This window comes from Pangasianodon hypophthalmus, chromosome 12, assembly GCF_027358585.1.
Source record: "Pangasianodon hypophthalmus isolate fPanHyp1 chromosome 12, fPanHyp1.pri, whole genome shotgun sequence".
Lineage (NCBI taxonomy): Eukaryota > Metazoa > Chordata > Actinopteri > Siluriformes > Pangasiidae > Pangasianodon > Pangasianodon hypophthalmus.
Genome location: NC_069721.1, coordinates 6,403,606 through 6,546,095, shown reverse-complemented (window position 1 = coordinate 6,546,095; position 142,490 = coordinate 6,403,606). Strand labels below are relative to the sequence as shown.

Here is a 142,490-nt window from a genome sequence, read left to right as displayed (position 1 = left end):
GTGAGCACTATGTGTCTTGGCTAGTGTGTGCTCATGGGATATAGATTATGGAATGTGTTACATATTAATTAAGTAAATAGATATATAAATAAAGAAACAAACAAATCAATCAATCAATAGAGAAAGAGATAATATTTATTTAGGATTTATTTAATAAATAATGCATAATGTATATTCAATAAATTTATTGAATACATAAAATGTATAAAATGTATAAAATAAAATGTATTTAATAAACAAATTATTATTTTTAAAAACAAACAAACAAGCAAGCAAGCAAATAAATAAATGAATATTGTTTGTTTGTTTGTTTGTTTGTTTGTTGAGCTAGCTTACTAATGGCTTCTTACTTTGCATATGGCTTAAGTACACTGTGAACTACAAAAAAATATGAAATCACTTCTTTAAATCATTTGAGCAGCCATGTGTTAGTATGCTGTAAATCCCTGAAGCCAAGAGTCTGTGCTAAAATGACATCTCAGCTTCACAGTCTCAGTGTTTTTGCCTATGAAATGGCACAAAATGTAACTTATTCAGAAAAAAAAAGCAAAAAGAAAGTTTTAAAAATACTTATTTTCTTATTCTGTGTTTTGTCTAACTTTCCTCAGTAATAAACACTGCGAGCTTTAATTTTCTCTATAATTTAGGGTTTATATAAGCAGGAAAACAGACGTTATAATATTTTGTTGTGCAGTTCTGGAGAAGTTGCTAGGTCATCTTTTTTTTTCTGATTGTTTGAATTCTTTTCTAACGCAATACTGCCTCCCCGTGGTTAACACTAAAGATCTGCATCACACACTTCCAGCTCTACTGAGAACATCTACTGTAATTATTCATGCCACTATGAGCATCTCAGAAATGTGAGTCTACACCAGGACTTGATCTGACACTTTTCTGTCAAGCCAAATAAAACTATAAAACATTTTTGTGAAGCAAGATAAATGCCTCTTGTGAATGAACATCAGGCAAAATTCTGGTACAAGCTATATGTTCATTCATTCATTCATTCATTCATTCATTTAGTACTTTATCCTGGTCAGGATCACAGTGGATCTCGAGAGTGTGGATACACAATGGATGGGACACCAGTCCATCGCAGGACATCATACACACATACACACACACACACACACACACATGTACACACATTCACATACTAACTCACCTAGAAATGATTTAAACTAGTCAGTTCACTTGCTGACTGGTTTTTGGGAGGTGGGAGGAAGCCAGAGAACTGGTTACATATAATGATTGTGTGTTATGGGCTTTTCAAGACACCTTATCGTTGATTAGTGGCAATGTTGGGGGGAAAAAAACATTCACCAAAAAGTCAAAAGTCAAAGTCAAACCTTCAATAGGCTGAAGAAAGTATTCTGAAAAAATGTTGACTTTTTTTTTACTATAAACTAATGAGGACAGTCTTAACTAAGATCATCAGGCTACCAAAACCCATATCCACTGCCCTAAGTGAACCCCAACCCCACTGTTTTTTTCTCTCACATAAAAGGATAGTTAGACTTAACTCTGTTAGCCTGAGAGTCTCACTCAGAAAAAAAAAGAAAATCAGTACTAAACTGTCATTTTCCTTGTTGCTGGCATGGTATTCTCACACACACTATACCTTTAGTATGTATCTTTTAGCTAAATGTGGTGTACTTTTAAAGCATAAAACTAATTATGTACCTTCAATCATTATTAAAGGTACATTATATCCACGTGAAGGACACATATTAAAGGTAAAGATGCCCCCTCGAGGGCACCACCACCCCAGGGACAAGCAAAGGTACAGTTTAATAATAGACTAGACTAGACTAGAGGACTTGATTGATATCTTTAGCCTGTTTGTAGGAGAGGAGAGACGCAAAAAAGCAGCTCACTTAAGACAGAAAATTGTGTTAATGATTTTAAACTGTTCTAAACACTACCTCACAAATATCGCTTAATAGACTGAAATTTTCATTAAAAAGTACCAAATGGTCCACTGCCTATAAGAAAGTTGTCCTTTTCTGTCCTATTTCTCCAGATAAGGATTCTTCCTCTATGTCTACTTACAAATTTCCCTTTAAATGTATATAACATTGATATTTTGTAACATCGATGTAAATAATAGGAGTTGTGCATCTGTAATTGTCTGAAACACTCACATAGTTAATGTAGCTACACATTTTTGTTTGTCTTTAGGCTTTATTTTCATTTTAATGCTCCCAGCATTTATTATCAGTATTCTTAACCTATTACTAAAAGAACTCTCTTCATTGATATATTTAACATTTGTATTTCATACTTATTTGAATTTTTCTTATTGGTATGTTTAATATGTTTTTGTTACTGTGCTGCTTTCTTAAAAAACAGTGTATAGTACTTTAGGCTCTATTCTATCTATTAAAAGCTGTTTTATATACATAATTAAAAATCAGTGCATTTTTCACTCTTATGGCAAGCAAGAGACAGTAGGTGGCGTATTTGCTGTATAATTGGAGAGAATGTAGCTGCTCTGGCTCTCACCTGTTTTTAGGCCTGTCTCACAGATTCTCTCATACACACAGTGTGTGTGTGTGTGTGTGTGTGAGTGAGTGTGCGTGGCAGGGGATGATAAGAATATTTGACAGTTTTGACCTTGTATTGACATTTGTATGGGCCTCAGTTTATTTCAGTTGCAGAGCACACACACACACACACACAGCGACAACTAAACACACACATTTACACCGACACACACACAGAGAAACAACTAGACACACACACACATACACAGAGCGACAACTAAACACATGCATTTACAGTGACACACACAGAGAAACAACTAGACACACACATACATACATACACACACACACACAGAGTGACAACTAAACACACATTTGCACAGACACAGATTGAGCGACAACTAAACACACACACACACAGATCAACAATTGAACACACACACAAACACACACACATAGTGAGAGCCAAAACTAAACACTAATAGTGCTAACACACTAGAGTGCTACAAACATTAGTCACAAAGCAGTGAAACTATGATTTAGACAATAATATTAGCAGAATAATATTACTGGTAGCTCTGGAATGCTGTGTTATCTGTGTGTGTGAAGGACAAGGAGCTTCACCGCATGAAAGATTCATTATTCACACGTTCTGTTTCTCAGCTGGAGCCTCAGTGAGCGCACGTTTACATTACGTTAAGATCAAACATTTCTTAACCCTTTTTAAAAGTAATGCTAAGAGCTCAGACAGAACTCCTTCTCTGTTTTTTTTTTGCTTTGACAGAAGCCTTGTAGGTCTTGCTTTAAGCCTGCAATTACAGGATAAATATACAGTTCCAGCTTTCTGCCAGGTCTTTTGTTGTGAAGATTATAAATTAAAACCCTTTTCCTCTAAGTGAATTATTTCCCTTAGACTCTCCAAAGTCCTCCTGGAAATACGGGCAGCTGCGGCTTCCTTCGAGGTCTAGAAGATAATCAGTGTCGATACATCTAAGCGACTTCAGACAGACTTCACTAAGAAGGCAAGAGAAAAGAAGTTCAAAAACTCTGGCCCCAGGATTTTTTTATGCATAATATTATTTTGTGATCACAATATTGTTATATATATATATATATATATATATATATATATATATATATATATATATATATATATATATGAAGAGTGAATTTTTGTGCGGTTTTGTTAAATACACACAAATAAGCTGTTACACTGCAGAGAATTACATTGCAAGTAGAAACATCTCGACGACAGGCAAATTCAACTCATTTTTCTCTTTATTATATTGTTTTTAAACAAATAAAAGACCATTAAGACCATTAAGCCCATTTCCAGATATTTTTACTCATTCCAAGCATGAAATTGTCTTATTCTCTTAGCATTTATTTGCCAGTGGTCATTTCTGGTACGAAGCCAATAGAATAAGATAATAACAAGCTTGAAATGAGTAAATATGTCTAGAAATAGGCTTAATGGGCTTATTTTTGTTATATAATAATCTCATAATGAGAAATATTAGATAAGTGCATGTTATGGAAGATCAGTTCTACACCATTTTTGAAATGTTAAGGAGTTTAGCTACACCTTTCTCTGTAGACTTATACTAGTGGCTAAAGGTTTTATTTATTAATCAGGAACTATTTATTTTGTTAAAATAATTGAAAAAAAATTTATCAAATATTTTGTATATTTCATAGACAGTATCACTTTACTTATTATTTTGAGAATTTCCCAAAAAACATCACTCTTAGAAAAAAATAGCTATTGGAAGGTCCATCATACATAATTATGAGCACTTAATTTCCTAAAAACAGTTCACTGCCAAAAATGACATCTTAGCAAGTGAAAATATCTCCAGTATGATCAAATGTATCTATTGGTTCCTATTAGAAGATTATACTAAACCAAATATATGGATTACTGTAATTCTCGCTTATAATTCTAGAATTGTTTTGCTAATTTCTTATTGTCCGACAAGACAATAAGAAAATGAAAACTTGAAATGTGTAAAAGTGTCAAAAAACACTAAATAATCTTATATTTGATTGACAATAGTCTTATAATAAGTAATAAGAAATAGTAGATAAATTTTAGAATAGTGGATACTAGATTTTCTGATATTCAGGATGTTTTAACTTTCTATGATATTTTTTGCAATGTTCTACTTAGAATCCTTCATGTTAGTCTATAGTGTTGTACTATCACCACAGAAACGTTCAGGTTTCCCCCAACAGAACAACCATAGAACATTTAAGGCCTTAAAGTTGGTTCAAATGTAATGCTATTGTAGCCATGTAATAAATATAAACTAATCCATGAGCAAACATATACTGTGAAAAGCAAACCCCCCCCCCCCCCCCCCCAACACACACACACACACACACACACACACACACACACACACACACAATCCACCCCTTAGAACTTCTTCTAATAATTTAATAAATAATAAAGCTGTTGAATATTAGAGGTCAAGATACAATTCACTACTGTTTGTAGCACACAGATGAGATGGCAGGGCACCACATACACACATTCACACACAGGCAAGTTTTTGGACAGTGGGAGGAAAGCAGGGACCCTGGAGTTAGCCTCTGTACCACTCTGCACCCCTGCCCAAATTTATAGGTGTTAAAATGTATTACAATTTATCTTTAAAATACACTAGAATAAATGACATTCATTAGAATAAAAATCACCAAATTAAAATAATAATCAGCATGCATTTTAGAGTATCACTGAAATTAGACAGTACTTACTTGGCACAAACTTTTTGTACTTTTTAAATGTTCTCACACAGATCACTCAAAAATACTGTAGCAGAATCAGTCAATGTATGAAAAAGATCAAAATAACCATAGTTCAGCAAGTTCAGCTATCTAAACATGAAACATTTTACCTTCTGTAGCACATCGTATCTAGATATGTTGTAGCCAATCACCTGCGTTTATGTAAAAGCCTGAAGGCAATTCATCAAGACTTTGATATATTTGTTTCATCTACCTGCTCTGGTCGGATTAGTGAAGTAACAACATGACTTCTTCAAAAATACTGATGACTAAATTAGAATGTTTAAAGATGATTATAACAGTGAAATATGCATTTATTCAAACAAAACACTTCAAACTGGTGTGTCTTATTTATAGCCATGGACTAATCATTAATGGTTAAGCGTTAAAAGGTATTTGTTGACAACATTCAGTCATGTCAGTTGCTTATCCTGAACTTTGTTTGCAAGGAATTTTATGTAGCTGGGGTTTCACAGCCACCTTCCAAAAACATGCAGGTAGGAGGATTGGCTACTTTTGCAGGTTCTCCCTGTGTCCTCTTGGTTTTCTCTGGGTTCTCAGGTTTCCTCTCACCTCCCATCTGCATCCAATCGCCCCTTAGGTGTGAATGAGTGTATGAATGAGTGTGTATGATGTCCTGGAATGGACTGGCTTCCTAACAAGGGTGTGTTATTCCCCTATGTTCTGTGTTCGTAAGGGGACCTTATGGAACCAAAAATGATCAGGAGGATTAAAATTGGCCAAAGCAGGAGGCCCAAGGCTTTAATCTGTCAGAGGGTCTAAAATTCCTACTGCTGAAATCATGTCACTTATTTGAACCTGGTTTGAATATCTTTCACCCATATACCATCACTTTCACCAAAATCTGCCTCACCTCTTCTATAATATGATCAGCTGTGTTTGTCAGGACACGTGCCATGCTGCCATTCCAGGCAAAAGCCTATTGTGCGGTCCACTATAAAATTTACATTACAACCAACAGGCAACATCACACAAAAACCATGACCCTCATACAAACTAAATAATAGTCACACTTTCAACACTCATTAAATAGGTTAAAATAGGTAGCACATGCTCTTTTAAGATTTCTGATGGACAGTTTGATACACAATCAGGTTTCTGCATAACTACACCAATAACCTGTGTCCAAATAATATCCATGACTGTATGTAGCTGTTTGACTGACAAACCACATGTCAACTCCCAAAACCAAATAATGTTCATTATTACCTCTCACCATCAACATACACACACCAGTAGTTTTGGCATTTGCTATTTTTTTTTGTAATAGTACTCATTAAACTTCAACAGAACTGTTTCTGAGGGCCAACCCAACCAAACTCTGAGCTTATGTGTGCACATGCATATTAATACACCTCACCTTCAACTACAAAAACCTTCCAATACCTCATCTTGAATCAGGCTTTGGTAGATCAGGGTGTGCACACAGCTCAAATCCATCAAGGGTTGATATATGCCCCTATGATGCTTATGGATTGGGGGAATTCAGAGACCTGGGGCACTTGATCCACCTGCATATGAGGGGCAGTACTCATCACAGTCAGACTAGTCAGTAACAGACAAGAGTCAGCAGCCAATCGGGGAGAGGGAGAGAGAGAGAGAGAGAGAGAGAGAGAGAGAGAGAGAGAGTAAACAAATCAAATGGGAGTCAGAGTGAGAGAGCCTGATATAATAATATAAGAAGAAAATGTATTAAGGAATAGTACACTATTTGGCCAAAAGTATGTGGACACCTGACCATCACAGCCATATGTGTTCCTTCCCCAAACTGTTGCCACAAAGTTGGAAGCACATAATTTTATAGACTGTCTTGGAATGCTGTAGCATTACAGTTTCCCTTCACTGGAACTAAAAGGCCCAAATCTGTTCCAGCATGACAATGCCGCTATGCACAAAGTGAGCTCCATGAAGACATGCTTGCCAAAGTTGGAGTGGAAGAACTCGAGTGTCCTGCACAGAGCCCTGACCTCAACCCCACTGAATACCTTTGGGATGAACTGGAAGAACAACTGCACCCCAGGCCTAATTGCCCAACATCAGTGCCTGACCTCACTAAAGCTCTTGTGGCTGAATGAGCACAGATTCCCACAGCCACGCTCCAAAATCTAGTGGAAAGTCTTCCCAGAAGAGTGGAGGTTATTATAACAGGAAAGGGGAACTAAATCTGGAATGGGATGTTCAAAAAGCACATATGGGTGTGATGGTCAGGTGTCCACAAATCTTTTGGGCATATAGTGTAGTGACCCAACAATTTCTGTGATAAGTACATTTGAGCAGAGAGTGTGAGACTCTTGAAGCTCCCACAAGTTTTTCACCCCCTATTCACTTACATGTTTCTACTGGCCAGGTGCAGTGGACATGGGCAGGGAGTTAATATGCTTCAGCTTTGGAGAGCAACTTATCCAAATTGTCATGCTCCTTATGTCTCTTTCCAGCAATCCAAATGCAGTGGAAGCCTATCTGGATTGGACTTTAGTGGCCACAACCTTCAGAATGTTGATGTTTGCAATCTGATTGGCTCTCTCATGCTTTTTCATGCACTGGTTTTCAGTGGGAAAAGAAAATACCCAATGAAAAATGAGCACTGAGCTTTTTGGAGCAAGTTAATGGAATCCCATGTTTAAAAGTTATTAAATAGCTTGGTTTGAAGCAGTTAGTGGTGAGGAAACATAATCATCTTGCATGTTTCCTGACAGGTTATGGGAAAATATCTGTGGTTCTTCATTTGCCATGTTTTTGGCTGTGTTTAATGACAAAAAGTACCCGACTATCTAGCAAATGTTAGAAGCCTGGTGTGTGTCTCTCAGAAGGCGGTGTAAGGTCTTGAGCTCAGTGAGCCTGAACTGGTGAGAGAGGACAGGCCTTGGGTCAATCCTCTTTAATGCTCTCCCGACAGGCCTCAGCTGTTAAAGGATTTAGTTAGCAAATGACAGCCAGCTGTTGCCAGATGTTACGAACAAAACTAAGGTCTGGATGCTCTCATACACACACAGACACACACTGTTTCTCCCTTACACACACTAGCGCTGACCATTTGTGAACAAGTGATTTAATTATATCCTTTTCTCTAGCAGTGTTGCTTGTGGAGGCACCTCTGTCCTTTATGTCACATCCTAGGTCCCTGTTCTGTAGTACAATAGTGTTGACATCTGCTTTTCTGTGTTTTACTGCTCTCAGGTTACAACAGGTGTACACTTTGCTCATGATAATTATTGGACATAACAGAGAAACAGGATCAAACCAAGCTGTGAGTTAGCAGCTCTACCCACCGTGGCACCGCACCACCCTCCTGAAAAAACCTTGAAAATATTAGTATAAAATATAACGCTTTTATTCAAATCTACTTTTAGCTGAGCAGGTGAAGTTTAAAGATCATGCTCAAGGCCACAACCATGCCCACTTGGTAGCACTGGGACTTGAACTCACAACCGTTAGCTTTACAGTCCAAAGCCTTAACCATTAAGCTACCACGTAAAATACAAATTTAAAAGACTAATTTGCTTTACTAGACAAATTAATATATAAATTCAAATTAAAATAGTCAGATATCTATCCACCATCCACTATTTTTCAGATGCTGACACTACAAGAACTATTACCATTCACACTCCTGCCTAAAACTTTAGATATCCCACTATACACTGTGCTTTCTGGTATTTTACTGTAAACCACTGCCCTGCTCTAATTTGCCCGATTGTTTACAATACAATCCTGTAAAATACTGAGAGCATTTTTCTATAAAATAAATGCTGTAAATTTACAGCAAATTTTACTGTAGAAAAAAGAAAAATCATCCTTTGTCCTACACAAGGGTTCTCTTCCACTGAAAATGATTCAGTCCTGCAAAATCATAGATCTATATCTTATTTCTGAACCACTGAATGTCTTTACTAGACTCCTGTCCTCTATGAATAGCGTCTCTTATGTCTCCCTCTGAATAATCACTGAAGGAAATATGTTCTCTCTGTCTATCTGTTTTATTCCCTGATAGTCTGGCTGGGAATGCAAGACTATGAGACCATCCAACTGCCACCAGACAGAGAAACCAAGCAAAATCAGATGGGCCCTCTAGGCAACAAAGTTGTGATTCTCAGGAATGCATTAATTTAGTGAAAGAGAGCCACTTATTCTGAAGTGTGGATAACAAACAGGGTGAACAGACACAGCTGGGATGGGAGTTCCTTCAAAGGTTCTCTTCTTTTTATTCACTCCTGTCTTTGTGTTCAGGCTGTGCTTATTAACTGGTGCCTCACTCAGCGGTAGTCAGTTCCCAGTTGTCAAATGTTTGTGAGGCAACACTGTAGCTGAACTCCTGGCTGCTGAGCTAGTTCAGTTCCATTCAGTTTTTCAACAGTACTCAATCTCAAACCATTGGTGGGGCACAGCAAGCACCTGAAACAGAACTAACAACAATATTACAACAGATGAAAGAGTGAATGGCCTCCAATATCACATCACATACCTCTTTAAATAGACATACATGCATCATTTTGACATGTCAGCATAGCGTGATGCACAGAAGCTTTTAAAACATGACCTGTGATGAGAATATCGTGCCCCTTTTGGCTGTGTTCCTACGCTGAGCAAATCAGTGTTTCCATTGACTATTGTACTATTTTCGAAACCTTCTCTCTCCATTGCTGTGGAAACTGCATGTGGTCAGGTTGCCAAGGAAGCCACACCATAGGTAGTCTCTGTTTGCTTTGGCTTCAGTTAAAACAAAAAGAAGGCCAGATGAGCCCTGTTTGAATCACGAAGAAGTCACATAAAAACCTGAAATTAAGGTAGAATTATGGACTGAAGTAGAAAATACTCTTAGAAATTAAACTGTTATCAAAAAGGTAAATTTGTTTTGTAGAAATAAGATGGATTGGTTCAGAGTAGGAAACGTACAATGCACGGTAAAACATTATAAATAATATTATTTAGGATGTTGGCTGCAAAAGCCTAAAGTCATTTTAGCTATCAGACATTTAACATTACCTAATCAAGTATGAATAAAATAAGGATGTAACCAAATATGAAAATATTATTCAGAATGAACAGATAATTCACACTAAACAAATACAAATACAGATATGAATAAGAGGTGTACTATTGGTTTTTTGTTTGTTTAGAAAGCTTGCCGAAAAGGTTCAGAGGTGGGCATCGGGACTGGGCTGCAATAAAAATGCTCTGTAAGTGGGAGGTCAGATATGAAGCTCACAGGACAAACAAATGCATTTATAGTTTTGCTTCATTCATCCTTAGTAACTGCCTGATAAGGGTTAATTAGGATAACACTTTATTTATATTTTGGGAAATGGAACCAAGTAAATTTGTTAGAAACTATTACAGGTATGTACGAACAAAAATAATAACTGCATGAATGGGATTATTTAAAAACTTTAGACTACAGCCTTACATTTATTACTGGGGAGTATAGCTGTATCAGGCCAATTCTGTATATGTACAGAATAAAAGGCCAATCTGCACTATTTGGCCAAACGTTTGTTGACACTTGACCAATCACACCCATGTGTGCTTTTTGAACATTTATTCCAGATTTAGTCCCTCCTTCGCTGTTATAATAAGCTCCACTCTTCTGGGAAGACTTTCCACTAGATTTTGGAGCGTGGCTGTGGGAATCTGTGCTCATTCAGTCACAAGAGCGTTAGTGAGGTCAGGCGCTGATGTTGGGTGCAGTCATTGTTCCAGTTCATCCCAAAGGTGTTCAATGGGGTTGAGGTCAGGGCTCTGTGCAGGACACTCAAGTTCTTCCACTCCAACCTTGGCAAACCATGTCTTCATGGAGCTCGCTTTGCGCACAGAGGCATTGTCATGCTGGAACAGGTTTGGGCCCTTTAGTTCCAGTGAAGGGAAATTGTAAAGCTACAGCATACAAAGACATTCTATACAATTGTGTGCTTCCAACTTTGTGGCAACAGTTTGGGGAAGAACCATATATATATATATATATATATATATATATATATATATAATATATATATATATATAGTGTATATAATTAAAGTAAAACTTGATATATCATTAAATATATCCAGTATACTATTTGTTACATATAATACATGATTTATATTTTTCTATAACCTTGGCCTATCCATATAAACCATAATTTATAGTAAATATGAACCTGCTCATCAACTACATTTGGTGTTCCTAACCTCTCACTGTGCTCTAAGATGCTTAAAATTCTTTTTCTAAAAAAAACTTTACCAAGACATCAGTTACTCATTCTGTCACCAAAGTGTATCTTGATGCTTGTTTCAGAGACCTGTGAGTCCTGTGCATTATTTGTGAAGCAGTGAAAAAGAGTGAACCCCCATGCAGGCCTTCTTGTCTCTGCTTTTGTGCTGAATCTGTGTACCACTGCACTAATGAATGGTTATTTAATGATCTAAAAGAGGTGTTCAGCTGAGTGGAAAATGTGCAAGTCTGTGGAGTGTTGTTCCTCTTGTGTGCAGAGACAAAGGTTTACTCTGCTGCTGAATTCTCTCCCATCTCTCTTCCTCTCTTTTAGTCTCCTCTTTCTCTCTAATCCACTCAAAACATATTCGGGTATAATAGTGGTGGAGTAGCAAACTACATGTACTTACCATATATAGTTCATTGTACTTTCTTGCATATAATTAAATCATAGTACTTCCACCATTACCTGCATTTTGAAAAATAATATATTCAGTGTTGCTACATTTATTTTGTATCACCATTACAGAGTAGATGTAGAGTAATGCATTTAACTCTGGAAGACTAGAAGCCATATAAAACACAGTAAACACAAATTTGAAATACCTCAATTTCAAGACCCAATCAAAATAAAACAGCTTTATGCCAAAATCTATACTTCAGGCTCCAAATTCTTTCTTTAGTCATCAGCAGCAATGTCAGAGACAGATGATCATCCCAGTTTTAAATGCTTCAAAGGTAACAGTGTGATAATTATATGCAAATTATACGAGCCAAAAGCCAGTAGAGATATTGGCAATTCATAGCTAAATATCCAACCTGCATCAACCATTAGCTAGCTGAGTGAGATAGACTAGCTATCCAGATCTTTTGATATTTTATAATATGAAAGCTCTATCTTAAACTTAAGATGTCACTTCGATGTTCAGTAGTGATTGCCTGTTGTGTTAAATATATCTTAGTGCTGCTATAGCCTATAGGTAATTCTCAGGATAATGTGTAAGTGGCATTTATGCTAGACATCTAACTGTGTAGCTAGAAACATGTAGGAATTAACATGAGCTAGCTAGCTATCAAACGAACCTAGCAAGCTACTGAAAGACATTTTGGCTAAGTTAGCTAGCCAGCTAAGGTTACGTTTCTTTATATACTGTTGATAATGAAGGTGGTGTTCACATCCATTCAGCTTAGCCCTCTTGGCTAGTTAGCATAATTGTTCAGAAATGTATTGTTCAGAATATGGAACATTTTCAGATTAGTTGTGGCAATTGTAGGCATGTAAAAGCGTCTTTTATTGATTTAAACTAATTAATCAAGTAGTTTTTCAACAGATGACCTGTTTACTCTTATTTGAGTACTTTTCATGGTCGCTACTTTTACTTTTACTCAAGTCGATTATTACCACAGTAGCAGTACTCAATTCAGTGTTTTGTACTCTCCTCCACTGATTATACTAGATACACTAATTGTGTGGTTGCTTTTCAAAATAAGTTCTGGATGAATTCTTTTAATTTAAATAAGCTATGTGCTTCACATCTCAAACATCTGCAATTTCCGCCACAGTCATAACAAGTCCTCAGACTACAAAGGAACTACAGATATACTGTACATCCCTGTTTAAATGCCTTTTGCTATGTGTGACTGAACACACAGCTTTCTCAAACTTGTAAATCAAGGATATAAAACAGGCACTTGTAGTTTTCCTGACTGCTCTAAAGGATAACCAAAAAAAGGACCATTCTAAACAAAAAGGCCTAAAATGATAATTCCCAAGAGCTGCTGACACGGTACTCAGTCTATCCTGAGACATGGCCATCTCCTCTGATTTGTAATAGCATCATTATTCACCAAAATTGCTGCTAAATTACATTTACTTTCCTGTCACCATGACAAAGCATCGCTCTTTCTGTCAGAGCAGCCATCGTGCCCAGTGAAAATACAGAAAAATATGGCCTCCTGTACTGATAATATAATGATGTCAAGCTGTTTAAACAAGACATTGGATAGTATGTTTTGATAGATTTGATAGATCGTCTGCTGCAGTTCTTCATATGAGGTGAAATGCATGACCGGTTTGCTCCAGTTGTCTGACCTAAACACTACCGTACTGAGTTAAATAAATAAAACCATATTTCTACAATATTTCTACAATATTTCTATAAAAACCTTCCCAAAATTCATGAAAAAAGCTTTTGTTTATAGAGCCACTGCTCCATATAGCCCATGCAGACAACACAATGTGCAGATACTGCAAAACAACATTATTATTATTATTATTATTATTATTATTATTATCTTAGCAAATAAGGATATCTGTGAACCAGTACTTCTAATATAAGGAAAAGTTATCTAATATTTCTCATTCAGGCTCCAAATATCTAAAATATCTAATATTTCTCCTATTTATAGACATATTTACTCATTTCAAGCTTGAAAGTGTCTTATTCTAAGGCAGACAATTTTGCTTCTATGTAGAAATAAATACTTGAAATAAGAAAATATATCTGCCAATAGAATAAGACAATTTCAAGAGAAATAGGCTCAATAAAAAAATCTAATAAAGAGAAATATGAGTTGAATCTGCCTATATTCAAGATATTTTTACTTGCTAAGACATTCTTTTGCAGTGCAGGGCAGCATATCTCTGCTTAGGTCCCCAAAAAATAATAATTTAATTAATTTAGAAAAATATTAACTTTAAAATATTTTTTTTCATTGTTCCTGAAAGAATGTTCTCCATCATTATTAAAAGAAAGTCTTGACAGAAGAGCATACATGCATTATAATGAAATGGTGCTTAAAGGATCCCATGTTGACTCGCAACAGCACTGCATCTCAGCTTTGTAGTAGATTCTGAGAACATGTCCAGAGACCTTTTCAGATCTTTCAGGAATTTAACAAACCCTCAAAACTGAAGTAAATCTGATAAAATATTATTAGATGGCTAATGTTGTCAGCTATAATGAATAGTTCCCTGATTTGGGAAAGGCATTGTTGTTTGAAAGTCAGTTTTGTTATTTCACATTAGATGATAGAAAGCTCCACAGGATGTCTGGTTGAGACCAGTTATGTCTAGACTAGTTAACTTCCGGTCTAGACTACACCCAGTTCTGGTTTAAATCTGCATACAGATATTTTGAGCATGACACAACTACAGCTACAGATACAGATACAGACAGTGGCATTGCATTACACTCCTAGTCAGTACAGTTAGCTCTACTACTAATATACAAAGCAAAGACACAACAAATGTATAAAGTGCAAATCAGAATTTACAGTACCAACAGATCAATGAATACACAAAGAACGGTTCTACATAATTAGATCCCTATACTTGTTGCTTATCTCATATTTGTACATGTACATTCGCAGATTACAATGAAAGTAATCTTCGATCCATTCCTCATTGGCACACCTGAATACAGTACAGTTTCGTTAAACTGGGGTTAGTAAACCTCCATTGTCACAAATTAAACCTGTGCAAGCATTTGGACAAATTCTGCTCTGATCATGAATTTTAAATGCTTAAAACCTTTTATACCAATTTGGACATAATTTCAGAATAATCTTTTACATTAGTATTACCATAAGTAATGAATATTGACAATAGTGTGCTTTGTTGTAGCATGTACTGTATGGGAGTCAGTTTTTCATATCTCACATTCCATACATATTATACAGGACTCGTTTTACAGGGATATACCGGGATATAAAGTGGTTTGTTTGGGAGTATAAAAGCATGGGAACTACAGTGACTTACATGGGACTCAGAAAGCATATCAAATAACAGTACACTATTGTCAGATGGCTGGTATGTTAGACATATGCAGCACTTACTCTGTGTTAAGGGATTTGTTGACAGGCAACAGTTGTGATCTCCCTGCCATGAACTACATTTCAATGACGTGTCTAGGGACACTTATATTTCAAGTATAACCCTGATGAAATGATTCTTTTATTATAATTATTATTCAATCATTTGCTACCATGGAGGAAAGCAACTTTTTACCTGACTGTTCAGAAATATGATGAGTACTATGTATCTGAACAGAATAGTAATTTAATAACCAGTATACACTAACAGTCATTGAAAGTTTTTTTTTTTTTTTAATTTTTTCTTTTATTTTAGAATAATAATGAAGGAGGTAACACTATGAAACAACATGTGGAATTATACAATGACGAAGAAAAGTATTAAACAAGTCAAAACTATTTTATATTTTAAAATCTTAACAGTGTTCCTGATGAAGATTTGTACATTCTTGGCATCTTCCATTGCTTTTAATTACTCTTCTCATTTCATCATTCTGGGACAAGTTATTCTTGCATCAGAACTGATCAGGCTTTTTTAGAGATTTTTTTATTTTTTTTTTTAGCAAAATTTTAATCTGGACTTTCTGTTCTTGAGTGTTACTAGTGGTTTGCATCTTGAGGTAAAACGTCTGTATTTACATTCATGAAGGTGTCTCTTGATTGTAAACTTTGACAATGCTACGCCTACTTCATCTAGAGTGTTGTAGATGTTGTGATGTTTTTCTTCACCAAGGAAAGAATTCTGCAATCATCCACTTTAGTTGTCTTCCGTGGTCTTCCAGGCATTTGCTGAGCTCGTCAGTGCATTCCTTCTTTTCGAGAATGTACCAAATTGTTGATTTGGCCACTCCTAATGTTTCTGCTATCTTTCTGATAGGTCTGCTCTGTTTTTTTCAGTCTAATGATGGCCTCCTTCACTTGCATTGATACATCTTTGGACTGCATATAGGGAGTCCCCATGAACAGCTACCAAATGCAAATTCTACATTTGTCATGAAATAATGAGGAAACAGGCCAAACCTGGCTATTAAACTGCATATCAGTCAATTGTCCAATTACTTTTGAGCCTATATGAAAAATGGCTGTAATTTCTAAAAGATTAATGCAATATTTTTGTTAAAACCCTTGAATTAAAGCTGAACGTCTACACTTCAATCATTTCAATTCCATTGTGGAGGTGTACAGAGGCAAAATTACAAAAAACTGTGTCACTGTCCAAATACTTACGGACCTCACCGTATATCATTGCTATTATTTATCATATATCACAGTTGTACCACTCCATTTAAATGCACCCTGAACTGCATCCAGCTGCTGTTTCTACCTCTACTGTAATATAAATTACAACTGAGTCTACTATTTCTGCTTAAGGTGGTAATTTTGTTGTGTGTTGTGTATATACAATATAATATAAAGTATTGTCAATATACAAAATTTTTCTTAGGCACCACTTATTTATGTAACCCTATACATTATTCGGATGGAACAGATAATGTGCTCTAAACAGATATAAATACAGATATGACTAGGAGGTGCAATATATATATATATATATATATTTAAGAAAGCTTGGTTTCAAAAGAATGGTTCATATGGTGTCTGATTGAGACTAGAGCTGTGTGTCAGGACTGGGATCCCACAGGATGCAACAAAACATCACACAAGCAGGAGCTTTTTACTGGACAAACATGATTATAAAAAATAATGAATTATGAACCTGAGTTATGTAGCTGAGGTTGAGAAACTGTCAGAGCCAGAATTCACAGACCATAAGGACAGTGTTGTCATTTGTACCTCTGAGTTCTTTCAAATGTTTCCAGGGCCACAGTGTTAGGGTTACCTGTCCATGATCAAAAGGTTACTGAATATAAAAAAATTATGTTACTGTCTTACTAACATGCGAAGGGTACAAGCACAAAAGAAAAAACCTTCCAGGTTTAGGTCACGCCCACTTTGGGTTTAAATCCACAGCAAATGCAGACACAGATATTTGAAGCACTAAACAGATACAGATACAGATACATACAATATAGTGGCATTGTATTAACTTTAGTGTATATTAACCCAAAATCAGCAAATTCAGATGAAATCCTGCATAAACTTCAACACTGCAGGCTCTATTTTGTTTGAAATTTGTTTGCCCTAAAGTGGAATTGGATGTTGCTTTGTAAAAGCTCTGCTCTTTTTAAACTAGGTGGATGTAAACCTGTATGTACCAAACTGTTTTTTTTTTTTCCTTTTCATAATTAGGTGTCTTAGTGTAGCACTTGTTGTCGGATGGGAGGTATTTAAGTTTAAGGATCTCTCTCTTTTCCAACCTTTGATCCACTCCTGCTGCCCCCAGTGTTACCTAGTACATAATGTTTCATATTTGAGACAAATGCTAAATTATGTACGAAACACCTGTCACGTACGTCACACTTCACTCTGTAAAAAAAAAAAATAATTGACTCTGCCACAGGGTGTACCAAAAAACGAAAGGTCAAAATCAAAGCTGGGAAATTTGGCAAGGCTTTAAAAGATCTCAATGTCCTCCCTCTCTTGGAAATCACATAGCAACCGTGATCTCCATGACAACGGCAGGCCCTTGAATGAGTGCCCTAGGTGAGTGAAACAGTGGACGTGCTTTAAACCATACACTCCTGTGCTATTGGGCAGCACGGTAAATGGCCTAGATTTCTCATTCATGATCACTTACTTTCCTGCTCTTGTAAAATTGTTTCACAGAAGTAAAGACAAAACCACTCACCTAAACCCTGTGTATTTTTCCCAGTGGCTGTGTTTTATTCTGCTGAGCCAGTCAATGTTTGTGTCTGAGGACACCTCACAGTGCGTTGCTGTGTATTCTTCACTTTGACCATTAATACTGCTCTGTTTGTTTATATCGCCTGAATGGATTAAGCACATTTCAAACTGATACCCTCAGTGGCCTGAAAGAATAAACAGAGGCCGAAGAGTTCAGCACTTAAACGCAGTTAAGCAATGCAGAAGGCTTAAAGTTTAGACAAGTGAACTATCATCCATCTTTACTCTTTACTCTTGTCAGCTAAAAAGACTGAACTGACTCTGACTAGATGCACGTTTAAGCTAAGGTTACCGCACTTATTCTCTCACCGAAGTGTTTAGGCCCTTGATCAAATCTTGGGATTACATCAGAGATGGGAGTTCCCTTACCGCATTACATACCCGTTTATTGTTTTACACGTTTTGTTTACATTATTGATATGCTCTTGTTACTTTTTGTACCATATCCACAAAGCAGTGCTCAATATTCCAAATGAATAAAAAGTTCCTGCGTAGAGGTAAAGATCCAAGCACAAGTATAAATTGTGATGTTTGTGCCGAGGGTCTCCAGAGTGTAAGCGACAGCATTAGCAGCTTTTATCCTCCAGCACAGTGAGACTAGTGTAAGTTTACAGAAGGTCTGGAGTCTCCATTTATCAAGCTTTCTCTTTTGTTATAGTGCTGTTAGCAGGCATTATACTCTCGGCTTGAAATTAATACACGTCCACCTGCAAAATGTGGGTAAAATTTGCCACTGGCAGGTGACCTTACCGCTCATTAAAAAGGTGTAAATTATATAGTCTGCATACAATACATACAAAGTCTATGAGAGGACATGCTCAGTTTCTCAATTCAGCTTGTCTTATGTATCATTATGTATCATTTTTCTTTTATTTCTATGCTGTTTATTTATCCAAATCTGGCAAAACATTGATGTTGGTGTGTCAAAGGGTGCAAAGAGAAAAGTGATGAGTAAAGGTCATTTTAAAAAAGCTGCAGATTCAATAAAGTTGATTTATAATGCCACTCCTAATAATATTTAATTGAGATTTACAGACCAACATTCCTTGAACATATCAGTGTTGTTCATGTCAAACCAACAGCATTAGGATGGGCGTAAAGCTTAAAATACTGAAATGCGTAGTGTTTGCTGGTAATGCAGTGAAGTATTACTATTACACCACAATTCCAATGCTCAGAAAAGACAGTGTAAATACTTAGATGCACATCTGGGGGGGATTCATGATTATCAGTGGAATCGGGAAAACCACAGCAGCTGGTGAGCTACAAAGTTAATTTCAAGCCCTGATTATACAGTTAGCATGCAAAGCACAACCATTACGCCCATGCAATTGCACCACTAATTGTGTTAAATTTAGAAATGCATTCAGATCAGCAGCATAATTATGAGTCTCCATTAGCTGCTGTGCATGTATAATATTGTAAAAGATGGGAAGAGGTTTAGCAAGAGCCTGCACTGGGAAGGAGATGTTTGAGTTCGAGCTAGAGGGTTATTCTAATGTGGCATACCTGAGTCGTGTTGTCCCATATTTATGTGAGGTATCTCTGTCTCATTCTCTCTCTGTCTCTCTCTTTCTCTCTCTCTTTTCTCTCTGTCTCTCTGAGAATGTGTCTATGGCCATAAGATTGCCAGTCTACCAATTCCCACCCACCAGCTAGCTTCCTCCTATCATATAACAGCTACCAACCAGGGAGGGTGAAGGCTAATACATGCTTCCTTTGAGATATGTGAAGCCAACTAACTAATCTTTTTCAAACCTCTGTTCATGCTGCATCACAGCGCAGAGTAACACACTCGGAGGAGAGCTCTATCTACCCTCTTCCGCATACATGAGCTCACAGACACCTGTGATTGGCTAGTGTCACTGTGATTGCCCCTCCCATCCAGAAAGCCCTACCAATTTTGATGGCTGTGGCATTGTCAGGATTTGAACTTGTGATTTTCCAGACAATAAGGTGAACGTTTTTCCATGCGTTTTTTTTTTTTTTTTTACATTTTACATTTGAGTACCATGCCAAATTTGCACTGACTTTTGGTGGACAATTTCCTCTAGGCAGAGTCACAGTGATGCCACATTCTTTCCATTTTTTAATAATGGATTTAATGGTGCTTAAAATTTGGGATATTTTATGATACAGAAGTTGGGATGTAGTGATACTTCCAGGTGGTCCAGAAAAAAGGGTAGATGGGAAGGTTATACATGTAATAATGATTCTACGATTGTGTAGAGCACCACCATGATATACGAGTCAATCGGGTTGACGAGAATGGCCAGAGGTCAAGCATGACACAGCAGGGACCTTTTATAGGCTACCCACGTGGGGTCACAGTCATGACTACTGGTATTCAGCAAGGAAACAAGCAAACTGTAAAACTGCACTAGCATGCCTCAAGTCACACAGAACCACAGTTACATATGTGTTCTCTGTCTTTATGTGCTTGCATATGTGCTACCACGTTTGAAATAGCTTCAATATCATTTGAGACATTCAAAAATGTCCGTCTCCAACTAAGCAGCAGTAATTGTGTTTCTGTGTTGCAGAAAAATCTCCTTGTTTAAATAAAAATATTCCTTTTTGCTTTAGCACTGATGAGGTCCATAATACACAGCTATAACTAGACGCAAAAATGAGATGCATCATAAAATTCTTGTTGCAGGGAGTCTTGTGCTGTGGAATGCACATCTGTAATCTGAAATCTACAATCTACAAAGCATTACTTCATAGACAACTTGAGGCAAAATTCTCTTTTCAAAAAGACACAACACTCTCTTGATGCAAGACATATCATATCTGGGAGTCTGGGGTTGTTCAGGATTAGTGAAAAGAAACAGGATGCAAGGTTTGCTCTTTTCAGCCACCATGTGCAGATATGGTCATGTTCCAGTGAGAGCATGCAAAAGGTTAAGAGAGGGAGACTCCACATTGGATATGATGCTGGTGTTGGTACAAGGATTTGTTTCTTGGTTAAACAATGACAGCTATTATTCAATGTTATGGGTCATAATTCTTTCATTATTCTCCTTTATTAGTCATTATTTGAAATGGGGGATGGGGTGTGTTGGTGGATGGTGTTCTTTTGTAGGAGCTTCTAAGGGTTTAGCTGACAGAACAAAATCACACATACTCCTCAGCTCAATCACACACAAATACACCCAGGCAAATAACTCCAGTCCAGGAGCAGCATTATGAGTGAGGAAATTGATTCATGGCAGTACCTTCCTCCTCCCCTCTGTCTCCTCAGTAAGCAGATTACCGCTGTAAAAACATGACAGACTGATCCAAGGTCAGTCCTTCATGGCCTCACTGTAAGGAGGAACTCTTATCAGGACTCCCATGCGAGGGCAGCGCTTTTCCAATCAGCCTGCCCGGGAGAGTCAGAAGCCAGCGTTCTCACAAACAACATGAAAAAAAATTTATTACAAACAGGCCTGTGGTGTAGTCATGTCAGAGCCAATTCTTCACACAGCCTGAAGTCCATTTTAAGTTGAATCACTGAAACTCTTCTCAGAGGTTTTGGAATTGTCTTCATCATGCATTTGTGATCAGTGAGATGTGATGGACTGTTTTATTTACATTCCTCTTTTAAAAAGTAACAGAACAGAAGTGGGGGAAGATACACACCCAGGCAAGATGTTAAAACATGCAGCAACAGGCGTATTTGTGCGATGGAGTGAGAGAGACAAAGAGATAGAGACAGAGATACAGACACTAACAAAGAGAATAAGACAGAGAACTAAGAGACAAAGAGAGGAAGACAAAGAGAAGAAGAGAGAGTGATGAAGAGATAAACTATAAAGATTCTTTAGGAATTGTCTAGCTACAGATATCTTGACTGTGTGCACAAAGGTATATCAGCAATGGAAACAAAACAAATGAAAGCCAAGCCAAAATTCAATGCTATTCTTAAATAACTCTTCACAAAAATACAGCATCCAACAACATCCCAATGTAGCACTCTATGAATAAAGGAGAAACATCCAGCTCATTGCAGTGCAGGAAGACCTGGCCTACAACACACAGCACACCTGACCATCACACCCATATGTGGGTCTTCCCCAAACTGTTGCCACAAAGTTGACCGCAACCCCACTGAACACCTTTGGGATAAACTGGGACGCTGACTGCACACCAGGCCTCCTCGCCCGACATCAGCGCCTGACCTCACTAATGCTCATGTGGCTGAATGAACACAAATCCCCACAGCCATGAACACATATAAAAATGTAGTGGAAAGTCTTCCCCGGAGAGTGGAGGCTATTATAACAGCAAAAAGGAGGACTACATCTGAAATGGGACGTTCAAAAAGCACTGGTGTGATGGCCAGGTGTCCACAAACCTTTGGCCATATAGTGTAGATAGATAGATAGATAGATAGATAGATAGACCTCCTACAGCCTCAGAAGCACTTGCACAGCTCCTCTCTGGAAACTTTGTGTCCTACACTTACTTTTTAACTAAATAGACAGACAGACAGACAGATAGATAGATAGATAGATAGATAGATAGATAGATAGACCTCCTACAGCCTCAGAAGCACTTGCACAGCTGCTCTCTGGAAACTTTGTGTCCTACACTTACTTTTTAACTAAATAGACAGACAGATAGATAGATAGATAGATAGATAGATAGATAGATAGATAGATCACCACATAACATACTCTGTGTGTAAGTGTAGTCCGTCTATCCACACACACACACACACACAAGCTGTGCCGAAGGGCAGCAGTTTCTCAGTGTGTGTGTGAAGGGACAAGGGGGTGGAGGGAGACTGAGAGCAAACACCTAGAGAGCACAGAGTGCGTGTGTGTGTGTGTGTGTGTGTGTGGGCGCGCGCGCGCGCGACTGAGATTGAGTGCGCACGGTTCCTATGGAGTGTGAGTGAGACTCTGGTCTTGTTCAGAGTGAGACTGAGGGACAGAGGGAGACGTAAAAATGGCTCCCAGCACTCTGCTGCACTTCTGCTTCTGCATAATGTACACCGCGCAAAGCTGTTGTGGATTTAATGTGGATGTCCGCTTCCCGGTTATAAAGGAAGGAAAAACCAAAGGCAGCTTTTTCGGATTCTCCGTAGCGCAGCACAGACTGACGGAAAAGCCCAGGAAGTACCTGTGAGTGTTTTTCTGTACCTTTCCTGAGTCCTAACAGGTCGCACAGGAAGAGGGCTGGGAGTGCGCATAGTCTGTAGGTGTGTGGGGAAGATTCAGGAGTCAGTAATGATGTTGATTGAGTCTGCAGTGAAGTGTTAAGTGTGTAGGAATAGACAAGGTGTAAAACTTGTTCAAGCACCTGCTTAGCACAACAGTACAACAATCTGTTTCCATTAAACCTCTCCCTGTGTTTCATTTACACCTTACACATGAACTTATTAACCAACTACACTGGGTGCTCTTTACTATAGAAACTACAGTATTAGATGATTTTAGTGAGAAGTGTGTCTAATTTTCTCTGAAGCTACACTTTTGTCTTCCACTTTGAACTTACAGGTGATGTAAATTTTCTAACTGAATGAATCCAAAAATTTGTCACTTCATTTATTCTGAATGTTTTTTTAAATGGCACACAAGTGAAGAAGGAGTGAAGCGTGGGTCCCATTGAAAAACCTGGAAAATAATCTTTTCTGTTGAGAAGTGCTTAAAATGCATTTAATATGCAATATATGCAACATAAAAAAGTTTAAAATTCATTCATTCATTCATTCATTCATTTAGTCAGTCATTCTGTCAACTTCAGTAACTGCTTTATCCTGGTCAGGGTCTTGACAAATCCAGCGCCTATCCTGGAAATACACCCTGGATGGGACACCAGTCCACACGCATTCACACACTCATTCACACAAACAATAAGCAGACCCTGGAGCTGTGAGGTGACGAGTGACATGATGCCAAGTTTAAAATTATTAAGTGTTTGATTCTGGTGCAAAGACAACCATCTTAACCATCTTACCTTAAAACTCAAATTCAAAATTTGTGTCCAATGCTTACAAATCTACTTATTACAAAGTTTCTGGAAAATATATGCTGGAACAATCTTTGAAAGTCCTGGAATTTCATTGTGAAGGATTTGTATGAACTGCATCCACACCTCCCTAGGAAACCCATCAGATAGGTACCAAGTAAATATGGCTCTCTCTTGATGCTATAGAGGAATTTTAGGTTTATTTTAAGTTCCCTAAAACTGCCTGGGCTCTAGTTTTTCAACCAATTATATTGTTGCCAAATAAACTCGATAATCATTTTGCATCACAAAAATCCTTTCATATAATTGCAAAATTTATTGGTATGATATTGGTATGAACAAACCCCCCAAAGCCTGCAAACAAGTGGTGAAGGTTAGACAGAATCCGTTGAAGCTTATTCAAAGCCATAATCCTCCTTGTGTTGTGGTACAGTGGGGAGTTCCCCCAACCCTCCTCATCTTTCTGAACTCTATCCTTATTTGGGATTTCCTGTTGCACTGAGATGAAGCCATCATCATAGAGCACTTCAGGGCACTTCAAAGAACTGTAGCATTTACAGTGCTATATGTTTGTCTGCTAGCATGCCTTTAACTCTGCACAGCACCAGTTTTAACTATTTTGCACTTCAGCTAAATCCAAATGAACTATGGTAGTTCAAAGCGAACTTCTGGATCGATGCTTCATCCATGCTCTGCCGCTTAAGTGATATTAGCCAAGCTGTGTAACGTGAGAGGGGGTCACATGACTACAATGATGCTCCATCTCTTCTGGGCATTTGGGGCCATTGAGAGTGCAAGCAAGACCTGCCACCAAAAAGACATAGCACTTAGTTTAATAGGAGCATTTGCAAGCGATGCCTAGACGAAATGGCAGCCGGCTGCATTATTTTAATAGTCTGCCCATGAACCAGGGCCTCAAGGTGCTTTACACACCAATAAATTCACTATATGCCCTGGATGTTTGTCAGCTGATAAACAGATAATGTAGTCAACCTCCTGTTTTCAGCATAGGTCATAAAGCATTTTACTGTACACTGGAGGAGGTTTGCAATCGCAAGTTTACGGGTCTGTTGACTTTATCATACAAATGACAGCTATTCCATCATGGATTTCTTTGACAAGAGTACAACCTAGTTCTGATTGTAGATGTAAGGGACTGTCAAGCTTCCAGCATGGAGGAAGCACAACCTCATTTATCTTGCTACCTCGAAGAGTGACATTCTTCGTCACTCTAGGACACTTCCCAGACACCACTCTTCCTGCTGCTTATCCTGTGACACTGGAATGTGCTGCCTCAAGTTGCCATGTGTAAGTGTTAACAGCAGGATTTGTCAAAGGTTGAAGGTTTAGAAAATAACTCAGTGTCTCCAGTGTGATACCTCAGAGCTGAAGACTCGCATTTACTCAGCAGACTGAGGTGGAGGAACACGGCAATTTCAGAAATGCAAGGGGTTGGCTGTGATCTAGCCCTGGCATGCATGCAGCATTGGTTTGTCAGGAATCAGGAAGAATGTGAGACACCGGTGTAATTTAAAGATGAGAGTGACCTTTAAAAATGTTGACATCGTAGTCAAAACAGTTATCTTAGCTTTATGTGAAACAATTAGGATTAAAATAGTGAGGCAAATGTACAAAATGTGCAATCATGTGTATATTATAGTGTATAAACCATGTGATTGTAGTTATTTTCTCTGAAGATGATTTCAGAAAATACAAAAGGAAGCGTGTGTTTATATAGTAGTGTCAGTGGGTTGTGACCAAGAGATTGTCAGTGACCCCAAAGCATAATGTATAAACATCTAAATATTGTGTTATTTACTACACTAACCACTACTCGTAATGTTTTGAATTCGCAATTTGAATTTTGATTGTGTAAAGTGAATTTTTTTTCACACACCTGAGCCACTCCTGCTAAATATGTGTTTGAGTGAATGTTTAGCATCAAACAACCAATTCACTCTGTGTATATATATATATATGGTTAGACAACTAGCGATCCACTTTCTCTTAAAACACACTTAGCAATTCCCCCCTCATTCCCACCTTTCCAGACCTTCTCCATCATGTTTGTTTCAGGGTGGAGGGTCTGCAGGTTCTTTGTATACTTGTGGAGAGCTGCTCTCCAGCCCCTCATTGGCTCTTTGTGTCCCCCAACCCTGAGGAATGTGAGGAATTTTTCATTCTTGTCAGACTGCAGGTTGAGACGGGCCTGGGAGAGTGAGCTTGGGAACCTGCTACCCCACCAACATCCTGAACTCTGAAGGATTAGTAGCCTATTAGGTCTCCACACACACACACACACACACACACACACACCAGCCTTAGTCCTGCACCGTCATCCTTGCTTTGAAAAGCGAGTTTATTAACTGTAGCAATTTGCTGGTGAGTAGGAGAAGATCTATAGATCTGATTTCTCCACACGGAACATTTAATTAAACGGGTGAATGGCGTTGCTAAGCTGTTTGCATGCTGTGCTTTCGTGGCTCAAGGCCATGAGCTGAGTTACTCAGCATTTTTATTTGATACAGTTCCTTCTCTCTCTCTTTCTCTGTCTATCTCTGTCTCTATTACTCAGCTCAAATCAGTTTACCATCTTTATTGGCATAACTATATCAAGTACGATAATGTACTATATTACAGTAAATTCACTTTCAAGCATTGAGATTTGAAATTGAATGAAAGAGAATGAATATGAAACGTGCAAGCAGGAACATCTCAGTAACATTCTCTCTCATTTCTTTTATTATTTCTTTCTTTTTTTTCCTCCTGCTTGCTCATGCATCTTTCTTGCTTGCTGCAATAATCACATTCAAGCATACAGGATGGTTAGACTGCAACATATCTGCTACAGAGTGCCTGAATAAAAACCTAGCAAAGCAACAAAGGACTTTTTTGGCAGCTAAAATGCTTAATCAGTCTTTAATTAGACTTTAGACCCATTCGTCAGTTTGAATTCCTCTCCTTCCAGCTCCCTCAACAAAAACATTACCCCGCTTTATAAATAATTATTATCTCCTCTTTCTGTTTTTAACTTCTCAGCTCCCAGATTTTTTCCGACCTCCCACTCTTCTCTGTCGTTCTTTAAAACAAGATCTGAAAAATGAATGATTCTTAAGGCAATATTTGTAAGATTAATGCTTTATTTTGCTTTGATTAATTCAATGCTGCTATATTTACAAAATAAATGATTCTACAGTGGAAGATACTGTAGTTTAAAAAAAAGAAAGAATGAATAATGTATCTGTAGTTACTGATTGTTTGAATCTCCATGACTTGGCAACTCCCCAGCATGCTCATGTTTCATGCTGTAGTTATAGTGTGTGATTCATGTGAAGGCTTTCTGAAGCAGCTGCTGTGTTACATGATGGTACCCTTTACAGTTTTCTAACATGATGCTGCTTGTTGAACCTGCAGACTTAAACCTTCACAGGCAGCGTATGATATCTAATAGACGTGTGATGGTACATCACGATCATCTGAAATAATAATTACTAAAGCTACAGTGCGTAGGCTTGTTTTGTTTTGTTAAGAAGAAAATATAAACAGTATGAATGATATAAAAAAATAAGATATGATATAAAAAATACTCACACTGACAAACCTGTAATAACAATTCACAGTCAGTGATGTCAAGGGTGTTGGGTTGGAATTTGATGGGAAATCTGTATGCATGTGCCAATCAGAGGAGAGAGAGAGAGACAAAGTGCTCAAGAATATAAACAAACCGGAGTGATGGATATAGAAAAAGGCTGTAGAACCAAATTCACATATTAGACAATACAATTCAATGTAGAACACGGATTAGGTACTAAACATACGCACCTCAGAATCAACTAGACATCGTTGTTTTGTTCTCTACACTGTATTTTAGCTAGCTAGCTAGAGTTACTGGGCGAGTTTACGTCTATTATCCTTATAAGTAAGATGCGCAGAGCTATCTCTGATAATACATCAACAAGTGTGTTATTAAGTTAGATGGTTGTCATTGAATTTATTACAGTTCCATATTTCCATCATAGCTAGACACTAAATACAGGTTTTGTTAATCCATTTTAATGACCTCATGAGGACCTAGATATCGTCATGAAAATCGTATGCATGTGACATTTATTTGTTCCCATGAAAATGATCATGAAGTCTCTCAGACTCGATTGTGTGCCATCAGAGGACTGTTATCTCACTTCCAGCAATCAGCACTTGTGGTCTTTACAGAACAAATTGGGCTATTCATTCACTCCGGTCTAATGAATAAGTAATTCAGAGTGATGCTTTTGTCTGGTCATCGTGAATCATCGTGAAGCTGCTCATTCGCTTTCCAATCTTAGCACTCAGAGTGACTATGTCGTGTTGAGTATAACATGATTTTTTTTTTTAAAAAGCCCATTGTAACAGCCTGCATATGACTGGCCACTAATTAGTAATATTACTACAAGGTTACTTTTACAATTTTAGTTGATACAGAAATCTTCCAGATGGAGGTGATTTTGTAGTCATTCTGGTGAAAAAACTTTTCTTTTAAGTTCAATTTTTATAATTCTGACAATCCTTCCTATATATAAAGCCAGTTCTAGGCTTTATCTTTTAAGATTGTTACTTGTCACACTGTATGAGATGATCACAATAAAATCATGGCCGAATTCTATAACAGACTGCGTGACAATGTATTCTTCACATTGTATTATATTATATGATTATATGATGAAGATCCTCTAACGATAGACCTGTGATTAACAAAAATAACTACGTTCTGCTTTCTAAGACAGCCATTCTCACAACTCCCAAATTTTTTACCATGTGCGTGATAGCAAAATCAGTCTGAAATTCATACAGCGTAAACCCGGCATTAATGAGATATATCTTATCCGTTCCTATCCATTACTTTTCCAGTCATCAAATCACTTCACCTAGTGCTAGGTTAAGCTGTAATTCAATGTGTTTCTCAAGATAGTGTCTGTCACTTCCAGATTAAATGGATTGACAGAGTATTAGGCTACATTACACAAGGATTTTTGGCTTCTATCAGAAAACACACTGATATGCATTGCTAGGTTGTCATAGGCGTGTACGCTGACAGAGATTGATTTCAGGCTAAATGGATGACAAGGTTGCAAACCGAGGCTTGTCACGAGCGACCATTATAGATTTTTGTAGTGCTGGATTGTACATGCTTGAATGTGAAATGATAAAGAGAGATAGAAAGTCGTTTTGAGTGCAGCATTAAACTTCTGTGTTTTATGTGCTGTGAAGATTTTTTTTCCATGCTAAAAATAAATTTATTAATAAAAATATAACCCTGCAGCTTTATTTGTGTCTGTTCATTGAACTGTAGTAGGTTTTCACTTGCAAAGTGGCCCTGGCTGCATCACCTCATGTGAGTTTTCAGTTTAAGTCGATGTCTGGTAACGTAATTAAATTCACAGTTGGGGTTTGAGGGATGTTTTACAGATCAGCCTGAGCTGAGCCCTGAGCTATTTTGTCCATGAAGAGTTGCCTGCCAGGAATATTACTGTGTCCTCACTGGACTTGGCAGGGAACGACACTTTCCTGCTCATCTCTGGCAGATTAGCCCAGCAGATAAATGGAGCCCCAGGCGTGACGAGATATGACCGTCTTGGGACTCGCCATGTAGGATACAACTGGTGTTCTTTCTCCATCTCATTTTTCATTGGCAAAGCCCACATGAAACAGATGAACTGTCTTTCAGCATGTACAGAAGGATATGAATGAGATGACCCATGAGTGTCCTTTCCCCATAAACAATAATGTTTTGTCAACATGGCCTAGCATAAAATGGTGTCACTAAGCACCAGGATCATATATCAGAAAACTGATTAGAAAGTAGCAAATACAGTATATAAAGTAAATATAGTTTGTCATTTATTATATTAATGTACTTTTGTATTTGCAATGGGCATCCGCAGTTTTAGGAGATCTTTTTAATATACTATATGAATAACTTCTTTCCATTTTTCTCCGGCAGAACTTTTAGTATTAATTATTTTGCTTTCCACAGAAAAGCTGAACAACCATGGCTCTCTATCAGGAATTTGTAAATCCGTTGTTTCTGCCACACTGCATGAGGTCATGGCCTCAGTTAATCAGGCAGTTTTTTAAATGCCCTGTTTACACCTGGTCTTGTGTCTGGATTGTGTCCTGATAAGATTTTAACCACCTGCATTTACAGTAAAGTCAAATGCGTCTCTGGTCAGATCTGACTGAGATCTGTATTGTGTGTTAATATGCAAATCAGCTCACATTCAAACACCAACCTTCTTTGTTGTTCTTTGTTTTGTAGTTGTTTTTACGTATAAGGCAGTTGCTACAACAAATATCATGATTTTTTTTTCCATGTTTTTAATCTCGTTAATATTTTTAAAGGTGCCGGCTTTGTCATTCATGGAGCACATGCATCACATTATGTGAGAGGATTTGGTTGTCAAATGTCACTTGTAGAGACAGTTGCATTTACACTTGTATAACATGACTAAAAGCAGCTCAGACCTCCTGAAATGGTTTGAGTAGATTTAAATCTGTCATTGGTGGTTAGGTAGGGAATAAGGTCTCAAGAGACCCAGGCTTAAGAAACATGCTTAATAGTTTTAGGTGCTTAATAGTTTTATTTTTTAGTTGTTTTTTTTTCTGTGTGTGACAACACAAAACATTAAACTAAAACTAAACTCCCTGATAAACACACACACAGCAGCATCATGTTGTACAGAGTTGTCTGATTTGTGGTCTTGCTTGTGGAAGTACAATCTCTATTTCTCTAAATAAGCTTCTCATTAACCAGTGTAAACACTAGCTCGTTACCTGCTCATTCTCCGCAATTCCTGCTTCTACTCACAGCCAACATACGACCATGCCCCCACTGCCACACTGCAGCAAATGTGTCTTGGATGTATTTTCATGATTGTTTTTATATGGATAATCCCTATCTGGAAATAATCCTGATACAGAAAACACAAGAAATGACCAAATGTAAATGGGGCCAAAGATGTCCCACCTGTAGGAGCTCTGTTACCAAGGGGATACTGGCGGATTAGTTAGATAAACATGGAGCTGGCTGTAAATTCAGACATTTATAACTCACAGGGGGGAAGAGTAGGGAGCCCAAGTGACCATGTCTGGCCTTTCTCAACACGCGTCCCTGATTTCCCACTCTTGTAAAGATTAGGGGATTAGGGCCAAATATTTTCAACTGTCAGACTTTCCTTAGGTACACAGAGAATGAGTATCAAACTCAAGAAGATAGCAAAAAGTGGTGGACTATTGGCCATGTGGCTTTCAGTAGGATCCAAAAGTCATGTAATTTTACTTCATCTTTTATCAAAACAAATACAAATTTATGCTTACATAATACTTGGACACAGCACAAGTTTATGGATGTGGCCTAGACTCCCAAACAGTAACACATTAAAATCAGTTGGCATTGGTAACCTAGATGTTTAATATTTTCCACCAGGGACTGATATTTAAACAGTTTGGTGGTAAAACACCAACTCGAACACAAATTGTATTTTAACAATTAGCTTTTTTTTTGTAAAAACCATGTATTTTATTCCATATATTCCATATAAAACACCATAAACAGTCAGGTCCATAAATATTTGGACAAGGTTATTGTTATTTCACCTGTCTACCACAGTATATTGAAGTTGTTTTCCATTGACTTCTTGAGCTCACCAGTGTCTTCTTTCTTTTTAAGAATGTAGAAAATACTTGATTTGGCCATACCTAATGTTTTTCTATCTCTCTGATGGGTTTCTTTTGATTTTTCAGCCTAATGATGGTTTGCTTCACTGGCAGTGACAGTTCTTTGGACTTCACATTGACACTTAAGAGTAACAGAGTCTAAATGCAAATGCCACACTCAAAATCAGCTCTAGATCTTTTATCTGCTACTCGTAAGTGAATTAATGAGGGGATAACACAGCCTTGGAACAGCCAATTATCCTGTTACTCTTGGGCTCTTAAAAAGACCACATATAAAAAGTGCTGTAATTCCTACACTATTCACCCGATTTGAATGTACATACACTAAAGCTGAAAGTCTGCACTTTAAGATCATATTCAATATTTCATTATTTACTAATTTAATCAAGTCCAACATATTGTGGTAGACAGCTAAAATAACAAAAACTTTGTCTATGTCCAAACATTTCTGGACCTGACTATATTTTAGTCAAATGACAGTACATGCAAGGCTCTTTCTTGTGCATGTGTAATCTTGTGGTATATTGCAAGCGAATTTTTAGTTTTGTTGTGCATAATTTTTTTTCCATGGTCAGAAATAACCTTTTCACTGATGTGGGTGGGGCGGCAGAATTAAGGTGTGGCATTTGAAATCGGCTAGCAGAGGAGTATTTTCAAAAGTCCAAAATTGTCCAGAATTGTGCTGATATTACCACCTCCAAATGATAAAATGGCATTTTCCTGATTTAAAAATTCGGCCCTGTTTTTACAACCTAGTTTTGTAAAACACCTGGAACACCTGGACACAACTGGGAAACACATCAAAGACAGGACAGGGGTGGAGACAGGACTAGTATCCAAACGAAAGTACATGCTATAATTTCTCTCAAAATAAAACATGAATGCAAATATTTAATTGAGACATCCTGGCTTTTAACTCATGCAACAATGTTCACAACACAAGAGTCACATGTTTCAGCTTACATTACATTACAATGATCTTATTTGAGAAATCTAATTGGACAAGCTAGCATTTAATATATTTTTCATAACTGACATCTGAACCCTACTTCATAAATTAAAATGTGTTCACACTGCGGAAATATTAGGGATGTTTTTTCTATGACGCATTTATTTGCAATTGTTTTAGGGAAGTTCTTTTTAGAGCAGTTGGAAATATGGATGAAAGGGTTCATACCAGAAGATCCGACAGTCATGCTGTCCGGAATACTTTTAGCTGTTGCCTGTAATGCAAGGTGCGCTTGCTGTAGCTCTTTGTTTTTATGGTTGTTAATTGAATGATGCATGTTTTTCTCTGCTGCTCTCTCACTAATGGCTGCTGGTGCCACGCAGAAAGGTAGTTTGTCTGGAGAAAAAGCCAATGATAGAGTTGCCTGTGCACACACAGGACACACGCATACATGGATGTCGAGAATAGCTAGGTTTTATTTAGTCTCGTGTGTAAAATGGATCTGCTTGTGTAAAGCAAGCGTATATCATATATACAGGCATGGATTTTTATCGAACACAAATAGACAATTGTGGTGGATTATATGTGATAACTGATACATTTAAAATTTTTTTTTTTTGAACGTTATTGTTGCATACTGCTATGAAAACAGTGATGGTAGTACGTTAAATATTTAAATTTATACTCTAGACTACAGTAGTGGTGTAATGTCAGTAATGCTTATTCTCTGTTGCGATTTCAAATATTTAAATAAAAAAATGTATTTGTGAAATACAATGGCTATCGCTTTCTCTTAAATTAAAAGCATACTGAGATATAAAAGATCAGTCTACACCAGAACACTTTTCTTCTTACTGTTTTTTCAGTCAGAAGGTTTTATAGGTTTGATTTGAATTCCATACTCTGACAGTAGTTTCATAAATGCTGTAACATAACTGACAGATTAATATTAATGTACTCATTCTAATACGTTATCGTTTCTATAGTAACAACTCACAAGGACTTTTATAATCTAAGACTAATAATAAACAGATTACAAAAATGTGTTGTTATTTAACAAAGGAAAAACTTTAATCATTAATATTGTTTTCTGGTAAGAGATGTTGATTTAATGACAGTAAGTTTTCCGCTATGGGAAATTCTTAAAGTTGGAGGGATTTGTGCTTTGTGTTGACAATTTTTTTGTCTTTTTGTCAATTTTGAGAGAGAGGGAGAGAGAAAAGAGAGGCTGGTGATGGATCGACTGTTTATAGCTGCTATAATGTAAGCGATAACATGAGAGAACTTGTCTTGTGGACATTCCGTATAATTAAATGTAATAAGAAATTACTACAGTAAAGTACAATGTGTGCTTCATTAATAAGTTAAAAATTGTAATCGTTGTCCAATCGCTGTGGTATCTGAGGGATAAAACTGTTTGGAAAAAGTGGTTATTGGAGAATAATCTCGGCGCTGGTTATTTTCCTACAACAGCACAACCTGTTGTGATTTTTTCCTTATTTAATCGAAATATTTTGAACTCTTTGACTGATGTATTAGAAACTTTTAAAAAAAAATAAGTTAAAACTGACTATGAGAACTTTTCAAAAAGCACTTCAGAGAGCGTGGAGAGAGTGTTTCTCATTTCACAATAAACTTCAAAGATTCTGGGAAGCTAGCTGCATGACTTATTTAAGCGTTCTGACCCAGCTCTAGCAGTCGTGGCTATTATAAGTGGGGACACATCAGAATAAACTGCCTCACGCTATTATGGACCAGAAAGCAGAACTGTCCTTTCAAAACGGGGAGCATTCTTCCCTATACTGAGCTTTCCTCCTTCTCCATACACACATCACTGTGGTACCATCTAATACAGTATATTCACTCTGGTTCCTTTTCCAGGTCACGCAATAGAAAGGTCAGACAATAAGCCTTTCAGTGCATACATTTACACAAGTCAAAAATGTGTGTATTCCGAGACGACCTCTGCTGATGTTCGATCTCATGTTTATTGCTCTTTTAATAAATGTTGTCTGTGTGATAAGGGTAAGGGTACAGTGTCCCTTTAAATGAACTCATACTCCTAGAGGTTCAAATACTTTTTCCAACAAAGATATTTAATATTGGATAATTTTGCTCAATAAATAAATGTAAAAACTATTATGTTTTTGTGTCATTTGTTTAATTGGGTACTCATTGTCTAGTTTTAGATGAAGATCTGATCACATTTCAGGTCAAATTTATGCAGAAATAGAGAAAAGGGTTCACAAACTTTCTGGTGGCACTGTAATAAGGGTAACTATGGCAGCATAATCCAGGCTTTCTTCAAATTCAAGTGATGCACGTATGTGTGTGTGTGTGTGTGTGCACATAATTTAGGACATAATTCAAATTCAGTTACATTTTCTAGAACAACAACGTACAATGGCTAACAAAATTCAAATGCAAATGCAAGTTCAATTCAATTCAATTTTTCAATTCAATTTTATTTGTATGGAGCTTTTAACATTGGACACCATCACAAAGAAATTACACCAAAATAAATTTTAAATATGTGAATTTATCCGTAATAAGCAAGCCAGAGGTGACAGTGGCGAAGAAAAACTCCCTGAGACGATATGAGGAAGAAACCTTGAGAGGAACCAGACTCAAAAGGGAACCCATCCTCATCTGGGTGATAACGGATAGTGCAATTATAAATAATTTCCTTCTATAACGGTGTACTAAATGGACAAACAGTGCAGCTGTGCAACCAGTAAATTCATCACAGTTTTCACAAGAAGTCCGGTTTGTTAAACCTAGCCACGGTCCACTGATGGAGTACAAAGCTGCTCGGGGCAGCCGCAGCCCCAAACCCACCACAGTACAACTCCCCATATGAGATCCCCAAGCCATCTCCACGGCCCCCAAGTGGCACCATCCCCAGCAATCCCAATGATCTGGTTAGTTCAGGCTGTCCATGTGGGGCCACCCCCAAAATCCATTAACTATGCATTTCCAGTGTTAGTTTTTATATGCCTCATTTAAATAATGTCCATTTTTTAATTTCTCATTTAAATAATGTTTTCTGTGTTGTTCCAACACCAAAACCAGTGCTCCATGCTAAATTACATCATATAGTCCGGAAGTTTAAGTGCATTATCCCGAAAACCTTTTGCCTGTAATGAAAAACGTCCACAAATTTCTTTCCTCCCTAACATAGCCAAGAATCTGTATGGATTCATTTTCTATAACAGCATGACTATTAGCAAGACATTAGTTCTGACTGTAACATAAGCAATACGTTTGTATTAATGCGCTCAATCTAATACGTTATAATACGTTTCTATAGTAACAGCTCACATAATCTAAGCCTAATAATAAAGACATTAAGAAAACATGTTATTTGCCAAATAAAACCTAATATACAGTATACTTGATATGGTGAAGTTTTCTGTTAGATGTTTATTTAACATTTATGGAAGGGGTGTCCAGTGCCAGCACTTTGTAACAGTCAGCAAGTTTTCCAGCAAGTTTTTCTTTCAGTAATGTAAAACGTCTACAATTTTCTTTCTTCACTAAGAGACACAAAAAAAAGTGTGGATCCTACTACAGAAAATGTGCATTTATGTGTTTATTCTGCATAAAAACACACAGGTATAGTGTAGTCCAGACTCAGCATCTCTAAGCCTGAATAAACCAGGTTCTACAAACACACTGTTCTCTTTGAGAACTCATTTTGATGTATCGTCACAGGGACATGATACAGACGTATGCGCTATAATCAGATTCCTACTCCTCTTTACAGAGTAGTAATTGTCCCATTTACCAACTGCTGATTAGATTGAGAACTTTGCTCCCTGATTCTAATAGAAAATCCAATATGCTAGTTGTTTTTTTACTGTTATGTAGCAGTATTAGCATGCTAAGATTGGGTTTTCAACATAGACTTCATCTCTGAGCTCTCAGACAGATGGTGCCCTCTTGTCCTCAGCCCATGACAGCTTGGTTCCGGCATGTTCTAGATCACTCCCTGATCTGGGTTCTCTCTGAATGACACTCCATCTCCTTACTATCTATTCTAGACAATGGCGTCATGCTTTTTATCATATATCACTTATATCTGAACATCATGATTGGGCCACCGATAGAAGCCATGAGGAGGTTCATCTTAAACAAAGTGAGGCACATGTAGGGTCATGTAGTCTCAGACTTCATCTGTGTGAGAAGTGTGGAGAGAGAGGGGGATTCTCACACAAACTGCAGACTCTTAATCTTGTGGATCTCGTGTTAGCTTGAGCACTACATACGCTCTTTCTCTCACAGATTTTAAAAAGGGGCAGCATAGATAGTACCTCTGTGTTACTGATACAATGACAGAGCAAAAAAAAGTTAATAAATAAAACCAGAGCCCTTCTGTTATCTATGCAAAGATTAGTATTGTGAAAAAGGTGAAGTGACAAATGTAATAAAAAGCTATTTCAGTCATTAAGACACTACAGTCACTTGAGTGAAAAAATTTTTTTCTTTACACCATCTTTGTCAGGCCTTAAAAATATCACACAACAAATATCACTGTGGTTTCCACTTTTTCAGGTCTCACACATGGCATGTGTGCAAGTTTGAATGCAAGTGTGAAACAGCACAAAACATTAAATATAGCAGTACAGCTGATGAAGGACTTTTGAAAGCACTGAAATTTTACTAGTTATTTTATATATATATATATATATATATATATATATATATATATATATATATATATATATATATATATATATACGCACACACACATTATCTATACATTATGGGTTTTAATGGGATATATATATATATATATATCCCATTAAAACCCATAATGGCAATTAAATGCCATTATTTTACATGCAGAACTAATACTTAGATTACAAACTGTGACTCACTGTACTCAGATATCAATCAAAGTACCATTTAAAATAAAAAAATTAGGCCCCGTTCACACCTGGCATTAACATTAGTCCGGTGATCCAGTCGTAAGTGGACAGCACTAATACTGGTGTCCGGTGTGTCTCAGAGACGCACTGTGATCCAATCACTCAAACCACTTTCAAATGTGGTCTGGGACGCATATGACCACATAACATTTGTAGTGTGAACCCAAAGCAGTTCGATGTGTCCCGGACAGCAAAGATGAACTGCCTAATCGACTGTGTGATTGCCCTGGCCGGAGAATACATAATCATTACGAGACTGTTTGGAAATCGTGCTGAAAGGTAGAGCTCTCCGCTGCTAGGTTAACAAATAAAGGCGATGCTGTAACAGCAGAGACGAAAGCAGCTGCTTTTTGTAGCTTCTTTCATCACTTCATCACCTATTCATTTAGAAGTTTTGTTGTAAATGAACAAAAACCTGATTAAAACCTTTCAAACACCCAGTACAGGTAGATTGGATTTGCGGGACATTTCTGCCTGAAATCAAATGCAGTGGAAGACTGATATAATAAACGTGCATGACACTCTTCTTCCAGTGGGAACGATGCATGAAATCCAATCACAAGTGCTCACTGGAGACACATTGAAAATGCCAGGTGTAAAGCATTTCGGCTGTTCACTGGTGTTCACATGACTTGAGATGGATGTTAATACGAGGTGGAAGAAATAAACCATGTCAATGCAAAAGGCTGATGGATGAAAAAGACGATGCAAAGTGTTTACATCTCTGTTGCTTCTCTGTAAGTTTAGCTTTAAGCAAGACTCTTTGAGAATGCCAAACATCTATTTTTGTCGTTGATTGAAATCTTACATATTTAGTGGCTTTTTTGGGACCAGTATAGAAATGATGTTTGAGAAATTCCAGATCCGTCCAGTCCTTAGAGACCTTTATTCAAGTCACAGTTGTGTTGTATTCCAGCTTTGAAAACATACCGGATTCTTTAGAACTCTTTAGAATATGATTAGGGATTAGGGAACCAATCTGCATCATATTGTAATGCACCTAAAACAAGTAAGAGTGAGAGATCTAAAGATTTGGGTACTCGATTGCTGGTTTGGAAGCTGGAATACAACAGAAATATGCCTTGAATTAAGGTCATGAAGGTCCCCAAGGACTGAACGGATCTGGATTTTCTCAAACATCATTTATATAGTGGTCTAAAAAGGCCCTGTGAGTATTTATTTGTAGAATAGTAACATGGTCTGAGCGTGGGAAGCTACAAACTCAGTCACTCTGCCAAGCACACCAGCCAATCGGATGGAGAGTTTATTTTTCTCCCAATGAACTAGACAACAGGCAACTGGGAAATAGTGTTGGCACTTTTGTGAGTTGTCTTACATGATTGTTGTGGATGAATTCATTGTTTCACTGTTTGTTGTTTCACTGTTCAGTCTTGTGTTAGCTTCCTGAATGATCACACAAATCAAGTCAAGCTTCTTTAGTGGTCACACGATTACATTTCCAGTTCACACCAGCAAATATAGAAACAGTCCGTGATTCAACAAAGATCAAAGATCAGTCATTTTGATCCACTACAGAGGTCAAACACAAATACTTGTCTTTGACACATGAGCTCTGGATCAAAATGACTGAAATCTTGGGAAAAAATAGTAGTGAAACAGCCCTCAGTAGGCTTACACTACTACTCAACATTTACACACTATCCACAATTCACAACAGATCCATAGCATAGTGACCACAGTTGCACAGCAAGCGCAAACACATCTCGCATTGCATAACTAAAACCCATGAGCTGTAGCCTTTTTTCAGCTTTTTAAAATATACGAAGGGTAGTTACCGTAAACTGCTGTATATACGTGCACTCCAGTTTCTAGCTAACTGGCTTGAAATTGGTCTGAATTTTAGGTTAACACCTGTGTGCTGCGCTTGTTGTAAGTCACACTCATGTCTAAAAACGATTCAGAAACACGGCGTGTGTTGTAATGGGAGTCCAGAAATGAATTACGGCGGGATGAGGAAGTACAGATAATAAAATCATAATTGTTTTCCTGATCTGTACATTAAATTGGGGAGAATGTCGCATTTCAGATGGATGTCATACAGCAGTAGGAGCAGTGATGACACGAATTTATTTAATCATTTAAGCCACAGTCTACCATCGAACAGTCTTTTCATATTAATAACGTTTCCATAAAATACCTTTATGACATTTTCCACTGAAAATGATTAAAATAATGTTAATAATAGGGGAAAATTGTGCCTTGTATAATAAATCCTTGTGTGCTTTTCTTCTGCAGTAAATTCTAGCAGGCTACTTCACCAGCTACTTCACGTGCTTATAGTGTAGATATCTGCCTAATAGCTTTCAAACACAAATGCATAATCGAATTGGTTAATCCTGTTTCTCACCACAGCAGCTGCTATCCAATAAAACGTGATTAAACAAAGGAATGCATTCATTAAAAAAAAAAAAGTTTTATTATAATCAGTATAATAAATGTTATTACCAAATAATGCATACTTTAAGAGTTTCTGTTAGTTCTTCTTTATAAACAGATTTTGATTGTGGCCCTTCAGGGTCTCACAAAAATGCTGATGTGGCCCGGGCAGAATTTGAGTTTGGCACCCCTGATCTAGAATAGTGTTACTGGTACATAATGTTTAAACCACAAGCACCTAAACAGTTCACCAGCTTGCTCAGAGGAGACACCAGGAGACACTTAACCAGCTGCTGCTTCCAACATCTTTAAATGGCATTTCAATAAAAAAACAAAAAAGAAAGAAAAAAACACATACTTTCCTATATTATATGAACCCCCACTTCCATACGCAGCTGTTTTATTTGCAGCTGTTGTTCTCCTTACAGACAGACGCAGTATTGCCAGACTTCTGCCTCGTTCTCTATTGTTTCCTGACATACAGCTTAATAAGGCCACTGCTTTTGGATTAGCAGATCAGAACCATGGCTCGATTCGTCACGGCATTACAGCATTACACTGAGTTTTGGCTTCAGCTATGGTTTTGTTTCCTGTTCCTGCAAAACATGCTGTGTCCAGTGGGTCCAAAGTCCAATATGTATCCTGCTGATACATTTCAACTGTATTAAAAGAATGTTTTCTCATTCATCAGCGCTGCTGAATTCTCAAATATGATTGGTCAGATGGTGATCCATTTTCAATAACAGCAGCTCTGACATTAGTGCTGGCTCCGAGGCAAATCACAGGATTAAATTAATGTGCTCTTTCTAATTTATTGGTGTTTCTCTAGCAACAACTCATTCATAGGGACTTATATGGGAGACACTGTAAGCGTAATCTTAATATATAAGTATTGATATGGTGTTTTTCAGTAAAGAGATTTTTATTTATCATTTATGGAAGGAGTCTACAGTGTCAGTGCTTTGTAGCAGTCAGTAAGATTTCTTAGACTGGGAATGTCTTCAGGTTTTTGTGTTTTCCTGGTTTCTCTACAATGTGATAAGCTATTGTTTTGGGTTTTTTTTATCAATACAGAGGAAAAAAAAGGGAGGCTGCTCCAACGTGAATGATAACAGGAACTAACTTGTCTCATGGATGTTCCACGACATTAAATGTAACTCTAAAAAGGTTTTTAAAAAAGTGTCATGTCATTCTTTAATAAATTTTAAAAAATGCTGTGGTATGAGAGGAATAAAACACTTCAGTGTGTGCTGATATAGCTGTTATGGGAAAGGCATCACACCATAGTTGATTATTTTTCTTACAGTTGCAAATGCCACACATGTTTGCCTTGTACCTGCACACTTTAGTTATAAATATATTTATTTTCTGGTTGGGGAACATGCAAGTGCCTTGTTATACTATATCTATACCATATGCTTACTATACAGCCAGCTCGAGAATTATTGGCACCCTTTTTTAAAGATAGGTTAAAAGGTTATGGAAAAACCTTCTAGGGTTTTGTCAAAAATTCAGTTAAAGTTTAGATTTATCTTGTATGTTTAGTATGATATTAAGCTAATTAACCACAAAGCAAAGACCACGTTTCACAGCCCCAATTTTTCAACCCATCTTTACCAAGAAAACCAATAATTCTGGAGCTCAGTGTATGGCTGTTGTTGGCGTAATACATGATAAACATATCCAGTGTATAAATGCAGATTAAAGTAGACACTAAGAGTGTTACAAATGAAGATAGCTACATCCAGAAGGCAACAATGAGGCTTTCTGTCGACTTTAGTGTGACTTGTTCCACCCCCCGTCCCTCTCTCTCTCTCTCTCTCTCTCTCTCTACTCTCTCTAAAACTGATTCTGAGCGATCATGACTATTTAACCTTCTACTGAAGACTATCAGGACACCATTAGTCTACAGTAGACTTTTTCTATGCTAGTCTCTTTAGCTATAGGTCCTCACTGGACACTCGTGCCTGGTTATTGGTAAATCTATAAGAATGTAGATGTAGCTGTTATAGGAGCATACAGCACAGCAGGGTGGTAGGATACAGCCTGACATGAATTTGAATAAGAATAATTTGAATAATTTTCCTATAAGAGCACGCCCTGAAGTTATTCCTTAAATGTGTCAGCGGTTTGCTGAAGATTAAAATTTCTTATTGAATTTTTAAACCATTTAAAATGACATTTAATTCTAACACATGTACATGTTTTTTCTTGAAGATAATAGCCCCAAGTTATTAAGAGATAACCCAAGAGATGACCCCAAGAGATAAAGAGATTTAAAAAAAAAAAAAAAAAAAAAAAAAAGCTGCTTAATTCAACTTGAAAGTGCAAAGTCTTCTGTCCTGAATACAAATACATCATTACAAAGCTCTGACACTGGAGACTCCTTCCATAAATGTTAAATAAACCTCTCCTTACAAAAAAGCTTCACCATATCAACAAGAACGTATTTTTTCTGTATATTATTAACCTTAGCCTGGGATTTGAATTACAGTTGGCATTGTCATAGGCATGCTGTAATAGAAAATTAATCAACACCTTCTGACCAATCAGATTTGAGAATTGAACAGCACTATGGTAAATTTTCATTGTTTCATGCAATATGTTGTGAAGCTTTTTCCTGAGCAGAGGCCTGGAAACTAAAAAAAAAAAAGATTTCCACCATCTCAGAAATAGTGCTTTTTAAAACAAGATCAAGACCTCTGATGGTGCTTTATAGATCCACTTTGCTTTTTCACCAACTTTTAGACATATCGATCCATTTTATTCTTCCTGAAGAGACAGTTTTCTATGTACTTCTGCAGTCCTTTAGCTTCCTGCTAAATGGCTCACTTCTGGAGCTCTTCCAACTTTCTTTTTCAGTCCCATCTTTTCGCACAGCAGCCAGGTGAATGTAAACATGTGCGTCAGGGGAATGGTGCCAGACTGAGCCAGGCGAGCTGATCTCATCCCACTTCTGGCATTTGCGAGTGGGAGAGCAGTTTGTGCTTAATTCAAGGCTGAGCGTTAGTGACTAATGGTAAGCATGGCTCTCACCTGTGGAAAATACAATAAAATAGCCAAAATGTTGTCATGTTAAAGAAGTTCACATGGCCAAGTGAAAGAGGTTAGTCTTATCTTTTTAAATATTGACTTCATGCTTCCAGAATTGTGCATAAATGAAGTACAGACCAGCACATCTTATCAACTTATCAGTGGAGCTGTGTTGCACATTTTCACTAAAAGCACACTGAGATGTTCTCCCAGCACCTGGGAGTGTCTTATACTGCACCTACTGAAGCTTCGCTGACTGGAAGTGGTACAAACTAAACATCTTTCAAAACATCTTTCATTTTTTTCTGCCATTTTACTGTTTCTCTGCTAAAATAAGACACTGGCTGTGATAGGTGGTAGACAAAAGCTGAGAAAATGTGATGAGTTTTCTTAAGTTCATTTCAAATAAATGTTGTCTTTCTCTCATATTTACAGTCTGAGATTAAGCTAATTAACCCCAAAGCCATTTTTTTTTCATTACACTGTTACATGTTTACTAGAGAGGGGTTTCATTTATCAAATTGGATATAGAAATTTATCTGTAAATTCATAAAAAATTCTGTTATTTCAGAATCACGTTCTATCCTATGACAGCTTGTGAGTTTGTGTGAATTTTACATTTACTTGATTGACTTTGACCATATAACTGGGATGAGATTGATTTTCTCCCCAGGGAGTATAGTACAAACTAAGCATCTTTCAAAAACACTGTGATTGTTCTTTTTTTTATGACTAAATCAGACACAGGCTCATTCACAAAGGTGGTTTATCACTCAATCTTGGAGTTCACGTTTACAACTTTGCAAGTCGCGACTCCTCCGAGCTGCTCGCTGCTCGCTGCTCGCTGCTGTACCCACAGCTTTGACACCTGGTAAAAGATTGCATGGCCCCGAGGTACTCAGTAAAAACAGCTACTCTCTCATGACATCACTCAGGCAAAGAAATTTCACAGACTGAGGGCACATTCTTTGCGGTCAGTGCAGCAGATGGGCAAAGTCAGTAAACGTATGGGAATGATAAAAAGAGAAACGCCACCGCACCATCTGAATGACATATTAGGTTTAGTTAGCAATTGTATTCTTCAATTGTATGTATAAAGTGATCAAAAAAGAAAAGAAATTTCTCTCATTTCTGATTAAAAAAAAGATTTTTACTTGGTTTTCATCTATTTAATTAGGTCCAGTTTGTCTTGACTTATTAGATTTTTTTTTTTAGCAAAACTTTTTTTTTCTGTCACATATAAATACACACAGAGCATAAATATTTTAGCAGCTGGCAGTGGCTCAAGTGCAGGATGACAGAATTCAGTGTCTTTTTCTGTCTCCGAGAGCAGGGTTTGAAAAACCCCAGAAACACTCCATCAGTCATCCCTCCTCCTCCTCCTCACACAGGTCTGAACTCGTCTTTTCTCTCTCATTGCCCATCCTCTCCCATTCCTCTGATGACTAACGTGCTTTAGTGTCTTCTGCCTTCCTGCACAGCTGGAGGTTTTGAGTGTCCTAGGGTTTGGTGTGTGTCTGTGGAGTTTGAATCAGAAATCAGAAATTTGAATCCAAATGAATGGTAGTATTTCGAATTTGTAGATATCATCTCAAAGTGAATTTTGAATTGAGTCTGAATTTTAGGATTTGCAGAAAGCAAGTCAAACACACCCACTCACCCACCCACACACACACACACACACACACACACACACTTAAGCATATCGCAGCACGGTAGGCGGCAGCAATGCTCCAAGTTAATGCAAGTGAGGTGTATTGGACGTGGAATCTTCTTGGCCAAGATTTATGGTTTAAAAAATACTTCTCCTCTTTTTAATATGATGTATAAAAAATTTAGCTTTTTTTTGGATGTTTGTTCCTTTTTAACAGATTGTTACAGGGTTAATAACAGGTTCAGTCTGTATAAATTGGATTCCACATACAGTACAGGGCAAGGCTGCTTGACAGTGCTGGGACCACTCAGAAGTCCTATATCTTAACCACTCAGCTACTAAGATAGGGTTAAAGGGTCAGACTATAAATAACACTTGCTTCATTAATCACATCACCTTTTCCAAATATAACCATACAGGTCTCCAGAGCTTCCAAAATTCAGCAGATTTCATTTTTCTAAGGCCAGTGAATTAGCTACTTGTTTGAGCCACATCATAACCAAGGGCACTGAGGCTTACACCATACTAATAACAGACATTTTTTGGCCAACTAGGTAAGAATGAACATAACATTTTATATAAGGGGTTTTGTGTTCGACTGATTTTACCTGGATATCATTTTGAAAGCGAATCTAAGAATAGACAGACTGAGTGTGTTTTACTTGATTGTACATGTACTTGATTTTGAATTTCGTCCAATCAAAATGTTTAATTGCGCACCCTCAGGTGAATTTCAGCTTCAGATTTTACATTGCTTTTTTTGCAAAACAACAAAGTTTCAATAAAAGTCCAGTTCAGAATTCAATGTGCATGATGCAAATTCAAAATAATAACATTCACAGTCAGATTTTTGTATTAAACTTAATTTTCTAATGGCATGATGCTAACTCCATACATCCAAACTGACTTTAAATCATACCACTACACATCATCACAGTAGAATAATAAATAATTTATTGTCCTTACTGAAGCTTTTGCTTTGCAAAACCTTTGTTTTCTCCTCCATTCTGTTTTATTCAACAAATGGAGTTAAATAGAAGGAACAGATGCATCCGTACAGAGAACATAAACTTCGTCCATGTTGTGTGTTACATTCTAGCACCAGGAGATGATCTGAAAACAGTTTCTGTGCTTGTTTATGTGCAGACTCCTGGCAGGAGCACCCAAAGAGAAAGCCTTATCACAGCTGAAAGTGAACGAGACCGGAGCTATCTACTCATGCCCCATTACCACAGACCTGACAGACTGCACCAGAGTCGACCTCATCACCTCAAGTAAGCAAGTTTGCACCTGCCAGTAATGTTGTGTTTAACCCTTATGCTCTGGTCAGGCCTAAATGACTAATTTACCCATTTTATTAACATTCAAATGATTCTTGTGCTTGACTAAGTTTTTCTAATGAACATAAAATTGTTGTCAGAAATCATCTATGTTTTACAGTGAATATGTTAATTTTAATCTGGGGTCAAAGTGAAATAAATAAATAAATAAATAAAATGATGTAAAAATATAAAAATAATGATACATATATAATACGAATAATATAAAATAATATAAAATAATATAATAAAATATAACAAATATAATATTTAAAAAAAATAAATTAAAAAAATGAATGAATGGCTTTTGGAAATATTATTACTTTAAACACACAGGACCTGCCAGTGGGTCCAGAATTATATTCCTTATTCCGTTATTACATGCAGCTCCCATTAGCTCCCATTAGCCATGTAGCTACTGAAGAATTCATAATATTTACTGAATAGTATCATTTAAAATAATTAACTCAATAAAAAAATTGAGATTATAAAGTGTAATCTTATTTACATTCCCATACATCTGCCATAAAGGACCTACTTTCATCAATATTTTCCTAATACTTTTGAATTTCTCCTTGCTATATCATTAATAATTAATAATTTTTTTAAGCATCAGAAAGCTTCAAGGAGTCGTTCTAAATTTCTAACAGATCTACACTTCAGCAGAACGAGACCTAATACCTGTTACTGTAATCTATCTGGTGCCACGTACACTTTGTATTTCTCTAGGCAGTTTGTATTGTGATAGCTAGCTATTAGCATTCAGAGAGTTTTATCATCAGAGTTATTACCACGCTAGCTAACATTCGAGAGCTGTTAGTTAGCCTTAGCTAATGTTTTCTCTCTATTCCTTGGTTCCTTGGTGAAAGAGTCACTAATTTATCATCAGTAACTAAAATCTGTGTGTGATTCCTTTTTGGACTTTTTCTTGTACTTTTTTTTTTAATGCAAATTCAAGAGTTAATATTTTTCTGATTTAACTGAAGAATTTGTAGATGCACTTGTACTTGAATAAAGAGTGATGGTCCTTTGACCACCTCTGCAAACCAAATCACTGACTCTATAGAAGTAAAATTGTTTTCCATACGCCTAATGAAAGCATAAAGAGTTCCCCAAACCCACTTCAGGTTTTTTTTCCTCAGGCTTTTTTATAAAACGCTTCGGCAAGCTTCAACACACAAGCCAGCAACACCTGTCTGAGTGTCTCACCACAGGTTATTATGTTCAAAAGACTAGTTCCCCTCGCCCTCACACAGGCGAGCGGTGATTGGTTACACACACTCGGGACCTATACGTGTTTTGGAACAGAAACGAGTTGTACTAGGTGCACTACTTAGTTGTACTCCTTAGAATTAAGGTTTGTCCCATGTAGGTCAGTGAGGGTGTATTTCATTTCACTTCACTGCTCTTTAATGGCGCCTGTTAGAAATGTCCTTTTCACACATTGTCTGTGAAGTTTCACACCCAGCATCTCTGTGATGATTGCACTCTTATTTGTTACGGTAGATGTTGCAATTTCAAACGATCCACGCCACCATGTGATTTTGCGCTTTGTAGTCAATGCCAAATGCAGAAATCCTGAAATAACCGTCATACCACAGCACGTGCCCTGCCCATGCCTGTGTCAGCTGTTTACAGTATGTTGAATGAAAAATGTATTTGCCTGGTTATGCACGGCGATTACCTACGCAAACATTGTACATTTTTTCCGACAAAGTACAGAAAGTAGAGCCGTTCTTTTGTTTCTTGAATAAACATTCAGCTTCCTTTGAACACAGTCTCTAACTTTCTTTGTTCTCTCTGTTGATTTTCATATCAGACCAAGACTAAAGTTATTTACACATTGATTGCAAGACAGCTATCATTTCATTAGGAATTTGAAATGAGTGCCAAGCAAAAACGAAAAGTCAGTTATCGCACTCCTGTTAAGCGTGAATGTGCAAGTTTGTAGTGGTTTTTTTTTTCATTATTACACATCCTGTGAGCAAAATTATATACACCAAAAAGTCTTATATCTAGAACTGTGCACAATTTTGGCTTTTCACTTTTCCACTAATAAATAGATATTATTTAGTCCAATGAGTGAGGAATAAAACACAATAGTGCATACTGTTATAGGAAAATAATCAAAGACAGTTGGGTGTGATGTAGCCATGTAGTTGATTATTTTCTTATTTCAGCACTTGAAGTGAAGTGTTTTGTTCCCCTTATACCACAGTAGAAGTGTTTGGCAAGGCTAACCATTTTTTTTAATTTATTAAAGAACAAATAAAGACAAATCATAATTTTTATCTGATTATACTGTAGTTACCTTTAATGTTGTGGAAATCTGTGAGACGAGTTTCTTTATAACAGCTATATACAGCCGTTCCCTCACTAGTCTCGCTTTGAAGGAAATAAATGCATTTTGTCATGCTACTGAGAAATCCAAAAGTTACCCAGAAACAAAAAAGTCCTCAGTCCTGAAGACTATCGGAAAACTTTATTTCTACCTGTTACAAAGTTCTGACGCTGGAGACTCCTCTGATGCTGAACAAACACTTCACAGAAAGCGCCACAATATCAACAATTACACACTTAAAAAAAAATAAATTATATGAAAAAGTTTATATGGAGCACCCTGTGTAAGTTGTTACTATAGAAACAATAACATATTAAAACGTGCACATTAATATAAACCTGTGATTTAAATTAAAGCTGGTACTGCTGCCAGAGCTGCTGTTACAGAGAATTAATTAACGCCTTCTGACCAATCAGAATCAAGAATTCAGCAGCCTTGCAGTATGAGGCTTTGATAATTAACAAATAAATACGAATACTAATTATTAGTGTTATTATCCTTATATTTATGAGGAAGTCACAGGTCACAATTCTCTTTTATTAATATTCCATGTGATCCATGTGGACAAGTTAGGACTATATACCTGTACTCTATATATATATATATATATATATATATATATATATATATATATATATATATATATATATATATATATATATATATATATATACAGTATATACACAGTCAGGTCTGGAAGTATTTGGACAATGACAGAGTTTTTGTGATTTTGCCTTTATACACCATCACAATGGATTTGAAATAAAAACATTCAAGATGTGATCGAAGTGTAAACTTTCAGCTTTATTTTAAGAGGTTCCACAAAAAATATGGCATTTACCCTTTAGGAATTACAGCCATTTTCAGCAACTGAAGGTGGCTGCAGTGAAGGCCTGGCAAAGCATCTCCAGGGAGGAAACTCAGAATTTGAGTTTTGAGAACATGGGCTCCAGACTTCAGGCAGTCATTGGCAGTCAAAGGATTTTCATCCAAGTATTAAAATTATGGTTATATTTACAATTATGTCACTTTGTCCAAATACCTTTGAGCCCCTGAAAATGGAGGTACTTTGTTGAAAATGGCTGTAATTCCTAAAGGGTAAATGCCATATTTTTGTGGAACCTCTTAAAATAAAGCTGAAAGTCTACACTTCGATCACATCTTGATTGTTTTATTTCAAATCCATTGTAGTGGTGTATAAAGGCAAAATCACAAAAACTCTGTCATTGTCCAAATACCTCTGGACCTGACTGTATATATATATATATATATATATATATATATATATATATATATATATATATATATATATATATATATATATATATATATATATTGATATGTGCTTTCTGATTTGTTTTTCTTTTGTGTAGTGGATTCATCTGAGATGATAGAAGGCATGTGGCTTGGAGTGACTGTAGCCAGTCAAAGAGAGCATCCTGGTGGACGAGTGTTGGTAAGACAGGATTTCTCTATCACTAGAACCATGTGATGCAGCGGAGGAACTTATTACAACCTTTGTATTCTATCTGTTCTCTAGAATGCTAAAAATAACTGGATAAAACTTTTGTGTGAGAGAAACTAGTTTCACACGGTGCACTGCCCACTGTATGTCTTTGAATTAAGGAATGCTCTTTTCAGATGAGTAAAGGTGTGTCATAACAATTTAGTTTCATCTCAAGAATCTTTAATGACGCACATCAAGTTTCCAACTTGGTAATGATGTGATAATTCACCACATCAATTATGTGATTGCATGGTTGCAAAACATCATTTAGAAGATAACAATGTTTTTGTTATTTTTGTCAATATTAGCAGAATTAGATATATTTCCTCTTTCATTCTGGAAGTTATGATACACTGTGTATTTTAATATGCCATATTTAATTACAGATCAATTATATTTTATATTTATATATATTTTAATTATGCAAATAATTAAATATATTTTAATTAAATTATATTTTATATTTATATTTATATTTTAATTTTGCAAATACAAGCAACTGTGAATATGAACAAATATATTCTTTTCTAATTTAATGCAAGATTTGTCATCACAAATTATATTATCAGCTACAAGTTGAGTGAAAAATAGAACTTTTAAACAAGTTTTATTTCAGAATTTTTTTTTTATTTTGAAATTTCTTAATATTTGGTACATCCCTCTTTTACTTTAATGATAGCGTGCACTCATGCTGGTATAGACCCCATGAGTTTGTGTAAAACCTTCTGCAAATCCACTGGAGTGTCATTTGAACATGTGCTTCAGTGAAAGCTAAGACAAATGCAAGCAAAGAAAATCTTAACTTTAGTGTAAAATTATGAATATGGTCAATATTTCAATTTAAATAATGATCTAGAAAAAGTGCAGAATCTTGAATTGAAATTCTAGTTTTAAATAAATAAAAAAAAAGTAAAGTGCTTTGTAACTTTGTGTCTGAAATACATATTTTTATATTCGTATCATCATGTTAGTCGAGCATCTGAAGAATAGTTTCTTCTTACAGGCATGTGGCCACCGCTATGTGAAAATAGTGCAGGGTGGAGGAGAGGAACAGCGGCGGATGGTGGGCAAATGCTTCGTCCGGGGTAACGACCTGAGCTTTGACCGCAATGACTTATGGCAGGACCACTCCTATGAAGTGTGCAACCCCAACAAAGACATGGAGATGGAAGGCATGTGTAACATGGGCATTTCCGCCGGCATGACGGACAGCGACGTCTACATCGGCTGCACGGGGAGTTTCGAATGGCAGGGTGAGCGGCACAGAGAACTACACCAGCAGGACTGGTTGACACTGCTGCATGCGATCTGAGCAAGCTTCTCTTTCTTTTACCAGGCAATGTGCATGTTACCTGGAGAGACACAACCCCAGACAACTCCTGGGATTACAGTGAAAAAGACTTTGGTTCGCTAAAGAAGCGGAACAGCTACATGGGTATGTCCAGATTTTCTCCATATAGCTGCACAGAACAAATCATTTGCCGCTGTTTCACTGTTTTTTTTTTTATTTTGATTTTTAGGCTACTCTGTGACAGAAGACATGAAGTTGTTGAGCAGAAAAGAGTACACAGTGGTTACAGGGGCTCCCAGAGACGACTCCAGGGGTTCAGTGACGCTGGCGGTGAAAGGGCCGTCAAACCTCGAGCCTGCGCTTGTGATCCCTGGAGAGCAAGTGGGCTCTTACTTTGGGAGCAGTATAGCAGTGACAGATCTCAACAATGACGAGTAAGCTCACTTTCCTCAATTATGCTAACACTAACGTTCCAGCTATATACTGTATCTGGCATACACAGTGTCTGATTACCTAAACAGAGGCATGCCTTTGAATAAAACTGCTCCTAGAAACAATCAAGGTCAGGTTTATTAGAAATTACTTGAACTATCTGGCTACGTTTTCTAGTTTGTGTGGAAAACCCATTGGATGATGCTGTGGCTGAATTCTGAAGTCAATTTTTAGCCAAGATTGGATTTGTCTGCCAAACTTTGACACCTCAACTTTAACCCTTTCATGCCTAGTGTTCACACTTTCTGATGGCCAGTCAGATTATTTTTTAGGAAACTATACAATGTAAATAAATCACATCCATATCACCTGAGATCTTGACTGTAATTGAATATAAAGCATGATCTTGATTTCTTTTGCTCTCCAGGCTATTTGCCATTCTCATTGCAGCCTGTCTCTAGTTTATGTTTACAGACTTTCTACTCAAAATACCAATTTAAAAGAAAAAATATATATTTTTGTAGCAGATTATTATTTTTTTAAACCGAAGATACATTTTTTAAACCTCCAAAATCAGCTGCATTGTGCACCATTCCAGATATTGCTATGTTTATTATAATACCAATATTAATATTTAATATTTATTAAATGGACTTATTTAATATTAATATTTTAGACCTGAATGTTAACCACTTTTTGTTCATACACACATTAGAAGAGGGTTTTTTCCCATTTCAATAAGAAACTTTTATGCTTTTTTTAATTCCTGGTGTTCTTACCATTCACATTTTAATAGGTGATATTTAGAATAATAGATATTTTAAAATTCATATGACATGCATGAAAATCTGGATATGTTTTTACATAATTTATGCATGAAAAGGTTAAGAAAACATAAATATCTTTGCTTATCTTTGAAATATCCTTGATTATAACATTAAAATGACATGGAAATGATTTTATTTATTTTATTTGAATCGTGCCTTGGCTATCTTCCAGCAAAGATCGAGTCAGATAAGGAGCCAGTTGAACAAATGCGGAAACAAAACAGTCGTTCTGCATAAAGACATCAAAAACCTTGCTAGCTAGGTGTGATTTTCTCACACAGTGAATGTCACGCTTTCATCAAGTGGCTGAAATAGACATTAGACTACTCAGTTCAGTTTGTAGTCAGATAACCGGCTGTCAAACTGCCACTGACGCTCCTGCATCACTGTTTGGAGTTTACAGATGTTAGAATTGCTAGAAGTTTACTTGTAGTTGAGAAATGTGCCAAAAAAGAAACATATTTCAGCTCAGGAAAACGTGTAGTCTTTAGACCTATGTACAGTAGAAAATGTTGAGAGTTCAAGTGCCCAAATATATTAATCTTTAGATTCATTAATCTTAAATATTTATTAATCTTTCTTATTTACACTCCCATACACCTCCTATAAACATTGTCCATACACTGTAAAATTCTATCTCAGCAAGTAAAAATGTTCAACTTTTTTAGATTGTTAGATCTAAAAATTTAGATTGTTTTTAAACAAACAGAAGACACAAAAAGAAGCTTGTTAAACCTATTTTTTATATATTTGTTACTCATTTCCAGTTTGAAATGGTCTTATTCTATTGGCAGATTATTTTGCTTATTTTTAAGCATTTATTTCTAAAAAAAAAAAAAGTCAAATTTTAACTTAGTAAATATGTCTATAAATAGGCTTAATGATCTTATATTTGTTATATAACAATCTCATAATGAGAAATATTAGATAACTTTTCCTTCATTCGAGATGTCTACACTAGCTAAGATATTGTTTTTTGCAGTGTATTGTTAATAAAGTGACAATAACACCTATAAAAAAATAGTGAATAAATACTGTGGGTTAGATGACATGATTATAGACTTCATAACCAAATTATAACACATGCACTGTAAAAAAAAAAAAAAAAAAAAAAAACACCTCCAGGGTTTTACTGTTAAATTACAGAAATCTACCACACATGCTTACATTGTATGTAATACATTTTTACAAATAATAAGTAAGATAATATTAACAGTTCAAAACATGAAAACATGCACTTTTTACAATGTGCATAAGTCATTTCTAAGTCACTTTAACTTATTAGAAAATGTCTTTTTCCAGGTGAATGGTTTTCCCAGGCTATCACACATTTGTTCTTTGTCACTACAAAATGTCTATCCTTATTCATCTCTTCTCTGACTGCTCACCTTTCACCACAAACATGAAATTGCCCATGTGAACAAACAGAGTAACAAACAAAAGCTAACCAGTGTCTCTCTCGGCTTTGTCACGTTTTGTGCTACATGCTCACCTCAGCTGGAATGACCTGATAGTGGGAGCGCCGTTCTACTTTGACCGCTACAAAGAGCAAGGTGGAGCAGTGTACATTTTCATGAACGAAAACGGATCTTTCCAGATCAAGCCTAGTGTTGTCCTGAACGGTGCCAAGGGTTCTGCGTTTGGATTCTCTGTGGCAGCTATAGGAGATGTAAATCAAGATGGATTCCAAGGTGCAGTGAATGATACAGTAAACAAATACATGCGATGTGCACTAAATGGCCAAAAGTATGTGGACAACTGACCATCTCACCCAAACTGTTGCCACAAATTTGAAAGCACACAATTGTAATGAATGTCTTGGTATGCTGTAGAATTACAATTTCCCTTCAGTGGAACTAAGAGGCCCAAACCTGTTCCAGCATGACAATGCCCCTGTGCACAAAGCGAGATCCATGAAGACGTGGTTTGACAAGATTGGAGTGGAAGAACTCGAGTGTCCTGCACAGAGCCCTGACCTCAACCCCACTGAACACCTTTAGGATGAACTGCAACACTGACTGAACCCCAGACCTCCTCACCTCAACATCAGTGCCTGACCTCACTAATGAGGTAGCTGAATGATCACAAATCCCCACAGCCACGCTCTAAAATCTAGTGGAAAGCCTTCCCAGAAGAGTGGAGCTTATTATAACAGCAAAAAGGGACTAAATCAGGAATGAGATGTTCGACAAGCACGTATGGTTTTGATGGTCATGTGTCCACAAACTTTTGGCCAAACGTAGTAGTGTTGCCCATGTATCTTGCATATAATAGCATTTCTGTTTACTTTAATTAAACGAAATGCTGAATGGCTTCATATTGTCAGCAGGTCTGTACAGTTTTCTGAACATAATAATCCTTGCACTTTAATAGTAAAACTGAACTTGAATGTAGCTGAAAAAAACCTGGTCTTTTGCTGCCACCTAGAGGATGAAGCACATGAAGGTCTCTTAAATGTCCACTCTCTTGATCTACCATGTCAGATTTTGCAGTTGGAGCTCCGTTCCATGATTCTGGGAAAGTCTATATATGGATGGGGAACAAGGAGGGAATAACAAATGTTCCCAGTCAGGTAAAGTTGAGCAGCAAGAAGCACAATGCATTAAATTTAATAACTGACTTCAGAAAAAGAAGCTGCTCCTGAAACGAATGAGCAGATGATGTTTTATCCAACTAGTGTACAATGCATGTATAATGTAGAATTGTAAAGATTGTGTAACCCTTTTCTTTGTTAGGTTATTGAAGGGAAGTCGTTGGGCTCTGGTGGATTCCAGACATTCGGTTATTCCCTCAGTGGAGGCATGGATATGGACGGCAACAAATATCCTGACATCTTAGTCGGCTCTCTCGATGACCGTATAGCACTTCTGAGGTTAGTTATGAAATGTTTACTATATAATGTATGGTGTATTAGGAAGGAATGTTCCTCAAATGATGTTTTATTTTAATTTGTTCTCATATTAGGGCACGTCCAGTTATCCATTTATCCAGAAACTTCACAGTAGAGCCAAAGATTGTGGATCCCAGCCAGTGCATGGACACTTGGTAAGGATGCTACCTTACACATTTTTGGGTTCTTTTATCAGCAAGTTTGTCACAGAATCCATTTCGGATCTTTTCGGCTGAAACCACTGAAAAGAATATAATTACGTATTATGTATTTTTTTTTTAGTATAACTGCAAAGATGTGTTTTACTTACACACTGAGCAACGGAAACCGCAACTTCAAGAAGGATATTAGTAAGTAAAAGAGTAATCAGGCAAACTTTTGGATATGACTGGTCTTATGAATGATAAGCCCATGAGCCCTTTCTTCTCTTCTCAGCTGTAAAATACACCGTAGAGGCGGACCGCAATCGGCGGAGCCCAAGAGTGCAGTTCCTCAATGGCAAAAGCACGTACACAGGCCTCCTGACCTTCTCCTCTCCAACCTGCCAGGAGCTCAAGCTTCAAGTAAATGTAAGAGGCCATTTAGGCTGGTGTTTAATACTCACACAAGCTCACACATTTACTACTATTACCTCTCATCATACATAGCTTACTGTGCATTCTCATCAAAATAAAAAAGTACACTGACATTCAACAACCTCACACAAATAGCCACTAATGACAATAACGTGAGCATTAAAAATATAACTGCAGTCAGACGTTGTCCAAAATCCATCACACAGCCAGATGACTAGATTTCACTGACCTACTTTCTGAATCTTCCTTCACAGTCAGTAACGTATCTTGATCTTTCCCATGTTTTTTCCCTCACAAAATTGTTTCACCAAATTAGAAATCATAATATGATTGATTGCACTGTCAATTGTTAATTCTTTAAAGTCTCATGTTTAATAGCTACAGTAAAAGTCTCATTATTTAATAATTACAGTAAAAGGAAAGGGTTTCCTCTGGGTACTCCGGCTTCCTCCCCCAGTCCAAAGACATGTGTTGTGGGCTGATTGGCATCTCTAAATTGACTGCAGTGAGTGAATGGGTGTGTGTGTTTGTGCCCTGCGATGGGTTGGTCCCCCACCTTGTGCCCCGAGTCCCCTGGGATAGGCTCCAGGCTCCCTGCAACCCTGTTACAGAAGATGAATGGATATTCAAATGGGGAATTCTTGAATGCCAAAAGCTTATGTTTTTCATTTTGGGCAACATTCATCAAGATCCGACAGTGAGGAATGTCCCACAACACAATCGCTCCTTTAACGACATTGGCTATAGTTAATGTTGCTGAAATTCCAGCTCTTCATCACTATAGAGAAGCTTTACTCATGGGTTTCTAATAAATATGTGCACAGTTCGTGTTATCACATCCATTAGAAACCAGATTTATTAAGAATTTGAGACGCCTAATCGACTGTCTTATGAAGGAATGAACAATGAGGTCAGCATAGTAGCTTGCATCTACAAAAAAAGCTGCCTGCAATTCGAAAATACACAGCATGTTGGGTTCGTTTACAACCGTTGGGTTGATTCAGAGTTGAATCACTTTCTCACTGCAATTGAACCGCAGTAGAGTTCGGTTGAGACCCGACCGAGAATAACTCACTTAGAGGGTCTCAGATCGGTGATTTTAGTATGATTGCTGTGTTCACGTGTCTAAACGAGCCATGCTTCCTCCACAACAGGAGCAGATAACAAATAAACTGGAGCCGGTTGTGTTTCTCCTGAATGTTTCTCTGAACGAGGCTGCAGTGGAGCCCCAACAGACTCTACAGGACCTTGATGCATTCCCTATGCTCAGTGGCCAACAGCAGCTGACTGAGAAAACCGAGGTACAGATACAAATGATACAGATACAAACATGTTATACATGCAATAGCTGATTAAATGATTAATAAAGTTCAGCTATGGGAATGTGAAACATAAAATTTAAATGATATACTATATACTGTACAGTACCAATACTATATGGCAAAAAGTGGGTGGACACCTGACCATCACACATGTCTGTGCTTTTTACAGACCATTCCAGATTTAGTTCTTCCTTTGCTGATATAATAAGCTCCACTCTTCTGGGAAGACATTCCACTAGAGTTTGGAGCGTGGCTGTGGGGATTTGTGTTCATTCAGCCACAAGAGCATTAGTGAGGTTTGATGGCGAGGTGAGGAGGTCTGGGGTTCAGTCAGCGTTCCAGTTCATCCCAAACGTGTTCAGTGGGTTTGAGGTCAGGGCTCTGTGCAGGACACTCGAGTTCTTCCACTCCAACCTTAACAAAGCATGTCTTCATGGATCTCGCTTTGGGCACACGGGCATTGTCATGCTAGAACAGGTTTGGGCTTCTTAGTTCGAATAAAGGGAAACTGTAATGCTACAATATACAAAGACAATTCTAGACAATTTTGGGCTTCCAACTTTGTGGCGACGGTTTGGGGAAGAATCAGATACTGTATGGGTGTGATGATCAGGTGTCCACAAACTTTTGGCTGTATAGTGTATACACAAAATTTAAATGATAATATATAGAAATATATTAATGCAGAAGCACTTGTTATTGGTCACTGATTCCTGTGCTGTGTTAGATTAACTTCCAGAAGGAGTGTGGCTCTGATAATAAATGCAGCAGTAATCTGCAAGTGAAGGCGCAGTTTGCCAGTGAACAGCAAACCGTATTCCCCAGGTGGGTTACGAAACAGCCGGCACTTTTTGACACGATTTTGACCTAACGTTGCTAGTTTTGTTTGTTTTGATTGTTTTTTTGGAATTTTGCTTATTGTCCACTATTTCATTTTATTTTGAATCACAGTTACTCCTTTTTAATAAAATGTTGTGTTAATATTGTAAATATATATATATATATATATATATAAAAGGTTAGGCCATTTATTTATAAAAATAAAAAATGTAATATTGGCACATGCTTCCTTTTCATTTTGTAATATGACACAACCAGATGTTTCCACATTACAAGAACAGACTGATATTGTATCAAGGTCGTTCACTCGTATCACTCAGTCATAATGTCTGTCTTGTTTGTCTCCCTAAACTTCTGTCTGTAATCCTAATGTAAAACATTTTGTTTGGATTTCAGCGTGGATGATAGACAGTCGATGGAATATAACAACAGCGTCAAGAAGCTGGTGCTGTTAGTGGAGGTGAGCAACGTGCCTGAGAGCGGCAGAGAGGCTGAGGACGCACATCAGGCCATGCTCAACATCACCGTTCCCCCTACACTCACCTACTCTGGCTTTCGTTCCAAGGTTAGGCCACACAGAGGCGCTCTTTTACAGCATTTACAGCACTTTGCAGCATTGCTACAATTCCTCGAAGTTCTTTCTTTAACTTGTATTTCTTTTTTTTTTAAACAGGAAATTGAGTGTTATGCTAACAAGACTGTGATGTGTGATCTTGGAAACCCATTTAAGAGCAACAGAAAGGTAACTTAAACCTGTGAATAATAATATTCTTTAAAAAATCACCACTTTATTGTAAGACCTGTCTGTGATGACTCGATGAAACTTTGTTGCACATACATAACTCCTGTCACCTGTCTGAAAAAACTAGCTTTCTCTGATTTCTGTTTGTGTTCTCTGTTTTCCCTGCAGATTTCCTTTCCAATCATATTTGAAACTTTTATTACACTTTACACAGAGCAGATAGCCGTGCAGCTCCAGCTGTCTACGTAAGTGCCACGTTCTCCAGTGATCTCTGTGAATTAGACGTGTTGGTTTGAAAACTTTGAAAGATGAATCCATTGTCATTTGATAATCTTAAAACTGTTTGATGTGTGTGTGTGTGTGTGTGTGTGTGTATGTGTCTATGTTCAGTCTGAGTGAACAGAGTGATCTGTACCCTGTGCCAGTTGTCCTCAATGTGGAGAACACAATCCTCACCTCTTTCTCTATGTACGTACTCTGACAATTACAAGATATTTACACATTTATATATCTTTCATCAGCATAATTTATTACATATTCACAGTTGTACAATATAACAAAAATAGCTCAGTCATGGAATGCCATTAATGATAATATTTTTTATTTTTTATTTAATTTTTCATTTTATTTTTAAGTACATTACACTGCTTTATTTTGAGTATTAAATCTCATTATGATTTAAGGTCAAAATTATTGTTATGATAAGACACAATAACGAACCACAATCTACAATCACTTATTACATATACAGTACATCTATGAGAAATCAGGAAATGTGTAAACATACAACTTTAAACAGGTCAGGTTAAACAAGTACATTTTAATCTGAGTGCTAGCCTTGAACACTATTGCGGAGATTAGGAGAATCTTCCACAGGCTGCTTATGATGGCTACAGTATACTGCTTCAGGAGAGCAGCAATATATGCCAGATCTAAACCACTGAGAGCAGGACTTTGTAGTCAATGTGGAAATGACTAGGCAGCCGGTGTGGCAGGTTAATTAGAGAAGTTATAACTAATAACTAGCTAAAGCTTGCTTAAAAAGACCTCAGAACAACCAGCCAGTAAAACATTCTCCAATCTAGAATTTAGGAAAGCATGCACTAGTTTCTCAACATCATGTAGGGTTAGCATGTGTCTTACAGTGGATATAAAAAATTTACACACCCCTTTGCAAGGTTTTGTCTTGGTCTTCATACCAAGATAAATCATGTCAGATGATTTCCACCTTTTTCCACCTTTCGTGTGTTATAGCAACTAACCAAATTCAAGTGAAAAACAAATAGAAATATTTTAGGGGAAAAAAGGAAAAGAAAAAAAAAATACAATAATCCGGTTGCACTCAGGCTTTTTGGATGAGTCTACCAATATAACGTATGTTGATTTGGCAATTTTATTCCATTCTTCCTTGCAAAAATGTTCCAGATCTATCAGTTTGCGAGAGAATTTCCTGTGCACAGCCCTCTTCATGTCTTTCCACATGTTTTTATTAGGACTTAGATCTCAGCTTCCATCTAGCCGTCCTACCCCATAGCCCAGACATGTGAAGAAAATGAGAGATTGTTGTCACATGCAGAGAGTAATCAGTACTTGCCAAATATTCCTGCAGCTCCTTTAATGTTGCTGTAGGTCTCTTGGCAGCCTCCCGGGTAAGTTTTCTTCTTGTCCTGTTGTCAATTTTGGAGAGACGTTCTGTTCTTGGTAATGTCACTGTCATACCCCATTTACATCTCAATGTTTTCGAAATTCTTTTGTACCCCTCTCCTGATTGATTCAGTTTGGCAATGAGATCCCATACATGCTTTAGAAGCTGTTTGTGGACCATGGCTTCAGTGGTTGGCTAAAACCAAGAAGAAAACTGTACAGAAACAGCTGGTCTTAATTCAGGGTTATTCAGAATCACATCACTGATGACAGGTGTATTATAATAGCTTTTAAACATGAGTTTGAATGTGATTGGTTTTTCTTTATTTTTCCCCTAAAAGTTTCTATTTGTGTTTCACTTGAACTTTGTCGGTTGTTGTATCATATTAAAGGTGGGAAAAGATCTGACATGCTTTATCTTGGGTTCATTTTCATATCATCAAATCCTGCCATTTTAACGGTGGTGTGTAGACTTTTTATATTCACTGTATTTGACACAGTAATGATAATAGGCAGTTACTTATACACGACTCAAATGACAGTCCACTTCCAAACGTCGATTTTGTGTAGCTGTGCTGCTGAAAATTGCTGAACTGATAAGTGTAATTATGTGTCATCAGCAGAGAAGTGAAAGCCAACATTTGTTGAAAAGTTATACTGTATGTCCAAGGGGCTGGATATTAAGGGAGAACTGTAGGGGGTCTAAAACACGACCTTCTGGGACACCATTTTAGCCTCTTTTTGGCTCTAAAAACTCTCATTTAACAATAACAACCTGGAAATGATTTAACACCCAAGATCTTTAGCAGATACGAACATTAAACAGTTTATAAGAAAAATAACAGATACTAAGAACAAGAGATTTGACGATACCTATGAGATGGATAGGATAGGATTATAGGATTGCAACATTCCAGTTCAAGTGTAATGCAGTGACATGGAATACTTAAGCAATATCGCACGAGCAAGAGTGCGGTTATACTGAATATCGTCACAGCTGTGATTGTGACCACGATTGTGAGGGCAATATTTCTTTCATGCAACAGTTCAATAAACGTGAAATTAATATAGAGTAGGTGAAATTTCAGACATAATTATGCCAAATGTTCTGTTTATTTTTGTTCCGCTAGCAGAAATAGATCCCAAAGTAGCCACACTCACTTTATAGCACATCGGCTAGCTGACTAGCTAGCTCACATTGATTTGAACATTCCTGTTAAGGTGCTTTCGTCATCTGATGAGCTTTCATATTTTAAGTCAAAAGTTATATTTCTGAAAAGCATCATTTGCCATCTCCGCTGATGATGTCGCTAACACTACACAGACGTATGGAGTGATACACACAATACACTCAGTGTCCCAGTGCAGTTATAGGTAATATAGGCACTCTTGGAATGTCTCTCAACCAATCAAATTAGTGAACCAGAACTAACTGTTGTATAAAACGAGAGTAATCCACTCTCCTCTTCCCTGCAGAGAGAACTCAGAGGTGAACACGTATTTTAGTGGTAAAGTTGTGGGTGAGTCTGCCATGAACAGCACAAGTGACATCGGCAGTCTAGTGGAGTACGTCTTCCAGGTGAGTATTTTCTCATCCCTACTGAAATAGTTATTATACCACAACGCTGTTGAATTCTCAAATCTGATTGGTCAGAAAGTCTTGATTAATTTTCTATAACAGCAGTGCCGGCTGTGATTCAAATCACATCGAATCAGATATTAATTAAACTCATTCACCGAGACTTGTATGGTGGATGCTCCACATAATCTAATATTCTAATGGATTTTGAAAATGTGCTGTTATTTAAAAATCAAACTTTTTTGTAAGGCAATGTTTATATAACATTCATGGAAAGAGTCTCCGGTGTCAGCAATTTGTAAGAGTCAGTTCGTTTTCCGCCACAAGAAAGTCTTCAGGACAGAGGACTACTCGGGTTCTTGCTCTCTTTCTCATCCACTTGTTTTGTGGACGTTCCATAGCGTTAAATAACTATACTTTAGTCGCAGAAGGTATGATTTGCCATTTATTAATAAATTAAAAATTGCAATTGTTGGCAAATTGCTGAGATAAAAGAGGAAGAAACACTTCATGGGAAAATAATCCAGTTCAGGATGGTAATCATACCAGTCACTCATGGATGATTTCCCTACAGCAGCACATCCCAGAGTGTTTTATTCCTTACTTTATGTTCATGTTTAACAATGTCCTATACCATTGACTCAGGGCATTTCTTTTTAGATCAGTAAAATTGTAAAAAGGTTAAAAAAAATTCCCTACTTATTAGGAATATAAACAAGAGTTTTCGAATCATACACACAATGCACAAAATGTACAAGGCCAGAGACGTAGAAGTAGCAAAAAGTATTTTATAGTATACAGTTTTCAGTACAATGGTGTCTGAAGATTGCATCTTTAGTTTTGCACTGAAGGAAACAAATGTAAGCCAAAACAAAAGTAAGAGAATATAAAAGAATATAAGTACCAGCTTCATACAAACTGCTTCCAACCATGTTGATTTGTTGGGTAATCTGAAAAAAAGACTTGTTTATGTGGTTTCTGAAGCTGTATAGAATACTGTTGTCTTTAGAAATGGACAAAAAATACATCACAACAGCTCAAAACAGTAGTAACATTACTAACAATCAGACCTAAAAATTCTTAGCTTATTATAGCTTATATTTGTTATTTATTAGCTATATTAGCCTCTGGTGAAACAAACCTCAGGCTGGTTGACTACACATGAGGTAAGAAACTGGAAATTTACAGTGCAACACCCAGGCCATCTCTTTTGATTTTCAAGCAATATAGTGGTAAACTTTATTTAAATACCCAGTGTATCTTACATTTATCTCAATTACTAGCAACATTTTTGGAAATAGACATTCAGTAATCTGTGATGATGTCTCGAGTGCATGAAGTAAAACACTATTTCCGTGGTGGCTTCCAGGTGAGTGTGGTGGGAGAACCACTGGGAGTGTTGGGAACTCTGGTGGTGGATTTTAAATGGCCGATTGAGGTGACAAACGGGAAATGGCTGCTGTATCTGACGGAGATCCTAACCAACGGGACACCTGAGTCACACTGCGTTCCTCCTGGAAAAATTGTTAATCATCTGAACTTAACAGTGAGTACACATGAAGGAAACAGCAAACATTTAACATGTTACAAAATACGAATATATATCATCAGATGAGCACTCATCCATTTTAATATAATAAGAACATAAAAATCTGTATAACCAGAATCCTTTCATGGATTCCTTTGACTTTTTAGATTTCCTTCAGTTTTTTCAGCTTTACCTGATTTAAAAAAGTTACATCCTCAATAACCAACTTTTTTTTGTGATCAGCTGTCAAAGAAGAGTTCGAATCGGCACAAGCGAGACTTGGACAACAGCCTGCCTCTCACTGAAGCAGCTGTAACCCTCCTCACTCCACGGAAAGAGACCTACCTGCTGGTACAACACACATCCACATCCACACTTAGCTATTAACCCACTAGATTCTGTCTTAGAGTTAGATTATACTGCGATCACTCAGTTTGTTTAACCATTACCACTGACCCAGTCTAACTATTTTTAATTTATAGCAATACAGTTGATTTTCAAAGCAATTGAAAAAATGTATTTATGTAACTGAGTGCTATTACGTTATTCAGAATGAACAGGTAATGTTCTGAACAGATACAGATACAGATATGAATAGGAGCTGCTCTGTTAGAAGTGTTTTGAAATCCTGCCAGAAATGTTCATCTGGTTGAGGACTGGGGTTGTATGGGACGCCATAAAAAATTGCATGAGCAGGAGTGTTTTAGCTTCATGCAGGTGTGAGTGAGTGGTCAAATATAAAGCTTGTGGGGCAAAAAAAGACCACATTAATGTAAATTCCTGTACAGCATTCATTCATTCATCCTTAGTAACTGCCTGGTGAGGGTCACTGTGGCTTAAATTAGACTACTAGATTGTTTATATTTTGGAAAAGAGAACCATCTAATTCACTGGCAGGTGAGTCTTGCGCACATCTGGCATCTACCTCTGGATTTTTTCCAGTGTTTTTCAGTTTTGGGTTCATATTTAATTAAAAAAATTAGGGTTTAAATCAGAGTACAGTGCCTGGAGATCGCCAGTTTGAATCCCAGTAATGCCTCAGCCATCTGTGGCCAGGAGTCCTAGAGAACAAAACTGGCCTTGTTCTCTGGATGGGAGGGATGGCATACTCGCTCTCCCTTGTCAATCACAGGGACACCACCGCGATTGGGCGTCTGTGTACTCATATGCAGAACAGCATGAGCAGCAGTTCAAGAAGCTATGGTTGGCTGGCTACCCATGTCTCACAGGAAACACTTGATAGCCTTCTCTGTCCCCAGACAGTAGCTGTTGTATGATAAGAGAGAGTTGGATGGTGGGTGGGAAATGGCCAAGATTAATTTAGGGGAAAAAAGCATGGGAGTATTCAGTACCAATTCAGATATGGATATTTGGAGTAGACAGTGTCATTGTCATATATATACATATATATATATATATATATATATATATATATATATATATATATGTACACACACATATGCACTTTATTAGAAACATCTGTACACCTACTCATTCTCATACTCATTCCTGCCTTGTGTCAACAGTCCAGGCTGGTGGAAGCGGTGTAATGGTGTGAGGAATGTTTTCTTGGCACACTTTCCGCTTAATACCAATCAATCATCACTTGAATGCCACAGCCTGTTTGAGTATTGTTGCTAACCATGTGCATCCCTTCATGGCCACAATTTACCCATCTCCTAATGGCTACTTCCAGCATGCTAATGCACCATGTCACAAAGTAAAAGTCATCTCAAACTGGTTTCATGACCATGACAATGAGTTCAATGTTCTTAATTGGCCTACACAGTCACCGGATCTGAATCCATTACAGCACATTTGGGATGTGGTTGAATGGGAGATTTGCAGAAAGTGCACCTGAAAAATCTGCAGGAATTGCGTGATGCAATCATGTCAACATGGACCAGAATTTCAAAAGAATGTTTCCAACATCTTGTGGAATCCATGCCATGAAGAATTGAGGCTGTTTTGAGAGCAAAGGGAGTCCTTACCCAGTATTAGTATAGTGTTCCTAATAAAGTGATGTGTGAGTGTGTGTGTGTGATGGCAGCTGTGGGTCTTTGCATGTGTTACTGTAAAAAGGAAATGCTTAGAATTATTAATAAATTTCTGTTTATTTTAGCACATAAAGTCATTTTGAGTGGTTGCGAATGTAATCTTAGAATTTGTTCACTACACTGTAAGCCATTACACCACTGGCCCAGAAGTACACTGATTACTATCAGTGGACCACTAACAGTTTAATCTGTATTCCTTATGAATAAAGGACTGTGCGGTGCAGACGGCTCGCTGCGTGACCTTCTCGTGCCCGCTGAGGAACATGTCCACTGCAGCCTCGCTCACCGTCAGAGCCCGTGTGTGGAACAGCACCATGCTGGAGGTGAATGTTCAGAGTGGGAAGGTTTTCAGCTGAACACACTGCTCTTTCTCTTCTATACTTAACATGGAGCCATTGCCCGCTGTGCTCCACTAATGGGCTCGTTTTCCTCAGGATTTTGCCAACGCTTTTCGGGTGATCGTGAAAGGGAACGCCACGCTGAGGCTGGAGACTGACAAACCCACCATCAAGATGAAAACTGAAAATCGAGAGGTCAGCATAATAATTTGCTCATTCATATCACTTTGCACAGTTGCCAACTTGAGAGCTTAGGAATAAGGAGGTTGTTCAATCCCAAATCTTCGCCAAGCAGCGTTTACATTTTTGAGATTTCAATTTCCTGACCTTTCACAGCATTATAAGCTAACATCAAATGTATTTAATGGTAAAATTATAAGTAGAACATTGGATTGTGACAATTGGACCTTTATTTTTGTCTTTGAATAAATGTAATGAATATATAAATAGTATTTGAAGAGCGAAATCTATGGTATCTATGGTTCAAAGTTAGCTGGTTACTGAAATGCTTCGATTTGTTTTTATGTATATTAGAGTAGTAGAGTAGGATCCAGGAGAATTTTTATTTCAGGAGAATGCTGGGACTCAAACATCAGAATTAGGATAGTTAACAAAGTGGACAAAAGGATTCACTTTATTTCTGTTCTTCTCTTCCACTTCTCTACAGTTTGTGGTGAACATTGATCCTGTTCCAGGAGAAGAAACCCCATATAACGTTCCGTTATGGATATATATCATTGCAGGCATAGCAGGAATCCTCTTATTAGGCATCATCAGCCTCATCCTGTGGAAGGTACAGAAATGACAATGCTATTTAGCTCAATAGATTCAACAGTATGTTTTTTTAAAATGTACAGTTTACTGTATAAAAGTCTTTTTTTAGGCATCCTATTTTTTTTTTAGTACAAACTTTCTCTTTATCAAACGTTATCAATTTTATTTTATGACTTCTACATTATTGATTCAGTACAAAAACTTTTTACATTTCCAAATATTAGTTTTCCAGCACAAAATTAAATGTTACAGAACAATGTTTGTATGGCAGTAGAGACAGCAGCATATTACATAAGAGACACTTTTCAAACAAAAATACATAATGAAGGCTGCTGGGTTTCGCTGCAAAAATAAGAAGCAAGTGTGACAGTCAAAGTCTCCAGAAGAACTGTGGCTGCTTCTGCAAGATGCTCAGTAACACTTACAGCTCATTTCCTTATAAAACTCCACACATTGTACCTGAGACTATTTTTTTTTAAGCAAAGGGTCGTCACACCAAATATTGACTTTGTTTCATTTATTACTGCTTACTGCTCTTTACAGTATTTTTTTAAATGTAGAAACATTTAATTTTGAAGGCATCTTTGCTCTACAGCATTTCTTTGCACGTGCCTAAGACTTTTGCACAGTACTGTATCATACTTATTCATGGTAGTGTGGTTTATGTTTCCAACCATCTCACAATTCATTTACTAAAACAGAAGTGCCAACATCTACATCAACATCGAAGTATTTGCATATTTTGACCCTTTGCTAAACACCTAAAAATCTACACTTTTCTGCTGTTTTGTATAAAGCAGTGATCAGACCAAACACAAATAAAATTCTCCCAGTGGAAAAGCCAGTTCACTGAAGGGGAAAGGTTGCAAGATGTGAAAGATGTGCATTTGCATCTGGTAGCAGTTACGTATGCTTCACGCTGACTTTTCTAGGTGAGCTTTGACCTGCAAATTTATTTATTAATTTAAGCCTTGGGCTTGTGAGCCAATCAAAAAAACAAGGCAGGACGTTTTTTCTGGCTGGTTAAAAAAAAAAAAATTGAGGAGCTGATTATATAGGACATGCACTTATGTTAATTAAGTAACAGCTGTATAAAATGATCATATACATGATTACTTTTAAATCCAAATTTCTTCCCATTGCAGCTAAATATCAGTTCAACCCATACATGTTTTATCATTTGTCCTGTTAGCAGTGAGCCGTCCCATTCGCTGACACACCAGCAAGGTTTTTTTTGCTCGATAAGATTTACTTTTAGCAACGTTGGCACCTCCGGGTAAAAGATTTCCTAAGGTTGAGTAGGGTCACTGATCAGGGACTAGTGTGACTATGACCACAAAAACTGTGACTACACAAGCACTTTCAGATGGTTATGAATACATACAGTGTTATACTTCAATGAATGGATTCGATTCAGTGATAGTTCAGTGAAGCTAAAGCATCTGAAAGATGTTTAGCATTAGTAAAACATCTCTGACAATTTGCATGACTTGGACTAACTAGCAGAGGAATGTATTTTAAGCTGTACAGTATTATGTACTGTATAATATTTGCTATTCCAGTAATGTTAATGGCTTTGGATTTGACTTGCAAGAAATTATCAGTAGATTATTATCAGTTTTCTTAAATCTCCGTTGTGCAGCAGCACTTCCGCACTATTCATGGGTCTATTAGAAAACAGAAATCGTCTATTAATCAAACTTCGATCCATCATCCCACCTTTCCTGCAGTGTGGTTTCTTTAAACGTGCCAGTCGAAGGGAGATGTACGAAGCCAAGGCCCAAAAAGCGGAGATGAAGATACAGCCATCTGAGACAGAGAGGCTGACTGAGGACTACTGAGACCGTACGGGGGCCTCCATCGGCCCCCTGGTGTCCCCTGTTGGTGCCCCTCGGTAATGCAGCCACCGTGGAATCAGCCCATGCATTCCCATTCTTTTCCTATTTTACACTTTTTCTCTTCTGATTTTCTCACTCGCTCCCTGTTTATAAGCATTCTGCACTGATGGTGCTTGCTTTTCTTGGATCAGAGGACTTTCTTCTTCTTTTTTTGCAACTAAATTGTTTGCCTGCTGAAGTAAAACGATAAGTCTTCCTCACAGTCTCATTAAAACTGTTTTTGTGCTCTGGGATTGTTTTTTTTTTTTATTATGAACTGGTATTTGGCCAAGCTTGTTTTGGAACAGATACCATTTTCAGCTAATGAAACCATTTTCAGCTTCGTTTTTTTTTTGTACACAAAGATTCCAATTACTCACAAATGAAGCATGGAAATAACACACTGTATCTCTCTGAATGAGCCTTCCTGCCTGTTTTTCTCTTCAAAAGCTATTTAATTCATATTCGCTCCTGGTCCTGGCAATGAGTCGCATATTTAATCTCTCATGAATAATGATGTGTTTCCTCTCTCTCTCTCTCCCTCTCTCTCTCTCTCTCTCTCTCTCTCTCTCTCTTTGTCTCTCTCTGTGTGTGTGTTACACAGTGTGGGTTCTTTAAAAGAGCTGTCTACTACAAGGTGATGCCTAAGTACCACGGAGTGAAAATACGCAAGGAGGAGAGGTACAAGTTGAACAGGGCTTTCCAGCCTGAGCACGAGCTCAACAAAAAACTCTGGGTCACCAACTGGACAGAAGTGCAAGAATATTACTACTGAACTTGGAAAGCATCCGCTCAGCTGCTGCTGTAAAGGAATGCAGTGGCTGGAGGTTTCCTTTACTAACTGAAACAGACTCTGGGGCTTTGGCTTTTTGGGCCAACATTTACACATGATAAAGAATTGAGTACTGGGTGAAGTGTGGTGTTGTTCTTGTCGTCGTTGTTGTTGTTGTTTGTTGTTGTTTGGTGCAATATTGTGTTGCAGATCAACAAGTTTTCATGACTGAAACCGTCCAGCATTCTCTCAGACCCAGTCTGGGACGTGTATCTTTATTATTTTTTTATTGATTTTTCCAATACTGAAAGTATTGCAGAACATTTTCTCACGGATATCTTTTGTGTATTATAGTTGATATTATAGAATGATGTTCAGTTTATGGCTTTTTTTAATAATTGTGTCTTTAAATGCACAATACTACAAGATGATGCTCACACTTCAACTGACACTGTGAGAGACATTTCTTTTTCAGAGCACTCTGACCTTAAACTATGAATGATGAGATTGCACAGATTGCAAGTGTTACAGTTTTGTAGCTCGTATGAAATACATTTCATCTCTTTGTCTGCCCGACAGATCTAGAAGACACAACGACACTGCCTGGTAACGAGGCACACAGTGAATTATAGCACAAGGAAGAGTACCACACATCACTGAACTGATATTTATTTTATATGTGCGTATATGACTAATGAGAGTCAATACACTGGAGAATATAATGTTGCTTTTTACTGTTTTATGTGCTTCTCTGTAAGCTTGTAATGCACAGTAAGATTATCATTCCACTACAATCTGGTTTAAAGTAGAGTAGGTCAAAAAAGATCTGAAACTTCACACGTTACTTGTCATGACTTTCTTCTTGTGTCGTTCTGTGAAAGAATGTCTATCCATCGTTTTATGACGCTGTCATTAGGTCCTGCTGTAGCACTAGAAAAGGTTTGGGTAAATCATTAGGTCCGAATCAGGACTGATATATTATTAGTATATCCAGAAATGATGATTCAGTAATTCATATAAGAGTCAGAAAGTACATGTGGTTCTTCTTTTATACACTCCAGATATTAAAATGTTTTGTACATAAAGATATTGGTCATTGTCATTGCTTCTTACAGTGAGTTGGTCTGATAATGCTTTTATCTGTTTATTATATTTTGTACTATATGTGAAATGTTCTATGTACAAAATCAGTTTGTACTTTTTTTAATGAGACGTTATTTTTAAATGGACATATTTGAAAGCTGTGTAACCTAAGTACTGTATATATGCTTTTATAATGATGGCTTGCTATATTTTAACTATTTTTTCCCTTTTTTTTTTAATAATAAGCTTCACAGACTATTTTAAGGTGGCAGAGTGGTGCAGCTGGTAGCTCCAGGATCCCCAGTTTAATCCTGTTTTAATCTAGTTTCTTTGCATGTTCTCCCTATCTCTGGTTTCCTCCCACCTCTTAAAATGTCTCAGTAGATGTAATGACTACTCTATATTGCCCCTAGGTGTAGGTTGTGTGTGTGTGTGTGTGTGTGTGCATGGTGCTTTGTGATGGGCTGGAATCCCATCCAAGGTGTAATCCAGCCTCATGCCCAGTGTTCCCAGCCTTAGCTTCGGATCCACCACGACCCTGACCAGGATAAAGCGCTTATTGAAATGAATGACAGATGAATGAATGAATGAATGAATGAGTCAAGCTTCACAGATTATTGTAAACTGGCTGAACATAATTTCAGAAAGCCATTTTACCACAGAGATAACAAGACAAAAAAATCGGAATATATAATATTTATTATAAATGTATTTACCAATAAAATTAATCTAAAAATGCATACACAGTTTGGCCTTTACAAACAAAATTGAAAACCCACCCAACATTTAATATTTTTTTGTACAAATAAATTACAACACTTAGACTTTTTTTTGCATAGTCAAACTAATTTGACCAAAAAAATGATTAATAAATATATAAGGATTTTTGGGTTTTGTTTGCAGGGAAATAAAATACAGCCACACAGGATGTTTAGTCTACATTTGGATTCCTATTTGAGCTCCATTTGAGAGATGGACTTGTTGTTTAGGCGCCTGGATTTCCGGTATTTGTAGGCCAAGAAGGCTGTGGAGACCAGGAGAACGATCCCCAGCACAAGGAGGACCCACTGTCCAGCTACAGCTGAAGCTTCATCCACACTCAAGCCTAAGAAATCCACAGTAGCTGTGTGCTCTTCCACAACTGCAGCTGATACAGGACACAGGACACAGGTGAGGCATGAAGTGGACCAGTTTAATGCTCATGTTCAAGAATGTCCCACTGATCCCAATCATATCCTCTGATTTTACAAGTTTACAGTAATTAATTTGAACTAAAAGCCATGTATATTTAATATGTAAATTATATTTCAATATTGATAGAAATGGACTATCAATAGCTTTCCGCATGCATTGGGCATTTCCTTGATGGTAAGAAGTTGTGTTGATGGCAGGTGTGTGTGTGTGTGTGTGTGTAGTAGTAGTTTTGAATAAAAAAGATAAAGGGATATATAAAATAAAATCACCTTTTTTGATCAAGATTTACAAACACCAATCATTTTAACTCTTTTATTTCACACCAAAGTGAGCTGAAAATAATCTCTGTAAAAGAATTTGATTTTTAATAATGATTTTTATACGATTCAAAACGTAGATGCAATCACATAATCACATTTCTGAGAGTTGTTCCAGTTTTAGTATAATTTATTTTTCCCCCAAAGGTTGATTTTGACCCGCACATGCAGAAGGATTTAGCAAATTCAGCTTTCACACGTACTCGTGGTTGGCAACCAGCTGTAGTCGGGCCAGCCGAGGACGTCACCGTTCTTCTTGTTCTCCTGCTCTAGCCAGGTGATGAGGGGACTGAAGTACTCCATCAGAGGCTGTACGGACATTACGGGCTGGCCGGTGATCATGGCCATCGCCTCGGGCCAGGGCTTACTGAAGCCCAGCTTCATCACATCACTAAAAAGAAAGAGTATAAAGAGAAGGGTTACAAATCTGCTCTCTCTCTATATATATATATGTATGTATATATATATATACAAATATATATATATATATACACACACACACACATACACACACACACACATACACATACACATTGTTTTACAATTACAATAGTACAGTTGTATGAAGCTTGTTATCTGCCACATGTTTGTGAGAGTCCACTACGTGTTGATGATGTATACTGTACATGGACAAATCTAAAATAAAACATCATTTACAAGATACCAAACTGTCGAAATTTCATGTCTTTTATTTATAATTAGTGGACACCAGCTTCCGTCATAACTAGTAAGTAAAAATTAGTGGTTGACTGACCCGAGGAGCTTTCCTGCCTCATGGGACTTATAGATGTCACAGTTGTGGAGAGGTCCAGTGTGACCCGCGGCTTGACACAGAGCTTTATGGAACTGGAACTGGATCACAAAGCTGATAAAGTACCTGCCAGAGAAAAAAAATAGTTTTCACAGAACAGTTGGTGCATAAACATTTACATTTTTCACAAATAATTTGAAATGACAGAACAAAATAAATAGAAATTCTGTAGCTGTAACATGAATTACGACCTCTTTTATTTCTTTTTAAATTGCAGCAATGCTGAAAATGATTTTTCCAACATGAAACTCATCAACTCATGAATTTCAACATGAAATTCAATTCAGTTGAGACTTTAGGTGATGAATGAATATGAAAAAAATCATAATCATACTAGAGAAATGATGTGCCATGTCATAGCAGTGTGAAATAAAAGTGCTAAAATGATTTTAGCACCTTTATTTTACAATTCACGTAATGAATATCCCACAGCGCAGTTGAATTCTCGTATCTGATTGGTCAGATGATGTTGACTGATCTTCTATAACAGCAGCTCTGACAGTTTATAATTAGGTCAAGGTACTCATTCTAATACATTATCGTTTCTATAGTAACAACTTATAAAGGGACTCGTATGATGGACTCTCCACAATGGATTTTTAAAAAATGTGTAATCACAGATATGGTGAAGATTTCTATGATGATTTATTGAACACTTTTGGAAGGAGTCTCCAGTATTAGCACTTTGTAAAAGCCAGAGGTAAGGCTGTCTCTGACATAGGACAGTCCTCAGGACAGAGGACTTTGCACTCTGTGGTTTCTTAGTAACATGACAGTCTGACCTTCTTTTTTGTCTTATTACCTTCAAGAGAGAGGAAAAAAAAGAGGCTGGTAAAGATTTAACTACAAATAGATAAAAAAAAAAAAATTTAAGTATGATGTTCTGTAATAAATACACTCAATTGTTAATGTTGGCAAACTGCTGTAGTATAAGAGGATTGTTACCTCAATTTTTGATTATTTTCTTATCACAAATGTTTTATTCCTTACTTATGTAACAAGGGATTTTATGTGACCATGTTATCACATAAATAGAGATTATTTTGCTAAAACCAGTGATGAAGATAAGATGTATTATGCATCATAAATTGCCCTGTCATATCAATGTAAAATCAAAGGACATGCGAGGGCCAATGGCACATCCATTGCTAAGTAATAAACAGATGAAGATGGTTAATCATGAAACCGTTATCAGCGTGTACCTGACGTAGGGCACGTTGGCTGGGATGTGGAACTTGGCACCTGGGTCAAAGTCTTCCTCTGTGCGGGTTACAGGTGGGCACAAGCCCTGGTACTTCAGCCTGAGAGGAGAGATTGTAAAATTATAGCTGGCATGTGACACTAGCAAATAACAGTATATTGCTCAGTGTACAGTACACCATGTCCCTAATAGTCTAATAGCACTTGCCAGTCTCACCTGAGATTCCACCACTCCTTGTTGTACTCGTCACTCGATATCCTGCCATCGAACACCTTCCACCTCCACTGGTCCATCAGGTAGCCGAACGGCAGGAAGGCGATTTTATCCAGGGCGATGCTCATCAGGAAGTTTATGGTGCTCTCTGTGCACAGATTAACACCAGATTTGATTTCATTCCTGCACGTCAGTGCATTTTACCCCACAACACACCGCTCTTGCTGCAGGGCAGGTGTGTTGTAAAGGCAACTGAACATGATGTTTGAGTGTGTGAATATATTTCATCGTGATGGCATATTTCGATAAGTAAATATTACATTTTTATATTAGAACACAGGGCTGGTCCTTGGCTTAGGCATCATGGCCAGCTGTCTAGAGGGGTTACATTTTACCATGGCTTGTATATCAAACTTTAAACTGTATAAACTTGCACCAACCACTATTACGACCACCTTTACACCTGCTCATTCATGCAATTATCAAATCAGCCAATCATGTGGCAGTAGCACAAAGCATAAAAATTGGGATCAGATACAGGTCAGGAGCTTCAGGTAATTTTCATTTCAAACTTCTTAATGGGGAATAATGTGATCTTATTGTGACTTTCATTGTGGCATGGTTGTAGGAACCTTCGAGTATTTCAGAGACTGCTGAACTCCTGGGAGTTATACACAACAGTCTCTAGAGTTACACAAAATGGTGCAAAGAAACAAACAAACAAAAAAGGAAATGTCTTACTGATGAGAGAGGTTAGAGGAAAATGGCCAGACTGGTTTGAGCTGACAGAAAGGCTATGGTTACTCAAATAAACACCCTTTACAACCGTGATGAGCAGAAAAGCATCTCAGAACTCATCAAACCTTGAGACGGCTACAACATAGGCTAAAACAACAGAAGACCACATCAACCTGTCAGCCAAGAACAGGAATCTGAGCCTACACTGGGCACGGTATCATCGAAACCGGACAGTTGAAGATTAGAAACAAGACCAGGTGCAGTTGTTTCTTCAACTGTCTTGAACTATCCAGTTTCTGTTAGCCTGGATTAGTGTATGAATGAGAAGGTGTACAGGTGTGGGTCCCTGGTGGACTAGTGGTTAGGCCATGGCGCTCTCACCGCCACGGCCTGGGCCGGATTCCCGGCCACTGGGGTTGCACACGAACGGTGCACTCCCAGTGCCGGTCCCAAGCCCAGATGAAATTGGGGAGGGCTGCATCAGGAAGAGCGTCTGGCATAAAAACTGTGCCAAATCAAATATGCGGACCAATGTTAGGCTAACCCTAACCCTAACCCTAGAAACAATACACAAGTAAAATTCATATGTGCTGTAAACAATGGATTAGCAGTCCATAACCTTAATGTCTTGGAAACCTCTTGACTCTAACCACCTTCAATTCCAGTCCATGGAGGAAAATTAATTTAAGACACAGGTTCTTTGCCATGTCAAGCTTTAGCCCTACATGATATTATGTCCTCAAAAAGTCAACAAAAGCTTTTCAAAGTTTACCTGGGTTGTCCTCGACCTTATCAAGCAGGCCGATGGTGTGAAGGTGTTTGGGTGTGGACACTGACAGCGCCAGCACATCTCCAATGGCCTCGTGGAATCCGGGGTTGGCGCCGTCACGGAACGAGATGGGCTGATCCTTATACTGGAGGAAATACTGCACATGGCCCATTTCATGATGTACTGTAATCAGGTCGTCCATGTTCACCACTGTGCATTGCTTAATCCTGGAAAATCAGACAAGCATCAAGACATTCAACACATTTCAATAAAGTAATTTAGCTAGCAAACTGTGTACATGTAACTCCTGTATGTTCCTCCATTCCGTTCCTCGAGGCATACCTGAAGTCTTTGCGGTTGTAGAAGTCCCAGGCTGAGGCATGACACACCACTTCACGGTCTGCAGGCTTCGTCAGCATTGACTTGTTCCAGAATTCCCAAGGCATAGGCTCCAGACCCACTGATTTGAAGAAGTTATCGGACTCCTGGAACATTCTCAGAGCGTCCCAGCCCTGAGAAAATCCAAACAAAGCTGCCACTGAGTGCATGTGGAGCTAATCAGGTCTCAGAGTCTCAGAGATTTAACCCTCATTTTATTTTTAATGTTGATTAATGTGTTGTCCAACAGACCACCATTTCTTAGCAAAACAAATGTACATTTATTCATTTGTTCATCTTCAGTAACAGCTTTATCTTTAGCCTATCCTGGGAGCTCAAATCGCTTTTTTGTTTCAACTTTAGTTTTTACATTTCATCTTTTTTCCTCTCTTGGTTAAAATAAGCTCAATAAAATCTCTAATATAGAAGATTGAATAGAAGTCAAGAAAAAGCTTGAGTACCTTGTCTATCATGGATTGTGTGACATCCACCTGAGTGGCATCGGGGTATGGGTTCACCAAGTCCATGATTCCCGACCAGGTCTGTGCCCACATGTTTCCTGAGAAGAGTGCAAGAAAAAAAGAGAAGCTGTTGGATCGGGTTCATTGGTCAGCGTCTGTCTGTGGAGCGCTGGAGCCGAGGTGCGCAGCTGGGTTTTGAATTTCAATGCCACTCAGCCATGTGGAGGCACTGTGTGTGTGTGTGTGTGTGTGTGTGTGTGATTGCTTGCACACAAACTCACAAATGCACATAGCTGTGTACTCACTCACTTACACACACACACACACACACACACACACACACAGACACACACATACACAAAACTCACACTCACTGTCACGCTTGACGGGTTTGAAAGCACATTAAATCCTGCCGACTCTTTTGGAGTTGCCGCAAACAGCAGCTGAATATTAATGTGCATTCATAGAAAATATGGAATACATATTCAGGCACAGCTTCAAGCCAAAATATGGTGGATCTCTTCAAAACGAGATCACAGAGCTCAGCCAAAAGCAAATCTTTTTATATGATCGGTCTCATCTAAGTAATTACAGCATTTATTGCCAGAGGGTTTAGAGCTTAGAGATTCTTTTAAATTATAGCCCATGTTTTTTTCCAATAATGCTAGAATATGAAAAAAAAAAGCCTTGCAAATCAATTCACATGGATTTTCAGCTCTTTACAGAAGTTCTCACAGTTCTCTGGTGTCACTAATGTTGTGATGGAGATCTGATAGAGTTTTAGTTTTACTCGTACCTAGTAAATGTGCAGGGATGGGCCCTTTAAGGTTGATGCGCTCCTTTCCATACTTTTTGAAGAGTGCTCTCCGGACATACGCGTGGAGGTTGAGATAGAGCGGCTGTAGCTCTGTCCATAATGCCTCCAGATCCTGCTCGAAGGTGGGTGTTTCATACAAAGAGCGCCAGAAAGCGCCATTGTCAGCATGACCTGTCGAGGAAAGAGTAAGTCATGTACTAGTTTAGACGCTTTAATTTCCCATAAAATTAACCGTTTTGCTTTAATAGAGAGTGGACCACATTTCTGATCATTTACTATCCATAGCAGTGTGCTTTACTGTGGGCCTCTTTCTCACAAAGGCAGCCTTCATTTTGAGGCATTTACCGTTACTCCTGGCAGCTAAGTTGGCAAGCTCTACATATCTCTTGTAGCTTTGGCGCAGTTCTCTTCCTGAAGCATTTCGCCAGCCTTGCCAGGCAAACAGCAGCCTGTCGTAGTCCCTGGACTCAGCCATGATCTTATTAAGGTCTGGAAAAAAAAAAGTCAACTGTCAGACTGACATACCACAGCCCATTTTGAATAATGCCATAAGACTGAATTGAGTTGAATTGAGTTGAATTGAATTGAATTGAATTTGTGTGTGTGTGTGTTTGGGGGGGGGGGGGGGGGGGATGAAATGAAAATGAGCTTTTCATTTAATGAAAAGCTCAAAAAAGTAAAGACAAATTACAGAAAAGGTGAATTAGATTAATTAAGTGAATTCAGTGAGGTGAAAAGAAAATTATGTGACATGAAAATGGAAGAGAAAAAAAAAGATCTACAGTGTACCCAGGCGATCCTGATCACCAAGCGCATCACACAGGGAAAGTGCTATTTTTAATGTTTTAAGCATCTGATGTGCCAGAACTGCTGCACAGCGTTAAAAGAAGATGCCATGGCAAATGGAACTGAAAAGCCAGCGTTCATCCTCCAAAAAAATGATACTGTTCTTTAAATATCCTTTCCCTCATAAACACAGCATGCAGTGTTAAATCTTCTGTCATCGTTTGTTATACTTGAATAATTAGTTTTATTTGTCTTAATTTATAGGTTTGTTGTGGCTTGTCTTCTTTATTTTTTATCTTCTTTAATTAAGGCCAATAATATAAAATGAATGGCTTTCATAAAATATTCTCGATGATCCATGAGGCATGAGTTTTTGATAGAGTCTCCAAAGCACATCTATAAGTCACTCTGAATAAGTGCATCAGTGAAATGCTGTAAATGTAATAAAAAATAAGCAACTCGACCATATAATCCATTAATAAAAGTGCAGTAATCCATGCAAGTCATCCGATTTGAAGACGATCAAGTTGAGATTTATATTAGTTAGTCTTCTTATGCGTAAATTTTCACACACTCATGAACACGAGTAGGATACGAACGTTTTTCTGAATTTATAGGATTTTCATGAATACCAAATTTCTTGTGTAAATGCTCATATGAAAGATTTACGGCTAAATCCGTTCGTATCCAGCTTGATAAATGAGACCCAAAGTTTTCACTCATAAATGATGTAGAGCCATTATGAAATGCAAACAAACTCACCTGGATCAAGAGGAAGACAGGTACCATGATCTTCACAGACTTTAGCTACACTGTATGTGGTCTCCATGGAGGCCAACAAGTCATTGTACTATAAAAAGAGAAAGAGGAGAACATTGGGATAGGTCCCACTAAATGGAACTAACGAACACTAACTGTCACTTATTATTAGATTAATTGGTTCTTTAACAAAGCTCAGAGAATTATCTTTTCAAAACCGCTTTAGCGTTTCTCAGTAACGTGTCACATCTCATATACTAGAGTTGGGCTGTGTAATATTATGATATCAATATTTTAATAAATTACTTCACAATTAGTTTTTTCTTAAACATCAGGTGTATTGTGATTTTTTAATTATATTTTTTAATAATTACAGAATGGAAGCAGCTGGCGTGACATTAAAATTTTGTACTTAATATTTTAAATTGTAAAATGTTAATTTTACAATTTTTGTTAATTTTTTCCCTTCTTTTCAGCATTAAATATTTATTCATTTATTTATTTTCTAAATTTGAAAATGCTATTTGTTTTTCATATAAAAAATAAAACCAAATTCATTTTCGCAGGCATTATTTAAATCATCAAACAGTTTTCTAATGTACACAACTGTATCACTGGCAGTTTGTGAGCAATATTGTGATACATGTCATGAATCATAGAAATGCCTTTGAGAAACATGACATGATATTTTTGTCATATCACCCACCCCTACTATAGGTACACATAGTGTTATAGTTTCATTCTGGCCATTTAGGAAAAGCTCGCTGTCTATCTCTTGGCTTTTTTTTTTTTTCTCCTGGCTTGTACCTCTCTCAGTTGATCATCAGGGAGCGCAGCCCTCTCCAGATCGCTGAGTTTTTTTAGGATCCTCTTCACTGAGGCGTCCTGGAAATCAGTAGTGTCATACTTGCGGGCCTCCAATCCGTAGGTCTTTGTGTGATTGGCCATGTCCAGGTTTTTCTGCAGCTGATTAGTACAAAAAATATATATATATTTATGTGTAAAAACATGAACTAGATACTGAAGCTCTGTATTCCAAAAGGAACTCCGGTCTCACCATAATCTGCTTGTTTTTTTCATTGATGTCAGTGTTGTAGGCCCACGAAGCCTCCGTGTAAGCGTTCCAGACTTCCTCGGCTGTGGAGTTGTATTCAGCCAGGAAGAGTTTTGCCTGTGCCTCATCAGTTATTTTGTCAGCTGGGAATGAAGAACATGGCATAATGTGAACTTACATTACATTCTAGTGCCACCTTTTTAGGGTGTTGTGGTGGAAATGAATTAAATCAGCAAAACATTTCACTAATCAGGTTCCTCAAGCAAATATCTTTATTAAGCTTAAAGGTGCATTACGTAAGATTAGTGTTTTTTTGTTTTTTTTTTTCAAGATTAGGTCTCTAACAGTTAGGTAGGTTCAACATTCAAATGATTCCCTCCCATGTTCATGAAGCTCCGCCTCCAGGATCTACGGTGACCTGTAGAGCAAAGTGTCTACAAAATGGCCGACAGGAAGTGTATCCAAATATAAACCAGCATTCCGGACCGGAAATCAGTTTTCCAAACAGGTTTTCTCAGCGAATTTATACACTTTTGCTAAGGCCACGGCTTAATGCATTATTTTTTTTATCACATTCTATATATTCTCCAGGTTATTTGTACAAGTAAGGAATAAAAAAGTTGACTATTGCACCTTTAAAACATCTACACCTCGTTTACCTCAGAGTGCTTCAAGCTTACAACAGGAAAATACAAAATATACTGTACTGTACGTCAGTTAGTACATTTGCATGCAGTTGTTGTATTGTCTACATAGCATTTTACTACCACATCTTATTACAGTGTTATGTGTCTGTAAATTATTCTATCCCATAATAGTTGTTTTTCTGTCTCAACAAAGCTTCCTCTCCCCACATTCCTGAGGATAAGAAGTGTCCAGATGCCCAACTAAAGGGCATCTTATCTGGTAAGGCTTCTTCTTCTTCCTCTAGTTTGAGGAATTAAAGTAATTAAAAGTAGAACCAGCACTTACGCTGATTGCACAAAACATTCCTCTATGTCTGAAATACAATAACAAGCACATGTAAGCTACACAGAATAAAAGAATAAAAGAAAGAAGCATAAACGCTTAGTTAATCAGCATAAATGAAACATAAAAACCTTTTCATTTCCACAGTTTGAGAGCAGATCTACCTACAGAAGACACTAGTGGTGTAGCGATATGGTGTATTGTATCGTTCGATACGAGGCTCTTGATTCGATACGGCTGTATATCGACTGCATAATAAAGTAGGCTGTGTGTCATAAAATATCACTTATATTATGTGAGGTGTAATAAACATTTAAACTTCAACCCACACTGCCTCCTCTGATAAAGTAGCTTTCTCTTTAATACAACCTTCTCCCAAGCACACAGGTTTCATGAGATTATATGCTATAGCATGCTACCATATGTTACCATGATGTAAACAAAGACACATACACACACACACAAACAACACACACACAAATAACACACAGAAATAACACACACACTCTGCTGCTTTAAGACAGCCTTTCTTGGCTGATTCAATCCAGGTTAAAGAGATCAGTGCAATTATTGGGAAGTTCATAGCTGCAGATATGAAGCCACTCGGTTTGAAAGAGGAAACAGGATATCGAAAACAAATTTCGAGCTACAGCGTGTACCTGTCAGACAGGTCAGACACAACCCTGAGCCAGGATTGCCAGGTTCACGGTTTTTACACCACATTGGGGGAGTTTTGAAACAAGATTGTGAGTGGAAAGATTGAAGGAGCAAAGAGTGTAAAATAAATAAATAAATAAATAGAAGAAGAAGAAGAAGAATGTGTCTTCCTTTTACCATTCCCTAACTTTCTGGGCTAGCTTGAGATCTTTTTGGGGTGGATATTTTGATAACTTGGTAACATAGCAAGTGAAAATGTCTTGACAATGACCAATTTTACCTAATATTTCTTATAATAATAATAATAATAATAATAATAATAATAAATACTATTTATATAACAAAAATATATAATAAAATATAATTAATATATAAAAAATTAAATATTATTCAGCCTGTTTTAGGTGATTTTACACATTCCAAGATTTAACTGGAAGATAATTACACTTTCTTTTTATAAATGAATGCTTCCAAAAAAAACAAGACTATTTCAAGCATGAAATATGTAAATAAATAAATAAATAAATAAATAAATAAATGTTTTAAAAAGCTAGAATTAGGTTTAATAGTCCTATATTTGGTTTATTGTAATCTCATAATGCTATAAATACAAGAAAAAATATGATTATATTCAAGATATTGTTACTTGTTAAGATATCTCTGTTGCTGTGAGAATCCTTGCAATCCTGAGCTAATGTTTAATTTTGTTCCATTTTAATGCATTTTAAAGCTTTTTTTTTTTTTTCGTTATATTCTGCTAAGAGTCTGAATGCATCATTGTCATTATTAAGTGTCAGTTATTTTACTCTTATAACACTGAATGTTTTAATCAACTGAAAACGAAAACCTATTCATTTTTGCTGTATTGAAAATGGATTGTATTGAGACACCACTGAATTGTACCGAGTTTTCATTTTGTGTACCATTACACCCCTAATAGTTGCACTTAGTCCTTACCGATGTCTTCTGGGTAACCTTGTGGAACAGGAGGCATCCAATCAAAGTCAGGCCAGCCGAGTGTTTCACCCGACTGCTTGTTCTGTTCCTCTAGCCAGGTGGTGATGGGCTGAAAGTACTCCATTAGGGCACCGGCGTCCATTTTGTTTGTGCCCAAAGTCTCTTGCAGCACCTCAGTCCAGGGCTTCGAGGAACCGGACTGCATGACTTTCCTTTTAGGCAGAGGCAAAGAAAACACTCAGCTAACACAAGCCATCCTCACAGTAAGTCCTAAACCAAGACATCTTTGTCTTCCAACAAAAAACTTCCTTTAATTCCAATGTATCAAATACTGTACTGCAGGAATTGTAAAAAGTCAAAGTAAAAAAAATAATAACATTACTCTTTCCTGAGATATTCAAGCAGGAATTCTGGATTAGTACGTACTCTAAAACAGCCCCGGCCTTGGGTGATCTATAGATGTCACACTTATGCAGCGGTCCAGTGTGTCCAGCTTCCTGGCAAAGCTTCTGATGAAACTGGAACTGCAGGATGAAGCTCGCAAAGTACCTAAAAGACACCAAGTAAGACTGTAGATTCAGCTGGCTAGGTATCCTGTAACAGCCATGAACAGATTAGCTCTGCAAGATGCAGTAGACAAAAACACTGGTTTGGTTTTATATTGTGAGGCACTGAGATGTTACAGTTGGTGGATTTAAAATTTAGGAATTTCACCCTCTCTGGCAGAAAAAAAAAACACTATTAAGAGCTGCTTGTGGACAGTTTACCCTTGTAAACCTCATGGATTTATCAGAAAGCAAGTCAATAAACATACAAGGCTGTATACCAAACTACATACTACGCACTAAGTACAGTAGTAAGTGCATTGGGCCGTGTGGAGCAGTGTGGGGAGAGGAGTCCATTGTGAGTTTACTCACTTCCAATGGTGCTGAATGCAAATCTGAGATTGATAGTAGTGAGCTAATTGGATAAATAGCTATAATTAATATAATAAATAGCTTGTTGTTGGGGAATAGGGAAATATTCTCATTACTCTGCCATTCATGCAGGGCAGCTCTGAGGCCATGGTAGGCTAACTAGACAGTGCGGAGAATAAATCTCTTAAGAGTGGTTTCAAACAACATGTTTTCATTTCGATATAAATTTGTATCAAAAATGCAAATATGAGTGAAACCCTCACTGCAGCAGCGCTAGATTATAATCTCACCTGATATATGGAGTATTTCCTGGAATATGATATTTTGCCCCAGGGTCAAAATGCTCCTCTGTCCGTCTTACTGGTGGACAGATACCTTGGTATTTTGTTCTGTGAAGTACAGAAATAAGAATGATGATAACATGCGTCCTGTTGTGAATATACTTTTATACGATCTACTGTAGATACTGTCTCTGGGCTCTTTTCTAAAGTACATCAGATAAAAGTACATCATGATTTGCAGACCACAGGAACATACCTGAGGTACCACCACTCTGAATTGTACCACTCAGGTGGTGTACGTCCACTGAACACACCCCAGCGCCACTGATCAATGAGGTATCCAAAAGGAAGGAAGGCTATCTTCTCCAATGCCATCTTTAACAGGTAATTTATGTCAGTTTCTGAAATATACCAAAGCAGTCATTGGTCAAACCAATCCTTTTAAACAAATTAATGTCTGAGTTCCACTGATTATTTATTAAGGCCTTGTAATTACCAGCGTCATCAGTTAGTGTGTCAAGCAGGCCAATAGTGTGCAGGTGTTTAGGTGTGGATACAGAAAGAGACAGCACGTCTCCAATGGCCTCATGGAAGCCAGGGTTGGCTCCTCGTCTGAAGCTGACCGGCTGGTCTTTGTATTGCAGGTAATACTCTACATGACCCATCTCATGGTGCACAGTAAAGAGCTGCTCCATAGTCACTGTGGTACACTGCTTAATCCTGTCATGGAGAAAGAGCCATTCATTAGGCACCACACTAATGAAGTATAATTTATCCAGGAATTACTTAAACAAACATTTGTAGCTCCTGTGAAAATACGTTGGTTGTTTTTTTCCCTGTGAAATGAGGCAAATTATACATGTATTTCAGTGTTATCACATCCTGCTCACCTAAAGTCCTCCCGGTTATAAAAGTCCCACGCAGAGGCATGGCAGACTACCTCTTGGTCACCACTGGGCTTCTCCAGCATGGACTTCTCCCAGAACTTGGGAGGCATCTCTTTCAGACCAAGAGAGGTGAAGAACTCTTCAGCCACCCGAAACATATGGGTGGCATTGTAGCCCTGTGAAAATGAAATTCATTTATCATTATCCTTTCTTCATTCTCCAGTAATCTGAGTGCGCTTTGTGTATACCAACCCTTCTCCAGGATTTTGGCTTTCCTACCAGGCTTGGTCAAAATTCTAATCTAACTTGCTTGATCTGGCTAATCATTTGATGTCCTGGATGGAGGATTGGTGTCCCCTGGAAGATTAATGTCCACTGTTAACTTACTTGGGCAACCATGGTGTTAGTCACATCCACATTGGGCTTGTTAGGGAAAGGGATCATCAAGTCATAGATGTTGTTCCAGCTCTGTGCCCACATGTTTCCTACAGAAACCAACACATACAAGCAATGTCAGTATCTTTCTTTCATTCTGTAAGGAGCAAACTCTAGTACATTGTAGGAACTGACCAAGCAGATGGGCAGGGATGGGGCCTTTGAGATTGATGTACTTGGGGCCATAGTAGTTATACAGCTTGCGACGGACAAAGGCATGCAGGTTCAGATAGAGAGGCTGCAGCTGCTTGAACAGGTTTTCCAGGTCCTCCTCGAAGGTTGGAGACTCGTACCAGGAACGCCAATAAGCACCAGTGTCTGCAAAACCTGGAGAGGACACAAACATCTCATCTCATCCTGGTTCTTCTGACATTCCTCTCTATTTTCTGTCCCCCATTCAATTTCCTACATGCTCTCTCTGTATATAAAATGACATGCTCACCATCCATAATGGAGGCATTGTTGCTGAGCTCAACAAATTCAGGGTAAAGGGGTTTGAGTGGTACTCCAGAGCTGTTGTGCCAGCCTTCCCAGGCATATAGTAGCTCCTTGTAGCTCCGGGATGTGGCCAAAATCTTTGTCAACTCTAGAAATATACATAAAGCAGCATTACTTTAAAAAATGTGAAAGAAAACAAGTTCCATGCTATTAGAAATTGCGAAAAAAAATATTATATATATATAATATATGAGCATTAACGCTTTCATGAGAAGAAAAGAAGAAACATGCTTTGTTTAATGAGCATTAACGCTTTCACAGAAGAAAATAAGAAACGTGCTTTGTTCAATGATCTATTTAATTGAAAGGAAAGAAATTGCAAATACAAATAGGCAAAAGTATTATGATATCATCTGCATATTATGATACTTTAATGAAACAGATCGCCTGTTGTAAATTTATGACTAATCATCAGTGTCCATGCTAAATTTAGCACTGCGCCCCTTAACAGAGGAAATGTTGGTTTGTGCTGTTTTTTTGCTATTCCATGAAAATGCTGTGAACGATTCAAGCATTCTGCCTCTTCCTTGTGTGTGTGTGTGTGTGTGTGTGTGTAGTTTTATACACCACTTAACTCTCATTCCTCATTTGCATCTCAGAGAGATAATGCCAAATAACCAAAATGGGATACTGCCCATTACATAAATAAAATGTGGTAGCTTAAAGGCAGTAAATATTTACTCACCAGGCTCCAAAGACCAGCACTCCCCTGGTTTGGGACACACCTTTGCAGTGGAATAGATGCTGTCCATCTGACTCAGAATGAAATTGTACTAAAAAAAAAAATTTTAATTACTTTGTTTGGAACTGGAAGGCAGTGCAGTAAAAAAGTACTGAGTACTGACTTTAAAGCCAAGATTAGAGATCTCAAACTACAAGACTGTGATATACAGATGCAGCATCATGTTTAGGCAGAATGCAATTTATACACTTGTGTGATGTTATTCAGACCAATGTTTATCTCTAGTTTGGGGAACAGCATGCAGACTAACCCTCTCTCGCTCTGCGGTAGGGAGGTTGGCGGGTCCCAGGACATCAATCTTTTTGATGAGAGTCTTCAGTTTTGGATCACTAAAGGTATTCAGAAGTGCATCAGGGAAAGTTTCCTTAGCCAGCTTTCCCCATGCTTCTGTGAAACTTTGCTCCTCCAGATTTGCCAGCACCTGTGCAAAACATCGGATAAGAACATTAGAGAACAGGTTTACAGCATTTCCTGTTTAAGCTGCTAATGAACCTGTACTGAGAAAAGGTAAAGTAGTATCAATTCCTATTGTGTCACCCAGGGAACCCATCCTCCTCTGAACTGCACTGGATGACATAGGAACTTCAACAAAATGACTATGATTAATAGCTGACATTTTAGCTGTCTTGTGTCTTGTGAGTGGTTTTTAAACCTTTTTAATCGAGTGCTTGTGTTTGATTTGAATTGGTCAGCTATGCGTCAGATTCACTACATATCTGTGTAAGTTAAGAACTGAATACACTCTGTCAGTGTAATTCAACCTAAAGTAGCTAACCACCCACGATATTTACATTCTTTCATTGAAAGCGATGAACACTCTGACATTTCTATCGTATTACATAAGCTAAATGCGAATAGCATGTGACTTATAAATGATGGAGAACTAAGATAATGGAAGTTCAATATTTAACAGAAGCATTGCCGTGCCAGGAATATTGTTATTGCTAAGCGTCTATGTTCAAAGATAAAGTTTTCTAGTGATGCACTTATGTTTCACCTACACTAAATACACAAAACGGCTCTATAAAAGCATCAGAAACAAATATTTAAAGGATATATAATTGGACAGTTAGGAAGTTAATAGCAAACACAGATTTGTTCCATCCTGCTGTAACTTGTGTGGCACCGAGCGCCCGTGACTCCCTCTTCTGTTACGTTAACTAAAGAAGCTTTATCCTCCGCTGAGGCAGCAGCACCACTCATAAGTCACTCCTGTGTCACCATCATTGACCAGACAAGACTGTGTATCTTTGAAGACTACCCTTTCAACCCAAGCTTGATTTATCTCTATTGTCTTCACCACTGATTAACAAGAGGAAAGAAAATGATAGTCCATAAACATTAACTTTGGCCTCGCTTTGTCTTGTTCTGGAGATCACATTTCCACACTCACACCCAAGTTCATCAACAGGACTGTCAGAGGTTCACTCCACGTATTTCCTTTGACCTAAACTTCTGAGAATGATAAGCATGGGCACATTTTCTTCTTTCATCACTTCCACGACCTTGACCACTCTGGTATGCAAAAAAAAAAAAAAATGGGGTCTGTTTTTAGGGCAGAGTCTCAAAACAACTACAGAAACGGAAGAGAAGGGAAATTTGTTCAGCCTGTTTCACTAATGAAGTTCAATCTACACTAAAAGGCCTTGTTATGTCTGTTATTATGAACAATAGATATACTTCCTTCTCACATTTACATTTTTTTTTATCATTGTCTAATTTCACGTTTGCCCGAGACGGTTGCAATGTTAGACAAATACTTCTTCTATTACAGTACTGACAGCCGATATCCGATGGGTCAGGAGGCGATATTTCAGCTTGTGCCGGTTTCCACTCTATTGTTTCAGAGAATCAGCACTTTAAAGGGTGGTGTCTCTCTTCTTGAACATTTTTTAAAGACTAATTAAAAATCATCTTGACTGAGTCCAGAAGGCACTGCTCTTCGATCTAGTCCACTGGTTGACCCCACTCACTTACACAGATGAAATTATGGTCTGTCTGCCTTACAATCTTTGCGTCCATGTTTATGCATGATTATTTTGTTGGAAGTGTATATTCACAGGGGTTTATTTGGTTGTAATTTGTGTCTTCAGTTAATTGTCCTGTCTTATCTGCTTCTGCTGGATCAGAACATATAAGATGTCCTACTCAGTAGAACAAAAAAAGTAAATACTGTGTATGTTTATAGTGTATACTAGTACAGAGGTGGATGAGTCACTAGCAGATTATGTATCCAGGCTATTTTTTTAAATCATAGTTGCCCAAATGAGAAGTAGGTTCAACATCCACAAAAAAAAAACACACCTTATTCAACCAAATTTTTTTATTTGGTATGTACTATAGCTATGTTTAAACTTAATACAGCTTTACCTTGATGCAGTAACTATAACGTGAGTTACTCATTTCAAATCCCACTGCCTGCTTGTGGTTAAACAAGTAAAGAGAAAATAACTAAACTCAAGTAGTATATATAGTATATATATATATATATATATATATATATATATATATATATATATATATATATATATATATATATATACATATATATATATATATATGTGTGTGTGTGTGTGTGTGTATTTTTTTTTTTTTTACGTGTGATGTGAAAAGAGAAAACCATGTCATAGCTGACGTTTGGCCAATGACTTGCTGATGTTGCTACATTAATCTGCATTAATAACTAATGACTATTAGTAGTTGTTGTAGTTGTTGTAGTTACGATACTACTACATTTTACTACATTTTACTACATTTTATCCAAGTCAGTTAGGTTTCTAAGCAACCAAAACATGTGTCTGGGCAGCACACTGGAGTTTTTACTAGCCCAGTGGGTTAGCCAATGTATATATGATTTGTCCAACTCTCTAGTATTATCATGCCTACCATTAATCTGCCGTTCTTACTGCAAAGAAGTCACACTACAAGATGGGTAGAATTGAACTTCTGTGTTCATTGCTGTGGTATGCAGGCCCTGGGCTTTGTTGCTTCTACATGGCCGTGTTTCATCAGTGCGAATTCAGTCCCACACCTCTGCTCAGGACAGAGGCGCTTTGATCACCTCATTTGATCTGTCCAGAACAATAGACATCACACCAGGCGAGCCCCAGGTTAGGCTCAGTGCACCGCATGCCTCTCTTTGCTTTGGTTCTTTAAATTTCAGCTCTCGGGAGTGTCCTGACGAGCTCTACGATGACGGGCTGAGGTCAGAGCGCGGTCACACCTGTTGGGCGTAACGGGGTTGGGCCGCTGCCCGCATGCCCAGCTAACAGTGTTAAACAGTGTTGGGACAGCTGTGTGGAAAGTGAGAGATTTTGCGAGGAGATGCCTGGTGGGATTGTGTGTGTGTGTGTGTGTGTGTGTGTGTGCTCCTTTAGCAGAGTAGGAATGCTAAGCCTCTGCCTCAGCATCAATCTCCTAATGACCAGCACATCTTTACTTTTTCTGTGCTCTATACAGTATCCCTCATCTATATCACTTTCTCCCAGCGTCTAGAACTGTATAGTTTCATTTCGTCACTGTGATTTTGGACAGTAGCAACAGTTAGAGCAAGCAATTGCCTTACTAGTTATACAAATGACTGACTTTTCATTCCATCCTACACTGATAGCATTACATATTGAGAAGCTGTTTCTCATTTTCATTTTGTTTACTAGAATAAATGACAACCTACAGCCGACATTTAGCTTGCTCTGATTTTCCAGGTTCTGGTTAAGCTAATCGTAGGTCCTTTGAATGTGTTGTGATAAAAATAACACAAGGAACCATAAATATGTGTCATTTTATGGCCAGCAATTACAAGAAGATGGTTTTGGAAGACAGGCTGGAACCTTACCATCTGGAGGGCTATGGCTATAGTGGTGGCGTTCCTGCAAAAGTCTTTCATAAAGCAGCAGTCATGTCTGTATCTTATAATATAAGCTTGTGCAACTCTTAATATGAGGACATGTGCAATTCTTTAAAGCCAGACACATGCGACACATAACTTAGAGATTATAACAACAACCGCAATGACAGAACATCTGACATGCACCGTGATTCATACCTGTTGCTGGGAATTCTGCTCCGTCAGGTTGGTGTTGTATGCCCAGCTTGCCTCTGTACTGTAGTAGAACACTTGCTCAGCAGTCGAGTTGTAATCACTCACAAACTGAGCGGCACCAGCCTCTGTGGACTCATACTTCCCAGGCTGCCACTCAGGTTTCAGAGCCACCCCGACTCCGGCTAGGGACAGCAGCAATACGGCCCAGTGCATTGTGGGTTCCACAATGGAGTGGAAAAAGTGCTGAAAAACTCCAAGTAAGAGTTCAAGCTAAAAATAAACCTGGTTGCTATGTGCAGCCTTCTGCAGATGTGTGTCTAGGTGTGCACACCTCTGGATGGTCCTTACCAGTGGTTCTCTTTTTCTATCTCTCTCCCCCCCCTCTCTATCTCTTACTCTTCCCCCTTCCCCCTGCCTGTCCGTCCGTTATTCAGGCTTGGAACGCTCACAGTCGGCGCCTTTTAAGTGCCGTTTAACCCAGCCCACACTCTCTAACAGCCTTCCCCTCACAAGCTGATGGGAAAAGGGTTCAATCCCTCCCTTCACGCCCCCTCCTTCCTCTCCCTTCTGTCTTTTTCTCCATTTCTCCCAACTGCCCACCTTCCTACTATCAAAGCTCTCTCTCCCTATCTCTCTTTTCATTACTGCCTACCTGTCTGTCCCTTCTGTTTGTGCTGGTTAGAAAGTGATAATGGGAGCATGCAAAGCTTCTGAGCCTAAAAGCCCTCACTACTGCAGCTGCTATTGACGATAATGGTGTCACAGGCAGAAGATGAGCTGTGCACTCTGTGCTCTCGCTCCTCAATCACGGCACTCAGGAGCTGTCAAGCGGCTCATTCTCCCACAGCTTAAAGTGGAAGGGGAAGAGTGTGGATTGGAGGAGGACATTTTTGAAGAAAAAAAAACGGAATGTAAGAGTGATAAGGATGAAATGAGGGCACCCTGTGATTTCCGGGGGTAATTTTCTCCCTCAATGCCATTTGGGGAAAGAGCATTAACAGCTTTCTACACGCATTAGGGGTCCAGTGATCTATCTCCTACAAACACAGAGTGCCTCCTTTTTTTGCACACTTGTTGGCAAGAAACATCTGAGAAAGAGCAACTGAATTATTCACGTTGAAGGTTCCAGTGAACTAAAACAGGCTGTAACAATCCAAAGGTCTTCCTCGTGACACATTTATAATCCTTGCCCTCACCCAGAAGTATTTAGTGTTGCAAGAAACTGGAAAGAAGACCCAAAGAAGACCCATTATTGTCTATTTCATATTGTAAAACTGTATGAAATAGGCTAAATTTGCTAAATTCTTTCTGCCCTGCTAAAGATTGTGAATGAATCTCACCTTCGATTAAAAAGTATTTTAGGAAGTCATTTAGGAAGACATTTAGACAAAAATAAACGTTAAAGAGATTGATAGTCCGATTTAGTTCACAACTAGGCTTTCACATGTCCTCTGTATTTGCAAAGTCATAAGAAGCATAACATCATCTGCCTGTCAATTACAGAAAACTGTCTGTCTCTCAGCAACCGAATGGTGTGAGCTTGCGGGCAATAGAGCAAAATAAATTACAGTGGAGAATAAAAGACGATGATGGAAATGAGCTTCATTGTATTGGGTCACATTGGCTTTGTGATAGAAATTTCAGCTGTTGCAACACCAATGAAGAATGTGATGGAACTGAAGGCAATTTCTTCCCAGCACGGGGTAATGTTGGGGAAGGAAAAATAGTGTTGCACAATCATGGCAGTTGTGCCAAAACCAAACCCCGATCCCTGTACACAGCTCATCTTGTAGTGAGAGTTTTTGGAACTCAGTCCATATGCTGCGTATAGGGAATTGCTATAGTCATGGCCGGTTGACTATATTCGTGAGAAATCACTCTCAATCCTCAATCCCTGCAGGTTTTCTTTGGACACTGAGGGGCTTATCCAGTGTCAAATCCAAGTGCAACTTCATTCACTAAGCTAGAAAAGCTGCAAGCTGCAAGACCACTCCAATCCATGGTGTAAGCTTAAGCCTTTCCATTTTGTCACAATCATGTTATAATTAATAACATGATCCCTATGGGTAATTTGGGTTTTGGTTATGTGTATTGCAATGCCTAGTATTTATGCCAGGAAAGATAGACTGGAAAAGTTAGAGTCAACTTACACTAATCCCATTTGATTATCTTTACCTGATTGGAGAAAATCCAGTCAATGGATATTTGGAGATAATATGACCTGCCTGGCTGAACTATGAGAGCTCGCATCATACTGTAGCTATGACCCAATAGGTAGAATATTCCATGATCCAGTGCAAAACAGAAGGGTCAGGAAGGTAGTGGGGCCATTACAAATATTTATAACATTTATAAGGCTAGATGTGATGTTTAATCTTTGTTTTACAGTGCATTGGAGGATGTGTCACGTCGTGTCTAACATATGTCATGTTAATTTTGAAAAATGAAAACATATGAGTAATGGTACCCTGATCCCATATCAGTATAAATCACAAAGGTGGCCACTGACAAATAACTCCACTAAAATCTACAAGAATCGCTGAATTATACTTATAATTATAGAGTCGCATATACTGGCAGTTTTGGGATTCCTTCTGCTAACAAAAATAACAAAAAAATTGGAAGGAATGTTTCCAACATCTTGTGGAATCATATATACTGTATATTGATTCAACAAGGTGTTGGAGTCATTCCTTTGAGATTGCATCACACAGTATTCTACGCTTCCAGAGGTACTGTTTTTGTTTTTAATTATTCTAGAGAAAGGTGCCACCAGAAGGGGCATGTTAGAAGTGACTTTTTGAAACTTCACTTCTGGTGCTATATGCCAGTGCAATGAATATTCCTTTCATTTTTAGTTCCCTATATCATATGTTTCCAACAAAAAATGTTCAAATGTTACAATAGTCCTAAAATGTAAATCTGGAATTTAAAATAAATGTAGGGTGGTCAAGGCTTGGGGTCACAGAAACTTCATAATGGCCATTTGGGTTTATTTGCTCAAAAGGTTTGCGAACCCCTGACTTAGTTGCTGCAGATTTGTCAGCTGGTGACTTGGGAGGATATTGAAGTACACCAAACTCACTGTCATGTTCATAGAACCAGTTTGAGATGACATGTGCTTTGTGACATCGTTCTACAAGGCTCAGATTGGTTGTGGCATTCAAACAATGCTCATTTGTTTGATGTATTGCTGTATTACGCAGCCAAGAAAGCATGTGCCAAGAAAACATTCCCCACACCATTACACCACCACCAGCAGCCTGATCTGCTGACACGAGGCAGGTTTGGTCCAAGGATTCATTCATTCAAATTCTGATCCTACCACCAGCATGCTTCAGCAAGACAAAGCCAAAATTTTGCCAATCTTCTGTCCAGTTTCAATGAGCTTATGCCCACTGTAGCCTCAGATTCCTGTTCTTGGCTAACAGGAGCGGTACCCAAGGGGGTTTTCAGTGGTTGTAGCTCACCACCTCAAGACTTGATGTGTTGTGTATTCTGAGACTTTTCTGCTCACCACGGTTGTAAAGAGTGGTTATTTGAGTTATCATTAGCCTTTCTGTCAGCTCGAACCAGTCTGCCCATGACCTACAGGGCCTCTGGTATCTCCAGCTTCCAGTTAACTCCCAAGGTTAGCCATTGGTTTAACTTTAGCGGCACATTGTTCTGCTACTGACCTTCACAAAAACTGCAGAGTGGCTTCTTTTCTGTTCAATGAAATGATATTATTGTCTGATGTGTAAAGCCTGACTAATGACCTTGGATGTTCCTGTGACTTAGATCGCACACAGTTTGTACCTTGGTTCAGAGAAACACAAAGGCTTCACACTACACCAGATGTTCTGTTCTGGACAATAAGCAAGTTCTACACATGTAGACCCCAAAAAGACACATATGAAGCATATAAAATTCCTCTGAACACTTATTTCAGCATTGATTTAGCTAAATTCACACATGCAACATGTGTAATGCTACATTTTCTAAAATGTTTAAGAAGTCAGCTGAGATGTTTGTGTCAGAAATGGGGCATCATAAATTAAAACTGCTGACAAGATTTCAATAAACTCTTCATGGAACAGAGATCATAAAAAGGATGCACAACAGTTCTCTGAATAATGCTGACTAATGCATCTTTATGAGTCTGTGCTATCGAGCATGTCCGTTATCACGGTTTAGCTGTTGCTATTGTGCTGCTGTGATTAGTAGTTGATAGCGTGCTGATAACTTCACATATCTTACCTTTACAACTTCTTCTAATGGACTTAGTTTATTGACACACTGTTCCAAAATAACCGTTGATGATCAATTAATTATGCAAGTGATTTTACTAAATAAATTACTTAACATGTGCCTACATCAGCATTGCTAAAGGATCATTGAGAGGTCACTGGAAGTTATTCATGCATTATTGTACTTTATCACCTGGTGTTATCATCTCTTATGAAATGTAAAGGTGCAATCTGTGTGATGGTATGAGATTTAAAGACACATTCTAGGTGATATGGTGTATCTTTTTAAAAGGATTGGAATTCCAGCAGTATTTCAAAACTTCTACATAATTCACTCCTTCTATAGTCATTGATATTGTTTGGCGAAAATATTCATGACAGCAGTAATGGAAACCAGGGGTGCAAAGCATTTAAAGCAGCCTAACTCTAGCTTAAAGATAGGTTTGTGGTATGTTTGTGCCCTACAACATTTTTTTTTTTTTTATATTAGTATCTTCTGTTGGTCTTGTGTTTCATTCTCACTGTTATTTATGCACACAATGCCATGAAGGTCTTTTGTGTTATAACAGTGTCTCATTAGTTAGAGACAGTAAACACCTCTAAAGCAAACAATAGCCAAGTCCTAACCTATAGCTATGTTTATTTATATTTAATCTACTGATGGTGTACAAGGAAGTTGAGGAAGTTGATCGATTCCAAAGCGTTCCATAGGCACATCAGTTCAAACCTACATAGAAAAGGTAGAATTGCTAAGAATGGTAGCAGATCAACAAAGAGAGAGACAGAGGTTTCTCTACTGAATAATGGGAATATGCTAATGGTAACATGCTGTAACATGGTAATTTGTTAATATGATACAACTCCCTACTATGGAAATGCAGTCAGGGAATTGTAAGGAAATCCAAAGGAAACTGATTTCAACATACATTCCACCATTTTAGGCTTATTAAAATGCTGATACCAAAGAAAAATACGATGTTTGCCTGAATGAATATCAAAAAAACCAAGAAAATTATCAAGAAAAACGATGATGGTTGTGAAAGACAATATGTATTTGTGATGTTTTGATTTCATGCAAGTAAGATTTTCATTTGCAGGAAAGAGCTGCTCTTATCTGCTTCCTGACGTGAGCTTCAACAGCCAATTACCTAAAGCAGAGATAAAAATCGTTTTATTGATCAATATCCTCATTCAGAGAGACCTGTGGCCATCTGCATGCAACGTGTCTCTATGCCTGAAGACATAGCCTATAGAGGTTAACTGATTCAATCAGTCTGTTTCGTTAAAGAGAACATTATAGACCTTTACATATTTACATGTGCAAGACTGAAGGTTTCCTGGACATGTTTCTTTGTTTTCCTTGCTGGAAAAAGAAATATTTCCTGCTATTATCAATCCATTAGCAACACTGGCACAGCCCAGACCTATTTGGTGCCCATGGTGAAAAGTTATTTGCTATTTCTTCAGGCACTTAACATCATCTTAGCAGCTCAGAATGACACTTGACAGATGCTCTTAAAACATATTCTAATGTTATTCTAATGTTAGTGCAGATAGATCAGAGTTCAAAGTTCAGAACAAGAGAAGGCACAACCAGAAGCAGGGGTCAGTGCTGATACTGTGCTCCACCCATCCCCTTTGAACAACACCACTGTATATTTCAGGGTATTATTAAATTTTAATCTATGTTGACTTTATTTATTGGTTTACGAGTCCCCAAAAAAATGGTACTATCACAAACTATCAGAAATACATTTTAATATTTGATTACAAAAAGAGAAAAATTGTAATTCCATAAAGACCATCCTGATGTTTCCTGAGGCAAAGTACTGGTTTGAAATCTCTTCAACTTGCAACTGAGCTGGTTTTCAACATGCAGTTTGTTCTTCACTAGCTGAATCATATAGCTGTATTGTGCACACTTCTTTATATATTTATTTATTTCATCTCATTTACTTAGATTTTTAATTTTTGATGTGGATACACATACACTTATGTTTCCTATGCTATGGAGCGCTATTAAATGAGTGCCAGAATATACTTCAGCATGAAAACAATGTCAATGTGAACAGTACAGAATGATCAAGATGAGGTGAAGCAGTCCATACACTAGCATAACAGGAAAAAATACTACTTCGCAACCACTTAAAAACATCCATTGTTCTATGCATTTCCCTCCTATTACAATCAGTCAATCAACATATGGGCTAATACAAGGTTAACTACTACATTAAATGTTTACTTTAAAAATCATGACCTTTTGTTTTTATTGGCATGAGAAGCTGCTTCATTTTTGAGAAAACAGCTGCTGCAGTTTGTGGAGGAAGGGAGTGGATTGCTTATGTTTACTTTTCCTGCGTGGATAGACCCCATTAAGAGCAGTGGCATGGGCATTGGAGTTGAAAAATCTGTTCCAAATCATGACAGGCCACAACGTTTTATACTTTTTTTTACAGTTCAGGTGTAGTAAAGGAGGCGTGGGATTGCAGCTCAGCAGAACAGCTTGGCTAGGTTTGCCCCTAGGCATCACGAGTTGCAGGCTCAGTATTCTCGGTATTTAGTTGCACCAAACAAGTTATTGGAATGGCCCCAGGTCCATTCTGCACATTGTGGGAACTCCCAAAAAATGAAGTAATCTAAAAAGGAGCAAACATATGGGTAATCCCTGGGAGGTTCCTCTGTGACCTGGCATGAAGTCATAAAATGATCTTCGGTTACATGATCTTAACATAAAATGATCTTCGGTTACTCCCATGCCATTTTACACATAAATATAAATCATTTGTAATAATTAGGGAAACTTAAACCACATTTCTAGCATCAAATATATTTTTATTTCAGCTTTCCAATTATCAGATTTTTTCTTTTGTCGTCTGATTGCATGGGCAGTTTGCTAGTAATCCACCATTAATAACTAAACCTACATGGTTTATTGAAAAGACTGTTCATGTTCTGTAAATGAGTGAGAAGTACCTACAACCATTATATTTAAAAAAAGAAGAAGAAGAAAGTGTTTACTACCAGTGGAGGTGAAAATCACTTGGATAACATATTCCACAATGTCAAGAGGAACCGACAAACTAAAGGACTGACTGGAAAGGTTTGAGAGATGACTGCCACTGGGAGGGACAATGTTATCCTTGTAGAACCAGGAGAAGGTCTATGGTGACACCCTGGTAGCAGCAGCACAGGTTCACCAGAGCCTCTAAGTTATGCCCATGTGGAGGAGATGCCTCTTGCAGTGTGGCAAGTCATGGTAGGGGCCGGGTGTCCGGCCTCCCTGTAGGCCATGGTAATGATGTCAATCAGGCAGTGAGCAGTCTCTGTTTAGTCCCTGTGCCTTTCCTCTGTGAAAGATGAATAGTTGATCTGATGAACACATTCCCACCATCCAGTCCAAACAGTATGTATCAGGTATAAAAAGTTTTGTTGAAGTGATCACTGGCAAAAAAGGTAAAAGGTCTTTAGAAATTCTCCATTCTTCATGAGCTCATAAGGAGAGGACTTAAGGAACTCTAACACAAGGGTGAGATGCCACCAGGCTCTTGGGGGATCGTGGCAGATGAAGACCCTTCCTTCAGAAAGCTATTGACAGGTTTATGAATCCCCAGCTAGATGCCATGCATGGTGGTGTGGTGGGCTTTGATGGCCACCACACCACCATGCATGGCATCTTGCTTGGGATTCATAAACCTGTCACAAACTTTCTAAAGATTCTAAAGGTCTTCATCTGCCCCATGATCCTGCTGCAATGGCCACCACATACATCATTAGCATACACTGCGACCTACAGTCCCTCAAGGGGCTAGTACTAGGGCTAGTCCTCTAGGAACTGGGCAGTGCACCGGATCCAAATGATGTGGTGTACACCATTCATGAGCAGTCTCTTCCTGAGTTCATACAAGGCCCATGATCAGCACTCTCAAGTGTAGAAATGGATGGAAACCAAAATTCTGAAGTAAGACATATGTTGAGTAGAACCCTTTGCTGAACTGTGGGGTTTCATTTTCGATCGCACTTCTGTCCAAGAAGGAATGAATTTCTTGAGTAAACTTAATGGGGTCTGATATCGACAAGACCCTGAACCCCAGTTGGAGGCTAATGGCAGAACTGACATTTGTACCTCTGAGACAGGTGCCTGATAGGGGCCAGATTACGTTTTGGGCTTGCACAGAGCAGAACTTTTGTGGGAGCTGAGATAAAGAGTAAGGCTGTAGCAAATTAAAGATGCTGATTTCTAGTTTCTGAAACCTGTGCCCTTTTTTCCAGGGCTTCTGGAGAGAATAACCCTGGCACACAGGACAGGCTTCAGTGGGTTGATTTACATTAAACCAGATTGGCGAGAGCCGTCGCATGTCCCAATGCCAGAGTGAGATTTCAATCAGCTCTGTCACAGTGTTGCAGATTGGAGTAATTCCTAACAAATTGCATGTAAATACCATACACTGTGTTGTAAGACCTCACCCAAATAATAATAATCGTCAGTGTGCTTATATTGTGTGTTTGAGCAACATGCAACAAGCAAGTGACAATGGCAGGCATGTGGCTTAGGCCAGTCTGCTCGTAATCCGTCATGTGAGCAAAGGCGCACCGCAGAGCCCAGGCATAGTATGGCACATGAGCCAAAGCCTCCTTTATTGCTCTCAATGAGGTCTTTACACATTGGCAGTGAAATCTCTTGTAAAGAGAACCCATGTATGCGTGTCAGCCAAGTTTAGCTAACCTTGCACACTCAGTGTTGGAAAGCAAGCATGGTGAGTTAAGATGACTCAACCATGCTAGTGTCACATTTTTACAGAAGAAAGGGAAATGAAGGATGTATGTCAATGTTATTTATATCAAAAACTAGCATACAGTCTTTTCATGACTTTGTTTCTTGGCATGAGTGCACATGTACACAAATAGGTTCAGGTGATCTGAGGGGTGAAACAACCCGTTATTCAATAATAATCATTTAGGATATTAATCATTTTATGGTCAATTATTTTATTCAATGATGTTGTTATGTTTTACTCGATAGGATATGTCGTCGTTTTAGATAAATTGTATTTATAGTTACAAAAGATGATAATGTTAGGATAATGTATTTGTTCCAGAGGTGAGGTGATGTGTGGTCAGAGTGACATATGAGCTAATGTCTACATGATAATGTACTGATCTGATGTACCTAGGCTACAACTCTGTGATCCAAAGATTAGGTAGCATTTACGTAAATGCAGTAATTATCTATAGCTTGTACATGATGTCCAGCACTTTTAGATCCTAAATTAGAAAGGGCAGATAGAACATTCAGGCTGCCTCTCTGAACAGAGGAGAAAGATGAAGACCTTTGATCAGATTACAATCGCAGGAATTTGGACATGATTTGGAAACGGTCATTTTTCATTGACTGTTTGATAATTTAGCTATAATTTCCCTTTAATTTGCTTTTTTTCTTTTAAGATTTACTTTCCTTTAAGTATTCGACAAAGACATTTTGGAGATTTGTGACTCAAACAAGATTTATTATATTATATAGCATGGTTAGCATGACTCAGCAAGTCTGTTTGTCTTGTGGCCTTGGGTTATCATAGTATGCCACAGGATTGTGTAAAGACAGATAAGGTTTAATTCATTTATACTGGTGATTAAAGACTTGGCTCGAGTTCTTAGCCAGAATCCAACCAAATGAATGAATTAGCATGTTTTAGCCAACTGCATTGTTCTCTTAAAGCAAATGAAAGGATTGTACTAGACTGAGCATTTGAACAATTGAACACGGCCATGTTTTCTTTGGTTTGCTCTTCTCCTGCAGTTATTAAATGCTTCTACACCAAAATGTTAGATGTGTCAGTTTATTAAAAGACTTTATTGCTCTGGGTGGGTTTATCTGTTTTCTCATTTATTTCTGCTATTTCAAGCTGTTTCTGTGGATCACATACAGTCTAGACTCACCATAGGTCAAAATAACACATCACACATCTGCCCCTGCAAGATGAGACACATCGCTCTTTGTCAGCAGCCGACAGTGGGAGAATGAATACAGCCGAGCTGAATATAATTATATCTGAGAAGAAAAGGGCAATAAAGATTTATGGCAATAAAATTTGCGGTTGTGCTGGTCAGCTCCTTCCTACATCACATTCTTTTCAATCTTTTTTTTTTTCAGCAAGTCTTCAAGTAGGAATATGAACTCATTGACACTGATATATACATTTTCACATAGTTTCATACCCCACTAGCTATGTGAGATAAACGGAATTTTAAGTAATATTCATGTTGATAATGTTGATGCTCATAATCTTGCTAACATAACAGGAAATTACAGACAGGTTTAGTTTTATAATCGAGTTCAATAATCATTTAAAGGGTACGTCCATGTGTACCACTCAAAGACAAACCCATTAACCCTAGGTCAGCAGACAGACCCTTCTCAGTTAAGGTGACTTGAAACGATCATCTACAGGCATCCAATTATAATAAATCCTTTGTAATGATAAGCCTTTGCCCATCAGCCCCCTGCACCAGTGGCGCAGCTCACACATTAATTACAAGACATAATCATTATCTCATTATCAGGAGATAAAGCTAGTAATGATAACGGCTTTAACAGCATTAACGACCCTAAACAGATTACTCATTAACTCATTATTATCAAACCTCAATAACTTAAAAACAAGTAGGCCTATAAATAATGCCAGCTTGAATCTAATGAATTTTTCTCGAAATTTTTCCACAAATTCTTCTATGAGTATAATGTTCAAGAATAAGAAATAGCAAAAACAAAATCCTGTACACATTTAAATAATAAGCCTATGAGATTATGTAGTGTAAAGAGCCAGGTTAACAAATACTGCTGTAAAACAGTAGGTTTCACACCAGGTTTTAAATGCTATAACTTTACTACTGGTTGAGATACATGCAAAAGACAAACTTATTTTAGGTCCAGAAAGTCTGTATTTTCAGAACAGAGTATATTACACACAAAAATACAGAGAATCTCAACTCACATCACATTAATCACAGCTATGAGTTCTGTAGCAAAATAACATTATAATAAAACTGCACAATGAGGATAAATTGGTTTACTATCATTCACTAGCTTCCAACCAATAAGAGAACAAATAAAAGCCTTACTTATTCGTTTACATTCTTATGCTTTCTCACTCTTTCTCCTCCCCTGATTGGCTGCTGGTTCCTGTCACCATGTAGTCAGTCTTCTTTTGAGCCTTAAGTTGGAGCTTGGTGACACTGACATATCCCAGCTGGAGTATTTAACGCTGACTGTGAACTACTATTACAAGGTTATTCACAGCAGCTCAGAATCATCAAAAGAGTTTATTTGTCCCCTGACCTTTTTTTTGTAGCCAAATAATCTTACACAGTGCAGCTTTAATGTAAGCAAGGTTTCACGGTAAGCAAAATTGCAATGTAGTATGTTGTATTTTACATTGTTGAGTGTGTTTGAAACAAACCTATCATATTGTTTTACATGAAGGAATAAAACAGAATTCATACTTTATTATCTTGGTTGAGGGAAGAGTTTAACAAGCAATAAAATAAATTTAATAAAAAACTGGACATCAACTCTAGATCAGAGGTTTCAATATATATATATATATATATATATATATATATATATATATATATATATATATATATACACACACACACACACACAGGGTTTCCCATAAGGCTCCATACAGATGAGAAATTAACACTTTTTAGTAAAATATCTTCCAAAATTTGTCATACTCAGTTTATATATATTTTTTCAGATAACCTTTAAGAATGTCTTTGACAAAAGAAGAACATATTGAAATCATTCTCATGGCTGGATCAGGAAGCTGACACAAGGCTGCAATGGAGTTCAACAGGAAACATGGCAAGCACATCACACACAACACTATTGCCAAACTTATTAACAAATTTAAAAAGGTCTGGAAGTGTTGCGGACCTATATATATGTGTGTATTTATGTATACCATCCCCTTTATTAGGAACACCTGTACAGCTGTACATCTAATCAGCCAGTCATGTGTCAGTAGCACAATGCATAAAATCATGCAGATGCAGGTCAAGAGCTTCAGTTAATGTTCACATCAAACATCAGAATGAAGAAAAAGTGTGATGTTGGTGCCAGATGGGCTGGTTTGAGTATTTCAGAAACTGCTGATCTCCTGGGATTTTCACACACAGCAGTCTCTAGAGTTTATACAGAATGGTGTGAAAAACAAAAACCATTGATTGAGTGATAGTTCTGTGGGTGGAAACACCTTGTTGATAAGAGAGGTCAGAGGAAAATGGCCAGATTGGTTCGAGCTGCCAGGAAGGATATAGTAACTCAGATAATCACTCTTTACAACCGTGCTGAGCAGAAAAGTATCTCAGTGTGCACAAAACATCGAACCTTGAGGTGGATGGGCTACAACAGCAGGAGACCACATCAGGTTCCACTCCTGTCAGCTAAGAACTGATATGAGGCTATCATGGGCACAGATTTAGCCAAGATTAGAAAAAATCACCTGGTCTTTTTTTTTGCAGTCTTCAGGTGTCCAGTTTCAGTGAATCTGTGCCCATGATAGTAAAGTGCTTTTCTGCATATCTATTTTAAAAATTGTGGGGCCCCCTGGTGGTCCAGGGGCCCTAAGTGACAGCTTATACCACTTATAGCAAAAAACGCCTGATTGCTTCAACAGTCACTGAAACTGTGATAATATCTGTGAACAATTTGTGAACAATCCATTTGTTTTCAAAGAATTTAAGTGAATCGTCTTCCAGTTACAATATTTGAAACTAGTATTTTTTCTTTCAAGGCAGCACGGTGCTACAACAGGTAGCTTTGCCGCATCACATCTTCCAGAGTCACCAGTTCAATCCTGAGCTCGGGTTACTGTCTGTGCAGAGTTTCTGTGCATGTTCTGCATGTATCCATGTGGTTTTCCTGGGGGTTCTCCAGTTTCCTCCCACCTCCCAATAACATGCCAGTAGGTGGACTGGCTGTGCTAAATTGCCCCAGGTGTGAACGAGTGCGTTCATGGTACCCTGTGATGGACTAGTGTCCAAGTCCAGGCTGTATTCCTGCTTTCCACCCAGTGTTCCTGGGATGGAATCCGGATCCATCGCAACCCTGAGCATGATAAACGAATGAATGAATTTTTCTTTCATCTACACACAAAAACAGGCACCTATCTAACTGAGCCATATCCTTCTGAGAAGTGATTCAAAAGAATCAACCCTTCCAAAGGGGTAGTTCTCATCACTGTGACACGCGCCTGCCCTCTTGTGGCCACGTCACAGAAGTACACCTCCAGCTTTATCTGCTAATTTTTAAGTGAGAATGCTGAATTTTAGTATCAGATTTAATTTAAAAAATACCTTTAGTTGTTTTCCCTTCAGCTACATCCTATAAATTAAGTTCCTAAGGGTGTGTGTTTCTTTACTTCGTCTTCCTGAGCAGCATTCTCCTGTGCGTGAGGATGCAATTCCTTGTCAACATGTCCATACACGCCGTCCTGTTTTCAGCCCTGAATATAAGCCTACTCGTCTCCCATTTACCTGCGTCTCTTTGAGCCTAACTGTATCTTGAAAACAAGCACTACCTCAGCTTTTATTTTTTTTACACGTCTCGACCCACAGAATTGACAATGAAGTACAATAACACAGAGGACATCATGAAGACTTTGGAAGAGGCCCCGGCAGCCAGGAAAGCTCTGCTGGACAACCACAGCAATCTCAACAAGGTGGCCGACTACTGCGAAAACAAGTACACAAACGTAAGACTTTCTTCTTACTGTCAAGCTAGACATGTAGCTGTGTCTGTTTGTTTCTGTTCTGTAGTTCCCTGTAGTTCCTAGAAGCGTCAGGAGAAAGGAGAAATGTCAGGGACTTTGGGGACTTGGTTTTTAAGAGTTCCAAGAATTTCAAGTTTTGCTCATTAAGAAGAAGTGTGAAGCCAGATGCATCTGTTTTATTCATGTCTCTGTACTTGGGAAATAAATTAACAGGGTTCTTTAAGAGTTTCGCCTCCAGACATGTTTTCTGGTCTCACCATTTTCCCAGATTGGAAGCCTATACAAGCCCAAACAGAGCTGAGGGGTGTAGGAGGCCTGCCCTGGGCACTGCAGTTCAGCGCTCCTACTGATAAACACACTCATCTTCCAAGCATATTGTGCTTTACTTTGCATGTTTGCACAAGTCTTCTTGTCCCGTCTTCGTATCTATAATCTCCTAAGGTTTCACATTCTTTAGCTGCACCATTTCTATCTCTTTAGAGTTCAGTCCTCTCGCAGTTAAGCAATAAGTGTGTAAGTGTGTAAGCTTATGCTTGATCTTCTAGCCAGTTCTTGCATGTTTTCCATTTGACTCCATAGAATAAAATCGAATAAAATCAAATTTGCTGTCATAAAAATAATTATATGGTTGTGAGTTGAGATCAGTGTGTTAGAACACATATTATACAAAGTTAGTTCCATTAATTTGATTGGCTGAGCAGCGTTCCAAGAGAGCTTATATTTAGTATAACTGCACTGGGACGTTTCACTGTCTGTATCACGCCACTCGTCTGTGTTCACTATGTAAAATTCTAATTTTACAGACAGTCCGTTACTACAGTAGAGTTAGCGGCATCATTAGCGGACATGGAAAATAATACATTTTTCACGAATATAACTTCTGACTTAAAATACGAAGGCTCATCAGATGTAGATATGAAATCTGTATATTTGGCTATACTGTGTACAAAATGTCAGTCACTCTATATTAATTTCTTGCTTATAAAACTATTGTATAAAAGTAATATCGCCCTCGCATTTCTGCGGTTATACTGTATATCAGCACGGATGTGATTCCCTGCGGGCTCGTGCCTACAGCCAAATCACAGCCATGCCAATATTCGGTATGACTGCACTCTTGCTCCTGTTATATTGCTTAAATGTAACATGCTCACAAACATACAATTTAGTGCCATAGCAAACAAAGACAGTCGACGACTATCAGACTGTTCAAATCTGTTAAGAAAAGACAGCAAAGCAGGATGGCATAGGATTACGCCAAACTCACTGGACAGCAACGAATACAGGAGTGAAAATAGTAACAAGAAACAAAAACATGCTAATTGACAGGAAAAATATCCTTTTTATCTCAACAGAACACAACATCAGATGTTTGTATTTATACAACCCCATTTTCTGCACGAGCCCAGATCACACTGATCGTTGATGTAAGCAGAATATAGTGATTTTCTTTAATCACAGGTCTATCGTTAGAAGATCTACATTGTACAATCTGACACATTCTGTCTGTTACAGAATTCAGCCGAGATATTATTTCAAACGGTGTGAGAAGCAATGATCTTTAAAGACTGCTGAAATCGCACAGTAGAAAAAACCAGCTTAAGAAATCCAAAGCTCCAAATCCACAAATAGTTCACTAACTGATGAATGACGCACCAAATCCTAGAAGCAAGATAAATGTTTATAGGATTCAGTATCATTTCTACAAAGTGTGGAAGCCTGAACAGCCTGAACATCCACATATGTTATTTTACGTTATAAAATAGATTTTATCTAAATGACACAGAATCCAGTCTGCGGTATAGAACCAACAGTGAAGGGCCTCAAACAAGGGCCCAACACTGGCTATGCAGCTTCTCACAAAAGAAACTGCTAAACTGCCTGCTTTCCAAAAAATATAATTATATTTCATCTGATTTTACTGGAATGAAGTTTCCACTTGGATATGAGGCGAGCCATATTTAAAATCTGTGCTTGACCCTTTTCTACATTGTAGGTGGAGGACACAAAAAAAGCAGTGGAGGAATCCAAAGCTCTCACCGCTCAGGCCCTGGCCAGCGTTGCATACCAAATCAACACACTGGCAACGAGCGTATTAAGACTGCTGGATGCCCAGACCAGTCAACTTAAGCAGATGGAATCATCCGTCAATATGCTAAGCATGGTAGGTTTTAATGCAGAAGATATGTTGAAGGAAATTACATTCTGGTGTCCTCATAAAAATGAATAATGGTTTGTATTAAAAGCTTTACATTTTGACCAGATCAATTGGTCATAATTAAATTTAAATATCTGACAGTTGACCCTGGTGCTTGGGAGGGATCCATCATACATTATCTACACTACTGTATGTTCCAATATGTTCTATTTATTTATTTTTTAATCCTTCATTAATCATTCAGGTACTTCACATCCATTCTGGTCAGATGTGTCACTGAATTGAACAAAGTGACTGCAACTACACTATATGGCCAAAAGTATGTGTACACCTGACCATCACACCCACATAGCTGTTGCCACCAAGCTGGAAGCACACAGTGTATAGGATGTCTTTGCATGTTGTAGCATTACAACTTCCCTGCACTGGAATTAAAAGACCGAAACCTGTTCCAGCATTGCTCCTGTGCACAAAGCGAGTTCCATGAAGACATGGTTTGCCACTGTTGGAGCAGAAGAACTCGAGTGACCTGCATAGAGCCCTGTCCTCAACCCCACTGAACACCTTTGGGATGAACTGGAACACCGGCTGAACCCCAGACCCCCTCGCCTGACATCAGAGCTTGACCTCACCAAACCTCTTGTGGCTGAATGAACACAAATCCCCACAGCCATGCTACAAAATGTAGTGGAAAGCCTTCCCAGAAGAGTGGAGGTTATTATAACAACAAACAGGAATGGACTATTTAAAAAGAGGGTGTTTTGGTCAGGTGTCCACAAACTTTTGGCCATATAGTATATTTTTTAGCTAAAGTATCTATTTTAGAAATGCAAAACGATGTCATTATTCTTCCTCAGACGGTGGACATGTACAAGGAGAAAGTAGCACGGCAGGAGATCGGTGTCCTGACTGCTCCTCGCAAAATCCCATATGTTCAGAAGATGGTTCCTCCAGCAAGACCCGAAGAACCCAACATTGCATATGAGCGTGTCCCAATATCCTACACCAGTCTAGACTCAGTTGGACATGGACTCTGGGACAGTACCAATACTGTATGTGTCTGTAGTGTAATAACAAGAAATTGTGCATATAGACTTAGATTTATGTAGGAAATATGTTTAAAATGTACTCCTTTATAATTGTGTGCATGCTGCTTAGTCAGTGATAAAATTTTGATTCAGTGTTCTCTATATAAGTGCTTCTGAAAAAAAAAAAAAGCAGTTAATATCAGACTTTAAGTTTCATGTGACTTTAATCTTTAGGCACCGAAGAAACAGCCTGAACCACAGACAACTATCCAGCAACCCAACTCGCAAGAAGGAGGGCAACATTTTGGGTAAGTTTAAGAAGATTTTCTTTTTCATTTGGCAATTTTAAGGTTATTTGAAAATATAATGTGAAAGGTTTGGTGTTTTTTAGACCAAAGAAGAAGACACACAATATATCCAGTTTTCATAAGCCTAAAACTTTGGGCAGTCAGATTGCAACAGTTTAACTGTACGTTCTGTATATATGAGTTTCCACAAGTCTCTCTGTCTCTCACTCTTGTTTTTGTAGATCTGGCATCGGCATTGCCGTTCCTCCACCTTCAGTTCCCAACTGGGTTGGTTTGAAAACCGCATCTTCTTCAGCGACACCAGTCTCCTCCACGCCACAGCCTCCGAGTTTCTGTGAAGATACTCCACCACCTCCTCCTCTTCCACCTTTTAGTGATACTGATGACCTTCCACCTCCACCACCACTTTTTCCACAAAGTAGTCCAATAGCTGCACCTACACCATCTTTTTCTCCATTTAGTTCTGCTTTTACAGACTCATTTTTACCACCACCCCCAACTCCCCAAACCGAGTTCATGGCTCCTCCGCCTCCACCTCCATCTCCTCCTGCCAATTCAATGCCACCTCCTTCGTGCCCACCTCCACCACCCGCACCTCCAGAGTACGTCTCCATGGCTCCACCACCCTCTCCATTTCCTCCTCCTAGTACCAGAAAGGGTCATGTTGCACCACCTCCTCCACTTCGTTCTACTCCTGGTGGGGGAAATGTTCCTTTACCTCCTCCTCCTCCTCCTCCTGGACAGAGTAATGCTCCACCTCCTCCTCCACCACCTCCTACTACTCCTGGAAAAGCCTTCATTCCTCCTCCTCCACCACCACCGCCATTTTGAACTCTGAAACTTACCTTTTCTAAGATATTAGTGGGAAACCACTAACATCAAAACTGCTACGTATTCTCCAGACAATAGCTGTATATAAATCACTCGAGAGTCGCTAAAGATGAATATAACATTTCATTGTTGTGGTAAAATTCTAACAAATGGAACAAACTATCACATCTGCTGAAGAAGCATCCCAAGCTTAAAAATACCTAGAGATTGTATACTACACTAATTCAAAAATGATAACATGTACACTACATGGCCAAAAGTAAGTGGAAACCTGACCGTCACACACATATGTGCATGTTGAACATTCCATTGTAGAGTTAGTCCCCCTTTAGTGCTGTAACAGCCTCTACTCTTCTGGGAAGGCTTTTGGAGCATGGCTGTGGGGATTTTTTGCCCATACTGCCACAAGAGCATTAGTAACATTGGACAGTGGTGTTGAGCAAGAAGACTTGGCATGCAATTGGCATTCCAGTTCATCCCTAAGGTGTCCAGTGATGTTGAGGTCAGGGATCGGTGCAGGTGAATTCTTCCACTCCAACCTTGGCATACCATGTCTTCATGGAGCTCACTTTGTGCACAGGGGCATTGTCATGCTGGAACAGATTTGGACCATTTAGTTCCACTGAATAGAAATCTTAATGCTACAGCATACAAAGTCATTCTATACAATTGTGTGCTTCCAATTTTGTGGCAACAGTTTGGGGAAGAACCAAATATGGATGTGATGGTTTGGTGCCCACAAACTTTTGGCCATATAGTGTATCTAGAAATACTGTATGTAAGAATCTATGAGGAATAGCTGCAGTATCTACTGCACTTTCAAACTACAGTGTTAGAATGCTGAACTCATCAAAACCATCCAATCTCACACAAAATGTGCAAGATTTTGTTGGAAAATATCTATTACTCTGCTTAGCATTATTAATGATAACATTTCTGAAATGTTGTATGATATAAATATATATATATATACATATATATATATATATATATATATATATATATATATATATATAAAGATTTATATGACATGGTTAATTAAACAAGTATGTCACACTACAAAGTATATTGTGTTTATACCATGACATGACTTTGATGTAGTAAAGAAGTGTGTAAATAACAAGTCTCATGATTATATCATTTTCACATCTAGGCCATAGTCATTTTTTTTGCTAAGAATTAATTGCGAAACAATTATACCATTAAACAATGAAAGATTTTTGTTACGTTTTTTTTTTAAAAATAGACATGTATATATTGTTACTGTTTTTTTCTTCTAAAAATGTCATTACCTGAGGTAGAAGTGGTTTAATCTTGAATGTTGAGCAATATTCAACTTACATTCGACTTAAATACATGGGCATTTTTTACAACCTCATACATATTAGTCTAATATTATTAAATACCTATGCAATCATTTAATACATGCATGTTTGGTTAGTATTTTTACTTTTAACTACGTGTATTATTTGGGTGTTGGATCATTCTCGGCATAACAGTCACCCTGACATAGAGGCGTCTGCCAACCAAAAATAGACCACCAACTAAAAACATCCAGCCCACAGCATTCCTTTGGTCAGACACTGACCGCTGATGAAGGATGACAAGATGGCCACAACAAATTATGCACAGCAAAAGATGAGCTGTAGTCTGTAACTGTACAGCTACAGGGTGTGCCAACATGTGTGTAATAAAGTAGCCAGTAAACCACAACCACAACAACACTGCTGTGCCCACAACACTCATACAAGCATCACACACAATCATTCCACTGCTATGTCAGGGTCACTGCTGTACTGACAATGACAGAAATAACATTGGCGGATGGAGTAGAGAGTGATTATAAGGAGATTATAAGGAGATTTACACAATAAAATGATTACTAAGTATGTTACATACAACCCTCCTGATCTGTGATGCCTCACAGCACCTCGTCGAATCCTCAGGTTACTGTCCACGCAGGTTTCGTCTGGGTTCTCCGGTTTCTTCCCACCTTCCAAAAACATGCCCATAACATGATACACTAATGAGTGTGTGAGTGTGTGTCTGCACCGTGCATGGTGCCCTGCAATGAACTGGTGTCCCATCCAGGGTGTGTTCCTGGGATAAGCTCCGGATCCACCGCGACCCTGATCAGAATACAGCAGTTAATGACGTTGAATGAATGAACAAGATAGATAGATAGATAGATAGATAGATATAGTCAAGTGATAAGGATGCTGAAAAAGAACTTACTTGCCCAGTCTTTCTGGTAGCTAGTCAGGTAGATGTACCTAATACAGTGGCAACTGAGTGTATATGTGGCATATTCAGATACTCTACCATGCATTGTATAAATAAATGGCAGGAGTTCCCAAAATAGGGGTCACGACCCCATATAGGGTTGCTTGATTTACAGATGGTGTTGCGAGAGAAACTCACAATCTCTCTTTTAACCAGTGTATATTCACATATTAATATTAGAAATATCGCTATAAACATAACTATGAAAAACAAATTTGTACTTTGAAATGTTACTGGGAGTCACATTCAGGCAGGCCACATTTAAATCAAGAGTGTATGTGCTATTTTAATCTTTTTAGCCTCTGTGCTTCACGTTGCGCCATATCACACCACCCCACTGTGGATTATTTTCCTATAACAACACAACACAACACAACACTTTCCACTAGAATAGTGAGTCAGTGCAAGGACTATTTCTTTGTTTTTCAGTCACTTACATTACACATGCTTACGTTACTGACATAATAAACTGGAATTTAAAAAAATTGTAGAGTGGTCAAGGCTTGGGGTCGCAGAAAATTCAGGTCCATGTGTGACAAAAGTTTGTTGGCGTATATTGAGGGGGGGCACCGTGGCTTAGTGGCTAGCACGTTTTCCTCACACATCTCGGGTTGGGGGTTTGATTCTCCGCCTTCTCCCTCGGTTCAGGGGTTTCCTCTGGGTACTCTGGTTTCCTCCCCCAGTCCAAAGACATGTCTTGTAGGCTGATTGGCATCTCTGAATTGTCTGTGGGGCGTGTGTGTGTGTGCGATTGTACCCTGTGATGGACTGGCACCCTGTCCAGGGTGTCCCCTGCCTTGTCCCTTGAGTCCCCTGGGATAGGCTCCAGGCTCCCTACTACCCTGTGTAGGATAAGCAGTACGGAGAATGGATGGATGGGATGTTTCAGCACTGACATGCTATCTAGCGAATATCACTTTTAAATCTTCCTGATGGACATAAGATACGCAGCCAGTGAGTGAACAATGCCGCTTGCACTGCCGCTGCTTCCGTACACACACGTAAAGTCATGCGTCGAGTGTATACCAGGCTTCGCGTTGCGCCATATCACACCACCCCCGTGTGGATTATTTTCCTATAACAACACAACACGTTCCACTAGAATGGTGAGTCAGTGCTAGGAATACTTACGTTAAAATGACATCATATAAAATGTTTAAATGTTACAGTAGTCCTTTATAAATGTAGAATTTAAAAAATTGTAGGGTGGTCGAGGCTTGGGGTGGCGGAAATTCATGTCCATTTGGGAGAATTTGGGAAGCCCTGATACAGTGTGTGTGTGTGTGTGGTGTATAATTTCATTGCTGGAGTATGTTTATGTTGTGGTAGATGAGGTACAGTATCTGTAGGTGGCAGTAGCAGTAGCAGCAGTAGCTTCAGCTTCATGTCAGGCGTGTTTGGTGTGTTTGTGTGGGAGGAAGAGAAGAGCAGGAACACTGGATGAGAGGAGCACCAGGGCAATTTGGTTTCAAATCTCTTCAGTCACTCATGCACTGAATTGTCATTAATGACAGCTCGGGAGCGTGTTTTGCTTAGCAGGAGTGCTGGAGTAGCGCTAGCGTCTCTGAGCCGTGTGTAGCCGCGCACTGCATAACGACGAATGGACACTAGCTTTAGCATTTAGCTCAATAATGAGCGAGCTGAAGCGGAGGTAGCTGCTTAGCGTCTGGAGGAGAAAGCGGACCTTCTTCAGGCTCCGGCTCCGGCTCGGGCTCAGTGCTCGGTGTTTCCCGTGTTGACTCGCGGTGGTTAGAGGATGTCGCTGCGGCGCTGCTCGGCTCGCTCCGGCTCCACGGCGGTGCTGGAGCCGACTGCGGGCAGGGAGCTGTTCGAGGCCTGCCGAAGCGGAGAGCTGGAGCGGGTCAAGAAGCTGCTCAACGCCGAGAATGTGAACAGCAGAGACACCGCGGGCCGCAAGTCCACCCCGCTGCACTTCGCCGCCGGTCAGTGCCAAAACAACATACTAACATTAGCATTATCACAGAGCTGTGTGTGTTAGCAGCATATACTGTACACCTTCACACAGCGACACATCACATACAGTGAAAAAACCGACATTTAACAACTACAGGCACTCAGTATGTTTAATATGTTTAATATGTTTCTCTCTCTCTCTCTCTCTCTCTCTCTCTCTCTGTCTGATTGAGTTGAGTGATCATGTAAGTGGTATGTACCCTAATTTATACCCCACCGCTGTTCAATTCTTGAATCTGATTGGTCAGAAGGTGTTGATTCATTTTCTATAATAGCAGCTCGGAAAGTAGTTCCGGCTGTGAGCCAAATCACGGGTTTATATTAATGCGCTCGTTCTTCTAATACAGGGTGTCCCAAAAGTCTCCATATATAGGGGACTATGGGACACTCTAATACGCTTAATGTGGAAAAACTCTTAATGTGGCTTAATGTACTAAAACAGCGACCAGGGAAAAACATCCTTCGCTCACATTTCTCATCTCTCACATTAATCCAAGTGGAAAGACAATATTTTCACGTTAAGCGTTTTCTCTCCCATAGAATGCCACATTAAGCATTTTTCACGTTAAGCGTTTTTAGAATGTCCCGAGACTATGTTTACCAGCATCACGTTGGTTGAGCTTCGTCAGTGGATGTTCATGGATGTCCACTTCTCAGTTGGGCCACAACACTTCCAGTCTTTTTGAATCTGTTAGTAAGTTTGGCAGCAGTGTTGTGTGTGATGTGCTTGCCATGTTTCCTGTTAAAGTCCATCGCAACCTTGCGACAGCTTCCCGATCCAGCCATGAGAATAATTTCAATACGTTCTTCTTTTGACAAAGGCATTCTTAAAGGCTATCTGAAAAAAACTTCATAATATAAACTGAGTATGAAAAATTTTGGAAGACATTTTGCTAAAAAGTGTTAATTTCTCCTCTGACTTTTGGGACACTCTGTATATTATCATTTATATAGTAAAAAATTAATTCATGGGGCTCCTGAGTGGCACGACAGAAAATCATTGGCCCTGTCATTGGGAGATCACGAGTTCCAGTCCTGACGATGCTACAGCCATCTATAGCTCACGAAAATGGAAGGGTATAATGAAATGAAATGGTATATTCTCTCTCCCCTGTCAATCACAGCGACACTAGGCAATCTTGGGAGTCTGTGAGATAGATGCATGCAGAAGGGGACGGATAGCGCTTTCCTCCGAGTGTGTTACACCACCCTGTGATGCAGCATGAGCAGCAGTTCGAATACGATGAGGATAGTACATACGCAATCTAAAGCTAGTAATAAATGGATTTAAACATGCTGTTAATTAATAAGGAAACCAATTAACTGCTGATGTGATGAATTTTTCCATAAGTAAATTTTTATTTTACATTTATGGAAAGAGTCTCCAGGGTCAGTGCTTTGAAAAATCCGTACATTTTCCACCACACATTCAGAGTAAAATTTTGGTCTTAAGTGTGTCAGAATTCTAAGAATGACATCATTTTAGTGTTAATCCTAGATTTAAAAATAAATGTGATTCATAAAGGTTCATAAGTGTTAAGACTAGGATTCAGCTCCTAAATTATTTACAAGTGCTGGAGAGGTATCCTAAACTAGTTAGGTTAGGAATAACAAGATGGCAGCAGAGAGGCGGAGACCACGCACTTTCCAACAAAGAAAGAAAGTGGAAAATTGTGCAAAATTGCGTAAAATAAATGCATGCAGTTATTCGTCATATTCTTGCACATAATGCAAAGCAAATTTTAAAAAATAAATTTAAATATTAAATATTAAAAGCTCACTGTTGGCTGATTCAGAGGTTGAGGGTGGCCGTTTTGGGTTGACATCACTGTAGTCCTTAGTTCACAACACTTGAATGCCACGTCAGTCAGCACTTAAAGAATCAGTCTTAGACTTTGCGGAAAGTCGCTTTTAGCTTCTTTATAAAAAAAATTTTAAAAAGAAGAAGCTCCTACTCTTACACAAGTCCTGCTTTTTACTACAGATTTTTTTTACACTTAAGTCAAAGCTTAAGACTATTCTTAAGAAGTTTTACACATACGGCCCCTGGTTTCTGTCTAACATGACAAGCTCCTTTTTGTCTTGTATATGCAGTTCTTCCTTTTCGGCATTCTTTAGATTTTTTTAATAAGACAACGTTGAGAAATTGCCATCCGGCGTATGTTTGTGCCCCTTTGCATGGTAGTTTTCAGTAATTATATAACTTACTGCAGCGTATTTGAAAGAACTACAAAGCACTTTGTTATTACAGGAGATTAGAGCTGTTATTAGAAAAGATGGAACCAGTTTGCTCTCAGTAAACATGTGTATGCTGTGCCTCATGTGCTGCTCTCATGTTAGGATTTGGCCGTAGAGATGTAGTGAGCTACCTGCTGCAATATGGAGCTAATGTTCATGCCCGGGATGATGGTGGCCTCATCTCACTCCACAACGCCTGCTCGTTTGGCCATGCTGAGGTGGTCAACCTGCTACTGCAGCACGGAGCAGACCCTAACTCCAGAGACAACTGGAACTACACCCCTCTCCACGAGGCGGCTATCAAGGGCAAGATCGACGTCTGCATCGGTAAAACGTTACTCTGTGACCTATCATGTTTAAGACCTGATTCCTCAGGAAAGAAATACTAGAAATAGTAAAAAAAGATTTAAAAAAAGGAGGGAAGTGTTTTTGATATGCATCATTTAAGGCTACAGGATGTAAGATTTTAAAAATTCGCCAACAGCGTGGACTATCATCTATCGTTCAGTAGCTTCCAACCAAATAATAGAACAAATAAACGACTTTATTATTCAGCGAGGAAAAAAAAAAAAAACCCTAAAACTCCATCATGTCTTAATTCATTTTCCTCTTATACTGTCGTAGCACCTGTCATCTGTCACTCCAGTTTGCTTTGTTTACATCGTTTGTTCACTCCTGTTTGTTTTTACTCTCACATCCTCTCTCTGTCTCTCTCTCTCCCCTCATTTGCTGCTGGCTCTTGTCTGCCACCATGCAGTCAGACTTCTTTTGTGCTTAATGTTGAGGTGTGATAATGTTTAATGTGTCTAAGCTGGCGTATGAAGAATTTGTACAAATTTCCTGCCAATTCTGACCAGACACAGCACTGAATGTGAATTACTAATATTATACATTATCAATAATAATAGTATTATTACAGTATTTTGTCTCTTGACTCAATAATTTTTTTTTTTAAATTTCTGTTAAAAAAAAAAAAAAAAGTTATAGGCTGGCTTTTAATCTCCATTATGAAATAATAGCAATGCTACTTAATCATTTTACTTAATCTAATGATTTACAATTTAAAATTTAAAACTATGCATTTGGAGGAAAAGGATTTTATTTAATTTACTTAAAACTAAACACTCTCTACGGTCCTAAATGCTTGTGTCTGGGTTGGTAATCATAAGTGTACGTCATTTGTGTCATTACACTTCAAACTCATTTATGGTGCTTAATTGGCTGCAAAGGATCTCTGTTCTCTTTATTTTTTCTTTAATCAGAGTTGAAAATTGACCATCATCGGTTGTGAAACTGTCACACATGTTCACGTAAATACAGCTTTGGCTATTTTAGCCTTTTTTTGGGAACGAACTGCTCCTTTGAAGGTGTTTTGCATGTAAGCGGATGAAACTTTATACTCACGCACAGTGTTTCCTGCTTGCCTGTGGTCTGAGGCAGGGTTTCTGATGTCCTCGTTGTGTTATGACAGTTCTGCTGCAGCACGGAGCTGAGCCGAGCATCCGAAACACCGACGGCAGGACGGCCCTGGACCTAGCCGAGGCCTCCACTAAGGCAGTCCTGACCGGTGAGTAGATCTTCCCTTTTCCACACACTCCTCAGCTTGCACTGTGTATCATACAGAGATGTGCTAATTTTATATCTTTCGGCAGAAGGAAGCGTTTTTCACGTGCATCACGTATTACTGTTTGTGAAATGGCAGTGTTTTTGGTGTTGTTACTTAGGCAACACTTTCCTAAGTCATAAGACTTAAAACATTTTCTCATTCTCACTTTACACAAACTAAGCCATTGCCTTTTTCCACCCAGGAGAGTACAGAAAAGACGAACTTCTGGAGAGTGCAAGGTACCGTGGCCTCGGCTTGAAAGCTTCCTACAAGCTTTTAGTGATCAATAATCTTGAATGCTGAGAACACTAATTACTGTCCTTCCTGACTGTAATGTATTTGACCGGAGTTTTATGGTGTTTCCTCTGCAGGAGTGGAAACGAGGAGAAGCTGATGAGTCTGCTCACTCCTCTGAACGTAAACTGTCACGCCAGTGATGGAAGAAGGGTATTTCAAAGCCGTGTACATGACTAACAAGGATTAACTGTTCATTTCAGGTTTTGCAATAACCCCGTGCATAACCCTGTGTAGACGGCAACGGTTCATTTTCTACACGATTGTGTTACACAGAGTCACGAATCCAGCAACACGGACACAGAACTACAGTAGACATTTGAATTGAGATTTTCTTAAACCTATGCAAATTAGGTATGATGTGGTAAAGTATCAAAATCAGACAGTTGCCCAATTCTCTGTCCGTAATTAAAAAATGGAAGGAAAAAAAAATGGACGAAAAGAAATGTTTTTTTTTTTTTTTTTTTTTTTTATAATATAAACAGACTTAACCCAATGAACCAGCTCCAAGGCCTGGGAGTTTTTTTTATATTTTAAAAATATTCTAGCAGTTCCTCTAATCCAAATAACTGCATCATTATACGTTAGTTCGTGTTATACCATAGTGCTGTCGAATTCTCCAATCTGATTGGTCAGAACGCATTGATTAATTTTTTTCTAACAGCAGCTCTCACTGTAATGCCGGCTGCAATTCACATCACAGGTTTATATTAACACGCTCGTTATAATGCGTTATTATCTCATTCACAGGGACTTGTGTGAACGCTCGCATCATCTAAGACTTATAATAAACATTATTCCAAACATTATTCAAAGATATAATCACTGATATGGTGAAGATTTTGTAAGGAGATGATTATGTAACATTTGTGGAAGGAGTGGGCAGTGTCATAGGTTACGCTGCTCACGTTTTCTGCCATGGGAGAGTCTTCAGGATAGAAGCGTTGTGATTTCTCAGTAACATTATAAACTAAATTTTTTTGTTTTATAAAAAGAGAGGCTGTTGAGGTTACGACTGTTTTAAAGCATAAATGATAACAGGAACTAGCTTATTTCATTGACATTCCATAAATATCGTAAGTATAAACAGATAGAAAGTATGTCATTCTTTAATTATTAAAAATGAATCAGTGGAAATTTCTGGTGTTGTTAGAGGAGTGAAACACTTTGGGATGTTCTGTTATTGGAAAGTAATCAATGTTGGGATGGTAACAGTAAATCCGCGTCACGTCAGGTCACATGATACCACCCTGATTGATTATTTGCCTGTAACAGCACACCCTGTCATGTTTTATTCCTTATATCTCCTCATTAAAATGTCACATTGTAAGTGTACACTGTTACATACTGAAACTGAAATGTACAACAGTTCTATAAACAAGAAATGAATATCGAGTAAGTGACATTTCAGACACTATATGGCCAAATGTTCTGTTTATTTTTCATCGCTAGTGGAAATAGATCCTGAAGAAGCTAAATTTGCTTTATAGTACGTCGGATAGCTGGCTAGCTAGCTCACTTTGATTTGTACGTTGCTGTTAAAGGTGCTTCTGGTAAAATTGGCCTCCATTTTTCCTTTTCATCTTCATCCTACGAGCTTTCATATTTTAAGTCTAAAGTTATATTCTTTAAAATTATCGTTTGCCGTGTCCACTGATGATGTCACCAACACTACTGTAGTAACGGTTTCGAAGTAGGAAGTGGAATTTTACCTGGTAAACACAGACGAACAGAATATTTGGTGTCCCAGTGCAGTTATAGAAAATATAAACACTCTTGGAACGCTGCTCGACCAATCAAATTAGTGGACCGGGACTAACTGTTGTATAATATATGGTTATCAAACTATACATTTTTCCTACCATTCTGTGTTAAAGTATAACTATATTAACATTCAGAATAAAGCAATAAGACTTTTCAATGGCTATTTTTATTTTTTTGTTAATTGTATTGTTTGTGGGTTCTTTGCAGTCGACCCCCCTGCATCTGGCCGCAGGCTACAATCGAGTGAAGACAGTACAGCTGTTGCTGCAGCACGGCGCTGACGTCCACGCTAAAGACAAAGGGTACAGCGATGTGTCTCTTAGAGCCAGTGCAATAATCTAGAGCTTCTCTTCAAATTGACTGTATAGAGCAGTGTTTTATTTGTTCCTGTTGTATTTTTTCCAGCGATCTGGTGCCTCTCCATAACGCCTGCTCATACGGCCATTATGAGGTGACTGAACTGCTCGTGAAGGTACAGCTTTCACTTGGAACAAAACGTATCAGAGGTCACGTGCAAAAGAAATCGTAGTGAGGTTCATAAGCCTGAGTTATTTCATCACGTATCAAAAATTAATGCCCTTTTGTCAGTTTTGCTCAAGCCAGATGAAATATTCTTAACTAATATAAGACGTTCTGTTCACATACATATTAAAGATCTTTGAATAGTGATGCACTGAAATGAAAAATTCTTGGCTGAAACTAAAATTTAGGATTTTTTTGGTTTTTTTGTTTCGTTTTTTTGAATGTGAACTGCACATTGTGGTAGACAGATTTTTTAAAAAAAGCATCTACTAAACATAATGTAACAAGAGTCAACGAATTCCATTATTTTTGTTCTATTTTCTGCTGTCGTTTGGCGCACTAGCAGAAACATTTCTTTTTACTTCATCTTGTTCTCTGGTGATGTATCAAACCTGTAGTGAAGTCCGTGAACTTGAGCAAGTAACGAAGAGACAGGCAGTGGTTCATTTTCTACGGAATTGCGTTACACAGAGCCATGAGTCAGACCAACAAGCGACATTTGAATTCAGATTTTCTTAATCGAATGGAAATTGGGTATGACGTGGCCAAGGTGACAAATCCAAACGATCCTTTGTCTTTTGTCTCTCAAAACTTCCACTCTCACAATTTCCAACTTCCTAAATGTGTTTAGTCTTTATTCAACTGCATTTGGTGCTTAAAAATGGAAGAAAAGAAAACTAGAAGAAAACAGATGTCTTGATGTTTTTCCCCTAACTACAATCTAAAACACACAGAGTGTCCAAAAAGTGTCCCCATAACTAGGGGACTCTGTTTGCCAGCACCACGTCGGTTGAGCTTCTTCAGTGGATGTTCATGTTCACTTCTCGGTTAGTCCGCAACACTTCCAGTCTTTTTGAATTTGTTAATAATTTTGGCAACAGTGTTGTGTGTGATGTGCTTCCATCACAACCTTGCGACAGCTTCCTGATCCAGCCATGAGAATGATTTCAATACGTTCTTCTTTTGTCAAAGGCATTCTTAAAGGTTATCTGAAAAAATATTTAATATAAACTAAGTACGAAAAAAAAATGTTGGAAGACATTCTGCTAAAAAGCGTTGATTTCCCCTCTGTATGGAGACTTATGGGACACCCTGTATAATCAAACTTAACCCAATGAACCAGCTCCAAGAGTATTTTCAGGTTTAAAATGCCTGTTTTTGAAAATATTCTAGCAATTTCCCTAAACCAAATAACTGATCATTTGCTCAACTTCATCATTGTTGTTTCATGTAATACCATAGTGCCTGTTGAATTCTCAAATCTAATTGGTCAGAATGTGTTGATTAATTTTCTATAACAGCAGCTTTGAAAAAATCTGAAAATTTGAGATATCTAAAAAAAAAAAAAAAAAAATCTACTAAATATTATTTAACAAGGCTCAGTGAATACCATGGTTTTTTTTTTTAGCTATACTTTATGCCAGCATTTGTGATTTATTTCATTCATGGCTTGGTGTAATTTAACATAATTTTTTTGTACTTCATCTTTTCATGTTTTCAAGTGATGTATGAAACCCGTAGTGAACTCCTTGAAATAAATTTTTGCCTTTTTTCTCTGTCCAGTATGATCCAGTTAGGGATGCACCAACATGTCCAATCAATTGTTATCCTGAAATACTTATACAGTTCACATAATGTCAGTGGCTCTCAAACGTTTTGTAGCCAGGGACCTGTTTAATTGTTTAAAATAAATTTCACAGACCACATCAGTATGGATTTATTTCATGCACATTATTAAAATAATATTTTAAACTTGCTATACCTGAATTTTCCACTGAGAAAAACATCAGCGCTGAGTTCACTTTGGTGCTTGGACCCCTACATTAAATATCCCTTAAATATGGGTTGTGGTTTTCACCAGTCTAACGACTTTTAAAAAAAATCACGGACCCCACGGCTGTGCTTCACAGACCCCACTTTGAAAACCACTGCATTATGCTGCTCCAGAATAGAAAATATACGAATTATATATTTAAATATGTATTTCTGCATTCCTCTGATAAACTTCCAAAGACTAAATCACTGCTTTTAAGAAGACTAGGTTAGAAAAATATTACAATTTTATGCACTGCAGTGTTATCATCGTGTATCGTTCATTGTCTTTTATATGAAGTTCCTAATAGTACACTCATTTTCTCTCGTGTGTTCTACTTTCAGCATGGTGCCTGCGTTAACGCAACAGACCTGTGGCAGTTCACGCCGCTGCACGAGGCGGCCTCCAAGAACCGCGTGGAGGTGTGTTCCCTCCTGCTGAGCCACGGAGCCGACCCCACCTTCCTCAACTGCCACAACAAGAGCGCCATCGACCTGGCGCCCACCGCCCTCCTCAAAGATCGCTTGGCCTGTAAGAGCTAAACGTTGTGCCAGAAACACCATCATTGTGGCGGTTTGGCTGCAGATTTGTGCTAGTGACTAATTTGTAACAGAATCACTAATGACATCATGCCGACTGACGGCTGTAGTATTGAATAATTAACTCCTCACCTGAGGAGCTTCACTGTTTCTGCCACAACAAGAGCACAGTTGGATTAGTTGAAGCAACGATAGATGATCTGGTAATAAATATAATATCACAATATTAAAATAAAGTTTTAATAATGTTTTAGACCTGCCAGTCATACCTACAATACGTGCATTTATCACGCCAGCAAAACTCACCTCATCGTCCAGAGATCGTGAGTTTGAATCCCGATGATGCAACAGCCATGTGTGGCCAGGAGCCCAGGAGAGCAAACTTGGCCGTGCTCTCAGCGAGGGATGGATGGCTTACTCTCTGTCTCATATCAATCACAGAAACACTAGCCAATCATGGACATCTGTGAGCTTGCGCATGCAGAAGTGGACGGATAGCGCTTTCCTCTGAGTGTGTTACGCCGCCACCTGATATTGCATGAGCAGTAGTTCACAAAGATGCAATCGGCTGGCTTTACATGGAAGGAAGCACGTGATAGCCTTCGCCCTCCCCTTGTTGGTAGCTGTTGTGTGATGGGCAGAACTGCATGGGGGGTGGGACTTGGCCACGACTAAAATTACAGAGAAAATCAGGGGAAAAATCTCCCCAAAAAAAGATTATAAAGATCAATTGCCTTGACTTGTTCAGCTTTTCAAAACGATTGATGTGAATTAAAAAAACTTAATACATTTTTGGTATCTGGTCCTTAGAAAAGTTTTTCTTCATGACATGATTGTGTTTTATACAAATAGATTGAATAATTTCATTTTGGTTATTAGATATTTGATTATTAGATATCATCACCTAAAGCTCGAGAAATGAGTATGTAAGAAATGAACTGGTTCGGATGGAAATGGGCTCTAACTGTGTTGATGTTTCCTCCAGATGAGTTCAGAGGTTACGCTCTACTTCAGGCAGCGCGTGAGGCCGATCTCTTCCGCCTTAAAAAACACCTCTCGCTGGAGACCATCAACTTCAAACATCCCCAAACCCATGAGACAGCTCTGGTACGGTACTCTAAAAAAAAATTCTTTCATGGGTGCCATTACGGTAGCTGGTTTTTTTTTTTTGGTAGCTGTATATCAATATTTATTCATCCTCTTGAACTTTTGTAGTGTTAGAGTTTGGAACTGAAATGGGCTTAATTGGGATTATTCACTATATGGTCAAAAGTTGTGGACGCCTGACCATCACAGCTGTATGTGCTTGTTGATCATCTCATTCCAGATTTAATCCCCACTTTGCTGTTATAATAACCTCTACTCTTCTGGAAAAGCTTTTTACTAGATTATGGAGCGTGGCTGTGGGGATTTGTGCTCATTCAAGTTTCAAGTTTATTTGTCATGTGCACAAAATATCAGGGACAGTTGTGCATTTGTAAACAGTTGTAAATGCTTGTTGTGAGGCTTGGGTACTCTATAGCTGTGCAGTAGAAAAAATATACATAAGAAGGTAAGGTGGAAGGAGAAAGAGATTATTTACAAATACAATATATATATACAAAATATGCATAATGTATTAGGGAACTGGTATATATGTCTAGTAAGTATGTAGGTAAAGTGCAGATCCTAACTGTAAACACTGGAATATGTGCAGTCGCAGTATGTGTTCAAGAGTGCAAAAGGTAGTAAAATAAATAGTAGCCGTGTGCAATTGTAGTGTATAAACACTAGAGTGAGTACATCAGGGCATTAGTGACGTCGGGCTGATGTTTGGTGAGGAGGCCTGGTGTGCAGTAGGTGTTCCAGTTCATCCCAGAGGTGTTCAGTGGTGTTGAGGTCAGGGCTCTGAGTAGGTCACTCGAGTTCTTCCATTCCAACCATGTCGTCATGCTGGAACAGGTTTGGGCCCCAGATTTTGTTAGAGCTCACACCTGAATGACCAGCATCATGAACATCAAGGAGTTATCAAAACAAGTCTGGGACAAACTTCTGGGAAACATCCTGCAGAATCATTTAAAAAATGGAAAAATATGATTTAACCATCACTCTACCTAGAGGAGACCATCCACCAAAATTCAGTGACCAGGTAAAGAGGGAATTAGTCAGAAAAGCTACAAAGAGGCCAATGGTAATGCTCAACGTGATGCTACCACCACCATGTTTCACTGTGCTGACGGTGACATATAATCCCAATTAAGTCCATTCCAGTTCCAAATTGTAACACTGTACAATACAGAAAAGCTCAAATAGGGGTTATAATGCAAGCTCTCTATATCGACCTGGATATACTTGCCTGTCCGCAGTGACCATTTTGCACAGATGCAACGGTGTCCGTATTTATGTATGTCTGTTTCCCAGCCTCTTAGTAAAATTCTTAACCAAAAAGCTGCAATAATACTGACCTTCTCTATGATTTTTGGCAGCACTGCGCCTCTGCCTCACCTTATCCTAAGAGGAAGCAAGTGTGTGAGATTCTGCTGAGGAAGGGCGCCAATATAAACGACAAGACAAAAGAGTGAGTCAGACACCTTGTGTTACTGCTTGCAGCTTTACGGTGTGCTATCCACACTCATTGCCACAGAAGGATATTTTTAGACAGGCAGGTTAAGTAAATAGCAGCTCTGTTGAGTGATAATGTATTGTTGTTAATATTATTCATCTCGCCTCCTAAAACTAGAGTGCTTAAAGTTCAATTAGCATGTCATGTATTTTAAATAGCACCCAAATTGTTATAGTTTAGCAATATTTTGGTGCTTTTACATCCCTTAGGCAAGCCTTAAAAGCCTTTTTCTAATAGTATAAATAGTAAGGTACAGTATATTGCTGAAATATTATCATTTACATTATACATTTCAGCTTTATTGTAATTATAGAGATCAGCTTTTTTTTTGATAGCTCCTATGATAATGCAAATGTGATTTTCAGTGTTACGTTAGTACCAGTGTGTCTTCTCCTAAATACTGGAGTAACACACCTACTATAACAAACTATAACAGCCTTTCCTATTGGCTGTTTTTCAACTGCAGTCTGTTATGTAGCTGAGTGAAAAATTTCACTTCCTAAAATACCCATCTGCCTCGTTAACGCTTCTGGCGCCTTTTTTTTTTTTTTTTGGTCCTTTCGCAGCCTCCTGACGCCACTGCATCTCGCTGCTGAGAAGTCCCACAATGACATCATCGAACTGTTAGTGAAGCACGAAGCCAAAGTAAGCACAGTTATCAACTTTTCCCAGACACTTTGCCGTTGTTATTGAAAACAGATGCCAGAGCGAGAAAGCCGAGCTCGGAGTGTGCGTTGCTGTTTGCGTTCAGGTCAACGCGGTGGACAGTCAGGGGCAGACGCCGCTGCACAGGGCCGCTCAGTGTGGACATCTGCAGAGCTGCAGACTGCTAATGAGCGCTGGCTCGGACCCGCTCATCACCTCACTGCAGGGCTTCACACCCTCCCAGCTCTCCAAAGACACCATCCAGGACATACTGCAGGGTGAGCGAGCTGACTAGCAGCTTTATAATAAATAATGGATTAAGCAGGAGAATGTAGTAAAAGGACCCTCAGTAAACATTTTGATACTACTGATAGAACTATTGATACTCCTGTTGTGATTATGCCTGCTCGCCTCTGACAGTGGTGGCTCAATATTTAGAGTGAGATTTATTTCTTTTTTAAAAATAAAGTGCACTCTTTATTTTTAAAGCGCTCTGAGGAATACTAGCACATCATCTACAACTGACTAAAAATAATCTGCTTCCAAAATAACATTTAGCGAGAGTTCTCAGTAGCTCAACATCCATTTCACACACCATCTCTTGCTATAATTTTAGAAATTTTTAAAAATAATTTTTGCCCACAGCAATGCTAGTGTCTGTTACAGTAAGATGAGATGAGATGTACCATTATTGATCACCTGTGGGGGAAATTAGATAGAAGGAGTAACATCAAAGGAAAGAATTTCCATAAATACCTATACAAAAGGTGTAATATAAAATAAAAATAATAGAAACAAGAGAAACAATAAAATAGATCAGTGTGCATGTACACATGCTACAGTTCTATTAGTATATATACATATGCACTATGCTTGGTATGTGTATACATGTGCAATATCTGTGGAATGACAGTTTACTGTTGAGTGTGTGTGTTTGTGTTGCATTGTCGAGTCTGATGGCTGATGGAACGAAAGTGAACGTGCTCCTAAGCCACCTCAGCTCAGAATAGAGAGGATGAGAAGGATCGTCCATGATAGCTCACAGTTTCCCTCTCATCCTCTTCCCAATCGCTGCCTCCACACTGTCCAGTTCCATCCCTGTCACAGAGCTGGCCTGAATTATTATGTTAGAATAAGATCTCAGATCTCATGATCCTTCAATCTAAAGTTCTGTACCGTCATAAATATGCATGTTTACATGCTAACAAGAATTTTATAGCCACTTTGGATAAGTTATTGAAGTTCTAGATCTTCAAAAAAATCTGGGATGCCATTAAAAACAACGCAATACATAATATGTTCATACCATATGGTCAGTTCCTTTTACTTTTCCACCCCTGTGTCGGATAGTTGAGCTCAGAGATGTGCAAAAGCATGCAAATTGTATGCAGATGCACAGAATACAGTATATACAGAAAAACAACACGTGAAAAACAAGAACAGGACATCATTACATACAGCAAAAAAGTGAAAAAATGATAATATTAAGATTTTTACTTTTGTATTCTCTTCTTTTTCGGCGTATAAAATGCTGAACTTTTTGCAACTCTGAAGTGCTGGTATTGCTGTTTTGTGAGAACAGCTTGTCTTTTCTCCACTAGAAGGAGTGCTGGCAGGGAATTTGGACACAGAAAGGCAGCTGCTGGAGGCCTCCAAGTCAGGAGACCTGGAGACTGTAAAGGTAAACAGAGTGATTATTTACTCCACTGAACACACCCTTAATGATCAGCGACCTTCCTTAAACCGTCATCTTGTGTTCACTGCTTTTATAATAAAACAGCTGTAAGTTATGCACATCTCTCAGTTATACCTAATATAATAAATATCTAACAATCCAACCCTCCTCCTGATGGCAAGTGTGTGTCCATATGTGGAAGTGTATTTTCAATGTTCCACTTCGAGTAAATATTTAAGAACATTTTGAATGGAATGTGCATGCTCTGAAGCTTTGCAGCAGGAAATAATGTTATTTATTATTGCGTGTTGTTGTTGCAGAAGCTGTGCACACTACAGAATGTGAACTGCAGGGACGCAGAGGGACGTCAGTCCACACCGCTGCACTTTGCAGCTGGCTACAACCGCGTGGCCGTGGTGGAGTACCTGCTGCAGCACGGTGCTGACGTACACGCTAAAGATAAAGGGTGCAAACTCCTTTCCCGTCATTCCCGTTACGTGTATTTGTCATCTAAGAAGACCCTGATTTACAAGGGGTATGTTTTTGGTTTAATCTTGCTTTAGAGGCCTGGTTCCGTTACATAACGCATGCTCATATGGACACTACGAGGTGGCGGAGCTGCTGGTGATACATGGTGCTGTGATTAACGTGGCCGACCTGTGGAAGTTTACGCCGTTGCACGAGGCTGCCGCAAAGGGCAAGTACGAGATCTGCAAACTGCTGCTTCAGGTAAGAACTTATTTCTGCCCTTTTCTATAATTCAAATTTACAATCACGAATTAACCACAAAATCTATTGAAAAAAAAAGCTTAATATGGTTGCGGTTAATATTTTGCATAGTTATAAAGATGAATATTTTTGGTTTATTTTTTATTCAAATATTTCTTAAAATATAGGACTCATTTATCAAGTCAAATATGAAGGAATTTATTCGTAAATCATTCGCAGGAGTATTTACACAAGAAATGTTTATGAAAATCCAGTTACGTTGGAAAATGTTCATATCCTATGAGAGTTTGTATAATTTATGTAGAAGGAGAGTCACTAATGTGTGTAAATTGTGTGACTGGCATGATTCACTGCAAACTGATATATGTTTATAAGTTTAAGTAACTTATTTATCGCAGTTTCACACAGGAATTAAATGAATTTTGTGTGATTTTGTGAAACTCAGTCATTTCATATTAATGACCTGAAAGAAAGCAGTCCAAACACAAAGTCTTTAGTAGCTGATGAGCTACAGTGGCTGAGCTGCATTACTGGATTAACTAGCATACACTGTATTTAGGAGGCTCTCTTTTTACCATTTAGTCATCATTTTGTTGTTTTCAGCTCTTGGTCAGCTTTACCTTTTATGGAGTTTTATGGGTCACGTGTCACTAAATATAAATATGTCACTAAATATAAATCATTTTTGCTGTGAATGTGATTGGCCATTTACAGATGACTGGAATTTGTCAACAAAAGCTTGTGAGTACTTTTGTAAGTCTGGTGGGAATATTTAGTTCGGTTTGGCCTATGAAAACATTTATACACTACTTTAAAAAAAGTTGATAAATGAGACCCTGTGTTGTTATACTGGTGTTGAGTAACTTGAAGGGTATCCAATTATATTGATAGTTTCACACTCCAACTCCAACAAATATACAGTATATAAGTCTTAGGCACGTGCAAAGAAATGCTGTAGAGCAAAGATGCCTTCAGAAATAATGAAATTAAATGTTTCTACATTTAAAAAAAAATACTATAAAGAGCAGTAAGCAGTAATAAATGAAACAAAGTCAATATTTGGTGTGACGATCCTTCGCTTAAAAAAAAAAATAGTATTCTCAGGTACAGTGTGTGCAGTTTTATAAGGAAATGAGCTGTAAGTGTTACTGAGCATCTTGCAGAAGCAGCCACAGTTCTTCTGGAGACTTTGACTGTCACACTTGCTTCTTATTTCTGCAGCGAAACCCAGCAGCCTTCATTATGTTTTTTTTTGTCTGAAAAGTGTCTCTTATGTAATACGCTGCTTTCTTTACTGACATCCAAACATTTTTCTGTAACATTTAATATTGTACTGGAAAACTGTTTGGAAATCTAAAATGTTTTTGTACTGAATCAATAATGTAGAAGTCATAAAATATAAATCTATAACAAAATTTGTATTAAAAAAAAATAGGGTGCCTAAGACTTTTGTACAGTATTGTAATTCCACCCCGTCTGTGTCCCCAGCATGGTGCAGATCCAACCAAGAAGAATCGTGATGGGAACACGCCTCTGGACCTGGTGAAGGAGGGGGACACAGATATCCAGGACCTGCTGAGGGGAGACGCTGCGCTGCTGGATGCTGCCAAGAAAGGCTGTCTGACCCGGGTGAAAAAACTCTGCAGCCCAGGCAACGTCAACTGCAGGGACACACAGGGACGCCACTCCACACCGCTCCATCTGGCAGGTTAGCGCACATGACGGGGTTGCACACACACACACACACACCGACCCACCAGTATGTATGTATGTATGTGTATATGTATATATATATATACACACACACACACATTATATATATTATACATACATACATTATATATATATATATATATATATATATATATATATATATATATATATATATATATATATATATATATATATACACACACATACATACATTCATACATATACCATATAATAAATTACTATACAAGATCATTTTGTCACCACTCACTGCTGCTTGATTTATTTAGTTTTGTTGTTTTCCAGCTGGTTATAATAACCTGGAGGTGGCGGAGTATTTGCTGCAGCATGGCGCAGAGGTGAACTCACAGGACAAAGGAGGTCTCATTCCTTTACATAACGCTGCTTCCTATGGGGTGAGTCTCAAACACACTTTAAGACTGTGCCTTTTCTTTTTATCCCAGACCTGCCAACTTTTACACATTTTCTGCACAAACTGTTTGACAGTTGCACAGGTGTTTTGATCTCTCTGTTATTAAGTGTCCCCTTTCCCACATCTCACATTAGAAATAGTCTTTATTTACTCACTCGAAAGATGCAGTTCGATCACTTCCTGTCGAGTTAAACGGAAAGCACTTTCAGTTCATTAATGTGAAATAAAACCATGCATATATGCACACTAAAGTTTCTACCATAGACAAGTGATCTGTTTATGGACTATATCGAAATATTCTCCTGTACAGAAAATGTGCTCAAATTTGGATAAAGTGTCCAAGCACTCATCTACTACATTTACAGCTCACTTTAAGAATATATTGTTCATACTTTTATTCATAAAATGCAGTTCTGAAGGTTAAGATACTGTTTCTTCTGATCTTTCCTGTGCCCAAAAAACAACCATGCCACTGCCGTGATGCTGCATTATAATTTCAGGATATAATAATCATTGTATACATATATCTAAATATGCCTTATATAAGCACTTAGACAGATGATGAGGAACTTTTGCCTGAAACTTCCTGTTCATCTGGAATGTTTGTATCAGTAGATTATGAGTATCTGGTTTGTAGATTTAGTAAATGGTTTAGGTGCTATGAGCAGTGTGTCCTCCTGAAAGTTGAAATGAAACCTGCACTACTGCCTGCAGACTGATTATCAGTGAAACATGTCTGCTTGGTTAAAGCACGACCCTGATCTTCTAGAACAAATACAACCAGCTTTTAAACACAAAAGCCCAGCAGAGCTAATCGTACTAATGTGCTTGTCTCAGCCTGTTGTCTACTCAGAATCCAGGGCCACGGGTCTGTGTATGAGTACAGAGTACTTAGCAAGACCGAGGTTTCCTGAAAGCATTGTAGGTGTCTGATATTGTTAGGACACAGTGCTTGAGTGTAATTATTGATAAAGCAAAACATTATAAGGGAGGTAGTTTGGAACGCTGTTTCTGATTAGGACAGTCAGCGTTTTTGAATTTCCAATTTAGTCATGTACATCTAGAGAATCAAACACAGCCCATATCAGCTATAGACAATTATAGACAATATTTGATATAGACCAGTTCAAATAGAAGGTAAACAAAATGCTAGATTTTGTTGGGACAGGACAACATGAATAACGACATAGCCTCAAACAAAATTAAGTCAAGAGGCTATTGCACTTGAATTATGCTATAGGCTACTATCTAGTGAATTTTTAGAGTAATCCTATAATAGGCAGCTGGGAGTTGACAACTTTCAGTCATCCAGGATACGGTCTAGCAGCTCGTTTTGAGCGGTTTTAGACGTATCTTTGTTTAGCTGTGGTCAAAAAGCAGATGTGATTCTGACTGCATTAACCAGGTTTGAAACCTCAAAAACCACACAAAAGACCTGAAACTATTTGGCCATTGGAAAGAGGAGATGCATTTTTCTTCTTTTTATTAGCTTTTGTGTGGGAAACAAGGTCACCGTGGTGTGCACGCATTTCTAATTTCACTCCATAAACCCGTATTACCTCTTCCCTTTGCAATATGCTGTTTCTTACAATAGAAGTGGTCCTGTACATCACAGACACACTGTCTGCACTTACACTTTGTCGTTATTTGGCGGAAATTTAGTAGATTATTTGCTATAAAACAAGATCTTAGTGGCCACGGAAGATTTTTAAAGTAGCACTGGGGAAGCTGGCAACCATGTTATTAACTGTGCTGTCTGCTGCTCCTCTTCCACGAAATGAACAAGCATGGGGCAGCATGATTCCTGCCCCACTGGCCTCTTTTAGAGCTTGTTGCAGTTCTTGTTTTTGACCACTAGGTGCAATAATAACTCTGTGGAATTACATGGGGCAGTGAACATACTGCCCCACGATTGTGCAACGTATAGAAAGGCTAACAAACCAATGAAACACCAGCTTAAGTATGTCAAATAGCAAATTTTTTTTTAAAATGCTTTGCTATTCAGAAGAGTTTTTTTTTTTTTTTTTAACTTTCAGCTTAATTTAAAATGTATAGAGTTGCGAATGAGGACTTTATAAAGATTTCCTTTTGTTGAAAGGCTGATATACAGTATATCACCCCACTTGCCCCTATGGACGAGCCGCCACTGCTATTAGCATAAACACACAGACTCTATTTAACTATATAACAGTCTACTGTATATAACAGTCTATAACCGTAGCCTTGTAAAGTAAGACACATTCAAGGAAGATATTAACATTGAAATCTCTGAGTTACTAAGATTAGAAATAAAGAGGCTAGCGTGTGTGTGCAGCCAGATTTTGCGTTTGCTGTTATTGGGAGTGTTGTGAGTGATTTACGAAAGGTTTTCAGCAGTTTCAAAGGCTCATACTGGACTGAAAAAGTGTGCCTTTGTAGAGGGGAAATGTGTCTGATGTGTGGGGTGGGATCGCCAAATCAACAAACTACACCACGGGCAGGAAATCGGAGCAAGCCGTGTGTTTGGTGTTTCACAGCACGTGGACGTGGCTGCATTGCTCATCAAGTACAACGCATGCGTCAATGCCACTGATAAGTGGGCGTTCACTCCGCTGCATGAGGCTGCTCAGAAAGGGAGGACGCAGCTGTGCGCACTGCTGCTTGCACACGGTGCCGATCCTACACTGCGCAACCAGGAAGGCCAGTCGCCGCTGGACCTTGTGACGGTATCCCATTAGTCCCTCTGCTCGCTTTGCATCATCACACAGCCGAGGGGGTTCTTTTTTCTGACCTCTTCACACATTTTCCATCAGCTGTGCTGCTCATTTGTACCTCAAAGTGTGCTCAGAGTGTGCTGCTTAAAGGTGCAATAAGCATTTTTAAGTCACATGGTAAATCCAGCTGCAAAATAAAGAATAGGAAGAAGCTAGCTTTGTAGAAAAGGCATAGAATTGATTTTAAATGTACTTTATTATATGGGTCATTCCATGAAAACTGCAGCCATTCAAATGCATATAAGTCATTGGCAATAAAATGTAACATTGCAGTGAATACTGATACATACATAAGATACATACATACATAATTCCAATGTCATCATGTTCCTAACTACTGTGAAAACATAATGTCCTTCTAAATCCTCCCCATTAATTAGTGTCGGAAACTGTGACATTCGTAACCTTACATAATGAAGTAATTATTTTTGCTTTAATTCCTACCCTTTCCTGTATTAAAAGTCTTCATATTTTAGTACAGAGGCTACTAAATAGTTATCTACGGGAATGGTTGTTCAGGTCACAGCCCGTTTTGGGTGCGAGGTCTTTTAAAAGTCGTTGCGTTGGGCTACGTTCACACTGTTTTAATAAAAACCAGGTTTCTGTTAGTAACAACAATACATCTCTGTCAGTCAGTCAAGCACAATGTGTGGTGTTTATAAAACAGAGGAAAATTACCAGGACTTAAGATTAGAGATAAAATCAGTATTTTAAATTTTGCGCTCAAAACAGCCAGAGCTTTATTCCCAAGCTTCAAATTTCCCACCGGACCTCACATTCAGGCGTGGTGTGTATCACCCGAGCGTACTTACGGATCTCCTACGATAATTATTCAACATGGAGGATCGCAAGCGTTTTGACAATCTGTGATGTTCGCACCCAGGTAAGTTACACCATGTTACACTGGCAACGTTTCGTGAAATCACTCAATTAATATATATTGCAAATACATTATCATAAAAACTAAAATAACTGATATGGTTTTACCTTAAATTTCTAGTGATGCACTCTGTACCTAATAAAGTCTCGACTTCAGGGTTCTGAATCCTTCTTTCTGATTGGCCCGAAAATAGTTATCTTGAAATATTCAATATTCTAATAAAGAGTTATCTTGAAATATTCAAGTTAACAGATCTTGAGATTGGTCCAAATTGTTGATTATTTTCAAACTTATCAAATGTTTTCCTATTTTTTAAAAGAAAATTTTTATAGATGAATTCATGGTTATTTTCGTGTCCATGTTACATGCGCAAGGCAGTAAATGTGATGCGTCATAGCTCATGTTGGACTGGAGATGTTAGCTTTCGAACCATATGCCGTTATGTCTGATGGTAACGGCAGCGTAAGGGTGGGAGTGTTCTTCAACACAACAATTCCTTTTTTTTTTTTTGAATTTTACCCTCATGTCACAGCTTGGCTGCAGTTTTCATGCAGTGACCCATACACAACATGGAAAAAGAAAACTAGTGTTGGGCATATACTGATAAAATCGGTAATTTGGTAGAAATTTTTAAATACAGTTTCTATGGCAGTTGAACAACACTACAAGAGCAGGTAATGTAGGGAAATTTAAAAAGAAGGCAGCTTAAATGCCCAGCATGTAGATGGTTTTCAAACCCCTGGGTGTTTCCCAGTTGTTGGATGTGATTGGAGAATTGAAGCCAGGTTAGCTAGCAAACGCTATTGAGTCGAAAGGCCGGTGATGTGCTTGCATTTACCCATGTGTACTCCAGATGGAATTATCCACATGTAATTAATGCCCTGCATTAGTTTGATGCATTTGTTGTGTGCGTCCTCAGAAGTTAATGCTACACACCCTGTCTCAAATAACATACTTGTGTACTAGTCTAGTACATGATTTTTGTACATGCTAATCAAAGTCCATTTCCATATAAAACAACTAATTTGTGAATTAGGGCTGCAGCAAACAAGCAATCTATCTGTGTTTTGTTTTATTCCTTGTTCTGTCAGAAAAAATAAGGAATTTGACCATTAAAAAAACACAAGAAATAAGAAAGTACTGGATTTAAATGGATCTTTATCGCCACATCTTGATCGAAACTGGACTCAATCAGTAGACTAATCATCGCTAATCACTTGATATTGCATTATCATCAGTATTTAAAAAGGCTATACTTAACCAGCCTGTTTAAGCTATGAAGCTGTTACACGTATTTTACTACTGTACTAAAAAAAACATCGAGTTCCTTTAGCATGAAAGAGTTTGTATTAAGTAACGAATAAAACACACAGGTCGTACTGTTATAAGAAAGTGATCAACAACGGGGCGGTGTGATGTCACCCTCTGCAATTTGCCAACACTAACAGTTTTTTATTAAGTAAAGAACATGTCATACTTTGTATATATTTTAGCTTGTATAACATCCATGAACCAATCAACACTTATGACCTCTAACAGTTATAAACATGTTGTGTAGTTCATCACGTTTCTGAGAAACCTCGCTGATGTGGTGAGGCTTCCTGTTTTGTTTTGTGTTCCGGACTTTTTCCGCCAACTTCTTTCCACCAATTCCCACCCACTGTCTAACTCCCCAGATCACAGCACTGTTACCAACTGGGGAGGGTGGGGAAAACACTTGCTTCCTTCCTTCCACATGAAGCCAACCTCTGCGTCTTTTCAAACTGCTGCTCATGCTCGTGACAGGGCAGTGTGATACACTCAGAGGAAAATGCTGTCTACCCTCATTTGCATGCATGAGCTCATAAATGCACAGGATTGGCTAGTGTTGCTGTGATTGACAGGGGAGATGCCTCTCCCACCCAGAGAGTACAGCCAGTTTAGCTTCCTTGGCTCTCCACCATGCATTGCTGAGGCACTGTCAGGATTCATACCTGCAGTCTCTGGATGATAGGGCGAGGACTTTTCTGTTGTTCAAAAGCCCAGGAGATTCATTTAAAATTTATGGAAGGAGTGTCTAGGACAAAGGACTTCATGCTTTCTGGTTTCTTGGTAACTCAAAAGAGAAGGGGGGGGGGGAGATGGAACAACTATTTATAGCTGCTATAATGCGAGTGATTACAGGAACTAACTTGTCTTGACGTTTTACAACAATAAATGTAACTATAAACAGTTAAAAAGCATGATGTGTCCCTCAATAATAAATTTAAAATTGTAATTGCTGGCAAATTGCTGTGGAATAAGAGAAATAATGCACTTAAGGGACATGCTGTTATTGGAAAATAACCCACTTTGGGGTGAGAACAGTAACTGTTTAGCACTGGGCCACATCACCATCCTAGTCACTGATTATTTTCCTATAACGGCATGCCCCGTCATGTTGTATTCCTTACTCGATCAACACCTTCTGACCAATCAGATTCAAGAAATCAATAGTGCCATCTTTTCTGCGTTGGGTCTGGCATTTCCGGCTCGTTATTATCTAAGCAAGAAGCCTGCGTTTAATTTTTAGTTTTAATTGTTTATATTTGCGATAACTGGACTGAATTAAAGTAGTTATATATGGTGAAAAGAAACCACAGAAGCACACAGCTTCAGCTTCAGTAGTGTATTACATTCTACCCAGAAACAGGCGCCTATTGTCCTGAAATCCAGGGAGCCAGATTTCAGTGATTTTAATGATAAACAACTAAAAAACAAACAAAATACAGGAAAAGACCCAAAAACTGGAACAACAAAGGACTAGACCAAGCAGGACAAGGCAAAGAAATCCTAACATGAAAACGGAAATTGCTCGTGACGTGACAGCAACAGTGCAACCTCATGTAATGCTTCACAACCAAGGAGGGAAAAACACAGAACTTAAATAGTGTGACTAATTAGGGAAACATAAAACAGGTGTGCACAAACACAGGAAGTGAGGCAGACAACAAAAGAAGAAATTTAAAAAAATGAGTGCCCTCTGGTGGTCTGGGAAAGAATTGTCCATAGTGGACATGACACCTATGTGGTATTACATTATAACTTGTTTTCATTGTTGGTTAAGTAAACAATGCGTAGCATATAAAATCCCCAATAATGAATTGTCATAATGGACATAATCAAATGTGTCGACTAATTGTTGCAGCCCTAGATTCACGGAATATGAATCTTTGTACCTATCTTCTGGATCTTCTAAATTAGTCAATTAGTATAAGATCATAGTATGTTGTTTGAGACCCGAGCTTACAACTATGAGGTTCATGTTCATGATGATGTTGGCATCATCTTGCATCATGTCACGAGTGGATGAATGTGAAAGGATTGTGGTTAACATCACCAGATATTAAGAAGCATGCTCACTTTGCAGTGCAGGAGATATGTGCTGTGTGTAGCCATGTCCGTTTGTGAGTCTTGCCTCATTTTGTTGAATTTGCACCTGAATGTTACTTGTGATCTGCATCTGTGCTCACCACGTGTGATACACTTAACTGTTTTTCACTCATCTGCAGTTGAAATGTGGATGTCAGAGCTGCACTTGTGTGTTCTGTTGAAAACGTAAGTTCTGGTCAGGTCAAAATGATCCATAAAAGTGCAACAATACTGTGTGGAACAATAATAATTTCAACTTTTATATGCTTCAGATTCATTTTCAAAAACATACACAGTGTTTCCATTGTAGCTCATCAGCCAAGTTTCATGAAGATTACTTCGTTAATTTATGACACTAATGTAGCTAACAAGTACGGGAAGCTGATAGCTACTAGTACAGCAATGTGCAAACTGCAAGTCTCCATCGTCACACTCTCACACATTCACATGCTGGTGCTTAGGATCTCAGACAGACTTGCTTATGTGGGTTTCAACACTATGAAATACTGATATCTATAATAATGGATAAAATGAATGTCAAAACAGTTAAAATCATAAGTAGCAGCCATTTTGTATTGCTTCCATTCTCGGTACATACACACTTAAGAGGCATAGCTTTTGTACTTCCACACACAAGAGGCATAGCTTTCGCATTTCCATGCATAAGAGGTGTTGCTTTCGTATGTCCACACTTAAGAAGCGTAGCTTTCATACTTCTACACGTAAGAGGCGTAGTTTCTGTATTTCCGCACATAAGAGGTGTAGCTTTCGTATTTCCACCCATAAGAGGTGTAGCTTTCGTATTTCCACGCATAAGAGGCGTAGCTTTCATAATTTACACACATAAGAGTCGTAGCTTTCGTATTTCCATGCATAAGAAGCGTAGCTTTCGTATTTCCACGCATAAGAAGCGTAGCTTTCGTATTTCCACGCATAAGTGGCGTAGCTTTTGTATTTCCACACGTAAGAGGCATAGCTTTCGTATTTCCACACGTAAGAGGCGTCGCTTTCGTATTTCCACGCGTAAGAGGCGTAGGTTTCGTATTTCCATGCATAAGAGGCGTAGGTTACGTATTTCCATGCATAAGAGGCGTAGCTTTTTTATTTCCACGCATAAGAAGTGTAGCTTTCATATTTCCACGGATAAGAGGCGTTGCCTTTGTATTTCCTCACGTAAGACACGTAGCTTTCGTACTTCTACACGTAAGAGGCATAGCTTTCATATTTCCATGCGTAAGAGGCGTAGCTTTCGTACTTCTACAAGTAAATGGCGTAGCTTTCGTACTTCTACACGTAAGAGGCGTAGCTTTCATATTTCCACACGTAAGAGGCATAGCTTTCGTATTTCCACACGTAAGAGGCATAGCTTTCGTATTTCCACACGTAAGAGGCATAGCTTTCGTATTTCCACACGTAAGAGGCGTAGCTTTCGTATTTCCACACGTAAGAGGCGTAGCTTTCGTACTTCTACACATAAGAGGCGTAGCTGTCGTATTTCCATGCGTAAGAGAATTTGTACTCCCAGCATTTGAAGGTGAAATTGTATGTTAGAAGTGATTCGGACAATAACACATATTTAGATGTTTTATTATTCTTATTCTTACACGCACTTGGTTTTACTCAGCAAAATTCTGTTATCTGAGACAAATGTGAGATTTGGACGCTAGCACTCACTAGCAGATTTCATGTCTGTGCTATTTGTTTTTATTTGTAGTTGCCTGGCAACCTGAAAGAGGAAAAAAAAAACTACTTCCTGCTGACTTATTTTTAACACAAAAGCTTTCATTAGGTGTGAATGCTGTAACTATAGTGCATGCTACATGCTCTGAATTCCACCACCTGCTGCACTACACACATCAGTTGAGCTGCGATCTGCTATCCATAGCCCGGCTTTTACTGACCGGATTAATTGACACGGACGACATGTGCACTGCTAAACCATTAAATCACTCTGCTGCTCATTACATGCTGTCACCTAGCAGTTTAACAGTTTAATCGAGAGGAAATAAAGACGCTAGCCAGACTCGAATATCTTTTACTTGTGACACGAGGACTAGCCGAAACATTTGTGAACATCTTGCTGACTTTTTGTCGAAGGTACAAACACTATGCACTAACATTAATGATTTACGTGACTTTAACTAGCCTAGTCAAGGTTTCTCGCCAACCGAAAACATCGTACCGGACAAGCACACTGGGGCTTTTACTAGCCCTGTGGTTGGTAATAAATTTATGATTTGTCCACACCTGAGGCATGCAGTTTGCAGAATGCTAAAGCAGTAGCTATGAGCTTCTCTTACTTATTAGCTAGATTAGCATCCCAGAGTGAGTGCAAAACTAGATGCAAACTTGAGACACTAAAAATGTCTCCAGCTACATATTTGAGTACGTTTTTAGTAATGGGAACATTGTGCATCAAGTTAATCTGTTTAAAATTGTTTGGATCAGTTTGATCTGAGAGGAACTAAAATGTCTGCTCTTTGTAAATCTGAAACGTGTGTGACTGTAGTAGCTGTCACATGACCACCATCTCTTGTTGACACTCCCATCATCCGGAGTATATACAAACATGACCAATGCTTTTCTTAAACATAGCCAATAATTCCGATGAACGCAAGAAAGTGTTTTCAAATGAGTAAAATGTAAAGAGATGGCATGGGTCAGTGTGACATATGTTACGTAACATCATCTCACTCTTCCTCCTTCTCGTTTTTGTGTTCTCTCGCTCCAGGCCGATGATGTGCGCGCCTTGCTGACCGCGGCCATGCCGCCATCTGCATTGCCGGCCTGCTACAAGCCGCAGGTCATCAGCGTGTCAGCCTCCGCTGGCGTGGCGACGTCTGACCACTCCTCTGGTGCTGGCTCCACCCCCCAGCCCTCCACCTCAGGTTTGGAGTCACAGGATGGCCACTTGCCCGAGCTGCTGGGGCCATCAGGGGGCGAGGGAGCTGTGGGAGTGGAGAAAGCCGAGGAGGGTGAGTGTGTGAGGCTCGGATTAGCAGTAATGGGTTTAGTGCGGTGCTTAGCAATGACCCAATGTCCCAAATACCCAGACGTAAGAGTACAACTGTAAAAGTTATTTTGAAACCCACTGTACATCTTGGATACATCTTCTATGCAGATGGACCTGATAGCAGGTGTGTGAGTGTAACTAATGCTGCGTTCAGATGGTGTTCAGTTCACTGTGTTTCTGACAGGATAAATAATACTATTTATATTTATTTTCTAATAACTCTGAGTGAGTTCAGGATACAAAGTTCATGTTTCTTAATATAGCATATGTAGGTATTAAAATTCAATTTGTGGACAATGCTAAGTTTCATTACAGTGTAAGTCTTTTTCTTATTATTTTTATTTTATTTCTTCTTTTTTTATCTGATTTATTTTTTTATCTAACTCTACCGGCACTAATTTCTGCTCTTTTCTTCAGTCCAGTGCTGTACAGTGACACTTTTAAACACTACTAAACCGAGCATATTTATGTATCCGTTTATATTTTCTACAGCTGAATCCATTTTTATGGTTGTTTTTAATTTATATTTAATATTCCTATTATCTAATTGCCTCATTATTATAAGGTTCTATCTAGGTTAAGAATGAATGGGAGATAAAACTTCATAACTGGCCTATTGTTGGCCTAGCTAGCTAATTGTGTAACTAGCTAGCATGTTTCCCAGTTGCCTAGCAACAGTGCTCTCTCACCTTTAGCTACAAGTTTCATGTGAAAGCATAAATTCACATTTTTCAAAAATTATCTCTGTGATATGAATATGATTGATTGTTTATTAGCAGAAATAAGCCAAGTACGACTTCTCTCTGGACAGGTGCAGCCTTGGAATTGAGTATCAGCCAATTTCTTCATAAGCTTGGATTGGAGCATCTTCTGGAGATCTTCGACCGAGAACAGGTGCAACAAACTTTTTCTTAAAGCTTTGCAACATAAAACCACACGAGTGGCTACTTTATTTCAAATCCATAACCAAAGCCTGGTAGTAAACCTGATAGTTATTTAGATCACTGATCCAAAAACCTTATAGCGCAGCCACGATGGATGGAGTTTTCATAATGATACACTGTTCCATAAATACCAGACATCATCATAAATCCACTCACCGTCCAATTTATTAGGAACCTGTACAAATGCACAAAATCAGCCAATCAGCTAATCAGCCAATCATGTGGCCGCAGTGCAATGAAAAAAATCATGCAGATGCAGGTCAAGAGCTTCAGTTAATGTTCCTGTAAAACATCAGAATGGGGAAAAAGTGTGATCTCTGTGACTTTGATGGAGGCATGGTTGTTGGTAGCAGATGGGTTTGAGTATTTCAGAAACTGCTGATCTCCTGGGAATTTCACACAACAGTCTCTATAGTTTACACAGAATGGTGTGAAAAACAAAAAATATGGTGTGAGTGACAGTTCTGCAGGTGGAAATGACTTGATAAGAGAGGTTAGAGGAAGCTGGCAAGATTGGTTCAAGCTGTCAGGAAGGATATAGTAACTCAAATAATCACTGTTTACAACCGTGGTGAGCAGAAAAGTATCTCAGCATCCACAAAACATGGAACCTTGCGGTGGATGGGCTACAACAGCAGGAGACCACATCAGGTTCCACTCCTGTCAGCCACGAACAGCAATCTGAGGCTGTCATGGGCACAGACTCACCCAAACTGGACAACTCTGGTCTTTTTCCAGTCTTTAGCTGGCCAGTTTGGGTGAGTCTGTGCCCATGATAGTCTCAGATTCCTGTTCTTAGCTGATAGGAGTGGAACCTGATGTGGTCTCCTGCTGTTGTAGCTCATTCACCTCAAGGTTTGAAGTGTTGTGGATTCTGAGATGCTTTTCTGCTCCCCACGGTTGTAAATGGTGTTCGAGTTACTATAGACTTCCTTTGATTCTCCTCTGATCAGCCTGTAGACCCTCCACACACAATGTTTTTTTTTTGTTTGTTTGTTTTTTGCACCATTCTGTGTAAATTCTAGTGACTGTTGTGTGTGAAAATCCCAGGAGATCAGCAGTATCTGAAATACTTAAACCAGCTCATCTGCTACCAGCAACCATGCCACAGTTAAAGTCACTAAGTATCACATTTTTTTCTCCATTCTGATGTTTGATGTGAACATTAACTGAAGCTCTTGACCTGCATCTGAATGATTTTTGAATTGTGCTGCTGACACATGATTGGCTGCTTGGATAACTGCAGAAACAAGCAGATGTACAGGTGTTCCTATTAAAGTGACCAGTGAGTGTATGTTTAATTTACTGTCATACGGGGGTTTTGGAAGGCTTCAGATGCATATATCTGTACCATGTGATTGAACTGAGTTACATTAACACAATTTATTTTCGTACATCCAACATGATTCGATCACGTATTTTCAAAGCTCTGAATGAAATCGAACTCGGTGCTTTCACCCGAACTGAGGATTGAATCCATGCTCCTGGCGTTCTGTAACAGCTACACTATTATAAAACATGTTTTAATCATGTTAATTTAATACTATCATTCATAATGTAATTGGTTTACATTAATACTGTGTAACTTGATCACACACGCTCTACGCAGTTCAGTCTAGTAATTAGAAACGTGTTTCCGTTAAGTTTAGTATAAGCAATGAAATCACGTTTTGATGAGAAACTTAATATTTTTATGTCATCTATACATAATATAATTCTCTTAAATCTGACCAACCACATATTCTATTGTTTTTTTTCTCAGTATAGAGAAATTTGTATTTGTTGTAAATGGTCCCAACATCTCTCAGGGTATAAGGAAGGCATGTATCGAGACTGTTCTCTGTTCTCGCACCCAGGCGGTGGAATGAACTTCCCCTAGATGTCCGAACAGCTGAGTCACTGGCAGTCTTCAAACGACGTCTAAAGACTTAGCGCTTCCTAACGTACTTAAAGTAGCACTTTATACAGTACTGTGCAAAAGTCTTAGGCATGTGCAAAG

At 38.3% G+C, this 142,490-nt stretch overlaps 4 protein-coding genes across 7 annotated transcripts in view; 3 read left to right on the top strand and 1 right to left on the bottom strand.

Annotated features, from left to right (window-relative positions):
- The first annotated feature begins 22,901 nt into the window (after positions 1–22,901).
- itga3b (integrin, alpha 3b) lies at positions 22,902–70,476 on the top strand. 2 transcript variants are annotated; one of them, XR_004579320.2, is made up of 26 exons: positions 22,904–23,212; positions 45,883–46,010; positions 49,770–49,852; positions 50,907–51,156; positions 51,240–51,338; positions 51,424–51,628; positions 53,951–54,144; positions 54,937–55,025; positions 55,189–55,325; positions 55,418–55,498; positions 55,626–55,693; positions 55,779–55,912; positions 57,073–57,219; positions 57,968–58,065; positions 58,477–58,645; positions 58,754–58,822; positions 58,991–59,067; positions 59,213–59,290; positions 61,943–62,045; positions 63,415–63,591; positions 63,817–63,924; positions 65,840–65,953; positions 66,065–66,163; positions 66,636–66,761; positions 68,473–68,636; positions 69,224–69,362. XR_004579320.2 is itself a non-coding variant. In XM_034309642.2 (25 exons), exons 1-25 carry the CDS (start codon positions 23,037–23,039, stop codon positions 69,392–69,394), a joined length of 3,180 nt encoding a protein of 1,059 aa, XP_034165533.2. In that variant the 5' UTR covers positions 22,902–23,036; the 3' UTR covers positions 69,395–70,476. The 2 variants fall into 2 exon arrangements, 1 of the variants encoding a protein (XP_034165533.2); XM_034309642.2 differs by lacking the exon at positions 68,473–68,636 and having other exon boundaries at positions 22,902–23,212; positions 69,224–70,476.
- A 679-nt stretch (positions 70,477–71,155) lies between these two features.
- On the bottom strand, positions 71,156–90,770 carry ace (angiotensin I converting enzyme (peptidyl-dipeptidase A) 1). Its single transcript, XM_026915208.3, has 25 exons — positions 90,361–90,770; positions 86,566–86,736; positions 86,259–86,346; positions 85,518–85,661; positions 85,211–85,402; positions 85,028–85,125; positions 84,644–84,816; positions 84,250–84,473; positions 84,010–84,154; positions 83,763–83,861; positions 82,982–83,104; positions 82,556–82,767; positions 79,976–80,115; positions 79,726–79,884; positions 78,922–79,009; positions 77,719–77,862; positions 77,353–77,544; positions 76,557–76,654; positions 76,060–76,229; positions 75,721–75,944; positions 74,214–74,358; positions 73,999–74,097; positions 72,740–72,862; positions 72,189–72,376; positions 71,156–71,621 (listed from the first exon to the last, which is right to left on the bottom strand). Exons 1-25 carry the CDS (start codon positions 90,568–90,570, stop codon positions 71,425–71,427), a joined length of 3,846 nt encoding a protein of 1,281 aa, XP_026771009.1. The 5' UTR covers positions 90,571–90,770; the 3' UTR covers positions 71,156–71,424.
- Positions 90,771–104,003: 13,233 nt separating this feature from the next.
- Positions 104,004–109,607, top strand: abi3b (ABI family, member 3b). Its single transcript, XM_026915558.3, has 5 exons — positions 104,004–104,341; positions 106,356–106,523; positions 107,375–107,569; positions 107,780–107,853; positions 108,075–109,607. Exons 1-5 carry the CDS (start codon positions 104,213–104,215, stop codon positions 108,682–108,684), a joined length of 1,176 nt encoding a protein of 391 aa, XP_026771359.3. The 5' UTR covers positions 104,004–104,212; the 3' UTR covers positions 108,685–109,607.
- A 2,656-nt stretch (positions 109,608–112,263) lies between these two features.
- LOC113527434 (poly [ADP-ribose] polymerase tankyrase-2-like) overlaps positions 112,264–142,490 on the top strand; it is a 40,891-nt gene continuing 10,664 nt past the window's right edge. Inside the window, exons 1-20 of one of the 3 annotated variants that reach the window (XM_053238618.1) lie at positions 112,264–112,910; positions 115,282–115,506; positions 116,651–116,746; positions 116,988–117,024; positions 117,157–117,232; positions 119,051–119,145; positions 119,249–119,315; positions 121,523–121,709; positions 122,703–122,824; positions 124,183–124,274; positions 124,886–124,964; positions 125,071–125,242; positions 126,569–126,645; positions 126,960–127,105; positions 127,203–127,368; positions 128,857–129,076; positions 129,385–129,494; positions 132,028–132,216; positions 139,266–139,509; positions 140,359–140,441. In XM_053238618.1, the coding sequence (XP_053094593.1) occupies positions 112,724–112,910; positions 115,282–115,506; positions 116,651–116,746; positions 116,988–117,024; positions 117,157–117,232; positions 119,051–119,145; positions 119,249–119,315; positions 121,523–121,709; positions 122,703–122,824; positions 124,183–124,274; positions 124,886–124,964; positions 125,071–125,242; positions 126,569–126,645; positions 126,960–127,105; positions 127,203–127,368; positions 128,857–129,076; positions 129,385–129,494; positions 132,028–132,216; positions 139,266–139,509; positions 140,359–140,441 (2,670 nt within the window). In that variant the 5' untranslated portion in view covers positions 112,264–112,723. Of the gene's footprint in view, positions 112,911–115,281; positions 115,507–116,650; positions 116,747–116,987; positions 117,025–117,156; positions 117,233–119,050; positions 119,146–119,248; positions 119,316–121,522; positions 121,710–122,702; positions 122,825–124,182; positions 124,275–124,885; positions 124,965–125,070; positions 125,243–126,565; positions 126,646–126,959; positions 127,106–127,202; positions 127,369–128,856; positions 129,077–129,384; positions 129,495–132,027; positions 132,217–139,265; positions 139,510–140,358; positions 140,442–142,490 lie in introns of all 3 variants that reach the window. The other 2 variants (XM_026915245.3, XM_053238619.1) reach the window with 2 other exon arrangements.

Bases quoted from the DNA above. Each gene is read 5' to 3' on its own strand.
- ace (XM_026915208.3), bottom strand. From the start codon at position 90,570: ATGCACTGGGCCGTATTGCTGCTGTCCCTAGCCGGAGTCGGGGTGGCT. The intron at 83,862-84,009 runs GTATGTTCCTGT...TGTACTTCACAG, and splicing joins TCAGAGTGGTGGTACCTCAG to AACAAAATACCAAGGTATCT. The intron at 74,359-75,720 runs GTAAACTTTGAA...ATCTGTGCACAG, and splicing joins TAAGGTCGAGGACAACCCAG to AGAGCACCATAAACTTCCTG.
- itga3b (XM_034309642.2), top strand. From the start codon at position 23,037: ATGGCTCCCAGCACTCTGCTGCACTTCTGCTTCTGCATAATGTACACC. The intron at 55,913-57,072 runs GTAAGAGGCCAT...CCTCCACAACAG, and splicing joins AGCTCAAGCTTCAAGTAAAT to GAGCAGATAACAAATAAACT. The intron at 62,046-63,414 runs GTGAGTATTTTC...GGTGGCTTCCAG, and splicing joins TAGTGGAGTACGTCTTCCAG to GTGAGTGTGGTGGGAGAACC.
- abi3b (XM_026915558.3), top strand. From the start codon at position 104,213: ATGAAGTACAATAACACAGAGGACATCATGAAGACTTTGGAAGAGGCC. The intron at 106,524-107,374 runs GTAGGTTTTAAT...ATTCTTCCTCAG, and splicing joins CCGTCAATATGCTAAGCATG to ACGGTGGACATGTACAAGGA. The intron at 107,570-107,779 runs GTATGTGTCTGT...TTTAATCTTTAG, and splicing joins TCTGGGACAGTACCAATACT to GCACCGAAGAAACAGCCTGA.